At 44.2% G+C, this 144,179-nt stretch overlaps 2 protein-coding genes across 5 annotated transcripts; one reads left to right on the top strand and one right to left on the bottom strand.

The window, feature by feature from the left end:
* The first annotated feature begins 33,758 nt into the window (after positions 1 to 33,758).
* Positions 33,759 to 61,853, top strand: PLAC9 (placenta associated 9). Of its 2 annotated transcripts, none has more exons than XM_090058508.1 (4): positions 33,759 to 34,066; positions 56,248 to 56,348; positions 60,506 to 60,623; positions 61,666 to 61,853. In XM_090058508.1, the coding sequence occupies exons 1-4, from the start codon at positions 34,009 to 34,011 to the stop codon at positions 61,674 to 61,676; spliced, it is 288 nt and encodes a 95-aa protein (XP_089914634.1). In that variant the 5' UTR covers positions 33,759 to 34,008; the 3' UTR covers positions 61,677 to 61,853. The 2 variants fall into 2 exon arrangements, with proteins under 2 accessions (XP_089914634.1, XP_089914633.1); XM_090058507.1 differs by having other exon boundaries at positions 33,767 to 34,066; positions 60,503 to 60,623.
* Positions 61,854 to 62,359: 506 nt separating this feature from the next.
* On the bottom strand, positions 62,360 to 116,283 carry ANXA11 (annexin A11). Of its 3 annotated transcripts, none has more exons than XM_090058504.1 (15): positions 116,142 to 116,283; positions 92,728 to 92,790; positions 91,149 to 91,261; positions 86,551 to 86,937; positions 85,685 to 85,772; positions 85,167 to 85,261; positions 83,010 to 83,123; positions 81,681 to 81,771; positions 81,434 to 81,513; positions 81,283 to 81,339; positions 80,159 to 80,252; positions 77,731 to 77,826; positions 71,635 to 71,693; positions 65,942 to 66,064; positions 62,360 to 63,921 (listed from the first exon to the last, which is right to left on the bottom strand). In XM_090058504.1, the coding sequence occupies exons 2-15, from the start codon at positions 92,780 to 92,782 to the stop codon at positions 63,862 to 63,864; spliced, it is 1,512 nt and encodes a 503-aa protein (XP_089914630.1). In that variant the 5' UTR covers positions 92,783 to 92,790; positions 116,142 to 116,283; the 3' UTR covers positions 62,360 to 63,861. The 3 variants fall into 3 exon arrangements, with proteins under 3 accessions (XP_089914630.1, XP_089914631.1, XP_089914632.1); XM_090058505.1 differs by lacking the exon at positions 116,142 to 116,283 and adding an exon at positions 115,562 to 116,101; XM_090058506.1 differs by lacking the exon at positions 116,142 to 116,283 and adding an exon at positions 95,965 to 96,033.
* Positions 116,284 to 144,179: the final 27,896 nt, after the last annotated feature.

Here is a 144,179-nt window from a genome sequence, read left to right as displayed (position 1 = left end):
TTGGCAGCCCGTTCCAGATTATGGCCACCCTTACTGTGAAAAATTTCTTCCTAATGTCGAACTTGAATCTACTCTCCACTAGTTTGTACCCATTATTCCTAGTTACTCCTAGGGGTGCCCTGGTAAATATCACATCTCCAATTCTCTGTTGTCCTCCCCGATCAATTTATAGGCTATTACAAGGTCTCCCCTCTCCACTAATTTGAGTGACCGTTTCTTGTTGTGATGTTAGACTCCATGATTGAAAAGGGAACACCCCTGTCCTGTATCCTGCTAAGGCTTCCCAAAGGTTTGGGTCAATCCCAAAAGCCTTCATATCCTGCTTGCAGATATCTTTGAAATGCAATTTCAAGCGCTCTAGTCTTCCCATCTGCAATTTGTGCATACAGGATGTCCTTCAGGATGAGCCCATCTTCCATCCTGCAAAGATGGCCAAAGCCAGTGTAGGCGCCACTGTTTAAGCAGTGCAGTGATGGTTGGCATGTTGGCTTGGGTGATGACTGTGACAGCTGAAAATTGTGTCTGTGTGATACAGGTGCTTGCTGAAGGCTCTATGAAGATTAGACCAAGTGTTTTTCTGTCATTTGCTTATATATTAAGCTATATGTTGTTGCTAAGAGCCTAATTAAAGTCTAAGATGTAGTAAGGCCTAGTAATTTAGCAAAGCGTTATAGAAGTGATAGTAGGCCCTGTGGCGTAGTTAAAATTAACCTTATCAAAAGAATGCAAGGCTTGTACTGCTATTGGTCAGTCTAAGGACAGTTGACATAAAAAGAATCTGAATGGCTGTAAGTTAGGCCCATGGATCTCAATGAGCCCAAGGACTGAATACCAGGGTCCTTCCTGGTACCCCTCAGACAGCACTGATCGGGGATGCCTGACTTTGCTGTGCTTTTTGGAAAGAGAAACTTGTCATACATCAGCATCAGAAGGGACTGATGATCAGCTGCTGGGGTGAATTATTATTGTCTGTCATCTGTCTTAGTACTACGCGTAGTCGTGTTTTTGTTAAGTCAATAAACCTTTCTTACCTTTCTACCCCTGGGGGCGGAATGCCGGGCTTGCGATTCCGGCACCACTTGGGGAGCCGCAGGCTTTGCAGAGCGGGTGAGCACGCGGCTTGTGGGGCAGGATTGGAGGTAGCTTTATAACCGCCTTCGAGGTTCGCTGAGCTGGCGCAAGTAGACGACTTAGAGTAAGTTGTTAGAGTTCTGTAGTAAGTCTATAGGATGTCTGTTGGTTCACGGGGTTCCAGAGCTAGCCTTTGCTTTCCACCACTGGAACTAGTCCAATGATAGGTGTGGCTGCCGGCTCCTTAAGTCCCAGAACTGGTCAACAGCTCATTGAGATGGGATGTTAGTAGTAGAAGTTATTACAGAGTAGATATAAGGTGAAGTAAAATTTGTTTTATTCACTCACCTGGCCTCACCCTCTTACGAATAAGAGGGGAGGCCGGCTGGAACGAAGTTGCAGTAAATATAAGTATAGAGAACGTAGATATGCTGTCTAAGCTACAAAGAGAGGCAGTTGAGAAGTGGAGTCTCCGATGGTTCTTCAGTTACATTATGCCGGATACAAAGGGGGTCTGTTGGTTCACGGGGTTCCGGAGCTAGCCCTTGCTTTCCACCACTGGAACTAGTCCAATGATAGGTGCGGCTGCCGGCTCCTTAAGTCCCAGAACTGGTCAACAGCTCATAAATGGGATGTTGAATACAAAACTGTAACACAGTGAGTCGTTGTCGATTGTCGGGTTGGCAAGGCCTTGGTTTTCGCTGGGATATGCCCAGGCGGGGAGGTTGAGAACTGGCTGCAGGGTGATCAGGCCTACAGGGTTGTCCAGTCGTCGTCTCTGCTACTTCCTGCCTCTTTGCCTCTTTTATAGATGTTGGTTGGACTGCCTCTGTGACACTAACTATGATATAAGCTAAGCATACAGGGATAGGATAGTTTCTTTTACACAGTAGTTACTAGGTAGATTTTCTACATAAGTTTGGTTTCTGCAGAAATGACACTTACAGATAAGAAATGAAATTTACAGAATGCGCATGTGCAGCTTGATATAAGTGTAGAAAAGTACAAAGCTTTCATTTTGATTAAAAGCCAAGACTTCAAGGTTACATAAATGTGAGAGTGCCGCGCGGCAGTTATACAGAAATGAAATAAGATTTTTACACCCCTGACCACATTCTCAATCCTGAGCCCTCTGCTGGTGGCTGGAACAGATGACCTCTGTGTTGGTGATTCTGTCTTGCCACTTGATGTCAAGGATGCACTGTAAACAGCGCAAGTGGAAGCTGTTCAGTTTCTTTTCTTGATATGCATATGTTGACCATGTCTCTCTGCTATATGTAAGGACACTGAAGACACAGGCTTTGTACACAAGCATCTTAGTTTTGATTGTAAGTTTTGTGTTGTCCCAGACTCATCTGGAGATCTTACCAAAAGTGGTAGCTGCCTTTCCAATACTCACATTTAACACTTCATCCAGTGATAGGATGTCACTCACTGTGGATCCAAGGTAGCAGAACTTGCTCGTTGCTGAGAGGTACGTTGTCAAGGCTGATAGATGATGACTCACAAACACTCTGTCCTAGGACCACAGTCTTCTTAATGCTAATAGTGAGGGCAAACATCCTGCAAGCATGGGAGTATTTGTAGTATGCCTCACTTTTGTCTTGGCTTTTAGACATAATAGATGGTAAAGTTTGCCATCTGATCTTGCTTGAAAGTATATGACTTTTTCCAAGCCATCAAAAGAGTAGTACAGCAGCATAGAAAAGAAGATCCCAAAGAGTGTGGGTGCTAGAACACAACCCTGCTTCACTCTACTCTTCATCTCAAACCTGTCAGAGGTTGATCCATCAAACTGAACTGAACCACATTTTCATGGAAGGCGGGCATCATGCTGAGTAATGTTGGGGCGCATCAAGTCTTTACCAGGACCTTGAACAAACCTGCTCTGCTGACAATGTCAAAGGCTTTTGTCAGGTCAACAAACACTATTTACAATGGCTTATTTTGTTCTCTGCATTTTTCTTGCAGCTAGCCTAAGGACAATATGTTCACTGTTGATCTCCCTGCTACAAATCCACACAGTGATTCTAGATAGACACAGTCATCAAGCATTTCAGTTGTGAGCATTTCAGGATGACTCTAGCAGAAGCCCTGCTTGTGACACTGAGGAGAGAGATGCCCCCACAGCTGCTGTGGTCACCCTTGTTTCCCCTGTTCTTGTAGAGAGTGATGATGTTAGCATCATAGATGTCCTGGGGTACTTGACCTTCCTCCGAACACCACACTAGGAGTTGATGAAGATGCGGTAGCAAGCTAGCCTTCCCACACTTGAGAACCTCAGCTGGGATGCCATCCTCCCCTGGTGTTTTTATGCTTGCTAGAGGAGTCTATGGACTTACTAAGTTCTTCAGCTGTAGGTTCTTTGTCTAGCTGTGGCAGTATACTTAAGAGTTGGAAGCTGATCCCGCAGCTCTTCTGAAATTTACAATAACTACATTTTAGGAGACTGCTGTAAACTATTTCTTCCTACTATGAAGAGCTGCTAAATAGCATTTCAGCAGGCAGATAGACTGAGGCACCACTGAAGCCAGGTGGCCATGGAACCCATTTATGTGTGAAAGTTTTCAAAGCAAGTAAAGCAATTAGTTGTGAACAAAGACACTATGAGTATGGACAATGTACAGCCTACAGCAAGGTAAAAGAGATTTACCACAGAACAGGTGAAATACAGTAATTGTCTACCTGTTCACATTTAACCCATAAAAGCTAAACAGGAGCAGCTTAGCCATCAATGAAACAGGGCTAAATTACCCGGTTTTTGCTTTTAGCCATTGGGTAAAAACAAGCAGAGGAAATTTTACTAAGCATCAGCTCCATAATAAATCCCCACCCACTTTTAACATGTAATATTTTGTTTCTTCATCTACTCTGTAACACAAGCATGCTGATAATAATAGTCTTCTCTACTGTCACTGGAGGTCAGTCAGTATCATAACTGAGAGTAAATTAACTTTCTGAATGAAATACCAGGCTTGTTTATAAAGCACAATTAGTATTGCATGTAATTATATTCCCCAGCAGCTTACATGGTGCTGCTGTCAAGCAATGGGGTTCCTAACAGAAAATAGAGTTGTCAATACATTTTGCCACTTCCGTTTGGAAATGTATACTGCAGATTTGGAGACAGTCCTGTGTTTGGGTAGGGCCTTCTCCTCAAAAATAAAGAAAAGTAGGAAGCACAAAAGGAATTAAGAGGACTTACAACATGCAACGCAGAAAGCTATAATTTAGCATTGGCCAGTTGCAAAATGTCTACCACATATCTAGATTTAAAGGGCCAACATCAGCGAGACAATCTAGGAAATAACCAGGTGATACAAAAGAAGGGGGAGATTTTATATGTCATTACTATATGACACCTGTGCTTTGAACATGCATAGCAGCCAGTGCTGGAAAATTCTAAGGCATAAAAACTTGTTCATATAGGTAAGCAAAATGTTTGCATTTTCTCAAGCAAGCAATCTTTGCACAGAAACAGGCCAAATACTTATGTTATTTACAGTAGTGAACACACAATAGTAAAATTCAGGTAAGTACCTAGACAAATAAATTAATCCAAAAAATACTCATCACATTTGGTTCAAGTTTTACTGCCAGATGGACAGATTACTGCCAGATGGACAGATTACTGCCAGATGTATTATTGTCTAGAATGTCTAAATCTTGGTCTGTTCATTTTAGTGACAACTATTTGGAACAGCAAATATTATGTCTCTGTCCTGCTGCAGCCACCTGTACCCCAAACTGTATAGGACCGGTGCATACTCTAGTAATGAGTAGCACATATTAATAAACAAGAAATGGCAAGAGACCAATATAGCTGCACAAGGAGCTTCTAAAATGTCTCAAATGCAAAAGAAAAGCATACAAGCAATGGAAGAATGGACAGGTCACCAAAGAAGTGTTCCAGGAAATAGCAAGAATCTGCAGGGACAAAATCAGGAAGGCAAAGATAACAAACGAGCTGCACCTGGCAAAGGAGATCAAGGACAACAAGAAGAGGTTCTATAATATGTTGGCCAGAAAAGAAAGCCCAAGGAACCTGTGGGTCCTCTGTCAACAACCCAGGGGAAACTCCTAACTGAAGATGCAAAGAAGGTATTGCTACTCAACGGCTACTTTGCCTCAGTCTCTACAAAAAACACTAAGCTGCAGCCAGAAACATAGTAAGGATTATCTGGATAAGGAAGGGAAGAGATAGCATAAGACAGTCAGGGAGCTTTTGTTGCATCGAAATTACATTCAGTTCATCAGGGCTGGATGAACTTCATCCCAAGATACTGAAGGAACTGGCAGAGGAGATTTCAGATCCCTTGGTAATGATCTTTATGATGCTATGGGGAATGGGGCAGGTACCAAAGGACTGGAAAAGGGCCATAGTGCCCCTCTTTAAGAAAAGGTAACTAGGAGGACCCAGGGAACTACAGGCTTGTTGGACTCAATATTTGGGAAGTTACTGGAGTGTATCCTAAGGAAGGCCTTTTGCAAGCATTTGGAAGAGTAAAGGAAAAATCACAAGCATGGATTTATGAAAAACAAAGCAGGTCAAACCAACCTGATCACCTTATTTGACTAAGTAACTACTTGAGTGGATGAAGGGAATGCTATGGATATAGTGTATCTGGACTTCAGTAAGGCTTTTCACAAGACCCTGCATGATCCTCTCATAAACAAATTGGAGAAGTGTGGGCTGGAGAAAGCTACTACAAGGTGGATTGATAACTGGCTCAATAGCCACAAGCAAAGGGTAATTTTTAATCCATCTGTAGCAAGATTGCTTGCTCAAGCAGTCTTTCTTTACTGTGTCACATTGTCTCTGTTTTCCCGGGGCAAACTCGCGCCCTACAGGGGTCAACTTAAACAAACAGCAAAACAAAGACCCAAATGGTTCAGGGTCTTTTCCCAGACCCAAAGAGAATGCATAGGCTTGGTGTTGCAGCCCTAGCCTGCCCTCTTTTCCCTCTCTTTCTAATCCCTCCAGCAAACACTGGGTCCTTTCCTAAACTCATAGTATCTCAGCTTCTCTCATGGTATCTTGAAAATTTTGGGAAAGAGGCAATCCCGGCATAGTACTCAGGCTCATCCAGGAGCTTACCCACCTTCTCCCTTTGCTACACTCCCCCTCAGTTCCTTTCCCTCCAGTCTTTAACTTCCACTAGCTAGCTAATTATTCTTGTCAGCTGGCTGAGTTCTTATTGCCTACAGTGGGGCTGCAGCCCAAAGCATGCAGCCTACTACAGGGTCCATATCAGAATGGCAGGAGGTTTAAAGTGGAGTCCCACAGGAGTCTGGGCCCAGTGCTGTGGTCTATCAAGACTCTGTGCTTGTTGTTGTTTTGCTCTCCTAATTATAAACCAAGCGCAGACTCGCTCGCACTCTACTTAGAAGCAATGAGCACTTAAACAGCAGTTGCAGATAAAATGTCAAGACATGTAACATAATTAATTACTATTACCCTCCTAAATTATCAATGACTTTATTAACAATTTGGATGCCAACATAGAAAGCTTCTTGAGCAAGTTTGCAGACAACATGAAACTGGGAAGGATTATGAACAAGTTGGAGGATGTGAGCGCAATTCAGAAGGAACTCAACAGATTGCAAAGTTGGGCTAGAGCTAACAGGATGAAGTTCAGCACAGACAAATGCAGGGCACTACACCTTAGGAGGAATAACGGAAAACAGAAATACAAAATGGATGACATTGGCTGGATGGCAGCACTATAGAGAAAGACTTTGGAGCCTTGATAGACTGACCACAGACTCAATACAAGTCTTCAGTGTGTGGCAGTCACAAAAACTGAACATGGTTTTTGGATGCATCAGTAGAAGCATTAGTTGTAAGACATGGAAGGTGATGGTACCTCTTTACTCAGTACAGGGTAGGCCTCATTTTGAGTACTGTGTGCAGTTCCGGGCTCCACATTTAAAAGAAGGAGGTGAAGAAGTTAGAGAGGAACCAGAGATGGACAGCAAAGATGATAAAAGGCTTGGAAGGAAGGTAACATGAGGAAAGGCTGAAGGAGCTAGGCATATTCAGCTTGCAGAAAAGGCACTTCAGAGGGTACATGAAAGCAGTCTTCAAATGCTTGAAAGGCATCCATGAAGAAGAGAGAAAGCACCTTTTCTCTCTTGCTGCAGAGAGGAGACAGACCAATGGCTTGAGGTTGCAGCGAAGTAAGTTTAGATTGGACATCTGGAAAAAACTTCTTCACTGAGGCAGTGGGATAGACTGCCTAGGAAAGTTGTGGACTCTCCATCACTGGAAGTGTTCAAGAAGAGGTTGGACAGCCAATGGTTAGGGGTGATCTAGGTGTAGCTATGCCTATGTACTACTATGGGTATTTTCCATCATTCTGGGCTTTTCAGGTTGCCCGCAGGCCCTCCTTTCCAGGGTATTTTTAAGCCTTCCTCAGGGGCATTGGATGTTAGCTACAGCCAAGGCTGGGGACTTTGGGTATGCCAATGCTCTGGCTGGGACCAAAGATGGAGGTTCCTGGCTAGAGGGTTTTGCCCCTCTGCTCAGGTTCAGACTGATTGCCATATTTGGGGTCAGAAAGGAACTTTACCCTATGGACAGATTGGTGCAGACTATGGGGGTTTTTGCCTTCCTCTGTAGCAGTGGGTGTGGGATCTCTTGCATGTATATTGACAACGTATCATAGAAGCAGGACATTTGCCGTGTGTTGCGTTAGGGTTGACAGTAGTCTTATGAAGAGTTTAGATAGGAGAGTTTGAATGGGGACGGTCCTACCTCAGCCAGGGGGTTGGGCTGGATGGCCTCTGGAGGTCCCCTCAAGCCCTACTTCTCTATGATTCTCATGCATGTAGTCTTTGTAGAAAGAAGCTCAAAATATAAGGATGGGAAAATCATAAATTAGATTTTACATAAGCCAGAGCTCCAGATTTTGTGTCTAATGTCCAGTTTGTTCATTTATTAAATAGTGTAGAGCAGGGGTCCCCACATTTTTCTACCAGAATGAGACATGCAAAAAGGGCAGTCTTGGGTGGTAGGCTGCATTAGTGGACCTCACAGACTACATTTGACCTAGGGTCACACTTGGCGAACCCCTTCTACACAACCTTGTTTATACAGTGGACCATGTTAGTAGAGATTTTCATGGACTCTTTCCTTCCCAGGCATGATCATCTAATGTCCCCGTAGCAATTAGCATATTAGCATAATGCCTCCCATAATAAAATAATGTTAGAAAGGCATTGAAGTTGCTTTTTCATAGACCTCCGTAGCTAGAATTAAAGAGAAGGAAAAGCCAGAACTGCATAGCTAGCCAGTTTTCCTGTTAAGGCTTATTCTGCATTCCCTTCCTGGATTGGATCCCTTGTGTAATTAACTCTGCAAATAAGCGAGCAAAACAACAAGCACAGAAACACACTCTACTGAGAAGCACTGAGCACTTAAAGAGCAGCTGCAGATAAAATGTCAAGATGTGTAACAAAATTAATTACTATTACCCTTCTCACAATTTATCTTACCTTCTCCCACACTTAATTTTAAAGGATTTTCACTTTTATTTTGGTGTATACTAACTGAAAAGTGTGGGTGTGTGAGATATAGTTTAATAAAAGGAAACTGAAGTTATTTTTCTCATGGCTTCTGCTGCTTTGAAGAAAAGGCATTAACATTGATAATCCACAGGTTATATATAAGATACCCCTGGAAGATGGAGGTGTCTTATTGGATTTACATGATTTGCACTGAAATGATTACATTTGGTTGTTCCCTATGTCTATGGCATCCTCTGATAACCAAGGAAAAGCATACCCAAAATTAGCAGTCAGATCTTGGGCATCATTCCCAACTCTCTCTCTCTTTCTCTCTCTCTCTCTGCTTCTGACTGGTCGGACAAATGTCTCCACATTTCAATTTCACTGCTTTTAAAATGGGACCTATGTTGTGATGCTTAATAGACTGTAGTTTTGAATCCCTCATACAGTCAGTGCTAAAAAAATGCCAAGTAATACAGACTACACAGCTTCATGACTCTTTGGTGCAACTTTTACATAGCATTAGAAGCCTTCCTTGTTGAAAGTCAGTTCTACCTCAGCCTTTCAGGAATGAGCTGCTTTTTGCTGGGAAAAAAAGCAGTTGGCCTAATTTCAGTTCCTTTTCCCCTTTATATAGGGCAACAGACAAAGTTAACTTACAAAAGATACTGGCAGTCTAATCCTCCAGCTTAGTGGTTCTTACCCTTTTTCAGACTTAAAGCACTCCTGGATATATTTGAGGGACCCCATGGAAAATGCCAGCCCTTAGTTTCCCCCTTTTTTTGCCTTTAGAAAAATGAGAGAGAAATGTTTCTGTTGCAAAGACTTGAGAGAACCCATAACTATGGATTTATGTTTGAAATGTCTGGATTTATCTTGTGAATCAGGTTTGTAAATCCTAACGGTGTTAATTTTGCATGAAACCCCATGGCACCCTTGAAAGAATCTCAAGGCACCCCACAGTGCCATCGTACCATGATGCTCTAATAGTTCCATAATTAGTCTATTCAGAATATGATTTGGCATGGATATATTTTATACCAAAGCTACTGTGTGATGATCTATATTAGTTACTTGCCAAAGATGTGATATATTCAAAGATGCATGCAGTGCTTTACAACAGATATGGTTTGGTTCCCAAGAAGGAACCAAATGTGATGTGACAAAGGGGATACAGCAGTGGTCACCAACCTGTCTGTCCTGATTCACAGGTAAATCCCAGAACCTCTTTTGGTTGATCCTGGACTGGGGGAGAGCTGGGCGTACACACATGTGCACACCCCCTCTCCCCTCACCAGCCCCAGGAGGTCAATCTGTGGGGGAGGGAAGGGGCAGGGGCCAGATTGAGGACCCTGCGGTGGGCGACTGACTGTGCAGCCCAGCCAGGAGCAGGGGAAGGTAACTAGGGGCCCCAGCCCTGCCAGGTGGTGGGAAGATTGGAGCCCAGGGGGGCACCTTGCCCCATCTCTGCAGGGGCAGAAGTGGCAAAGGCTGTTGCTGCTGTGCCCCGAGCCCTGCTGAAAACTGGCCACGTGTGGGCACAGCTCAGCTCAGCTCAGTAGCAGGGACTCACATGGGGGTGGGGCCAGTCCCACTTCTGGGCCACAGCTGTGCTGAGCCGTGCCCACCTGGTGGCCAGACGAATATGGCATTGGGCCCTGGTCCAGCGGGGTCTGGAAGTCTCTGCAGTCCAGGGGCATATTGGGGGGCACAGCGCATGCCCCCACACCTTGTACTCCAGGTGCAGTGAGAGCAGCCTCCTCCTGGAGCACAAGTGGGGAGCAGCACAGGCCCCCTAGATCCTCTGCCAGGCTGCACCCAGCAGCAGGAGCCCTCCCTCTCATGTGCCCCTTGACCACGGAGATTTCCAGACCTGGCTAAGCCAGGGCCCCATGCCACGTTCGTCTGGCCGCCAGATGAGTGCAGCTCAGCGCAGCCACAGGAAAGAAGTGGAATTGGGGCCTGACTGGGTCTGGGACACTCCGCAGTCCAGGGGTGTGTGGCACAGGTGGCAGGGGAGACACGGTAGATCCTGGGGTGCCCTTTACTTACAAAAAGTGATCATTATAAAGAGGTTGGAGACCACTGGGATACAGTGTATTTTAGTAGAAGATATTTAGTATTCCAGAAAGGTATTTTACTAAATGCCCTTTGTTTAGAACAGGAAACTGAATCGTATATTTTTGTTTCAGTCACTTCTTTACTGTTTGATCTTAGTTAAGTCAGTTTCTCCAGACCTAATACCCATCCCTAAAAAGGATGCAAGTAATATGCTTTGATACCCTCAAAGAAAAGTTTACTAGAAAAAGTTAAATATGCAAAGAACTATTGAAGGATATTATTAATTTATTTTCCATTTGCTTCACCTGTTTTTCCATCAGTTTGCTGGCTCAGCCAATCAGTTACTGAGCTGAAGTAACTGAGTCACACAGCTTGGATTCATCATAATCTTACCCAGTTTAGTGTATTGGCACCAAAAGGACATCTGAGCATCATTTCCAATAGCTGACTCACTGCTGGCTTTTAACATGAGACAGAATGTATTATTTTGAAGTGGGGTGAATCAGAAGCTCCAGGATACTGTATTTCATGTTTCAAAAAATAAAAGTTTTCATGACAACAATTTAAAAAATATATGCTCCTTTTGGTACAATGTACAGATATTAGAGATACTTACAGATATTACAGCTATGACTTCAGGTAAGCTGTTATATTGCCTGTGATGGTGCTAGTGCTAAAATATAATCTGAAGGCATTCACAATGCAGGCTGTACTCTTCAAAATCTTGCAGTGCAGGCCCAGGCTACCATCTTCTATAATAACACGGTGTTCCCTCTAACAGTCTTTAGATCCCAGAATGCAGTGCTCCATGCCATTTTAAGTGTCTCTACATTGCCAATGGGGCCCTGAAGCAAAGATTGAATGTCCCTGCTATAACCTATGATCTGAAGAGTTTATTTAGTCTCAGTTTTTTGATTCCTTGTGTTTCTTTGTAATTAGACTGAAGTTTATTTAATCTTTTCAGATTATTTGATCCGTTCCTCCAGAGCATAAATACAACACAATGTTGTGCCAGGCTTACAGAACCTGTTTCTGGTAGTTTCCCACCTTCTACCCTCAAAGTTACAACTATTCACGGAAAACAGAGAAGGTAAGAGTACCTATGTATGTCATTGCAAACGTCTGTATGAATTTAGCTTGGGTGAAATGCTAGCGCCTAAAGCATTTTATTTAGTCACAAAACAGATAAAACAATGGCAATTTACACTTACTGTACAAAGACTGGCCCATAGCCCACAACCCTTTAGTGGCTCCCACATTTATGGAGCTACTTCTATAAGCAAAATACAGCTTAAAATCACTAGCTTCTTTCCTCCATCTGACAACAAAGGAGTGGGTTAGGAGTAATGAAAATGATTTAACCTTTAGAAACTGGAATGGGTTGATGGTAAAACTCATTTTACACAAGCTATCCAACAGCCTTCAATTTCAGATAATTTCTGCTCCCGATAAGTCAACAACTATTAGTTAAGGCTGCAGTCAGACAATCCTATGAGGCCCTAGATGCTGCAAATCTTGATCCTTGTTAAAATAGGTTCTGACTTGGGCAGAGCACAGGAGCTCTGTTATGTTTATCAGCAATCAATCAATCTCTTCCAGTAATGAAAATGTTTACCTGTCATCAAATCAAGAGAAAGTTCTTGTTTCACTCCCTTTTCTTAAGTAAAAGATACTCTTGTCCCACAACAAAGATGTGTTTAACATGCGTTTTTTTTCATTTCCAAAAATGTTTTCCCAATCCTACTGCCATCTCTCTTGAAATCCTAGGAGATTACTAAATAGTGCATATCAAACAGTTGCTAAGGGCACATCCAATCTTAGCCTCTCTATTAAGACCTTAATGCAAAAGCTCAGCACCAGCATGCAACTGGTGTCTGTGATTGCATAAAGTCTGCCTACAACTGCCTTCTCTCTGCTCCATTTTTCTCCCTTAACTCAACAACACCACTATGCATTTATTTACTTCTTCTACCAAACCCTTGCCTAGTCCAAGAAAGAGATGGAAACATTGTGCAAATACCCATTTTTAAATAGATGTAATGCTTCTATAAGCAGCCCGTCACAAGTCAGTCTCTTGGCAAGAATTTACTTCCCAACTTATTGGTATGCTTTCCTTGGCCACTGGTACTTTGGGAACCTCTCAGTAGCTGGATTTCATGCAAACTCATATTCACAGGATCTCATTATTTTATCATATTTAACTAATTCTGAGCTTAATATGCTGGAGACTAGTAATCAGTGGCTTCTACCTCTACAGAGAATTGTCTGTGTGCAACATTCCCGTTCATATGACCCCAAAACATTCCTTCTACAGGGCAATTTATTCTGCGGTTTAATTAACTGAATCACACCTGTGCTTTGCCATTTTAACTTGTCACTTGGTGTTGCTACTTAAGTGGTGAGCATTTGTGAACAAAGAAAGCAATCTTAGGCAATCATCCTAGGGTCACAAAATTCTTTGGACCCATTAAAAAGCACCAATTCACTGTACTACAGACTTCAAGGCAGTGTATTAGGTGTTTACTGCAGTGGAAGTAGTTCTGAGTGACATTTTCACTATTCTTTGTAGTATGTTTGAAGATTGAATGGAAGTTAATCATTATTAAATATCTGCTCTAGGACATAAAGAAAAACACATGTGAGCACTGAAGTGGGTACCTCAGGACGAAGAGAGCATAACAGGTGATTCTGGATTAAGAACATGATTTGCTAGAAGGCTGAGTTAAAGCATTAGTATTGTCAGAAAATAGCAACTGTGTCTTCTTCTTATGTCACTTTCTCCCCCTTTTCCAAGTGGAAGCATGGTTACAAGTCAGCTTGCTGATGGAAGCCTTGCAAACCAGTTTCCTGATGGAAGAGAAATTAATGCCAGAGTCTGGATATATTCAGAGTGTAAGCGTATCTTGTTTTATTTTCAAACATGCAAGGTCCAGGAAAAGAGAGTCACAAACAGTATGTGGGCCCCTATTCCATAAACCTCAGCCCACAAATTAATATCTAATTCTCAGGAAAGTTTTACCATCTCAAGAGCTGATCTCAAATACAGAGAATAAAACAAAGAGCAAACTCTGCGTAATCTGCTAGAACGTCTCTCAAACAACATTTATTTATTCCCAGTGACAACAGTACAGCATTTCTTCAAAAGAAAAGAAATTTGCCTGTTCCCCGAGAAAATAAACTTGTCAGATTGTTTGTAAGAGCAATTTGTGCTAAGTCCAGCCATAACATCTGTAAGAACATTACTGTATACGAATACATTTGTGTTTCAGTGCCAATTCTACTTTGGGGGAAGAAGCTGAATTCTATTCCTCGTGATGCAGTCATGAGGAAAATGTCAGCTGAACTCCAGTTGAGAATGTTTATAACAGGAATGATCTAAGAGGCAGAAAGGACACAGATGGCATTTACTAATCCTCATGGAGTTAGTAATTTTAAGATCCTTTTGCCTTGTAAACTAAACAAGCTTAATCTGGAAGTCATTGAGACTGAGTAAATATTGAATTTCATTACATCATTTCCACAGGCTTAAAAGTTCTCACCAATTCTATTTTCAAATGTTTTATTTTTAACTTTGTTAGTAATACATTAGTTAGAACATAAGTGAACCTATTTACCTTTGCAGGCATTTTTAATGGAATGGTGTTTATCCTGAACAGTGGCCTTTACAGAAGAAAACCCCACACGCACATTAGTTTACCAATCTGGATCAGACAGCACCACTGAGCCCAGGGCTGGAAAGCATGCTGGGAAGCTGGGGCACTGTGATTTAACTTGAACCAGGAAGGGGGCTGGAACAGAAGTTTCATAAACTGGTTTGGCCCAAATCAGCTACGTCTGATACTACATTCAACCAGGTTTTTCTTAAGCCAGTTTCAGCCATTTTGAAGCTGGTTTATGTGCACAGAACTTCTGTTCTGTTACAGGTTTAAATCAGTTTCTGATCACTTAAACTGTTTTGTGTGTAACTTCTGTCCCTAGCCACAGTGACTGAAAATAGGGCTTTATTCACTACCTTTTACATATTTGAACATTTCTTCTGTATAAATAAGATCTTAGCTGAGAGCTAGTATCTACTGTGCCCCATGTGTAGGCTGCCTTCTCTGAGATCCTTTTCCATTTCCTTGAATGCACTTCTCTGGAGGGACAGGATCCATTCTACCCTTTCCTTCGGGATGAAACCCTACAGCCCAAGAACACTCTAAGCAGGTCTCCATGTCACATCATTCCGACTGGCATTCTAGCAGGTCCAACAAGAGCCAGTAGACAGCAACAGTACACTGCCATAGAGACAGCTTCTTCAAAACTAAATTCATTTTGCCAACAAGTACACAGCACCCTGAGAAGTGGGTTTAAAACAACCAAGGTCTTGCTTATATGAATTCACCCTTGAGTCCACTGCACTAGTCTGGGTCAGTGACTTCCTAACCACACTCTTCCAATTATCTTGCCCAAAACATCTTGTAGTCTTGAAGAGTGCTGTGTGTTTGTGGATGCCACTCTGGAGAACAGCAAGTTTACCATGTAGACATGACCCAAGAGTGCTGTATGCTCTTTTTTCTGTCTTGGCACTCCTCTCCAGCCCATGGGGAGACATAGAGTTATAACTGGGCATTTCAATTTTGGTGTGGTGGCAGTGGCAGCTTTGACTTTGCACCAACCTTCAAATAGATGCTTGGGGCTGGTGCTTCAGTTATATTATTGGGTAGGTATGAATCAGATTTGGGGCCCCCATGCTCTTCTGAGGACCAAAGTAGACATTGGCAATGCATAGGGGGTACACATACACTCCCTGAGATCGGCTGTGGATCCCCTGGAAACACCAGCCACAAATCCAGGAGTGCACTTCCAGTTTTGTTGCTGGCTCGGTGATCAGCCACTGGGGACCTCCCCCTAGTTGGTGGTCATCTTCTCGGGGGGGGCACCCCCCCAGTCGGCAATCTGGTTTCCCCCCATGAAAGCAATTAGAATTGGCACTGTTCATTGCAGAGCCTGACTTGGATTATTTGCATCTCTTTCATGCTTATCAGCTCACTGAGATTCTCTGCCTCTTCACAACCATTCACCTCTCTCCCTTTTTTAGATTGAGGGTACTTCAATAGGTTGGTAGCTTCCTTTGATTTTAGCCTTAGGAAGAGTAAATCATTTCAGCTAGGCTGAAGCCAATAAAGGGGCATTCCTAGGATTACCATATGTCCTGGTTTGCCTGGGATAGTCCCAGATTCCATAGGCCACTTCTGGATGGTTGGTCAAAAGTCCCAGGCCAGAGTCCAGCGGGGAGTCAGACTGGTGTGGTGAACCAGGCAGGTAGGGAGGCACTGCTGCTGCTGTGTGGGAGCAAGGAATGTAGTGATCTCTGATATGGTATCTTAGATAGAGTGACTGTACATCAGCCCATGTTGGCCCCACACAGCAGCTGCGCTGCTTGCCCACCCATCTGGTGCACCATGCTGCTATGCCTCCCCACTGGACTCTGGCCCAAGACTTTTGACCAACCAGCCAGGACCAGCCTACAGAATCCTGGCCTGTTCCAGACAAACCAGGATGTAGATTCAACCTAGGCGTTCCCAGTTTTACAGCTCTCCTGTTGTTTCAAGGGCCTGTTATATTCCTTATGACAGCAGATTATCTTTTCCACTGTTTCATAGATTCATAAATATTAGGGGTTGGAAGGGACCTTACAAGATCATTGGGTCTAGCCCCCCTGCACTTAGGCAGGAAAGATTGCTGGGGCAGATGATTCTAGCAATGTGGGCATTTCGTTTTCCATTGGGCTCTACTTTACAGCCCATCTGGTGCAACTCCATAACAAGTAATCCTTCACAAACCCATGCAGAAGTACCCACGCTTTTCATCAAGATAACACAGATATTTCCAATTTCTCTACAAGAATGTGTTTCATCTTGCACCATTAGCTGCTGCATGGATATTTCACCCTTACAGTGTGAACTATCTCCTAACACATGGCCATGGGCCAGATCTGGCCTGCTAGGCCATTCTATCCAACCCATGGGGCCCCTCTAAAAGACTAATTTTACCAGCCTGTGACTGGCCCTCTAAAAGCAGGAAGTGCCAGCTGCAGTAGCAGCTCAGGCTCTGGTTGCAAAGCAGCCAACAAACCCCAACTCTAGCCTGGTCTGACCCTCCTCACCCCAACCACTGCCCCAAGGCAGGGGGCCCGGGAGACCAGAAGCTTCTGCATAGCAGATACTTCTGCCTAGCAGATGCTTCTGCCTGGAGAGCTTGGGGCTGTTCTCCAGCCCCCTCTCTATGCAACAGTGGAAATTCAGGTAAGAAGGGCCCCTGGGGACTCCTGTTGGGAGAAAGTTGGGGGGTAGGGGGCACACACCGTACTTCATATGTCATCCCACTCTGCTGCATATGTGGCTCCTTGGCACTCTAGTCAACTGGGCCCTGGTGGGTGCCACCACGTGCAGCTCCTGGGGCTCTGGCCAGGAGTCGCAAGCCATTGGGCCAGGCTGGCTCTGTGCCTCCACATGCATCCCCCAGCTAGAGTGCCAGGAGCCCCATGTGGAGGCACAGAGCCAGCCCAGACTGATGGTGTGGGACTCCCTGCAGCTCCTGGCACTTCAGGGCTTCCTCTGTGCCATCACGTGTGGCTACTGGCATGGGTATGTTAGGACCTAGCATCTTATCAAGAAAGTGACTGGAAGGTCTCCCATGGAAGACCTATTACCTATTTACTCTTTCCAGTATGCTTAATTGTCTTTGCAAACATAAGCATTCTTGCACTTTAAAAATCACCATCCTTCTATTTCATCTATCCCTGCTATTAGTTCAATTTTGGAGTACAAGGAGAAAAGGAGTTACCGTTATGTGATCAGCTAGCTTTATGCAAACCACCAGCATCTTGTAACCATGGACTGGAACTCTGCCTTATACTTTTTGAAAGGAAGAGAAATCAATAATTCTGCTAAGTGACATTTGCTGCTTAGGATCACTTCTAGTATTTGGAGAATGGAGAAACAGCTTCATCCAGAACAAACTGTCCTCAGTTAATCAAACTAGTCATTACTCCAGGGGTTTCAGTGTGTCTGTGTCAATTACATCAAGGGAAGATCTGGCCCAATAAAGCCTCCTGTCCTGTCTGATTTCCTCATTATAGTAAAGGCGGTGCTATGCCGGCATCTTACAAGCCGGCATGCTTCGGCCGCCTTGTAACATAAAGTGAAACCGGAAATACCCGCCGCAGCAATTCCGTCTTCTCCAACCCCCCACGGCCCGGGGCAAAGTAGCCAGCACTGCCTAGCCCCCATGGTCCGGGGGCATAGCAGGCTGCGTGGGGCCATGTGGGGCTCACTTTTGTCCCGTGAGGCCCGCAGGTTGGACAGCGATACTACGGGACGGACAGTGGGACTCCTCAGACACGGTGGGAGAAGAGGCGGCTGGGGCCACTCATTTAACCAGCGTATTTTGTTATCCGGCACCCCATTCTAGGATGCCGGATAACAGAGCTTTTACTATACAGGCATACCTCGGAGATATTGCGGGTTCGGTTCCAGACCACCGCAATAAAGTAAATATCGCAATAAAGCGAGTCACACGAATTTTTTGGTTTCCCAGTGCATATAAAAGTTATGTTTATACTATACTGTAGTCTATTAAGTGTGCAATAGCATTATGTCTAAAAAAAAAATGTACAGACCTTAATTAAAAAATACTTTATTGCTAAAAAATGCTAACCGATGGAAAAATGGCGCCGATAGACTTGCTTGACACAGGGTTGCCACAAACCTTCAATTTGTAAAAAAATGCAGTATCTGCAAAGTGCAATAAAGCGAAGCGCAATAAAACGAGGTATGCCTGTACATGGTTATTCACTTAAATCTCAGGCAATTTGGCTCTCAAAAATGCAGCGTGAAAGTGTTAACTTAAGGGGACATCAGTGAGAAAGAAGGCTTACAACAGCTATATCCTATAGTTTCACCTTTTTGGCCAGTTTGACTAGTGCCATAAGGAGGGAGTATCTAGTGAATTACCAGCAGGGGCACGTTGGATAATGCTGCCGTCACAATAGATTCATATTTATGCTTTTAACAGTTTATGTGGCCAAGCAGCCATGGGAATTAACTAGTTAAAAAGTTAAAGAAATGGCTTTTAACTTTAACTAGTTAAATTTTTCAGCTGTCAACTTTTAACTTTAACCAGTTAAAAAAAGGTTAACACTAACTTTTTTAAAGTATAAGTTAAAAAAAATGAAATCCAGCTTTCCCAGAGCTTTTCCTGACACAGCCACTCTCTAGAACTTGCATGGAACGGTATTTCTTTATTGAAACTCTAGGACTTCTTGTTTGAGATACATAGTAGTGTGCCTTCCTATGCGATATGGTCTCTTAAGAACTACAAGTCCCAGAGTTCCTTAGTTCATGCTGGCATTTTCTGTGCATTTGCAGAAGTCAACAGGGCAGCCGATTGGCTGCAGAACAGGGAACAAGCTCATGCAACCAGACACGTTGATCCCAGTGAGAGTGGGAGTTAAGTAGTGAGGGTGAAGCAGATGATGACTTTTTAAAATTTTAATGAAGATCAGAACCAGCAGCCCCGGGCCCAAGAAGTTGAGCATTACTTCTCATCTGAGATGTCACCTATGAAAAAACTATTCATCCATTATAACACAAGCATTCCACCATCGGCCTCTGTAGAGTGATTGCTCGGTAGTGGGGGCTTAGTTTTGCAAGACAGAAGAGGAAAATTGCCAGATGTAAATTTTGAAATGCAGCTTTTTCTGAACTTCAATAAGCATATTTAAACAGTTTCTGCTATGCAACTGAACGTTCTTTTTCTCATTTAAACTGATTTTCTCATTTCAGTCTAATTTTGATTTTCAGACACTTCCATTATTTCTAATTCAGACATATGCCATACCCTTTTGTTACCTTTTAAGCAATAAAAATTGTAACAACAGAAGTTTTCTGTGGAAACGGCTTTCATTTGTCACCTGGCTATGAATATCTCCTTTCTGTTATTCTGGTATACCTATATGATGCATTGACTTTTACAAAATACTTCACGTGGAAAGGGTGAGAAGGATCTAACATTACATAGGTAGTGGCAAATTATTATTCTGAAAACTGTATGATAAGTATAACACTGTTTTCAGGTACAGCAGGGTGAGTTCCGAGTAAATTGGTGTGCTCTTGTGGGCGTATAGAAAAGAAACCTGCTCATTGCATTTGAAAATGAAAAATGATGCTAAGAGGCAATTCACCATGTTTCATGCATTTCTCACAAATCAACTTAACTTTTAACTAGTTACTCTCTTTTTAACTAGTTACCTTCTTTTTACTTATCTTTTAACCAGTTGAAAGTGGAAACATTTAACGTTTAACTTAACGCAAGTTAATTTTAAATGCTGCTGACTTTTAACTTTAACTAGTTACATTTTTCATAAGCTTTTCCCATGACTGTGGCCAAGGGTTAGGCATGAAGTTCTTAATAGCTGAATTTCAGCTTAATTTATATTCTGTATTCTGAACATTTAAATTTCACTCAATAGATATAACAAGGTCATTACCTACAAACAGAGGCACTGATATTGCTAGCCTCAAACTTTATATAAAATCAAGAGACAGATCTTCAAAACCCATGTTGATATACTTGGAGATCTTTTTATTTGTATTTTTGGAACCTGGAATTCTGTACTGAGAAACACACCCATTCACCAGCCAGTACAGTAGCATTGCAAGAACAACAACATGATAAATGAACTAGTAGTAGGAAATGCCCCATGTCCTTAGTTCTCAGATTTTTTTGGCCTCTTTTTTGGCCTCAGGTTCTGTCCGCCCCATCCCACCTCCTCTTCCGTCCCTCCTCCCTTTATTAAGGTCAGTCAGAACTCTTCAGTAAAAATCAATCTTTTTGTTCTTGTTTTTGCCAGTCTCTAGTATTTACATTTTGAATTCTGCAAAAGAATTTTTAAAGTATAAAAGTGTGGGAATTATCTTAAAGCTTTAGAATTTCACACCCGTGCCACTAACTACAGACAGATCATAGCATCATTCCACTGGGCTATGGTTATAGATGCTTATCACCTAATGGTAAAGCAACATTTTTACCACTAGAACCTAGTCCCGTCCCCCACCCCCAAAAAGGTATTTTTTCACAGACACACATATACACAAGTGAGAAACATGAAGCATCTGAATATAATGTGTTTATTCTAGTTGTGAGGGACCTGGAATTTTACTTCATGGAAAATTTCACAAGTGCAATTATTTTTTTCACTCTGAACGGGAACTAAAAGAGTCAGAATGGAGAAACTTTTTGCAAAATAGATGTTTTAGATTAAGAAAAAGAACAATTAGAGCATCAAAATGAGATTTTAAAAAATTCAGGGCAACCGAAGAGTCAAGGAGATGTCCCCATCTATCCACACAGAAGGGGAGCCAGGAACCCAGCCAGCTGAGTTTTCTATTTTCTTGACAGATTGCCAATTGGCCAGTGGGTGGGCTGGTAGGCAAGCTGTCAGGAAACCAAGCTGGTCTGCCTGGCTTCCATCACAACTTATCAACATATTGCCAGGCAACAGGGTTCCATTAAATCAGCATTTTCCAATGGAATTCTGTGATCCATGGGAGTTTTTCAGTTCTAAAGCAAGAATATTGCACACAAAGATAGGTGCCCTGTTTTCAAGTCTCTGTCTTGTACGCACAATACATGTACAGGATCTTCTTGGCATTCTTTGCCTAGAAAGGGTCCAACACAGAGGAAACACCCAAATGGTACTAAAACCTGCAGTGAAAGAGCCTTGTCACACAGACACTTAGCACATGATTTATTTAGATTATGGTAAGCATTGCTAAAAAGTTAGGACATGTTTTGATCAGTCTCACAGTAATTGTCCAAGCCAGTCTCCACGGGGAGACACGGGGAGCCAAGTCCAGGAGAGAATGCTGCCCCTGGTGCCGGATCCCACTGATAGCATGTGACTGGAGCCATTTGCAGACTGAAGTTTGCTCTCAGGGCTGAAACCAACAATCAGCTGATTGTCATTCCATCCCCAGCACTGCGTCATGGCAGTGCGAGAGTCCCATGCAGTGCAGGGACCTGGGATTGACAATCAACTGATTTGTTCAGTCCCAGTCCTAAGCCTGAACCAGAGCCAGCTCAAAACTCCTGTGGTGTCCTGGGGCTGGAATCACAATTATTCCATTAGCTATGGTTATAGATCAGGGGTGGGCAAAACACAGCCTGCGGGCTGGATCTGGCCCGCAAGTCCATTCTATCCAGCCCACGGGACCCCTAAAAAATGTAGAAAATTAATATTTCTCTGCTCCTGGTTCCTGTCAAAAACGGCAGGCACCAAGGGCGGTAAGACCCAGGGGAATCCCGGCGGGCTCCCACAACAGCGGGCCCGCGCGGCCCCACCCCCCAGCCGCGGTTTCTGGGCTGGGAGCACGCGGCTGCCCCAGCGCAGGAAGCTCAGGTAAGGTGGGGGGGGAGGGGCGGCCCCTCCCCTGCCTCACACTGTGCCCGCTCTGGACAGCCCCACGCGGGCTGCGAGCGCCTGCACCAGGCGTGGGGCAGGGGAGGGGCCGCCCCTCCCTGTGCTCAGCTTTTCCCTGGGCTCCTTTCCTGCGCAGAGAAAAATGGTCCCTTGCCCACCCCATGGCCGGTGCCCTGCGCTGCAGCTGCTCCCAGCCCGCGCGGGGCTGTCTGGAGCAGGCACAGGCACAGGCACAGGCATGGGGTGGGGGAGGCTTTCCCCATCCCACTCAACACCAGCGTGATGTAAAAATCACGGTTCGTTTCTCGGGAGGCGAAAAAAACCTTCAGCCACAGACACACTCTATTAGCAACACAAAAGGTATATATCTGCAAATAGGGTCAGAGAGAGAGACAAAAGATCAAACACTCTGCTGCCCCCGAGGGAAACTGTCCAGCTGGCTTTATCCCCTCTCTCCTGACCACGTGTGCAGAAGGAGGAACTTTTACAACTCATTTCTGATTCATACAAACATGTATGTAAATACGTCAAATCATGCGTCGCATGTGTATTATAATTAACTACTTAAGTATGCGGGGAGGATAGGCTTAATATGTATTAGGTTATTGCGCATGGGCAGACAATATTTGAGGTTACAAGAGTCTGCATTTTCCTTGCTTCAAGGTTAGAACTGTAATCTACTTTTATCTGCATGAGAAAAGCTGAGGAGTATATGCTTTACTGTAACAAAGAGATAGTAACTTTGCAAAACAAAGAGGGAGTGATACCTTAGTACAAAGAGCCTTTGGTAGTTTTCCCTTCAATTTCCAACCCCCCCTTCCCTCTCCCATTAAGGAGACAAGGAGGGCTAGCAGCTGTGTTTTTTTCTAAATCTGCTATTGATAATGCATTTTTAATAATATTTCTAACAATATCCCCCCTCAAGATGCTTTCTGATCTTTACTTCATTTGGGCATATCAAGATAATTACGAGGAATTTTTCTGAGGACCATGACTTTTGCTACAGTCTGTGCTTTCAAAGGAACTGCTGCGACCTGCATTCCTTCTACTGTAGTGGTTATCAATCTAGTGAGACAAGAAATAAGGCAAGGGATAAAAATCAAACCAGTCAGAGCACACAAAAGCACAAATCCTACTTTTTTCCACCAGGGTCCTCCAAATAATTGAAACCACCAGTCTTTACTCCATGTGGGTTCCCACGTTTGTATTGGTACATGGGCTATTTTCCTAATCTCTTTGGCAATCTCTAAGACTGCTTTTCCGTTGTCGTCTATTTGGAGGCAACAATTAGAAAGGTTGAACTTTCCACAGACTCCGCCATCCTCTGCGAGTAAATAGTCTAGAGCCATTCGATTTTGGTATATCGCTTCCCTCATCTGGGAACTTTGTCGAGCCAGCAACTCGAGAGCAGTGGCAGTCTGGTTAGTAATTACTTCCAAGACGGCCTGCAACCGGATGATTCTATTTAGCATATAAATTGGTGTCCGGTAACCCCAACTTCCATCATTAGCCCATGTAGCTGGTCCATAATACTCAATAATCCTCTGAGGAGGCCACTCATCCTCCTTCCACTTTTGGGAGCCACCCTGTGTCAAACTTACATCAATACTTCTCTTGGCTCTTTTCCAATCATCATACAAAGAGACTCCCAGCTTATTTCCGACCTCAGATGGTAACAAAAAGAAAGATGGTACAATTACTCCAACATAGCAGGTTCCTGTCCACCCTCGTGGTAGTACTGTATAGGCTTTCCTTCCACAAATCCAATAATGTCCTTTCAGGGCCCTGTTTTCCCCTCCCAAGGCTAGGGGGTTACGGCTGTGGAAAAGAAGGGGATAGTATTTGTTGCCCGTCTGCCCTAAAGGGTCAGTGTAATAGTTACTCCGTTTAAACTGACATTTCCATACGCCATCTTTATCCCTATACTCGCACTTGGTTATTTCATTTGTGTCATTTAAGGCACTCCAATATGTATTAAACTTTGCCACCGTGCCATTCGGGTGTACCCATTTCCAACTATAGACATAGGTAAATCGTTCACCTCGGGCCTTTTCATATGCCTGACATCTGGTAGGGTTAGAATCGAAAGGTACTATTCTTGTCTTTTTGGTCTGTTGCATCTGCGGGGAGATTGGGATGCTAACGGCAGAATTCCATTGATCAGCATACTTGGTGCATATTTGGGCCCATTTCAGTGTCCATGTACACTGACTATGTCCCAAACTTCTCCCCGTACCATTACTGCTAATACAGTACTCTCCTAATGCCACTTGGGAAAGATCCCAGCTGTGGTTTTCATCCCATTCTTGACCAGTACTCTTAACATCTGCCTTGTCACTGACCAACCATTTTGGGGCCAAAGGAAAAGCCCTCTAAGGCCACTGTTCTCTGGCCTCTTGGAGCCCCCCACAGGCCCAGCAGTTGGTAAGATTAAAAGTACCTGCAATTCTTTCCATCATATCAACATACAAATTTGTCCCTGGGGGAGCAATTTGGGAGAGCGAGGGTGTGAGCCAGCGGTTAAGGCTGCTCAATTCTGCTCCTTTCATTATGCAGATAACAACAAGGCACATTAAGATTCCCACCATATTTTCCCTTTTACTTTCTTGTCTAATTTTCTGAGCTTTGATTAAGCCGTCTCAGGCGCACTTGGAGATCACCAGTAGGTTCACAGCTCCACTTGCTGGCTTCTTGTTCCGAAGACGACTCAGCTTCCGGAGTGAGTTTGTCTTGGGAGTTGTTGTCCTCTGACGCTTGTGGATGTCGTTTCACACGGGTATGGTGTATCCAACGATCATGGCCAGTAATCTTTACAGCGGTGTGGGTTGTTAGAAGTACCTGGAAAGGGCCACTCCACCTCTCAGTCAAAGGCTCCTTTTTCCACCGCTGCACCAAGACCCAGTCTCCCGGGGAGAAGTCATGTACCGGTACATCTAAAGGTAGACGCTGAAAGGAGGCTGCATACCTGTGAAGAGAAAACAAGACAGACTGCAAGGCAATAACATACGTATGAAGCTCACTATTACCTAATTCAAAAGTTACATTCTCTTGCATCCTAGGAGGTAAGACTCGAAGCGGCTTGCCAAACATAATTTCATATGGGGTTAATTTGAGGCCCCGTCGGGGAGTGTTTCGAATGCAAGTAAGAGCTAGCGGCAATGCTTGAGGCCACTTAAGGCGTGTTTCAATACAGATTTTGGTGAGCAAAGTCTTTAAAGTTCTATTCATGCGTTCCACTTGTCCTGAACTCTGTGGTCTCCATGGTGTGTGTAGTTTCCAAGTAACCTTGAGAGCTTGTGCGACTTCTTGAACCACTTTTCCCACAAAGTGTTGTCCTTGATCCGACTCGATGGACTCAGGCAGGGAATACCGGGGAATGATCTCCTGTAATAAATACTTCACTACCGTAGCTGCAGTGGCAGTCCTGGTGGGCCAAGCCTCGACCCAACCAGAGAGCTGGTCTACCATGACAAGTAAAAACCCGTGATGTCCGGACCGTGGGAGCTCGGCAAAATCAATCTGCCATGCCTGTCCAGGGTACGCTGCCCAGGGTCTACCTCCCATTGGCACAGGGGGTTTCCTTCGAGGGTTTACTTTCTGGCATGTGATGCACTTGGTAGCAATGCGCTGACCTTCTACATATAGCCCTGGGGCTACTGCTTGGCGGATCACTAGATCACCCATGGCCAAACCTCCCATATGGGTTCTTGCATGGAGCTGTTGCAGCACCTCCCGAAGTAATGGCCTGGGTATCATGACTTTCCCTCCTGGTACTATCCACCACCCCTGGGAGTTCTTTTCTGCACAAGCTTTCTGTGCAAATTTATCTTCTTCAGGGGAATACTGTGGGACTAAATCCTGAACGTATGGCCATATGGCATGGGACATGGCCTGCTTGGATACCTCTTCCGCTTCTCCCCCAATAAATGCAGCTTCCTTTGCTGCTGCATCAGCCTTTGCATTTCCAAGCTTATGCTTTTTCTCAGCAGCCTTCCCATGGGCCCGCACATGAATGACTGCTACCTCTTTAGGCTGGTGGAGTGCCTCTAGTAGTTTGATAATCTGGGGGCCATTAGCAATCTTATTCCCAGAAGCAGTAATGAAACGCCTTTCTTTCCACAATAGTCCGTGCGCATGGACTGTAGAAAAAGCATAGCGAGAGTCAGTATATATATTAACCCGTTGGTCTGTCCCCAGCTGTAATGCTCGGGTGAGCGCAGTGAGTTCCGCGGCCTGTCCCGACCATGAGCTCGGCAATGACTCCCTCCATACTACCTTATCCAAGGTTACCACTGCACATCCTGTTCGTCTTTTCCCATCGATGACAGAGCTGGAGCCGTCCACAAAGTATTCAACATCTGGGTTTTCAATTGGGTCCTCAGCAAGATCAGGTCGCACCTGCGTGGTCTGATTCAGGACCTCAAGGCAGTCATGCGTCGGTTGCCCTGGCTCCGGCAGCAAGGTTGCAGGGTTTAAGGCTGTAGTATGTTTAAAAGTAAGTCCTGGATTAGAGAGCAAAAATATCTCATACCGTGATTGTCTGGAGGGGTTAAGAAATTTCCCTCCCTCAGTCCCTAGGATCTGGGGAACTCCATGAGGAGTGAGTATTTCCATATCTGCACCCATGACTATCTTCTGGGCCTCTTCAACAACCACTGCTGTGGCTGCCACAGCCCGAAGACAGGCTGGCCACCCGAGTGCAACTGGATCTAGAACCTTTGAATAATATCCCACGGGTCTCCAGGTCGGGCCCGATGGCTGTGTCAGCACCCCTGATGCAACCCCTCGATTCTCATGAACATACAGTCGATATGGCTTTTTACTGTTTGGGATGGCTAAGGCAGGGGGCTGGGTTAATGCTGCCTTCAGCAGATCAAAAGCATGCTGCATTTCTTTATTCCATTTCCATTTAGTGAGACTCTCCTTAGTCAGGGATTCGTACAGTGGTCTAGCCTTCCCACCGTAATCTGGTATCCATAGTCGACAGAACCCAGTTAGCCCTAGGAATGCCCGCAGCTCCTTGGGTGACTTAGGTGGGGTTAGACCTTGAATCGCCTGTATGCGATCTGCACTCAGGGCTCTGACTCCTTTTGAGAGCTTATATCCCAAAAATGTGACTTCAGGCTGACATATTTGGGCTTTCTCTCTAGAGACTTTATATCCTTTTTTCCCCAGAGTGTTTAGGAGTGACCTGGTGGCTTCCTCGCAGAGCTGCAAGTTTGGGCTTGCAACTAGCAGGTCATCCACATACTGGAGGAGAGTCACTGCAGGGTGTGATCCCTTCCATTCCCCCAAGTCCTTCTGAAGGGCAAGTCCGAAAATATGGGGGGCTGCTATAAATCCTTGTGGAAGAACTGTCCACATGAGTTGGGCTTTATGGAAAGTATCTGGATCCTCCCATTCAAAAGCAAACAATTTTTGACTCTCTCGGTGAAGGGGAATAGAGAAGAAAGCATCTTTCAAATCTAGCACTGAAAATATTTTAGCTTCCCCCGGTACTTGTGTCAAGATCGTGTGAGGGTTCGGGACTACAGGATGGTCTGAAAGGACCTTCTTATTTACAGCTCGTAGGTCTTGGACCAGTCTATATGAGACCCCATCTGCCTTCGGCACTCCAAGGATGGGGGTGTTATAGGGTGAGGACCCTTCCACTAGCCATCCGTACCTCTTGTATTTCTCTATTAACGGCTTGAGTCCAGCTCTGGCCACTCGGCTAAGTGGGTACTGCTTTACCCGAACGGGCCCCTCCCCATCCTTGAGTACGATCCTTACCGGGGAGACGAACTTAGCTCGCGCAGGGGTTCCATCAGCCCATACTGAGGGGTCTACTCCAGTCATGTGATCTTCTGGACTTACTGCAGGGCATCGGTCCTCCAGGAGAGCCATCTGATAGTTCGAGCTCTGCTTGACAGGTAGCTGGACCACCATCTGATCGTCTCTGAAAAAGATCTCAGCTTGCAATTTTGTGAGTAAGTCCCGCCCAAGGAGTGCAACCGGGCAACTTGGAGAATACACAAAGGAGTGCTCGAGCAAATGGTCCCCCACCTTGGTGAGGAGTGGTTTACAAACAGGGAGTCGGGTTTGCATTCCCTCAATCCCTTCCACAAGTACATGCTGTTCACTAGTTCCTGCACAGGGGGGGTTTTCTGGAATCATTGAAAATGTAGCCCCAGTATCCACCAAGGCTTCAAAGTTTTTGCCACCAACCCTAATGGTTACCATGGGATCTTCTCGGGCTCCAACCCGAAGGGTAGTGGTCTTAGATCCCTGTCCCCTTCATTCTGAATCCTCACCCTTGTCTTCTGCCCGCATGAGGTGACCTCTCGGTTCCCCCTCTCTCTTCTCCTTCAACTTCGGGCATTCCCTCTTCCAGTGTCCTTTCTCCTTGCAATAAGCACAAACATCTGCTCCCACTCTTTCTCCCTTCCTCTTCTGTATCCCAGCCTTTCCAGGGTTCCCTCCAGTTATAGCAGCTGCTAGTGCTGCCATCTGTCGCTGAGCCTTTTTATCCTCCTTGCGCTCCTGCACTTGCTCACGATTCCCATACACCTTATATGCAATTTCCACCAGCTCTGAAATCGGTTTCCCAGCACCTCCCTCAGTTTTCTGTAACTTCTTACGGATATCAGCAGCAGATTGACCAATAAACATAAGATTTACCATACGCTGGTTATCTGGGGCTTCTGGATCCAGATCCAAAAACCTGCGAAACGCCTCATACAGCCTCCCAAGGAAAGCTGAGGGATCCTCCTCTCTTCCCTGTCTCACCTCATACAATTTAGACAGATTGGTAATCCGAGGCACTGCCTTTCCCATTGCTTCCACTATAATTCCCAGATACCGTGCACTTAGCTCTCTGCCCTCTGCAGTATGATTATCCCATCTTGGCTCCTCTACAGGGCAGGTATCACGCAGAGTACGACTAGCAGCACCTTCTGACTCAACTCTAGCCACCGCAATACGTTCCGCTGTCCCCAACACTAATCTCCTCTCCTCCGGGGTTAGGAGGGTCTGGAGCATCATCTGGACATCAGCCCAAGTGGGTCGATGAGTCTGCCCAATAGATCGGAACAGGTCCCTCATCTTTTCAGGGTCTTCACGAAAAGAGGGGCTCTGATTCTTCCAGTTAAATAAATCTGAAGTGCTAAATGGGGTGTAGACAAAAGTTGCAGTGCCTCCTTCCCCAATAACCTCTCGCATCAGACAGTTCAACACCGGCTGTGACTCTACAGGCTTGCGCAAATAATAACCCTTATTTCCTGATTCAGATGAGGCACTTGGCTGAGGCTCACGCTCTAACTCATTAGGTATGCATTGGTACATCGGTGGTGGTCTCTCTAAGGGAGGGGGCAGTGGTGCAGAAGGGCTGGATGCCGAGGAGGCGTCTGACTCATCTTCGCTACCCGACAGGGCAACCGGAGCACGGGTCCGGTACTTAGCCAATTCAGAATCCCCCCCCTCATTAGACTCAGGGAGTACAGGCGGCCCCCCCCGAGCCTTTTTCTTAACAAGCATCACATGAGACTTTGCTAAGTAATTCTTAATCCAAGGTGGCTGATTTTGAACCACCCACAACCAACAATCAATATAAGGAAACTGATTCCAATACCCATTTTGCATAACAATTTCATGGATAGCTATCACTTCTTTTAGCACAAAGGATCCTTTCGGGGTCCAGTGGACCCCAAATGTTGGCCACTCGAGTTGACAAAACTTAGTTAAATCACCTTTTTTCATTTTTATTCCATAATCGGCCGGCTTTGCAAATTTATTAAAATGACGTAATAAGACTTTTAGAGGGGTATCAATATTGTTTTCTACACGAGAGCTACTCGTACCCATTTGCCCACAAAAATGCGCCCAAGGCACACCAAATACCAAAAAGATCTCAACAACAGATGATTTACAATGAGAGCTGAGCCTAGAATTCCTCAGCAAACTTACACATCCTTTGTTTAGATCCGTACACCAGATTGGGCAAAGGGAATTCGTATACTCACTCAGATACCCCAGAGATCTCGATCCAAATTCCAAAGTGTGTCTGCCTCTCCAGAAACTCAGAATTTACATGGGATACTTCCTTTAACTTCCCGGATATTCGGACTTAAACCTCAAATTCCAGGGGCGAGTCCAAAGTCGGCTCGGTGCGCACAACCCCTGGTACCGGAGGCGCTCCGTCACTGAATTCCGGGGTAGTCCTCGAGAAGCCCCACATTGGGCGCCAATTATTGATGTAAAAATCGCGGTTCGTTTCTCGGGAGGCGGAAAAAACCTTCAGCCACAGACACACTCTATTAGCAACACAAAAGGTATATATTTGCAAATAGGGTCAGAGAGAGAGACAAAAGATCAAACACTCTGCTGCCCCCGAGGGAAACTGTCCAGCTGGCTTTATCCCCTCTCTCCTGACCACGTGTGCAGAAGGAGGAACTTTTACAACTCATTTCTGATTCATACAAACGTGTATGTAAATACGTCAAATCATGCGTCGCATGTGTATTATAATTAACTACTTAAGTATGCGGGGAGGATAGGCTTAATATGTATTAGGTTATTGCGCATGGGCAGACAATATTTGAGGTTACAAGAGTCTGAATTTTCCTTGCGTCAAGGTTAGAACTGTAATCTACTTTTATCTGCATGAGAAAAGCTGAGGAGTATATGCTTTACTGTAACAAAGAGATAGTAACTTTGCAAAACAAAGAGGGAGTGATACCTTAGTACAAAGAGCCTTTGGTAGTTTTCCCTTCAATTTCCAACCCCCCCTTCCCTCTCCCATTAAGGAGACAAGGAGGGCTAGCAGCTGTGTTTTTTTCTAAATCTGCTATTGATAATGCATTTTTAATAATATTTCTAACAAGCGTGTAACCTGACCCCACTGCAAGGTTACAAGCCGGTGCTGAGCGTTGGGAAAAGTGGTCCCTCACATGCCCCGTGCCCAGCGCCCCACGCTGCAGCCACCTGTAGTCTGCCTGTGCCTGCTCCAGACAGCCACGCACGGGCTGCGAGCAGCTGCAGCAGGGAGCCCCGGGCATGGGGCAGGCGAGGGGCCACTTTTCCCCACACTCAGCACCAGCTTCTTCCCTGGCAGCAAGCAGGGGGTTGGGGCTGAGCGCTGCCCCCCACCTGTACCGTGGGGCTGGGGGGCCAGCGGGAGCTCGGGGCCGCACCAGTGTCCCGGGGCCCAGAGCAGGGGGCTGGAGTGCGGGGTCCCAGGCAGAGGGGGCTCTATGGATCTGGGCCAGCTCCCTCCTCTCCCTGCTGGTGCTGCCCAGTCAGGCTCCACAGACCTCCCCCAGCCTGTGCCCTGCGTTGGGCCCCACCGGTGCTGGCCCTGGGACCTTGGTCCCAAGCTGGAAGCCAGGGGTGGGGCACCTGTCACGGGTCAGGGCTACCCATGCAGCCTTTGATAGCCTGCCAAAACTGAGTAAGTAGCTCTCTGCCCAAAATAATTGCTCACCCCTGTTACAGATGCTTATCACCCAGTGGTTAAGCAACATTTGCAACACCAGAAGCCAGTCCCAAGCTAAAGTTTGTGAGTCCCAACTCCAGGCCTACAATTGATCGTATCGTCTCTATGGAACATGCCAACATTAGCTCATCATATGTTTCTTACTCTGATCTGGAGATATCCCTTGCTGGGAAAGGCATAATTTTCCTATGACACAATATGAGTGTACTCAGGATATATTCTCTTACTTGCAAGCTTGAGTTTTAAAGCAATCAGGACGTGTAGTAGAGATGATATCTTTTATTTCACAAGATTTTTGCAAAAAAATTTCTTTAATTGCAAGCTTTTTATTTTATTATTTTTATTTATTTTTTAATTGTGAGTTTTAAGTGCATTTAAACGCCTGTTATATGTCACAAGAGACATAGCCTAAGTTTTGTTCAACAGAGAGGCTGAATGACACTTTCAATCTTTCATTGTTAAAAGTCAAATGTTTCTCACAGTGAAAGATCTAACACTGCTTTTGTTTTCATGAATTTCAGCAGAGACATGAGGGACTCAGATCCAAGTTGTGCCTTTATTAACATTCCCGTTTAGGTCAAAGATAATCAAAAGTATCCAAGAAAAATACTAACTGCAGGCTCAGTCAGACAACAGGATTTCTACTGTGCTCCACCTATAACTCATGTTACAATATTGTCACAATGCTGTAGCAGCTATTACCATCTGGGTCAACATACAGCCTGTTCACTGCAGAACCTGACTCTCAAACAGGCTGTAAGAACCTGTCAGCTCTCTTCACAACTCATTCAGCTCCCTCACACACACTTTGCCTGCTGTCTGTTCATATTCCTTTACCAAAAAAAAAGAGAATAATACAGTACATGTGCATATCCCAGCTACACAGAAATCCCAAACCACTTTACAAACATTGATTAAGACTCACATCATTCCTGTGAAAAACAAATGTTACTGTCTTCCTTTACGGGGGTGTAGGTTGTAGCCGTGTTGGCCTAAGGACATAGGCAGACAAGGTGATTTGAGACAATCTGGTATATTTTATTAGATCAACTTAAATATTTGGGAAAAAATTTCTTAGCAAACTTTCAGGTTTAAAAACCCTTTGTCAGGCTGAGGAAGCATCTACAGTTGGGGTGTGTGCTCTTTCTAGATGGAATGACTAGTAAAGAAGCCAGAGGCTGGTCTGCATGCAAGAAAGACAGTCAGTAAAGATGTAAATTGAAGAGTCAGTGGGTGAGAAACAGGAGGGTGGGGAGGAATGTAGCAAGCAAATAGTGGAGAGGTAGTTGGGTTGTCAGATATCAAGCAGGTTATATATAATGTGTCGTAAATCCAGTGTCTGTATTTCGTCTATGATTTTTTGTATCCAGGAGGTTGATGAAATCAAGTTCATAGGCTCATCTGTGAAAAGTGTTTTGTAAATTCCCTTCAAGGATTAGAACTGAGAGATTGGAGAGAGAGTGGTTTTCTTGTGAGAAATGTGCCCCCACAGGTAGTTGGGCATTCCTGTCTTTAATAGATTTCCGGTGTGCATTCATTCTGGTGCGCAGTTGTTGTTTGGTCTGTGAGAGGCTAGACACTAATCCAGGCAGTACAGATTACCTTGATTAAAAAAAAACAACCCAGTAATGCCTGAGACATAAATTCAAGATATACCGTGAGTGGTACTGAAATTTTCTTGTGTGACAATACCAAAACCAATCTAGGTGAGGATTTAAGATAGCTTCAACGCTGAAAATAGAAGCATACCTCAGATTAGGTCCAATATTGCTTTTAAAACATCAGACAGAAAGGAACAACCATCATACCTGCAGACCGACAATATTTAGTCCAATAAAATTGTCAGCTATCTAAGACTTAGCCATCATTTATAGGGACTTTTCTCTGTGTTTAAACAAAACAGAACAGACAAAAAACGTGTTAGATCACAGGTCTAAGGCCATTTATGTTCTTAAATGTTCACCCTCAACTACCTGGCCGGAGGAAAAATCGTACAGGAGAAATAAACATCTAACATACCCACTTCCCTCTTACACTTCTAATCAGGAGATTATTTGCAACACAGCCCCTTCCTTTTCTGCCCCACTTGCCTATATTCAGGATTTGAAGTGTTTCAGCACATTCCATTCATGCTCAGTATAAATAAATACAAAAGTAAAAAGTTTGGGAGGCTTAGACTAGAGCCAGCTTGCCTGGGTAACAGGACCTTTTGTGGAGTTTGAAGGGTGTTTTTAAAAAGGAGCAAGAAAGAGAGAGAACAGCTCAAGAATCTTGGCTCAGCCTTAGAGTATTTCCTTCCAGCTCTCTGGCTAAACCTCAGCACAACAGCCTGAACTACAGAGCCTATGTAAACTGAGGAGGGACTCTGCATTTCTTCTCACTACCAGACTAAGAGAGGCATCTCCAGTCACTGCTTGGAGACTTTGAAACCATGCTTTTTATTTGGGCTCTGGCTTTTATTTTAGTGCCGCAAGAGCAAGGCTTTTGGGGTAAGTGATTCCAAGCTTGTAACATACAGCTTGTATGCTACTGGACTGCTTAGATGGAGGGTTTTCATGGGGAAAAAGTAGAGAATTTATTTTGTGGGGATTTCATATAAAGCTGACACAGGTTGTGCTCGCAGTGCTTGCACAGTAGCGGGAAGGATTTTTCAACAGGAGAAAGTCCTATGTAGTTTTTCAAATACATGTTTTAGATTTACTGCTGTAATGAGAAGTATTGCAGGCAAAGAATTTTTTTTTTAAATCACTGAAGAAACACACTGTCTTTTTTTTCTGGCAGACATTCAGAAATATGACATGGTATGAATTTTATAGTTACAATTGTTGTCACCTTAATATAAAACCACCTTGCACTGTGAGATTAGTGTCCTGGGAGAACGGAAAGGAGTTTCCCTATGTGACAATAGCTCCTTTAAGTTTTCAGTCATTCACAATGTTCTTTTTCCACTGTTTGAAATTATTGGGCTATTTTCTATTCTTGAGTTGTGTCCCTGCGTAACTCTAGGCAGTCAGTTACTTCAGAGATGAACACCATAGGAACACACCGGTAGTCAGTAAACTGCCAGTGAACCTAGCTCTGGGGTATCTTCTGCTGATATTGTAGATGACTATAGTGACTGAAAGCTATTTTTAGCTGAAATTTCTATTTGGTCAGTTCAGGCATTTGATTGATAGTCCCCCTGTAACCACAACCTTGCTCTGTAGCCTATATGTATTATGTGTTTTCTAATAGCTGTTGCCAATCATTGTTTTAATTCTCACTGCTGCTTAACTGCATTTAACATTTAGATGTTAACATGCGAGAAAGTTCTCATTACAAGCAAAACCTGAAAAAAACAAAAAAATCTGATCCCTACTCTCCCCTGATAACATTCAGCCTTCACCGGACTTGTACCACCAGTCCCAAGCTACTATATTTAAAATGTCTCCAACTGTTTTTCTGGGTAGAGTGCTGTAACTTGCATTCCCTTTAGATGCTTTCATTACCTGTCAATGAACTCTGTGATACAGTATTTTGGCAATAGTTTGTTCACCAAAAATGCATGTTGGCTGATCCAAAACTATCAACAAGTTCAGGTTGAATTCAGGGGAATATAAACATTAATTGGGAGAGAGACTAGTCAGGAATCCCACTTGACAGCTGAAATGCACTAACCACCAGTCTGTAGAGTCAGTCTCACTGTCCTCTGGCCCTATGAGGTCTTTTTTGTTTTGTTTTGTTTAGTTTCCTTCCAAGAGTTGAACAAATTCAGTTGAGAAGGACACTCTACCTCAGAATATACTGTGAGCCCATGCTTTGGGCACCCTGCCGGGAGTGGGGAACTTCAGCTCAAATCTCTTCTCTAAACTGGGCACAGAGGAGGTTTGAACTAAGTCTTCCAGCTGCCATTGATCGTGGTATCCCAACAACAGGGCACAGAAGTAAGGAAATACCACTTGCCTTCCTTGTTGGTTTGTGAATGGTGCCTGCATCATGTTGTATGCTATCCTTTGATTTAATTAAAAATGTCTCAATACTAAATGATGCATTCAACCCAAAGCATTTTTTTTTTTTGACTAGCTGAAAAAACACATAACAGAAAAATTCCTGCTTTGGGTCAACTCAAAACAAAGAATTATTTTCTGATTGTTTCTAGTTCAGCCCCACAGATGAAGTAACTTTTGGGAGTAGCGTGGGACAGGCATGGATGTGCCCTGCTAGATACATGCTTTCTATTTAAATGTGTTTCTTTTATGCTCTTTTCATTGATAGCTGAACTAGTCAAGAGGGTTCGGCTGTACCAGGAACCCAGGTGCACTGGAGCAGACACTCTGACAGGATACCCATTTTGTTGAATGAACAACTGTGTATGGTGCCCATATAGTTGGGGTCAAGGCAAACTTGGTTGGCTTCCATATTTTTGAGGAGCACTGTGTCTCAAGGTCAGAGTCTTCACTGCTAGGTTGTTGCTCATTTACAAGTCCTTTATGACCAAACAATCATGATGTACCTCCTAGGTCTTCTCTGCCTGGATAAGCAAGCCAGATCTGGGGAATGAGTGAGAGCAATTGGAAAGAAGTATAGTGGGGGTAATTCCATTTAGTTTAGATTAGTAAAATGAAACAGTTTGTAACACTTTCCCAGCATGGTCTGTCCTCTTTAGAGGATACTGCATTGTCCAATCTTCATGTATGGTATCCAGAGCTGGGCAGCTCAGTGAGAAGCTTGGTAGGGTATGTGAACGAGGTGCTGATCAGCAACCAGGGCTGGGAGATCAGCACGTCCAAGAGCATGTGACAGCTTCAGATCAATCTCCTTCTGTTAAGGCAGCTGCATGCACCATATCTAGTTCTTTACTTTGCATAGATTCTAAACATTGTTACTGAGCTATAGGAGCCAATCCATAGCAAAGATTTTCGTACAGTTTCTTAGTTTTAAGTTGGTACAAAAAAGGATAGGGGGTCAAAATCTAAGTCAAATCATGATTGATTCACATCTCCAATTCACGAATACTGAAGCTCCACATAGAATGTACAGGCACTCTATCAGGGAGCTCTGATGTGGGAGGAAAATGGAAGATCTTGCACAACAGAGAGAATTTGGAAACAGGAAAGACTGAATTGCCTGAGAAGAATTAAAGATAGTCGAGGAGGGAAAGGGGTGAGCTTTTTGCCAGATTTTTATATACTCAGCAAGAGTTCATGTTCCAGATTTTCCACTGTTAAGGACACTTTAGTTTACTAAATTCTATGGAGTTCATAAATTTCACACGAACAAACTTGAAGATTAACTCTCAAGAAAGCCAGGGGTATGGAATTTATACACTTTTTTATTGCTTATTTGAACCAGTTGTATTTATAAATGCCAGATAGACCATCTGCTCTGGCTGATGGACTTTAGCTGAAGTTGACTACAGGTACTGGGTTTAAATGCTGTGATCCTCCTGTATACTGAATATCTTAATTATATCACATGGATAATTAAAGTAAAATGTAACCTATCTCCCAGAGGAAAAAAAAAACCATTGCTGCAGCAAGGCCGTAGGTGTGTTTAAGCAGTCTTGAGGGGAAAGAAGAATAGCCCAACCCAGCCAACCAAACTTTGAAGGAAGTCCTTTGACAAATTAAACCAATGCAGTCAAGTTTGCATGGATTCTATTTGCTTCCACTATATTGTCATGTTTACAAATGGAAGCCACTACAGCTCTTATATTACTCACTAATATGGAAATTAATTTCGCTACCAGAGGTGCACCGATACAGTGGTCCCATATCGGATTGACACCAATATAAGGAAAATTGACTGTATCGGTGATTGGCTTTTTTTGGCTGATGTGCCCAGTAATGTGGCTGATAAATGCCCTGTGCATGCACAGCCATAGTGCAGCATGCAGGTGGCCAGGAGTGCAGCCCAGCAGCATGTAAAGCAGCCGGGTCCAGCTGGTAAGCCTGTTGTGAGGGAAGGGTGGTGGGGGGAAGTGGCAGATCGGGGCCCTAGTGGCAAGGGAGGGAATGGGGCTGATGCTGGGGCAGGTGCTGCACAACTGGGGTGGAGTGGGGGACAGAGCCATAAGCGGCACATGGGGGGATGGCTCCTGCCACCATGAGCACCCCCAGGAGGGCATAGGGGGGTATACCCCTCGATCTGTGTACAGGGTGAGGGTGGGCTGCTGCACATGGGCTGGGTCTGGGGCACTGGGATCTTTCTAGTGGGGGGTTGGGCTGGGGCTGTAGTCAGGGTGGGTGGCAGTGGTGCTGGGAGGGGGGCTATGGCGAATTTTCAGGAGGCTGCAGGCCCCCCCCATAGCTTCCTTCCAGCACTGCCGCTGCCCACCCCATGTGCAGCCCCAGCCCAAACCCCTGCTGGGAAGAACTCCACATTGCCACAACCCCAGCCTGCAGCACCAGCCTGCCCTCACCCTCCACGCAGATCCAAGAGCACTTGCCCCACCCCCCAATGCCCTCCCAGGGTGCATGCAGTGGTGGGTGCCACCCCACTTATGCCCCCCGGATGAGCCACTCTTGGCTCCATCCCCTGCCCTACACCCGCTGTGCAGCTCCTGTCCCTTCCCCAGCCCCACTCCCTCCCTCACTGCAGGGGCCTGAATCTGTCCGCCCAAACCCTTTCTCTCCCCTGTCCTCCTTTGCCTCTTCCCCCACAATAGTCCTGAGTGTAGCCCCTTCCCTCACAACAGACATCTATGGGCTTAACAGCCAGATGCCGTTCTCCATGCTGCCCAGCTACATATCAGAATTGGATTGGTATTGGCTGATATGGCTTGTTATAAAATCGGCCATCAATGTGGTTCCAAAAATTCTCTATGAGTGCACCCCTACTCACTACATGTCTGACATTCCAAGTAGAAATCCCACCTCCTACCTTCCAGGTCCAGATCAAGAGACAAGCCCTATTTTAGCTCAAAAAATTTTCTACTTATTTCCTTATCTGCAGATAGTTCCTAAGCAGTGGTCATTACCTTGGTGTTTCCTTAAAAGCTCACTTCTGCAGATGCTGATTTAATGAGCGTGAAGGTCAAAAGTCTTGTCCCAGAATGGAGGCACGGTACCTCATAGGAACTGTTCCACCACCAGCCTGCCCTCTCTTAAATCAAAGGTTACCGAGTGCTTCTGCTGATAGCCATTTTGGTATCACGGGACAAGGAATAGGTGGTCCTTTGAAGTACTCAGGGCCTAGATAGGTCAATATTGGGAAACTCAATAACCAGCCCATGCAGATCATGAAACATCAAGCTTGTATGTTATTACTGAAGAGAAGCATGCACTACAATCCACACCAGTTTCAGTTTTGGAATTGATGAGAAGGGTAGCTCCATGTAGAGCACACAGCAGTAATCACATGAGGAGATGATCAAGGGCTGGATTGTGGTAATGAATTTCTCTGACAGAAATGATGCTTGAAATCTCCTGGCTAAATGCAGTGTTAAAGTTGATGAGAGTTTGCTACTGAGGCACTAGAAACCATCACACAATACAGCATGTATTCATAATAGCAGTATATGGGCCTGATATTTTGGAAAGAAAGCTAAGAACTCATGCTATAATGCACCTACATGCTACATGGTCTGTACCGCTATTTATTGATCTGGATAAGAAAACCATGGGGATGTCTCTTTTGTTATTTTCCTCATCAAAGGAAAGGAATTTAGAATTTGTAAAAGCCTCCCTAGTGATAACCTCAGATTCTGAAGTCTTATATTCAGAGTAATTCATTTTCTTTTCTGATCCATTCTTTATCCTCTATCATGCGAGTACAAATATAGGCACTAGCTTGAGAAGGTGGCTAATGGGGTTATTAGGCTGTTCTGGAGAGGGAGGTGCCCCAAAGTCTCATCTGTTTTCCATCTTGGGTAGGTAGAGGAACTCTTGGTTTGTAGATCCCCATGGGGCTTAGTTATGAGATAAGTGCCAAAAGTTTCAGCCCTGACAAGACAGAGGCAACCCTGGATACACGCCAGAGTAGAATTTAGGTCTTTGGAGAATGCTTTGGTGAAAAAGTAGACATCTCAAGCTTAAGTTGAGGGAGAGAATAAGGAAGCTGCTGAAGGGGTTGTAGTGGAACTAGTTAGCATTGGAATGCAATAGTGCCATACTAGTAGCCCTGGAGATGGAAGTGAGCTGGGTATGACACTTGCACCACCAAGTTTACCAGAATACAGTATACCTGATGGTCTCCACTGAGCTGGGATTTAGGTCTGAGAAGAATGGCTTTGTGGGCCTATTTTACATAAAACTACAAGTTCAACAACAGTATCAGCACCTTATATAAGCCATGTAATTTATCAAGAAAACAGTATGAAGATATATACATCCTCTGAAGCGGAACACTGTGGTGAAGTGTTCCCTGGCTAGCCACAGAGCTATCTTCCCACCTGCCTCTGGGCATGCCGCCTGCATGTCTCACCTGCCACACCTTGGTAATTAATTAAGTTGTTAATTAAGGCAGGAGGCTGCCCATTGTACACCCCGATATTGGGGGGGTGGTATCCTCAGCTCTGTTCCACCCCTACACCTCAGCCCAAGCCTCTCAGATGGCATCTCAGGCAGTTAGCTAAACTGCTGCATTCACCCATTAGCTGTGGCCCCCAACCCTGGGGACCTTAGGCTTCTGTAAGCCCTGGCCCCATCTTGGGCCCAGCTGAGACCCTGAGCTGCTTAGCTCTTCGTGGGTGTCCCTTGCGTTGGGCCCCTGGCCCTTTTGACCCTTTGGTCCTGGCCCCCAGCATTGACCAGTCAAGTACCTCAGGGCTGCACTTATGGATCAGGGTACCCCATTCCCAGCTCAGGTGCTCCTGGAAGCATGCCTGGCCCTGCAGGGTCACTCCCCCACCAGGCGCAGGTGCCTCCAGAAGCTTACCTGGCCTACCCTGCTCTTATGCTAATAGAATATGGCCTACTCAAAGATGAGGGCTGGGGTTAAGGCACTCCTACTCACCTTTCACTGGGGTGGTAACTGGCCTGCCATTTCCTGGGGGCTCCTGCACCACTGAGGGCCCCACCAGGCCACCCACCCACTCCTGGCAGGGTGCAGTTTTAGGCCAGGGCCAGGGGCCTCCAAACCATCTCCTACAGCTCCTGCCCTTACCTCCAGGATGTTCCAAGAAGCCTTGCAGCCAGGCAATGTTACTACCAGCCTTAGCAACAGCAAACTGCCCTGTTTACATAAGCAACCATGGATCTAAAATGGCTGGCGCAATTAAACAGCTGCTGGCCACTTGGTTTGGTCCTTCAAGTGGCAGGCACCCACGGCGCCCTGCCACAGACACAACCCTATTTTAGGTGTGGAATCCCTTGAGCTAGGACTGGGAAATCCCTCGCTAGATCAGGGCTGTGCTAGTATCTCAACATTGTTTTGGTTCACCAAAAGGACTTAAGTTCATGAACTTTTTGCTTTCCGTTACCTAAACCCATTGTTACCTCCCACTGCCTCAAGGGGGACTTTAGCATTTTAAAAACAATCTTTTTCTATATAAGGGGAAGCTCGTGCTACAGGAGGATCCAAGCTGGTACAAATGAGTGCCTTCTGCATAAACTTCACATATGTTTTCCTGCCTCTGCCATTTTATTTCATCTCCCGTTCTACCTGTTAGATACATTTACTCTCCCCTACATGCCATCTGCTTCTCGTTTCAGTCTCATTTGTCTTTCATTTGACCTGTGATCTGTCTTGTTTTTATCCTTTCTTGATCACAATACAAACTCAAAAATATTGCAGCCGAACTTTCAAAACCACAGTGGTCATAAAATGATGCAAGTGTTTCAGAGATTTAGACCAAAGGGAATCATTAAGATCTTTTAGCCTCACCTCCCACAATGTAGGCCAAAGAACCCTGCCCAGTAGTTTCTGCACTGCGCCATAACCCCTGTTTGAGTTATATTGAGTCTTGAAGATGGTGTTGATTTAAAGAGAACAAATAACATAGAAACCAGTTTTCTTGGTATGTTGTTCCAATGATTAACTGCCCCCATTCAAAAATGTATACCTTATTTTCTTGCCTCAATTTGTCCAGTTTCAGCTTCCAGCCATTCAATCAAAATTAAAGAACCATCTACTAGCAGAAACCTCTTTCCACATATGTACTTGCAGAATGAGTTTGCTTAACCAAGTGGTAATCGTTATTTGTTTTGTCAAATAAATAAAATTTCCTTAAAGCTTTACAGTTATTAGCACATGGAAGAGAACATGTCCGCTCTAAAATATTAACTGGCCTTTAAAACTGGTCAGTCATATGCATATTTCAGAGATTAAGATAGTTTGTAGGAAGCGTATTTGGAAGATAATCATAATATTTACTAACATGGGTCTGCATGCATGGGCTCTTACTAGACTGAATTACAACAACCTAATTCCCTTAGCCCCTTTGGCACGTTTCTTTCTTGAATAGCTCCACTCCACCCTTGGCTACCATCCACCAGAAAACTGTTGCTTTAGTTTAAGATAAATCAGAGAAAGACCAGCTTTGGAATCTACAAAATCTGCTTCATCAGATGCTGGCTTAAGTGTGGGATTCAGAGTCTTGGTGAGAATTATTGTTGGGTGTAAGCAGCTGTTGGCCAAACTGTTGGCCCAATTGCTTTCTGCAAACAAACTTAAATCCTGACCTGAAACACTGGATGCTTTTCTAGTCACACAGGCCTCTTAGTGCCAAAATCTGGGCTTGTTTTAGAATACAGATGAGCGGGTTCTAGGGTCCAATCTAAGAGGCTCTTTTTATTTGTGGGTTAAATCAATAATGGCACATCCAATGTAGTGCTAACCGTGCAAGCAACCATGGGCTTTGTCTTCGTTGCGAAGTTAACTTGAATTATAATATGAGTATTTCCACTACCTCAAGACATATTCCACCTCCTGCTGTTGTTGATGGAAAATGCCTCTGAGCATGCTTCCCCCCCTCTCCATTTACACGTGCCAAATTTAGAAATGTAATGGGGAAGCAACATCAGAGATATCTTTCCCTTGCCACTCATTATATTTACTCTCCAGCTGGCTCAGGAGTATCCAGAACCATCCCCAGAGCAGCTTTACTGCTGTATTTCCAGGTTTGGAACATACACATGGGAGTAGATGGGCTTGGCATGCTTGGGAGTTTGCATGTGCAATAGCAGGGACAATACAGTGTAGACCACGGCTGCTCAACCTCCAGTCTGTGGGCCAACCATGGCTCACGAAGCCTTGGCATCCAGCCCAGAGGGCTCCACAAGGGTTGCGAAATTTGGCAACCGGTTGAACAATGGCCATTAATAAAGTCACCCTCCCCGGTCCTCCACTGCCAGATTCCCAAACCCCAAGCCCGTGTAGGGTCAGATCAAAGCCAGGCTCCCTTCCCCCATGGGGCAAGATTAGGGCTGGACCGCCCCCCATCTCCCTCCACATGGCTGGATGGGGGGCCCCCCCCATGCCCACCCTAGGCAGCAGATTGGAACCACTAGCAGGATCCGACCTGCAGATGGACCAGGCACTGTCCATCTTGTTCCCTGTGTGAAAAGTTTGAGCACCACTGATGTAGACATACCCCGAAACTCTTACTACAAAAATTCTAACTCAAGTTTTTGAGCCCCTGAGGAGATAGGCTGAAGCTGGAGAGAGCTAATAACACTCTGCTCTGCATTGTGGATGCAAGCTAGCTGCACTCAGATGATGCTAACCACCGAAGTCCTGCTTTAGTTCTCTTCATGTGTCCAGAAATGATGAACAGTTTCTCCCCACAACTCATTTGGAAGAAATTCATAGAGTTGCAGTGCAAAGAACTATGAGATATTCTTCGAGACCTGTTTTGCACACAGTGTGCAGAGATTCCATTGTTACCTTACAATGTGACCATTCTCACTCAAATTAGAATTTAAGTAGTTCAAGTTTAACCATCAACAGCAGCAAAAACACAGACCTGGGAAATGGTAGTAGATAGGGATTTTTTTTTTAAGGTGGGTGATATCATACTTAGTCCTGGGAGCAAATAATTGAAATTTCTCATGTAGCTGGGATTAGACCAGTCCATCTGGTTGAGTTATGCAAGCTGTTCATTTGTGGTTTCAGGTGTGCAGGCTTCCAGACTTTAAATCACAGAAGAACCCTCAGCAGGTAACACGTGCAGGTGTCTGAAATTGACATCACCCCAAATCGAACAGACCCATATAAACAGTCATTTTTTTGGTTTGACATGGCAACAACCAGACACATTAGTGAAAATTATCAACCAGATTCTGTCTTGCTCTTTACATAGTCCTTTATGCCAGTTCCTAGGAAGAGTAGGCATACTAGTATAGGCACAGGTGGCCAGGTCAGTGGCATTTTACTCACCCAGTTACACAGACCTAGAGTCTAATACTGCCTGTAGCTTGGAGATCTCTATGGTACCAAAATGAAAAATCACCCAGTGGTGGCAAGAGTGAGAAAATTTGAGAAAACCCAGTTGGCTGTGTTAGAATATGATGGTGATCATGGCACCAGGCTGTGGAAGGTAGCTGTAGGCAGTGACAGAAGGCATGGAGTGTTTGTAAGAGGAGTCCTGTTGTCTCAACAAACCAATTCCCTAAGAACCTGGCTTAGTTTGCAATGGTACTTCTTAACCAGCTGGACAATGTCAAATGTATTATATTTATTGGCTTATATCAAAAAACTAAATCCTTCCCCAGCAGGATGGACTCTGATCCAGGAAGCCTTTTCCAATTCTAGTTTCTGTTTCTCCTATTAATTTCTAGGGGGTAAAAAGTCTTGTTAAGAGTGATTCAAAGATTCTCAAATTGCCTGCTCCCTCTCCTAGTTACAAGCTGTACTGCAACAGCACGATCAATAAAACCTACTCCACCTATTTTAAATAGGTCAGCGATTTAAGAGTTTGAACCTTTAGGCCAGGTACAGACATTACACTTTTATCAATATAAGTGATCAGAAACTGGTCTATCTCCATAACATAACAAAAGTTTGGCTGACATGGACTTTTTTTAAAATGGTGGAACCCGGTCTAAGTTTTGCCCCCTGCTCTCCCAGTAAAGGGTGAACGTTTGCTACTGATCTAAACTACGCTGTTCATAAAAAACCATGCAACTTAGATCAATTCCACCTCAGGCTTCTGAATGTCTGTACCTAGCCTTAAATACTAACATGCAGGGTTACAAGTCTAGGCTTTAACAACATGCTTTGCATTTTGTTTACAGGAAATAGTATGACTCCTGCTTCTGACTGGCTCTCAGAGAGGAATTTGGCCTAAAGCTAACATTGCAATATGTTTTGAAACACTGTTTGCAAAATATCTGACTGATATAATCTGCAAAGTAACTACAACAGCTCAGAAGATGATATCAAAATTGTGTCTGTTTAAGGACCTGACAGCTAGAAATCATGCAGTCAATAACATTATTGCCTTATTACACAGAGCAACTAGTGATTTGGAGTGACCAGAATGTCAAGTTCCCATAAATCATCTCAGGTTAGTCATTCAAAAAAACCCAAAACATTTGTCATATTGGAAAGTTTAGGCATGTCTATACAATTGTATATGAAATACATCAGTGCTTGCAGCATTTAGAAGGGCTGGCTCTTCAGGTTCTTCAAAACAGAATTGCACATTCTTCATAACAGAACTGGCAGCATGCATGCACTTGGCAGGGATTGAAAGGGAAAAGGTTCTAATCTTTTCTGTGCAAGTTGATTCATCAGCATTAGCAAAGCAAGAGCACTGGGAATACGTTTTTCGAACTTTAATCAACAAATGTATGATTTCCAGGACTGATTTGTTCCAGCCTTAGTACCTGTATTTACAATATAGGCACCCTCTCCTTTCGCAAGTAAGCAGGAGACCATGAGTTTCTGCTAACGTGGATTTTTTTAGAAAGCCCTCTTGCTGACCCAGACCAAATTAACCACGTGTTGTATTGTTTTTATAAATGCAGCTGAAAGTAATAGCAGGATGTAGTGCAAAGTCCTTTATCTGGGTTTGACTGGGGGTGTCAAATGGCAGATGGGAGAAAGAGGGGAAATATACTTAGATTTGACTAGGTCTGTTAGATACCTACCTTATACTGAGCAGCATCTCAGCTTGTTTACTTACAAACTCATCTGCCTCCTTTAGTCAGAAGTCTGTCCCTGCAGAATTCTGATTTGGGCATATGTCAGTTCTTAAGTTTTTCTGATATTTTCTTCAGAGTGGCTGGCTTCCAAAAGTTTCATTCTTTATGTTATAATTTCGGAGTTTGACTTCATCAATGCCCCACTGCCTTCAACTATTTCTAAGTTAGTGACACCATATTTGTGTTTGGAGCGGACATAGATTTCATAGACATTAGGGCTGGAAGGGACCTCAGAAGATCATTGAGTCCAGCCCCCTGCCCAAAGGGCAGGAAGTCAGCTGGGGTCATAGGATCCCAGCAAGATAAGCATCCAGTTTGCTCTTGAAGGTGTTCAGTGTAGGTGCTTGAACCACCTCTGCTGGCAGACTGTTCTAGACCTTGGGGGCTTGGACAGTAAAGAAATTCTTCCTTATGTCCAGCCTGAAACGGTCTTGCAGTAGTTTATGACCGTTCGAGCTTGTCATCCCTTGGGGCGCTCTGGTGAACAAATGTTCCCCCAGATCCTGGTGGTCACCCTGATAAACTTATAGGTGGCCATCAGATCACCCCTGAGCCTGTGCTTTTCCAGGCTAAAGAGCCCCATGGCTCTCAGCCTGTCGTCGTAAGGTCTGTTTTCCTGACCTCTGATCATGTGCGTGGCTCTTCTCTGGACTCTCTGGACTTTAAGAGGATAAAGCCAAGCTCTTGGCCTATTCTGGAGAAGATAAGTTGATAGTGTGTCTCTATCTTCCAGAATCATGCACTAGCTAATACATGCAAGGGGCCATATCCAAATGCAATCCATACGCATAAAATGCTTCCTTCTTTTGAATTTGCATATAAACACTATGTATCATGTGAAAATGAAGATAACAGGATCCGGATCCAATTTAAACCCTACTGCAATAGTTTAGAACAAGGAAGATGTCACATATGGTTTTAATTTCCCTCAATAATTCCTCACAAATGAATAGCTATGGAGAGTACTCAGAGACTGCCAGGCTTATACTATTAGCCAGAACTCTTTTCTGCTTCTAACTCCAAGTACTAAAGTTCTATCTTAAGGGCTTCAAGTCTTGTTTTACCATCCTAGGCACAATTTTCTTCTCAAACTCAAATGAGCGGCAAGAGGCAAAAATGCTTTCCCCAAAACTGCATTCACTTACTGCTTAGCAGTGGGCAGAGATGTTCTTGTCATGTTAGTTAAGAATGTGCATGCAGGTAGGCTGGGATTTCTTTTCTAGCTAGAATCTGTTTGAGAATACAAACAGAAAACTGAGTTTCAGGAAAACATTTGGATGCAACTCTTGCCCAATTACCTAGACACATACCTCAGCACAAGATACTCTTCAAATTAAACTCTTTGACCTCTTTCTTGATCTTCCCAATGAACTGTATCAGCGGTACCATTTGGGGATATACATGTATTCTAGAATATCCTGCTTTGGACAAACTGCCAACTCATCTTGGCCCACTCACTTTATACCTGTGGTGAGCAGCAGTAACATCTGGCAGCATAAGGTAGACAGGCTCCTGTAGAACAGAATTTCCTGTTCACACAGAAGGGCCAAGGGAAAACAAAAGACTAAATCTTGGCTTTTCTGTAGTATCCCTGCTTCTAACTCCCACTTTGCCACAATATTTTCCAGCGAGGAACAGGTTTTGGTGTAAATCAGCACTATACTCCAAAGCTGCTAGGTCAGGGACAGAATTTCACAACACATTACATCAGCAGTTCTCAATCTTGGGTCACAACCCAAGTGAGGGTTGTGGGGGCAATGCCAGTGGTGCTGCACACAAAGGACAAGCTGCACCTTGTGCTGGGATCTCCACCGCCCCCATGTTACACAAATTGCCAAATGCTCAAATCACAAGCAAGACCTTATGAGGGAGGATAAGGCAAGATGCCACATTTATTAAGTGCTTAATACACGCCCCCCACATTCATATCCCAATTTCTGTTCTGCACTGTTATATGTTACCAGTCTTATCAGTACTTGGATAGACTTACTGGCCAGCCAAATTGATCACAAATAGGAGCTGGCCTGCCGGTCCATCTCATTGAATGAACCGATGCTCCAGAATGACATGGAGAAGACGACCCAAAATCAATGTCTCGCCCCATCTTGTCAATTCACTCAGTCCTCTGGGCTTCACTGTGTTATCATTGTGTTCTTCCTTGTTCTCTCGCTGTTCTGGGGCGGATTATTCTTGTTTTGGTCTTTTATCTGTCTGCATTCTTCAGCCAGTCACCAGCTGATGTTTTCCTTTTACACAGACACACTCACCCATTCTGTCACACATGCAGCATACAAAGGTCGAGCACTTATGTCAAACTACAGAGCAATACAAAATAGAGTTTCTTAAGGCAATCCAAAACTCAAGAAAACCTAAGATTAAAAGCAATAGGCAAAAAGTCTATATGTGTAACAGTGGAACCACTGCCACTGCTACACTCTGCTTTCAGCAGCGGGTCACAGCAAAAAAAAGGTTGGGAACCACTGCTTTACATAGTGATGAAGTTGCACGCACCACCGTGTTGTTAATCAGTGTGGAGACCAGAGTGAAGCCCAGGGTCACAGTGTCCAGCAACATAGTTATTTTTGCATTCATTCTAGGAGAAGCTTTTGCCCTCCATAATATCCAAGAGTATTCTGTGGGAGTTGTTATATGTTATATTTCCCACCTGTTAAATGCTCCTAAGATGGGAGCATCTGCACATTAAAGCAGGAAAAGAAAGACTAAATGAACTCTGAACATCTCCGAGTTATGCCTCTTCAGATGAAGAGTATCACCAGCTGGCATCAGGCAGCTCCTGTTGTGTTAACAGACTGCTCCATGGAGTCATTATGAGCAATTTGCAGTCCTTCAGCATCTCAGCATGCACTGCTCCCAGACATGCGCCCCCCACAACATGGACCATCTATCCTTCTGGACTTTACTGCTCTAGCATGATGGAGCCAATAAGCTGAGTGGGGATGGTATTAAACATACAACTACTCATGGCATGTTTAAAACTGCATAATAATCCATAGAGTTATCACATGCAAATTGTAATGGTCTGATATCTTAACATCCATGATCAAAGAAGGAGGTACTAGCCAAATATTATCTCTCATCCTCTCCATTTTCCACCAGGCAAGAAAACCCAAACAAGTCTATATGTAACTGGAAGCTAGTCAAGGCTACTTTAACAAATACTCTTCACTGGTGCTGGTCCCATTCAAACCCTCTGAAACCTCATGACCCAAGTGCCTACAATTATATTATCCCCCTAATCTAGTGGTGCTAAACCTTTCTGGCCAGCTGGCTGGTTGGCTGGGCAGTGCATGAGCCATCTGTAGGCTGGATCTGGGGGTGGGGTTCCAATCTGTGCCCAGGGAGGGCATGGTGGGGCCCCATCCAGCCATGCAGTGGCGGGGAATGGGGCAGCCCAGGCCTGATCCAACTGCATGGGGAAAAGGAGCACAGTCTGGCTCCCACCTAGCCCTCCAGCCATGCAGAGGGAGGAGGCATGGCCCCATCTTGCAAGGAGAAGGGGGCCATCCCAGATTCAGCTCTACAGAGAGGGAGGCATAGCCCAGCCCTGATTTGATTGTGCAAAAGGAAGGGGGCATGGCCTGGTTCCAACCTCAGCACAGGACTTGGGAATTTGGCAGCTGGGAGAAGTGGCACTATTCATAGCCACTGCTCTCCCACTGCCAAATTTCCTGACTTGCGGAGAGCCCCATGGGCCACACTTGGCTCTCAAGCTGGAGGTTGAAAGCCTCTGCCCAAGTCAATATTAATGAGCATAATATCTCTTGGTGGGATTGTTGCATGGGTTACATTGCTGTATTCACTACAGAAAGCTCCAAACAAGAACTTTCTCTTGGGGTGTGTGGTTAATACATTTCTCTTCATTTGCACAAGGCCACACATACTTTGCTTAACAGCACTTACCTGATGTAGTCAGCTCTGAGAAATTTTGCCATTATTTAAATGAGACACTATGGTTCTCACCACATCTGACCCATATCTATCCTCTGTTAATCTAACGTCTTTACTACCGAGAACATGAGATGCACTCTTGTGGGAACAACTGGAGCCTCAGGCAGGATAAACATGCAATTCTCTTTGACCTAGGTCTTCTGATAGAGAGGAAAGGCTGCAGCTGACTCTAATCATCAGCTTAAATACTGGAGGCAGAGAGATACTTTTAGCCTCAGTCAGGAAAGTGGAACTTACCTTGTTATTAGAAACATGCATAATTGTGGAGCCTAAAGTACAGAGAACAACAGGTGGGTCTTAGGGGTGCTGCAGAACCAGTTCTTACACTTAAGAATCCACAAAACCCCTTGCAGAGCATTAACAGCTGCAACAAAACAACAGCATGTTAATAAGGTTAGTGTGCTGCAGAATAATTAGCAAGTATCTGCAAGCTAAATTACAGCCCTTTCCACAGAATTAAAATTTGCACATTGTTTAGCATTCAGTGCCTGGCCATGCCAACTCCTGGTGAATTTACTCAGAGCAATAATAAAAGGTTACCAAAAAATAAAAGAATGCAGATAGTCTTTATCTGAGCAATGTCTGGCAAGTTTTTAATTAAAGAACCCCTATTTTGGCAGATCACATTTTGGAATCGGGGAGTCATAGGATGGGAATAGAGCATCTAGTCCAAACCCTTACTCAAGGCAGGACCATCCCCATCTAAGCTATCCTTAACCAATGCCAATTTAGGGTGCACTTAAAAACTTGCAATAACTGAGATTCCACAAGCATTCCAGGGAAAGCAACTGTCTCAATTTAATGTTAGCAAATTTCTTTCTCCTTTTATAGGTGACCAATGACTGGTTAAACTGTAGCTTTTAACTAATTTCTTTTGATAGCCAGAAACAACAGCCACAAGCTGACAGCAGATTTAGGTTGGACATGAGAAAGAATTTCTTCATAGTTAGGGTCGCCAGAATCTGGAATGGGCTTCTAAGGGAGGTGGAGGCTCTCCCCTACCTTGGGGGTCTTCAAAAGGAGACTGGACAGGCACCTGGCTGAGGTCACATGTTCCCAGCACTTTCTCATGCCACTGGCAGAGGGTTGGACTCAATGATCCTTTGAGGTCCCTTCCAACCCTAGCAAATATGAAACTATATGATGAGTATCAGACAGTAACAAACAATGAAAAAATGTGTACTTGGAATGAAATATTTAAATTCCCATCTCCTTTAATGTCTATTGGTAAGCAGCCCTCTATAGAAGTTACTGGGTGAGAGGATAGGCAGTACAAGATAGTGCACGGGGCACTGAATGTAGAGAGACAAGACAGCAGCACTCATTTCACTAACAATTTGGGTGAGTTCTCTGCTGCTTTCTAGGTATCTGTGTAACACCTGTGAGAATGGGGTCATGAGCTGAACTGAGGAGCACAGGCCAAGTGGAGTGGAATAATAATAACCTCTTTTTGTAGCATTCATACAATGCAATTTTCTGTGGCCATGCTCAGCATTTAATGATTATACAAATAGAAATTCTAATCAAGCATTTTCCAAAAAGGAGATAAATGATATCTTGTGTGTACACATGGATTTTTCAAACTCCTGTGGAGTATAGATATGGCATGTATCATAGGAGAGGGAATCAACCAAGTGATGAAGCACATTATCTCAAAATTTAATAAACTCACAAATTATTTGGCATCTGCATACCAAATATTAAACAAGCCTTTAAAGCTGCTGGTACTTCTACACAGAATCAGTTTCATTCGTATTCTCACAGATTCATACACACTTAAAAAGGTGTTTTTTAAAATTATTTATTCTACAAGTGGTGAACAGATGAGATGAGTAATAGGGTAAGAGAGGAGTATGTCCTCTCCAGAAACCACAAGCAGGAGTATTCCATACATCTTTGCTTTGTCTTAAAGTCACTTCAATTCTAATTTCAAGAGCTTCTTTCTTAACATTCAGGCTATGTCTCATTCAACCTGGGGCAGCTGGTATCTTTATTACTGAACAGCTGACACTACCCAGTTCCTCTACTTGAAAATCTTTGCACAGAGCTCCTGCCAAATGCTGCGGATTCCAATTCCAGCTTAAACATAAAGACCTGGATGACTGTGGCTGAGCTCAGGGAGTCAATTGCTTCTCCCTTTGCTGCTGTTTAATAGTTCATTAAATGAGAATCAGACAGTTTCTCAATTTGCCACACTTACAATCAAGTGCTCATGGAAGCTGGGAAATTATGCTTGCATTTACAAGATCAGGCCTCATCATCTCTTGTTGGACACAGACGAGACAGGCAGCCATGGAGATACAATCTCCAGTTTGCAAAAGGAGAGCAGAGATTTAATGATATGGCCAGTATGGCCAAGGTTGCTTGGCGTGTGGAGCCAGAACTGGATCCAGGTCTTTCGGGTCCCAGTCCAGTGCATTACTGCAACCTTTCCTCAGTGTATAGAACTGTGCGCTCTAGTTGTAGAGTTCCTTCTTGCAGAGAGTGCTCTGTTTGCCTCCTTTTTAAAGACAAACTTGCAGAAAATTTTACATACAATCATTGCCTGTTTTCCGGGATAGGCAGGAGTACATTTTGCTGCTCTCCCCATTAACTCCCCAGTTTCCACTAAAATACTAAGGGCACGTCTACACATTCATTAATGCATAGTGCCTACTGTGCATTACATTTAGTATTTGTAAGCTGCTGTACTGTGCAGCAGTGCAAGCACATGCTTTCTGTGTGACACTTAATGGGAAGTAGACTAATACTACTGCGCATTAACATATTAGCATGGTTTTTGTCCTGCATGCTATGCGCAGTAGAACTAGGCCTTTGTACATTAAGCATCTTGTGTAGACACACCCTAAGAAAATGATTCACCACTCATTGGCAAGTGTGTAACTATGAAACAAAGTAAAGAATTTGAAAATTACAACAATTTTGAACTTTTATTGTACAAACAGTTGCGAAATTCAGGTTCTGATGTCTGCTCCTTAGGGTTATTTCTAATTTTTCGGTCAGGCCAGACAGCAATGGTGAGGCCAGGAGGAGAAAGAAGAGAAGTGACCCTGACTGCAGCCCAGTGGTTTTGGCTTTCATCTATTAGGGAGAGTCTTAGATTATAATCTTAGCATTCGGGGTTATTAGTTATGTTAAAAATGAGTGCTTTATGTAAAAGGAACAGTCGGTCCAGCCTTTGAGTTAATAGTTAATGCATTCTCCTGACAGGTGTAAGCTATGGCTTGAATTCCTTTAGACTAAAGAATATTATCAGGATGAGGTCTCTCAGTGCTATGGTAAGTGGTTTAAATGGATTAAAATTCACATCACCCACCTGACCAGGCAATAGGCAGGGCTGGTTACAGCCTTCTTTAAGACTGTGCTGACAGGAAAGTAAGCTGTGTGTGGTCAGGGACAGGAAATACCCAGGGTGCCCCTAAATCTATAGCCTTATCATCTACATTTGTTAGATTTCTAAATTGGGTTCTCTGCTCCAAGCCTTGTTTCGGGGAGGGGGATGTTAAACCAATAATTTGCAAATTTCTTATTAGAATGATAGTTTACAAGGAGTAAACAGCAATAGGAACACAGACATTTTGAATGGATTAATATTTGCATCTAGAAGAGCTCTGATGCACTTACTGGAAGCAAAACAGTGGTTTTCAGAAATCACAGAAGTCCTACCTTTTATGATATTTGGTTACGGAAAAACATTTCTTTTTGCAAGATTGTCACTCTGATCTTCAGTCTGGCTGCTGTGAAAGACTGAAAGCCATCAGTCAACGGCATGTGCATACATCTACAAGTTATTTGACTCATTCAGCTACAAAACATTGCCTGTCATCTGCTGTCATCCAACATCAAGTACTGCAACATAGCTCACTGACAAATTTAAAGACAGAATAAGAATTGCCAGTGAACAATAAATGTGTCACATTTGTGAACTTGCTTTTTTGTTTCCCCTAACTTCTCAACAGAATAGGTGGCTACCTATCCTGCTTACCCTTAAAGGCTTGGGTTGTATGAAGGTGTGCTTGTACACAATGAGTTTTTAGGAGTTTTTAAGTTGTTGGTTTCAGTTTTATACAGACGAAAGATGTTCTGTGTATATTAAATTTCTTGTCTGGTGCTTAACCCCAATCTCTCTATGGCAGTGGTTTTCAACCTTTGGTCTGTGGACGCCTGGGGGTCTGCAGACTATGTCTGTTTAAGAGGTCCACAAAAGGTAACTATAATCAATCAAAAGTATGTGAATACCTACATGTATCATTCAAAAGGAGACTGCACCTCCATTCAACATTTTTTTATGGGTCCGCAAGTCATAAAAGGTTGAAAACCACTGCTCTATGGGCTCAGTCCAGGACTGCTTCTGCACTCTGGTTATCTGTGATATTGCTCTCTGTTATGTGGGCTAGTGCCAGGAATGGGCACCAGCTTCAAGGGTTGAGCCACCTCCCATGCATCTTGAAAATAAGTTTCCCCACTGAATTTCTTAGATGATAAATCAGGCCCTTATTTAATAGTTAGTCATGTCACTGATGCTACAAGAGCAAAGCTTCTTTACCATTTGTCAGTCATCTTAAAAATCAATCGTTTATTATGTTGTAGTAGCACATAACATCTATTTTAAGGTTCTGTACTAATACATAAAGACCGTCCCTTACGCGTTAAATAGATAAAGACAGACAAAGAACAGGAGAGGTGAAGTCACTTGTTTAAGGTGATAGAGCAAGTCATCGACTGAGCTGGAAACAGACTCCAGGTCTCCTGACATCCAGTCTTATGCACATCTATATACTGCTACCTGGCCTTTCACATCAAGAATTCTTAACTGAAATATCAGTATATTTCATTGTATCAAAAGTTAGCTATTGTATTTTTAAATATTCTGATAGAATTTTACACTCAGGCCTAAGCAATCCTAAAGTTACCACTCCTAAAACTGGAACTGCTAGAAGAGAAATTGTTCATGAGACAGCTGTATTAATACATTCTGATTGACTCCAAGCCTACACTTGGGGATTACAGACAATTGTTTAGTTAAAGGAGCTTATTAGTGCTCTCAATCAAGTCCCCGAGTAAATTAGGAAAAAGAGCTGTGAGAACAGTCAGCAATACTGCTAGATAACACAGTCCAAGAGTAACATACAGTCAACAGCACCACCACCAAGAAGTTTGCCAGCAAAACACATCATTTATATATCTAGATTGTTTCTCCTCCCTAAAATGTGAAACTAGAATGCCAGAAAATAGTTAAGTAGCAATGTACAGTGGCATCAGCAACTTGATAACCATAATCCTTCAAAGCATGGAGAGACAAACCTCACTGCCTTCCAGATGCTAGTGCATTTTGGAGGAAGGTTAATACAAACTTACGTGGAAGGCGTAAGTGCATTTGCACCTTCCTAAGCATCAGGATATACTTTGTATGTATACAGAATTGTTAAATACAGAACATGCTGTGTGAAGCTATGCAACATAAAAATGGACAGCTGAGTCAAAAAATAAACCACTGGATGCAAAAAGCCCCATATTGTGTATGCATAATTGTAGTTACTAGGGCTGTGTGAAATTTCACCTCCAGTTTTGTTTTGATGCTGTTTCAACTTGTTTTGAGCTCGAAACAGCAAAATCAAAACGAAACAGAGAGCTTCAAAACAGCCTTGAAATGAAACAAGGCAAGTAGAAACATTTTTAAATTTTCGAAACATTTTGAGTTTTGAAGCTCAACCTGGGCTTGCCTGCAGGGAAACAGAAACTACGGTAAGAAGTGGGAGGCGGAAGGGGTGGGAAGGACTGCTCTCATTATTGACTGTGTAGCTGGCCAGTGACTGTCATCCTTTTCTGAGGTCCTTTCCAATCCCAGTGCTATGGGGGAGGGATGCAAAAACTGCATAAAAGGCAGCATTGTTTGAACTGCCCTGCTTTCTGCCTTGCTGTCAGTTGAGTGAGGGCGCACCTTAACACACAGTGTCACACACCCTTGTCCCAAATTTTGCCTGTCAGCAGCTACAGGTGCAGAGCCCCAGAATCCCACTACCTATCTCCTTGACAGCTGGTAGGCTTCATGGCCGCAGCAAGGGCTAGCAGACCTGCAGCTTTCACTCTGCTACGCCTTAACACACAGTGTTACCCATGTCACGAGTTATGTTTGTCCTCAACTTGAGGTACAGTTTCCTCCAAACCCCTGCTATCTCCTCAAAACTTGGCAGACTTTATGCCCTCAGAAGGAGCTACCATTCTTGCAAGTTTAATCCAAATCAGGCCAGAAATGACAAACTGTAGGCTGTTTCGAGCTTCCCATTCTAGCCTATGGGCAAAACATCAAAACAGCAGAACTGTTTCAACTAAACGAAATGGAACAGCAGTTTCGAATCGAAATGAAATTCAAAATGAATTGCTGTTCCATCGAAATGCAAGGGTGCCATTTCACACAGCCCTAGCAGTTACCAAGGGAATGACTTTGCGAGTTTGTAATTAGGCCCGCAGGTAAATTGCTTGTATCCACTTAGCAGAACTCCTACATTTCGTAATCGAGACTGTTTACCACCTGGAGTGCTGCTTTATATTCAGATATTCATGTCATTAGCTGTCTTATCAAAGATCACTGACTATTAACTACTGAAATGCCCTATTTGTTATTGTTTTTTTAGCTACTGCAGATCCTGTCAGTGTGTCACCAGGAAGTTCACAGGGTACAGAGTGGTGTAAGGATCACAACACAATCCACAGGCGCCTTGATGTTATCGAAGAGGTAACAAACAAAATACAGTTTTTGTTCCTTTTCAACAACTGCAAGTGGCAGAGCTGGGAAACAGGTCACATTGTCAGACATGCTTTCCCCAGGCACCTCTCAGACCAGCGGTGGGCAAAATATGGCCCGCAGGCCGGATGCGGCCTGCAAGACCATTCTATCTGGCCCGCAAAGCCCCTAAAAAATTTTAAAAATTAGTATTTCTCTGCCCTTGGTTCCTCTCAAAAATGACAGGAACCAAGGGCAGTAGGACCCAGGAGAAGCCCCGGCAGGCTCCCACAACAGCAGGGCCCAGCTGGTCCCACCCCCAAGCTGGAAGCCCCAGCAGGGGCTTCTGACCTGGGACTATGCGGCTGCCCCGTGCCAAAACCACAGGGGAAGGGCATGGAAGGAGCCCAGGGAAAAGTTGCCTGGGGAAAAGCTGAGCAGAGAATGGGGGGGGAGGGGAAGTGGCCCCTCCCCTGCCCCATGCCCTGTACTTCAGCGCCTTGCAGCCCACCTGGGGCTGCCTGTGCCTGCTCCAGACAGCCCTGTGCAGGCTGCAAGCGACTGCAGCAGGGAGCACTGGCCACAGGGCAGGGGAAGAGCCACTTTTCCCCCTCCACGCTCAGCTTTTCCCCAGGCTCCTTCCCTGCTCCATCCCGACATGGAGGAAAGCAGCTCTTCTCTGCCCCGTGGCTGGAACTCCCTGCTGAAGCCACTTGCAGCCCACATGGAGCTGTCTGGAGTAGGCAAAGGCAACCCCAGGAGGGCTGTGAGCTGCTGCAGCAGGGGCACCTGCCACAGAATGGGCAAGGGGCCGCTTGCCTCCACCCCCATGCTCAGCACCACCTTGTAACCCAGTCCCACTACCAGCCTGGGCCCCGCTTGACTCCGGGCTTGTCTGTCGGGGCTGCATGTGGCGACAACAGCTGTGGCCCCCACCACTTGCTGCGCCAGTGTTAGCCTCCGCCACCTGTGGGCTGCCCAGCACACAAGCTCCAGCGGGCAGCAGCAGCCAACACTGCCCAGCACAGCAAGTGGTGGGGCTGCAGCTGCTGCCGCTGCATGGAGACCTGACGGGCAAGCCTGGAGCCAGCGCAGAGCCTAAGCTGGCAGCAGGGGCGGGTTACAAGCTGGTGCTGAGCATGGGGAAAAGCAGCCCCTCACTTGTTCCATGGCTGATGCCCCACGCTGTAGCCACTTGCAGCCTGCGTGGGGCTGCCTGTGCCTGCCTGCAGGCGAGGGACCGCTTTTCCCCATGCTCAGCGCCAGCTTCTTCCCTGCCAGCAAGCAGGGGCTCAGGGCTCTGCACTCACCCCTGCCTGTACCGTGGGGCTGGGGGGGTACTGGGAGCGAGTGGGTGGAGAGCCAGCAGGAGCACAGGGCCGCACTGGTGTCCCAGGGCCAGTACCGGCAGGGCCCAGAACAGGGTGGCAGGAGCATGGGGTCCCAGCTGGCAGGGGCTCTATGAAGCTAGGCCAGCTTCCCCCTCTCTCTGCTGGTGTAGCCCAGCCTGGTTCCACAGACCCCTGCCAGCCTGTGCACTGCTTTGGGCCCCACCGGTGTTGGCCCTGGGACATGGGACCAATGTCCCAGTGTCTTGGGACCAAAGACATTGGGACATTGGTCCTAAGATGGTGACCAGGAGGTGGGGCATCTGTCAAGGGGTGGGGCTACACATACGGCCCTCGACAGTCTGCCAAAACTGGGTAAGCGGCTCTCTGCCCGAAATAATTGTCCGCCTTCGTCTCAGACCCATTTAGCTGGCTTAAGCCTTCCATCTGGGGAGCTCTTGCACAATTAGCAAGAGGTGTTAAGGTTTAAGGATATATGCTGACATCTTGGCCTCACTGAATTCAATGAGTCTTTTCAAAGATTTCATAGACATTAGGGCTGGAAGGGACCTTGGAAAATCATCAAGTCCAGCCCCCTGCCCCAGGGGGAGGAAGTCAGCTGGGGACACAGGATCCCAGCAAGATAAACATCCAAATTTCTCTTGAAGGCGTTCAATGTAGGTGCTTGAACTACCTCCGATGGCAGGCTATTCCAGTCCTTGTGGGTTTGGACAGTAAAGAAGTTCTTCCTTATGTCCAGCCTGAAACAGTTCTGAAGGAGTTTGTCATTAGACCTTATCATCCCTTCGGGCTCTCTGGTGAACAAACATTCCCCCAGATCCTGGTGGTCACCCCTTATAAACTTATAGGTGGCCATCAGATCACCCCTGAGCCTGTGCTTTTCCAGGCTAAAGAGCCCCATGACTCTCAGCCTGTCATTGTAAGATCTGTTTTCCTGACCTCTGATCATGCGCGTGACTCTCCTCTGGACTCTCTCAAGCTTCTCCACATCCTTTTTGAATTGTGGAGCCCAAAACGGGACGCAGTACTCCAGCTGCGGCCTCACCAAGGCCAAGTACAATAGGAGAATGACGTCTTGGGATTTGCTTGAGAAGCATCTATGGATGTAAGCCAGCGTTTTGCTTGCTTTACTAGCAGCCGCATCATATTGAAGGTTTGTGTTCATCTTGTGATGAATCATGACCCCCAAGTCCCTTTCATCCGTAATGCTAGCCAGCATAGCACTGCCGAGCCTATAAGGATGCTGCAGGTTTTTCCTCCCAAGGTGGAGAACCTCGCATTTTTCAGTGTTAAGCACCATCAGATTCTCATTCACTCATTTCCTGAGCCTGTAAAGGTCAGTTTGGATCACCCTCCTGTCCTCAGGTATGGATGCTTTATCCCAAAGTTTGGTATCACTGGTGAACTTGGCCAGTCTGGTACTGATACCAATGTCTACATCATTAATGAAGATGTTGAACAAAATAGGTCCAAAGACAGAGCCTTGGGGGACCCCACTGGTCACAGGTCACCACGACAATTGACTTCCATCAACCACCACCCTCTGGGTCTGACCATGGAGCCAATTCCCGAGCCAGAGGATTGTGGTGGACCCAAGGTTGTAGTTAGCCAGTTTTACTAATGGCTTCCATGGAACCTTAATTCCACCCATAGCATCTTTGCGTATTTAACACAGTGCTCCTGTGCATGTCAGAGGTTGTTTAGAAATTGGGCTGAATGCCAAAGATGGGCTGTTTCTTTGCGCTTCTGTTTTATTAAGATGTTTTGGTCACACCTGATATCATGAGCATATTTAGTGTTAAAAGATTAACACGTGTTGCAACAACTGTTACAGTCCTAGGAGCACTGTAGACAGTTAAGCACATAACTAAATGGTTTTAGAGATGGTGGAAAGCCATCATTATTAGGAATGTATTAACTTGCTGGATTCTAAATATTTGATTAACAAATTAAGACATCACTTAAAGTATTTATAAACATATCCTGAGGATACTAATTTCATTAACAAGGTGCTTTACAATTCAAGGTTGCAATAGTTTGTCCAAGTATTGAATTAACCTACAACAGAACCAACTCAGTCTACCCTAGAGCTCAGTCTCAGACTTGGACCCTGCACAGTCAATTCAGCAATGACCAATTCACCAATTGTTCAGGCTTCCCAAAAAGTCTGCAGAAAATAGTCGAGTTCTGAATCCTGCCCTATTTTTTTTATTTTATTTTATTCTTTTTACCAGCAGCTAGATTGGAGTATAGACTGGGCAAGTGTGTGGACTGGCAAGCTCAGGCTGTCTAATAGTGATGTGGCTTGGTTTATATTAAACAGTATTACTTGCCTGAAGTCACATATTATCAGTATTAGGTGACTGAGTATTGTAGCAGACTGAATAACAGGGGGAGGTGGCTGCATCACTACAGGTATTAAAATCCAAATGGAACCAATGAATGGACTTCTAGTAAAACCCTTTAGTGTCTTGCCATGTTTTAAGCACCCACAGAATTGATATGGGTAACTCATGCTCAGCTCCTTTGACCTAGCCTATCAGTTGGTATGAGAGAACAACAAATGAATCCATTCAAGTCCTTCTTCTAGAGCACCTAATTTCCAAGCATTTCAGCTAGTTGGAAAAAAAGCAAACACGATTTCATTTCTCTTGGCCACCAGGGGTCAGCAAAACTCAAGAAATATGAAAGCACTAGAGAGTTCTACCAACTCCATCAGCTAGTTGAGGCCTTCAAGGATTTAGCTAGTAGATTTTACAACACATTTGCTACTCTTTCCTTCATCCTGCACAACTTTCTCTCTTTTGTTTTTATTAGCAGGTAGAAAAAACAGTGGACTATTTGGATTCAGAAGTGAAGGCACTGCTCAATACCATCAGTGAAACAGCGTGGAATGTCCCTGTTCCTCCTGGGACCCCTGTCAAGGACATTTTTGATGGTATGGATCTCACTGAGATGTAGCAGGGTATCAGCACAGTTGGCAACAACTACTGTTATACTATTCCACATACCCTATTATCTCTGATGTAAAAATATATGTGGAGATTAACATAATCTGCAAACAGAGGGACAAAGAAGACCACTTCTGTTAGGCCCTTTAGATGAACAGCACGCATCACCAAGTACCTGTTAGTCCCAATGACTAATATTTTATCACACGTGATTTTCTCTCTCTCTTTTTCCAAGTCTCTTTCTCTCTAGGAGTTTGTCTGTTTCTTTAAACATCCATGCTGAGGTGCGTTTATATTAGAGAATGCAGGCTGAAGAAATATGTACTTGGGGTACACATTCATTCCAGTCTCAGATCAGCCATCAAGAAAATCCTCTCTCCCTGTCAGTGGGAGAAGCTGGGATTAAAATTCAGATTCTTGGAGTCCCAGTCTATCATCCTGTTCATCACTATACCAGGGGCGGGCAATTATTTTGGGCAGAGGCCACTGACTGAGTTTCAGCAACCCAGCGAGGGCCACATGACAGGCAGCCCAGGGCAGATTAATATTAATTTTCTGAATTTTTTAGGGGCCCCGTGGGCCAGATAGAATGGCCTGGTGGCTGCATCCGGTCCCCAGGCCGCATTTTGCCCACGCCTGGGCTATACTGTCCCTCCATTAACGTAAATTAATTTTCTCTTTGAAAAAGTTGTAGTTACTATAGGTGAGAGCTATCATTGCTAATTACTTTGGGGTAATGTTAGAGGAACTTTAAAAAAGTCAGATGCAAATTTAGTTTGTGACCAAGTGTTATGTACAAACTGCAAGTACAACATATGGTGTAGCAGGGTTGGAAGAAGTTATAGATGGGTCCAGGAATCAGACTGCCAGGATCTTACCCTCTGATCAAATATGTCAACAAAGTCAGTCTCTCACTTCACAGAACTATCCCCTTGCTTTTAAGGGACAACTGCCGTACTTAGATTTTTCAAGCATTCATTTAGTCTTCCTGTCACCCAAAATTAATTGCATTAAATCTTCTCTCCACAGATGCCAGCTGAGCACCAGGGAGCTGGAAGAGATCAGAATATAATAAGTCATTGTTGCTTTTCATTGTTGCACTTTGTGCTTTAAGAAATTTCAGAATGGTTCTAGATTTTGAACTGGGATAAACAGTCCTGAATAATAAATTACCTTTTTCTGTGCTTCTTTAAAATAAAGGTATTTGCTTTTCCATGCCATTTTAAAACTCTGTATCCTACAGAATCCAGATTCTACTCTTCACCAAACCTGCACTAGATATCCAAAGATGCAGGTCCTTAGCCTCTAGACCACCCCATACACAACCAGCTAAACACAACTTTCCCAATCTCCGAATAGCCTGTTAGCCCCTTTCAATGAAAAAATTAAGCTCTTACTACAGGTGTGCACTGATAGAGATGCACATTCAGCTGCATCTTCCTTTTAGAATTCAGTTAACACACAAAGAGGATTTCTGACAGAACAGACAGCATGGAGCCTTCTGACTCTGAACACCTGCATCCTTGCTGCTAACTGAAGTAGGTGTGTTACTTGTAAATTAAGTCACTTGTATATGAAGCTGGACTCTAAGCTAAGATGATATTACAACAGCGTTACCCTTTTAGTAAAGATAATCATACCTAGAGCTGAATTAACTCCAAACCCAAAAGGCGCAGGCATTTATATCAAATAAAAATAAAAAGGTTGAAGCCCAAGAAGCATATTAGCTCAAGCTGTTTATTATGTAGGCAGGCTATTCCCATTTTCTTGAAGGTTTTAAACAGGCACAGGCTCAGCGAAGCTACAGAAAGGCAAAGTAGGTTTTTTAAAATGAGTTTTCAGTCACATGACACCTATCCACCTTTCACCTCTCTCTCTGGGACTCAGGCAGGCTCTTCTCCACAGAATAGCACAACAGATTTTATGTCACCTCAAACCTAAATTTGGAAGGGCTGAGATTCTCCCAACATCAACAACATGATTATAGGAACAAGCTTCAGTGGGTTAGCAGTAGGGTGGAGGGAATGATAATCAGGAAAAAAAGAAAGCATGTATTTTTAAATAGTCTCTTTTTACTAATTGGCAGTTACGTGCTTGGAGGGAGGGGTCTGCTCCTGCCAAACCTTTTTTGTACATTTTGTCATTTTCTGCTTTCCAAAGGAGAAGCTAATGAGAACGTGTGCTAGTAAAAAGCTGAAAAATTCTGAGTACATAAAACCAATCAGAGCAGGAAAATTATAAGAGCCAGAGTAGAAAGACTTGCATGCTCCATGTAAAAGAGCTGACCAGAGGTTACATAAATCAGATGCTCACAGATCATACCGAGTTTCTTAACTCAAGAAAAACTTCAGTTTTGTCAGAGATTGAGTGACCATTCCTGCAGCCAGTCTGGCACAGATATTTCTTTATCTGTTCTCTCAGAGTTTTTCCATGGAAGTTCTAAAAAGGTCCTTTAAACTGAGTTATAATATAGGACAGAAATGTCTGCACAAAAGTAAAGCTGTTCTAGGAAGTTTACAAGATAGATACCTTTAATTTTACAATCTGCTTTTAGATACATATGCTTGATTTTAAGGCACAATTAAAAACATTTACTGGAAAGGTTTTTACTTGCAGAGGCTAGAATCTTGTGATATTTGCATTGAAGAACATGAAATAATACAGAGCAAGTCTTCCTTAGGAAAAGGAAAAAAGGCATTTGGCAAAACTTCTCAAAACAATCTTGATGCAGAACAACAAGAAGGCAGTTCTATTCACACAGGAGGAACATCACCATGAAAGCACTGCTGTGCACAACACAAGAACATTTGCATTAATAAAGTGGCACATATACTGTCCATACAAAAGAAAAAATTGAATCACTGAATCATGCAGTAAAGCTGATTTTTGTACCAGAAACAAAAATAGTATTTCAGCTTAAGAATGCAAGCAAAAATAACCCGTTATTCATCTGGAAAGGAAGAAAGTAAGTGTGTGTGTGTGCGTGCGCGTGCGCACACGTGTGCGTGCACGTGTCGGAGGGGTGGAATTAAAGGGCTAAAAGAATCTGGCACCTGTGCTAAAATAGATATACTATTTTTGACTGAAAGGGATGAGATACGGAAAATTAATTTTACAAGCATAACAGCTTCAGGAAAATAAGTCGCCACGTCTGGTTTTTGAAAAATGTCATTTTAAAGCAATAACATAAAAACAGCTGCTTTTTTAAAAAAGTGAATGTTCCACTTAGTCATTTCCACCACACAACTTGAGTAGGATTTTCCGGTAGTCTCCTGAAGTGTCACCCTGACAAAAAATAAAGGGAAAGAGTTAGGGAGAGAAAGCCATTTTGCAACACCTTTTCTTTCCCCCCCACCCTTAAAGAAGAGAGAACATGCAGTGTAAAGATCACAAGGCTTAGATCTGCTTTAAGGAGCCCAAAGAAATCTAGCTATGAAAATGGAATGAGAATTGCTCATTAGTACTCTGCATTTCAAGTTCAAATCACAGCTGATAAGGAACCGACTTCAACCTTACTACAGATCCATAGAAAGTTCCATTCTCTCTAGGTCTGACGGATAAAGATCCTTTGGAAACATATGTCTTCAGAAAATTAGAATTTGGATTCAAGAAATTTTCCAAATAACAGGTGCCAAACCTCCCTTAAGATGAAGACTACATGCAGCATGTACAGAAATACAAAAAAAAAAAGTCAAATAAAGAAGCTTGATTTTTTTCCTTCATTATTTTCTCTGATGTTTTCATAGGGGCAGATGGAGAGTCACTGCCTACTATTGTATCATGACTGAAGTAAGGAATCTGATACCAATGTTTCTATCATGATTCTTTTCATTTTAGGGCATGCTGCAGGTGAAAAATAAGAAAGGGAGTGAATCTAGATTTGACTAGGTGGGAGGGGACAACTTACAATAGCTAAATAAAAGTGAACCACAGAAGTCATGCTGTTGAAAAAATTTTGTCCTTGGAAGTTGCTAAGTAACTTAATAACTGACAGGGCTTGACAACCCTTTCACAGGGCTAGGGCAGCTACTGCATTCAGCTCCAACCTATTTTGGTATTATGGTTGGCAACTATTTTGTTTGGATTGATATGGCTATAAATAAGGTTTGACCAGAATAAATTTTATAATTTACTTCAGTATACAAGTACAAGACACTATGTGTAGGCTGAAAGCATAACCATATCTGCAACATGTTAAATGACAGAAGCTTATAGAAAGTATCTTTACATACCTTGTGACAGCTGAGGGCTGTTACACATTAAAGGGGGTAAGAATTAGAACTTAATCCTGTTCAAGGAAATTTTCACCTATGCTTAAACATGCATGCGATTTATATATATGTGTGTGTGTGTGTGTGTGTGTGTGTGTGTATGTATGTATGTATCTGCACGCATGTGTGCATGCAAACACATGTACATTTCACACTGTGCTCTGCCATGTTATTAACAATACAGGCTAGTAACCTGAACTGCCACGTCCCTCTCTGACCTTCAAGGATATTAAATATTTATTAACACTGGCAATTCCTACCACCATGTAAAAGCTGTTTTTAAGAATCAAGCACAAATATTGCCTCTCATTTTTTATTTAGGTTTACACATTAAAGGAAAAGCATCCAAACCCAAGATAGAGAGTCTACATGAGCATCAGCTAAGGGGAAGATAATTATTCTGTATAGACCATGGGCAAGGTATGCAGCTGCTAAATATTTTCTTTGGCTGTTACTACAGCCCAAGATACCACAGAACTGGGGAAAGGGGTGCCTGCCTATGTCACCTGTCATTAAATGCATGCCAATGAATTTGCTAGCTGATCATATCTAGCCTACTTGCAAAACAACATCTGTGGAGAGGATGCTCAAGCCTACTCTGTCAGGTACTTAAACAACCTGCATTACTATAATATTTGAGCATCTCAAATCTCACAATATCACACTCGTAAAGTAGGACAGTAACATTACTCCTGTTTTACATATGGAAAACAAAATACGTAGAGGCTAAGCAATACATACAAGTTGCATGAGGAGTGTGGCAGACAAGGGATTTTCAGGTCTCCCAAATCCTACTTTAGTTCTCTAACTAGTCCACCCTTCTTGTCCTTGCTGACCAGAAGGCCTCTTCCTACTCTTCTGCAAGCAGCTCCAAACACAACCAAATAGCAGCTGTTCCACACTACTTGGGAATACAGACAGCATTGTCAGCATTGTCAGCTGCACTCACTGCATCTTTCACTAGAGCTGTGGGGTGATATTCTATGGCCCAAACAAGAATTAATGGGAGGAAAACCCAAACTCTAAAGCCTTACTGTAATGTCCGTGTAGAGAGATTTTCCATACATCCGCTTGTATTCTGCACGTATATCCAGCAGGTCAACCTCACTGCGTGAAACCATGATTCGAATTAGAGTCCTGTCTTTTGTTCCTGCTCCCTGTAGAGAAACCAGTATATTGTGTTAATAAAAAATGCAAACTCCCAACAATTAAATGGGCAGAAAAGTTTTTTACCAAGTTGCGCCAGCACAACTCGTTAAGGTCTATGGGACCAAACCAGTGTAACACACAACAAAATTTGCTTTAAATCAGGCTTAGAGACTTAAGGGTATATGCAATGAAGCACCATGTAAAGAGACCCATGTTAGCTAACAGGTTATATCCAAAAGCACTGATATATTACACAACACTGAAGTGCCCTGCAAAGATACCATATTAGCCCAGAAGCAGTATAGCTACATAAACAGGGTGCTCCACCCAAACTAATTTGTCTTCCTCATCTTGGTCTTTTGTATAAACAATAAATACAATTGCAGTTTTGGGCAGATCCTTATTTTAGACACATATTCTGGCTTTGAGAATGTTAAACAGAAGTGTAACAAAGCATGAAAAGGGGCAAGGCACCTGCAGTTTTGCAAGCAACTGTTCTCAATTGAACTTCAACATCATGCAAGCACTTTGGTGAAATACTACTTTGCTAGACAGGCAGTAGGTTAGCAGACACCCTCCTGCTCCCAAGTGAATTGTGGTAAAACACACTCTAGGACACAACCAAAATAATTACAGTATGGGTTTACTTGTATGGCTATATTTATAACCATAGGGGGGAAAAGAAAGAAAAACAAAACAAAAAAACATATCCAAAAGAACAAAAACAAAAAATCCCCCATACAACTTTGATAACACTTTTTGTAAAGAACCACCAGTAATATATTGCTTTACAGTAAGTCTATCCTAGTATTTTCAAGCCCATCTGAGCCTGGCAACACCATTAACAGCCTATACTGAGTTGAATTTAATCTTTAATGCTGGGTAAATTAGTTTTATTCTATCCTTTCATAGTAACTGAACAAATCCAATTATATTATCATTGTTATATAATGACAATGATAATGATTAGGGTTGTGCGAAACAGCTGCCTCATTTCAGCTTCAGATTTGGCTGTTTTGGAGGACAGCGATTCATTTTGGTGTTTCAGATCATTGTTCTGTTTCAATTCGGCTGAATCCGTTTCAGAGTTTAGACACTGTTTTGGTGATTTGGTCATAGGCTATAATGGGGAATCACCAAAACGCCTATAACTTTGTCATTTCTTGCCTCGTTCAGATGAAAATTGCAGCAATGGTAGCCACTTCTGAGGGCACAAAGCCTGCCACGTTTCAAGGAGACAAGTGCAGGGGTTTCTGTGAAACTGCACCTCAAACTGTTCAAAGCAAAACTTGTGACATGTGACTGTGGTAAGGCGCAGTGGGATCAAACCAGCAGGGATGGTAGCCTGTAACTGGGGGCTTTCCCAGTGCTTTTACCTGCTACATTCTCCTTCCCCTCCCTGCCCTGCCTTCAGCCTGTCCCTCACCCCCTGACACCTCAATTTACAGTTTCACTAACTGACTTTCTTGCTTGTATTGCATGCCAGCCTCTGGCTTCTTCACTATTCATTCCATCCAGGAAGAGCAGGGGGCCTTCCCAGTGTAGGTGAAATCTCAGCCTGCTCACCTGTTTCTGGGCCAATTACCCACGCCATAACTTGATGGAAAACTGATTCAGATGTTTCCCAGGAAGAAGGCTGCCCATTTAGGACCCTGATGCCTGCGGTGACATGCATCTGTTCTGCAGCTCCATACCTTCCCTAACACTGCAGCCCATACTTCACAGATGGCATCCCAGGCAGCTAAGATCACCTGAACTGTACTGCAGCCAGCAAGCCTCAGGCCTCTCAAAGTTCTCACAGGTCTGGGCTTCCCCTAGCTAGGACTGTAGTGTGGTGGCTGGATGTTATAAGGCACCTCCTATCCACCTTTCACCAAGGAAGTTTGCAGTCCTGGCATTTCTTGGGTGCTGGCACACCACCAGCAGTCCCACCAGGCCTCCAGCCCCGGCAGGGTGAAGTTTCAGGTCATGCCCAGGACCTGGGTCCTCCTCCTTCCCCACAGCCCCAGCTCATACCTCCAAGTTCATCCTGGCACGGGAGCTCAGCAGGGACATGTTCTTCCCTTGCTGGTTGGTGATGCAGTGAGTGTCCCCTCCAGCTCTGAGAGCAGGGCATTAAATGGTTTAAAAAATAAATAAAAAGGAAATAGGTGCGGATGCAGTGAGGATAGTGGCACTCACTCTGTCTGCACATGAAGTTGGGGAACCCCAGCAGTGGGAGGTTCATCTTGAGGAACACCAGCTGCTCCACCACACCAAGATCCAAGGAGGTGCGGTGGAGTATCACAATATCCCCAGCAATGCTGAATAGCTTGTCACTTGGAACGCTGGTTGGTGGACAGGACAGGTGTTCCCGGGCAACTGTGGCCAGATCCTGTCCCATCTGGCTGCGGTTTGCCCAGTAGGCCAAGTGGTCACATAGCAGCGCTTCCACGTCCTTGGTGAGATAGGTAGCCACCAAGGCCTCAGTGCTACCTGCCTGATGCTGGGGTCTGGTGCCTCTGGACTCCAACATGGAAGCCATGCCCTTGGCCCACAGTGGCAGCGCCTGTGGTGGAGGACACTGGCTCATGGATGGAGTGCTGGCAAGGGACAGTGGATCCCCCTCTTCCACATCCCCTTGTCTCTACCTTTCTGCCTCCCTGATCCTGTTCACCAGCACCTCCGTTCAGTGGTCAAGGGTTTTGCTGGCACATGCTCCCTTTCACACTCGGGTTGCAGATGGCCGCCAGCACAGGGACCGTAATGGACCTCAAGGGATCCAGCCATTTCTTGATGCCATCCTTCAACCACTTCACCAGTGCCTCCACCTCTGGTGACAGTGGCTTGCCCTAGCCAGGAACACTGATCCCCTGGAACTTCTCCATTTAGTTCTGAAGCTCCCTCACTACAGGGTTCACCTGGCTAAGGAGGGCATCGCCAGTGCTGATGGTATTGGTGGTCTTGAGGAATGGCTTGAGGACTACCAAGATCTGGGAGATGGTATCCCACTCAATTCTGTTAATGGGGCCTCTGATCACAATCTCATGGATGGCCTTCTGTTGCTCAACCAGCCTTTTGAGCATCAGGTATGTGGAGTTCCACCAAGGCTCCACATCCTGCATGATTTTGTGCTGCGGGACACTCAACTCTTTCCGTTTGTCCCACAGCATCTTGCCCCCCCCTTGATGCACTAGTAGAAGTAGCCCGCCACCTTCCTGCATTTTGAAATGAGCTGGCTGGTTGTGATGGTGCCCTCATCAGCAGCCCTGTCTCCCTCCAAGGCATCCCTGACAATGAGGTGGAACTTGTGTGTCACACAGCGCATGCCAACAAGGTTGGCATCACACACCACCTTGACCATATTGGTCCCATTGTCAGTGACCATGAACCTGTGGGTGAGCTCACCCTCACCAACAAGCCACCCTTGCACCATGCAGTTCATGGCCCCATGATCTTGGTTGCTGTGTGGGACTCATCCATCATCTCCACTTGAAGGAGAGCCCACTGACAGCCTGACTGATGGCACCAGTACCCTATGAGGGAGAGGTAGGAATGATCTCCATCCCACCCTGGCTGCTCCAGATGTCCGAGGTGAAGTGTAAGGCCACCTGTGGACCTGCCTTGCACAGATCCTCCTTCAAGCACTCCCTGCATGCCTCATACAGGGAGGGCACCACCATCCTGCTGAAGGTGGTGCATGCAGGCATGCGGTAGGATGGGGCCATGAGCTGCCTGAACCCTGGCTGCTCAACTAAGGAGAAGGGCTGGCCATGCAGAGCACGCATCTCCCCAATGTTCTGGGTGACCTTGCTTACCTTGGGAATGTACCCAATGCATGCATATGTGTGCGTGTGCGTGTAATATACATCTTCTATGTCTTTACTATATCTTATTCTTCTTCTATCTGTTTATTTCACTATAACTTATCTTTACTATATCGTCTTCTATCTGCTTACTAGATCTTGCCTCTATAATATATTGGAAAGGTGTAGCCAATCCTTTCCAAAAAGAGGGACTAGCAGGAGATTGACTAAGAAGCCGGTCACTGCAGCCAGCCAGTACCTTTCACGAGATGTTGCTTCCAGACTTTCTGCTCACAAAAGGGAGAGAAAGGCCTCACACAGAGCCTTATATGCTGTTTCTCTGTCCCACCCCCAGAGCACTGAGATTGGAAAGGACCTCAGGGACAAACACTGGCCAGCTACAGATGTCAATATCAGAGCAGTCCTTCCCTCCCTCTTCTGAGTTTCTATTTCCCGTAAACCCGCCTCCGAAACATTTATGAAACGTTTTGGATGGTTTTGTTTTGAAGATGTTTTGGAGCCTTCCTGTCCCCGACGGGCCTTCGTGAGTCACTACTAGGACCCTGGCTCTCCGTGTCAGTGACCACTCCCTTTACTGGGCGTGGGTGTTACCGTGGTCGTTCGTCCTCCCGAGTCACCAACCCTGCTCTCGCCTGCCACAACTTGCTGTTACACTAGTGGGGCGGGGCTAGTTCACGGGTCCCTCAGTGGCCTGGGTCTGATTCGTCGGTTACACCTGGGGCTCCTGCCACCCCTACATCCTGGCCTCACGCCACCTGTGGCCTCCACTTCCCTGTGCCTGCTCACTGATGGCCCTGCAGGCTTCTATAGCAGCCTTCGTCTGTGAGTTTTCCCCAAAACCCTTGGGTCACTCCTACCCTGACGTCGGTTCCTTCGCGCCAGCCTGTATTGGCGCCTTAGCCCTACTACAATAGATACTTCACCACAGACCCATCACCCTACACACCATGAGCTACGTGCCTCCTCAAAGGGGTTCTACTGTACTGACTACCTCGCTGACCCACCACCAGCACCCTATCATCATGCCCGGGAGTAATGCCTCCCAGCTGTTTAGAGCTGCACCCTTTATCCTTCAATCAGCGTCCTCTATTCTCGGCGGCGATCCCGCCCCGATCTCTCTCCCACCAGGTGATCCTTCGGCCTCTCGCCCCTCTTCAGCAATTCCCACGCCCACCGCTTCGGCACTTACTTCCGGGTGCCCTGAATCCTCTTGGGGGGTCTTAATCTTTCTTTGCTCACCCGATCCAGCACATTGAGATCTATCCGCTAGCGATCCAGTCGTTGTTCCTTCTCTCCGGGCCACCGTCCTCTCCGGCACGCTGGCTCTTCGCCATTCATCCCGCAGACAGCTGTTTGGTCCCCTTGCTATCCACTGCCTCCGGAGCAGCAGCTGCCATTTTTAAATCCGCCGGCCAGTGTCTGACGTCATCGTCAGCTGCCGGCCGCAGCTGTACGAGCCGCACGGACTCTCCCTCCGTCATGGCGTCTCTCTTGTCCCGCTTTCGCGGTAAGTTTTCCCTGCTTTCTCGGGCCCTGGGACACTTCCATTTTGTTTTGGATTCGGCGTTTTGGGTGCCAAAACAGGCCAAAACACCTCCAGAATGAAAATGGCTGCCAAAATTTTGCACAGCCTAATAATGATGATAATGGTAATGACAATATTATCATTGTTACTATTATACAACGATGTTTCAGTAAATCCAAGGTATTTAAGCTATCAGCTTTTAAAAAATGATATACAAATTTAAACACTCTTGGCTACAGGGACCTACCTTTATAGCTTTATAGAGTCTTTCAGCAAAGAATGCTGGAGTATTTTTGAGGCATTTAACTGCAAAATAAAAATTTATTAACAGGTTAGTTACAGCTAAATACAACTAGCTGTACTTAGTGAGCTTGTTCTGAAGCAGACATTTGTTTTATCTTTGTAAAAATATATGACCGATGCTACTATCACCTACACATCCCATAAATACAAGCTTTTAATTTGCAAGGCTAAGCCTGTCCTTTTATAATCAAAAAGGTTACTGTGAGGCCATCATTTAACACTCCTATGACTTTCATTTTCTCTTTTAGGAAATACATAACTTCCATGCTAGGAATGCCTCTTTGGATCAGATTTGGTCTAGTTATGGGACTAAAGTTGGGGAGCAAAACTACGTATTCCCTGGCCTCTCTCAGTCTGAGAAATTCGGCAAGATTCAGGTCTAAATTCAGTGTCTTGTCCTACAAGTCCCAAGGAGCAGCTGGCCTGGTCAGATGCATACTATTCTCACAGCTTTCTAGTCTCTTATTGTACTGTCAATACTCAAGCTTTTCAAAAGCTTCACAGCTGGTTTCACTCCAGCTGGTAAAGCTAGGGTTTTTATAACAAAAGAATACCAACAATAGGGTTTTAGAACACTGCATGGCATAGTATTAAGCCAGCTAACACATGCAACTAATAGCCACTCTGATCCACCCAGAAAGAGGTAGCAAGTTACAGGTCCTTAGATGGAATGATGCGGACACAAAGCCATACAGAGTTTGTATTCTAATTGTTCTGGAAAACAGGTGTAAAATAGGATTTGATATTAAATTATACTAGCAAATCAAAATGAAATTATCTTACTACAGTGAAAATTTTCAAGAGTAAGTGCATAAAGTTAGGCTCCTATGGTGCCTGTACAAGTACGTGTAATTACAGCGTGTCAGAGCAGACTGGATTAATTGAGGCTGCTGGAGTGTGGTAATACCTGCATTCAAGCTTTAGTTCAAGTGCCATCGCTGCCATTTTTAAAGGGCACTGATACACAAGACACTGCAGCACTCTAATTAGAACAGCTCTTGAAGCCCCTCCAGTTAAAACACCACCTCCCCACCCCCAGAGCACATGTAAAAGTACTCTTAGATCCTAATTAAGGGACATCTTTACCGTAATGCTGAACATTCAGAACCTTCCAAAGACTTCAATTTATTTTGGAACCTAATTAGTTTTAGTTTTTCCTCTGACAATCTCAGCATCCTTTTTCTTCCTTTTTAATTTTTACTTATTATTATTAACCACAGCCAGCTACCTTAGGACTTTTGGAATTCTTTACTCATTTAACATAAAATGACTGGAATTTAGATTAAACCTGCTTTACACAGGAAATAGATGTTTAAGAGACTAAATCAAAATCAAGCTCACAAAAATCCCATCCATTATCCCAACAGATTTATTCACATTGATTTGGTATTTGATATGCATAAACAATCATGCAGTCTAAAGCAAACTGTGCAGAATCTATCCATACATCCCCCTCATAAGAATATTATATGGAGAGGAAAAAAACCCCCATGAACGTCAACCAATTAAGATTGGGGTAAAACATAATGGTCAAATATGAAAAAGTAGCTATTTTATTTTATAGCAATACATATTTCTATAGAAAAATTGTAATTACAGTAAAATCTCTGTTATCTGGAATGAGCGGGGGGGGGGCGGTTATCTAAAAATTCTGGTTATCCAAGTTATACTCAAGGAAGACAGTGCCATACTTGTTGTGCAAATTTTCAAAGAATTAGTGTATAATACATTATAATATAACATAGTCTATAAAGAATAAAACAGTATACAGATAAAAATGCCATAATAGTCAGCCACTCCAAATGCCAGGGCACCCAGCCGCAAGCTGCTGCAGCAAGCGGGAGGGGTGCGCACACTCAGATACCCCACCTGTGCACCCTCAGAGTGGCACAGCAGGCAGCAAAGTGGCATAGCAGCCCACTACTAAAATTATGGTTAATTTAGTGTTTTGGTTAGTTAAATGCCATATAGCAGAGATTTTACTGTATTCTTTTAATTGAAGAAGATACAGATGAGAGAGACAGCAGTTAACATAGTTGTCCAGGATGTGCACCACTCACTTCAAAACAGAGAACAATGACACAACATGAAATGCATGTGTTCTGATTACTACACCGAGTTAAAATAGTTCACTCGCACTCCAAGGTATTTTTAAGTTTGATCTAAATTACCATCTGTACAGTCCAGCAAGCTTTAAAGAAAATAAAACCAAAGAAAACAAACATTTTCAATTAGATTTTTTGCACATAAGGCATGCAACACAGATCACAGCAGGGGGTAAAGGCTGATATATGCATTAAAAGTGAATCAGTACAAGATGATTAAGTTATTTACTGAACGTTAATGCTATTACGTTCTCTCTGTAAAGGATTATTGCTTTGCTTGTATTCAATGGCCCCTATCCCATACCTACTTCTATGTGGGAGGCATCCTCTAGTTTTCTAAAGTCAACACTATGTTGGGTAAAAGTTCTCCCCATAAGGATTAGGTTGCAAGAGCTAGGCTGAGAAGTAAACATTATTTGTTCTGGTTGGATTTTTTAATGTATTATCTTTCAGTGTGAATATGAGGCTTAGTAGTTATCAGTTATACAGTGGTAACATGTAAACACAATACAACCCAAAAGCTATTATTTCTATTGTGTATGTCTGGCTTTCAGTTAGCACTCAACAGATATAATGTGAGTGTATCAATCATGGCAAAAAGCAGAAAAAAAAAAAATCTCACTGGGTGCATCTACACCTGCTATTAATATGCTTTAGGCTTACTGTGCAGTAAAATACTACAGGTGCAACCTGTTGGCAGCAGCCTGGCACAGGGCTGCTCCCACCCTGCTCTGCCCCCTGCAGCTGCCAGGGAGAGCTCCAAGCTCCCCCAGATGCTAGCCTGAGGACTGGCAAGGGGCACAGGGGCCAGTCCAGATGTGCATGGGGCTAGGAGAGCTCTGCCAGCTGCAGCAGCAGCTAATTCCTGGCCCCGTGCACATCAGCCAGGAGACAGCTGCCACTGTAGCCAACAGAGCTCTCTTGACCCCATGTACATCAGGACACAGCTGCTAGCAAGCCCCCTGCAAGCTGGGGCTTCCCTGCCTGGCAGGGGGTTTGCCGGGAACTGTCCCAGGTGTGGGGCAGCTGCTAGCAAGTGTCCTGCCTGGCAGGTCCCTCCCTGCTCAGCAGTGGGCTGACCAAGAACTGTTCCACAAGCACCTACCAGCAAGCCCCATTGTTCCCCCCACTCAGCAGGGGGCTTGCTGGCAGGTGCCCCACTTGTGGGACAGTTTCTTGCCAGCCCCCTGCCAAGCGCAAGGGCACAGGGAATGCTGGCAGTTGCCCCGCTTGGGTTGCGAGCCTCCACCCGCCCCCTGGAGCAGCTCAGTGCAGCACCAATTTGGGAAATCTGGAGCATGAATGGGGGCTGGGAAGCCTGCCTCTGCTCACTCTTCAGAGCAGCTCTATGCTGCTTAGAGCTAGAAACTTCAGAGCTGCTCCAGAGAGTGAACAGCAGCTAGGTTCCCAGATCCTGCTTGCTCTCTGCATCTCCCAGTTCTGCACTGGGAGCTAGGAAGGGGGGCAGAGAGCTCCCCATCCCATGGCCCCTTGCTGCCTAGGCTGACCAGGTGCAAGTTTGCAGGACAAATGCAACACTATGCAGTAACTACCATGCAGTTACATTAGTATCTATATTTACAGATATTAGTTAACTGTGCAGTAGTATAATTTACTGAGCAGTAAGTGCTTTGCATGCGTAGACCGTGACCCTACTGCACAGTAGATTAGTCTACTGCACAGTAAAGTGTCTCGTGTTGTAGAACAGTGAAACTCCACGCATGCGCCATATGACTAGAGATGAGAAGTTTCTAGAAGGTTTGAATTCTCAACCATGATGAAGTCATGACCTACTTTTAAGGTCTGGGCATGCACCATGTATAATGGTAATGCAACTGTTTATCAATGTTGATATGTCAATTAATAAGGAAGTTATGATAATGTTTCTTGTATTGAGTTGAAATAGTTTGAATCGATTGATTCTTTTAAGTACTGCCCAGATTTGAATTTGATTGGGTGTAGCGAAAGGGGCGATGTTTGGACCATTGGGTGAGTGACAGATGGTGTGATTAGAAGGCTACAAATCCTGTCCAGAGCAGCCAGCAGGGGCTCGGGCTGGAGCTCGCTCTCACTCTAGCTGGATAGTTCTGACTCAGGGTTCTCAGAGTGCGGGAGTTCGTCAAGTGCAGATTCCTTGCTGTGACCTGGTCGTCGGGAAGCTATAGTTGGGTAAAGTATCACACTTTCCCTATTTGAGGTGCTGAGTACCTAAGCAGGGAAAAGCTAGAAATCTTCAGGGACTGTCAGAGGGTTTCTCCTGCTGACGAGGCCCAGAGTGTTCTCATTGGCCATCTATGGTTTCTAGGCTGCCTGTGAAGTTGCACAGCAGTTAACCGTGTAGTGACTGAAGCTCACTGTAATGTGTAGTTGACTGGTTGTGTGACCAGGGACACTGGGTTTGGGGTGTGCATTGGGTTATTGTCTCATCGGATGTATTTTGTTGTGTTGCGGCTCAGGTGTTCCGGGAATATTGCATCAGGTAGTTGTTGCACGGGTTTTGTTGTGCAATACACCTTATATTGCTCAACCTAAGACCTATGACTCCAGCTGACTTCCTTCCCTTTGGGCAGGGGGCTGGACTCAATGATCTCCCGAAGTCCCTTCCAGCCCTAATGTCTATGAAATCTATGAAATCTATGAAACCTACCTGTGTTGTAGTGTGTAGCTACTCTTTCTAACTCTGAGTGGGGTCAGGCAGTAGGTCAATGCTCAAGGAAATTAACTTACTTTAATGCCCCCGAACCCAACTACCTGTGAGTCATATAGGATTAAAGACCCTCTGGATTAATTAGTTAATTGGCATCCCCACAGGCAGTCCTTCAGTGTTGACATGCCCATTGTGATTATACTCTCTTGACCGTACAAAGACCATTGTATTGACAACTTGGCCAAAAAGAAAAAAAATGTAAGCAAAGTTAACTTATACTGAGAGCAATCACTCATAAAACTACATTTTAAAAATCTGTTATTAGGAAAGGAAGGCAAGATACTTGCAGTATCTGTGCACGAGGTAGGGACTGAACAGGATATTTTAAACAGAAAGTAACTTTTGAAACATTCATAAAATGAGCCTGCAATTTTATCATAGCACAAACAAGTGACCTGAGTTTCCTATCATTCAAGCTAGCTGGCATTTTGCTCTTGATTTCAGCCAGAACAGACTCGGACCATACATTTTTATCATTGCGTCCCAGTCTGTCAGCACTAGACCACATTAAATGAAAAAAAAAAAAGGGTAGGGAAAACAGTTTCATAACAGGCAATTGTTAAAAAGGGGTAAAACAAAGCAGAGGTGAAAGTAAAATAGACTTACCAAACTCCTTTACAGAGGGGAAGCACAGTTATTCTAATTTGTGAAGGTTTAACCCACCTAAATGGCTGTTCAACAAAACGGGCTCTCATCCAAAGCCCAAGAAAATCACTTGGAGACTCTCTATGGACTTCAATGGTATTCTGATACAATCCTTACCCTTGAAATCAATATACAATAGCCAAACTGGAAGGATTTAGCAGCATACGGTTAAGTGATATATTTGGCTGCAAGTTCAAGAGTACTGAAGATACCCAAGTCTCTTAGACTTCAGCAGCACCTAAAAGTGATTAGCTCTTCTGAAAATAATTACCCTTTAGTTTAATGCATTTTAAATCCCAAGGCTGTTCAGAGGAAACCTCACCCTTCCTTCCCACACAAGTTATTTGTCTTGTTTTAGTACCTGCAGGCAGTTTCTCTAGAAAGCTCAACAAGGAGGCAGAAAACTGAAAACACAGGTTGAGTTACCTTCATAAAAAGCAACCTCTGCAGTACCAAAAAAATACATTAAAAAATAAAGATATATAAAATATATAGAAAAAACAAAACAAAAGCAGTTCATTCCACCACCATCATCACTGCTAAAACTACTAATATAAATATCAAACAAAAATGAGAAACATACCTACTGCCAACATGCCCCTTTCCAAGTCCCCAGACATCTCCCGACATATGCTCTTCTCAATATCACGGTTACACATCCGCTGGTACTCGCTGAAAACTACATAGAAAAGAGGAAGTTTTTAACAATCAACCCTTTAAGGGAGGTGGCTTTGATGCATGCTGGGCAGGTATATTCTTTTCATATTTGGAAGCTACTTCTAAAATGACACTGATTATAGAACTCAGTTTAAATCCTTTCCTGGTATGCATGTTAATTTTTAATGCACTAAAGTTTTTCCTAAGCTCTGGCCTTTGAGGAGGTATCACCCACTTGTTCTGCCCCATTTTTAGGCTGTATATTTTTACTCTTTTCTGCCCTGCCTGTAGAGTTACCCATGCAGGATTAAATATATGCAGCTAGGTACTGGCTTATATGTCCCTATCTTGATTTTGTTTCTTCAAAAACATAGGAAACAGCATCTCTAATGGAGGAACTATATTTAGTGTTGCAGCATGTATGGAACAGGTATCTGTGGCCAGTTTTATATACGGGAGTCAAACTGTTTCTAAAAGATTTAGAAAACACCTGTATTATAAACCATTTTTTACTTATCTTTTAAAACTTTATTTTTTTAAATTACTGTTTGTATTGAATGCTCATTCAAGCTGGAGAACTAATAATCTTGGTGGTCAAAGTGTTTCCTTAACCACAGAAACGCTAAAAAATGAACAGTCATATATTTGTGTTGTCTTGCCAGTGTATCTGTACTCTGTCCTAGAGATGAGAAACAGATGCCACGTTTGTCCTGGGATAAGTCATTTTATTCCAGGATAAAGCACAATCAGAGGCATCCAAGTCCATTGTTCTAGGATAAATCCTAAAAAGGTTTATGGGATAAGTAGTAACAATTTATCCCAGAACATGGTAAAGTACATCTGAACAGTTATCCCAGGATTGCAACATTGAATCAATAGCTGAAAAACAGCAGTGCATTTAACTGCTTGCTAAACCCCATTTTAAAAAGTGTGGTATGTGTACATGCCAATCCTGGGATATTTCTGTTCCAAGACAAAACACAAGCACAATGTGTTCAGGGACAAATGCCATGTCTGTTCCTAGACTGAGATGCACAGCTGTAGGAAGACTGTTTATTCTTCACTCTCCATTTTGACCTCTTTGAAATTATTAGTCACATGGAAACAAGTTTTTAGTCTTTGCCAGTTAGGACTGGCTTTGAACTGGCAACTTAACAGCTAACGCTGCAAGACTCCTTTGAAAATCCCAGTACAAAAAGATTTATATCCTACTCACAAATCCCTTATCCATTCATTTTATAAAAGTGTGACAACACAGACCAGATAATGCTGATCTTTAAGGCTACAGTAAATTGCTTGCTGCTTTTTTGCTTGTGAGCAACATGTTCCCTAGGATGATCAGGAATGAAAAAATGATCCTCTTCTCTGCATCTCTTATCTATCCTGGGCACATTGTTATAGAAACCCAAATGACAAATGAAGTCTAAAGTGTCTACACAGACTTCTTTTCTATACCATGAACAAGGGAGACTTGTTCGTGGCAGAAGACTACTTTCAGTGATCAGGATGAAACTTTAATTCTGAGGACGAGGGAATGAAAGATACTAAAATTCATCTGAAATCAGAGTGATGTTCTGAAACACTGTACCTGTGCCTTTATGTTAAAATTAAATTCTGCTACATTCTGATCAATAGGTGGCAGCAATAGTTGGTATTATTAGGGCACTCCTGCTCAGACTGGGTGGTAATTAAAAGCTAGATACTAGTGTCAACTTGTGTACTCTAAAGCTCTTCCCCATTCCTGACACCACTGCAGCTGTATCTCAGGTAGCAAGGGTGGTAATATTTCTAAATAAGAGAGAACGCAGAAAACTTGTGCTGAGGTACAGAACCAGAGGCACTATTAATTTGGTAACTGAAGGAAATCTAGTTGATAGTGGCATTTAAAAGACAATTCACCTACCCCAAACCTATCCAAGATCACCCAGTATTTGCAGTTCAAAAGAAGCATGAAGTGTGTATGACAATTACAAGCTTTGTAAAGAAAAATTGTACATTACTGATATGACTGTCACAAAGGAGTGCGTGCATGCATACATGTAAACACCCATAATTAAAGCAAGAACTTTGCAACTGTTTCACAAAAGAACTATTTACAAATGAACCTCTATACTAGGTTTTGGTTTGTTTTTTTAATGAGAGAAGGACAGACCAAGAGACTCCCCTGCTCTTATTCAGGGAATGTCATCAATACAATGAAAACCATTTTTAGAAGCAATATCATTACCCTCCTATGACACTCAGGACTACATTCACTCTATTTTTATCTTTATGCAAGGAGAGGCATAAAGTAAAACAAAATCTATTTACCATAAGTTCCTAAGCACACATTTAGGAAGTCTAGATACCATTACCTGCCCTTAGGTGAGGTCTGCTCCTGGCACAAAGAATGGCATTGAATTTGGACTCATCAGTGCCTAGGCGGTTCTCTCCAGCAGCATATAGCTCCTAAACACAAAAGAGAATTACACTTCATTAGTTGGTTTTTCCTAAGCTGGCTAGCTGGCTTTTCCTGTCACAAACCTGTTATCTGTGCACTTCAATATTTTTCCCCTTTCACACTCATCCCTTCCTCTGAATACTACTACTAAACAGAAGTGTAGGACTAGCTAGAGTAGGACTAGCTCTAGTCTTTAGGTGGATTAATATGACTATTATTTGTATCTATACATTCCATTGAATGCTTCATCACAACAGTTCCAGACTGAACCCTACACCAAGAAAAGAACATTCATTTGTTCAAGTGAGCGCAAGTAAATTTTGCCAGTGACATGGTTTTGTTTCAGGTTTCATCCTAAGATGCTTTTCAACACTTCCTGAAAGGCTTGTGTTTCTTCTCTTACCTTCAGGACAAAATACACCCCTGCAGAAAAGAAGTGATATTGCTATTTATAATATACCAGGGTTCCCTTGGTATAAAGAGCTTACTTCTCCTAGATAATCAGTTAATAAACATTATAAAACGGTAACGTATTATTAGATCAAAGCATCTCCTGGCTGCATAACCCCCAAATTAACACGCTTTGAGCTAGAGATACTGCAGCAGTTGGGAAGAACAATTTGCTTCTGCTCTGAAAAAGCATTTAAAAAACTTAGGCGTGTTGAACCCACCCCAACAGAAATGGCTTTCTCCAACAGACCACACATTTTCTGGTGGCAGATATTCAGTCCAGTTTTTTTCTTTAGGCATAAATGTGTTGCAGAAAGGAAATTACTAACCTAAAATCAATTATCTACCATCTTGAACAGGAGTTACTTTTTTTTAGAAGTAATATTTAAAAAGGCTCAAAAGAAAATATTTATTACAGAATCCAACTGAACAACAGTAGCAATGACATTTTGTAGTAATAACAGAATGGCTAAAAATAAATTAGTCACAACTCAGTCTACCCAGCTTTAGTGGCACATATCATAGTAAATGCATCAGGAACTTCAACTAAAACTTCAGATACAAAGATGAGATAGACTTCTTACTAACCTGAGCATCTCTTTGGACAAGTGACATGTCAACATTTGTACTCTCATCCCTATTTCCCTGTGAGAAATAAAATATACCAAGATTAATACATCTGCTTTGTCGTTAACCAAAGTCTGTTATGAGTGTTACCTCAAAGCACACATGCAAGTACCTGAGCAAGTGAAATTAAAAGCCGCTGAAAGTGTCCAGATGTGTCACTTCTTATGGCTTCCTCCAGAGTTTTCTTGAATTCTGAAATACAGATATACAGTTATTATATCCAGCTGCTCATTTCTTAAGTAGATGGTAATTAAAGCCTGAAATACCTAGTGTACACCTCAAATTTGTTTTATATTTCTATTATGAAAATGTGTTCTGGCAGCAGATCAGAAAAAATCTAAGACAGTAGAAAGTCCAACCTGTTTTGTATGCCCTGCTGAGTTCTTGAATGTGCTCATTACTGCGAGAAGCTAGGATTTCAATTAGACAATCTTCATCTGTGCCAGCACCCTATAAAAAGAGTAGGGGAAAAGGAGAAAAATAAACATATACACAAGCACTTGAGATATTATCAAACCAAGGATGATACAAAACATAAAGAAATACTGTAAGAAATAGCTAACCTGAACACTTCACATCACTTGTAATATAGAACTTCAGAATACAGAAATCAAAAGGACGATTTTCCCTGAGAAAATTAAACACCCCCCTCCCCAAAACAAAAAAAACAAGTGAACAAAAATCAAAAACAGGTAAGTGCATAAAAGTGATCCAAGTGTCATATTTTATTAAAGATGTTTATATATTTGATTTATAGCAAATATATATTTTAGAAATGCAGTTTTAAATATATTTCAGAAAAATTATATAGTTCTAAAGAACTATAGATTTCTGAGTGCTGTTAATTTTATTAACTATTGTTTCATCTCCTTGAACAACCTGCTTTTCCTCTGCAGCTGAGAAATTTTTATATATATATATATATATATATATATATATATATAAATAAAAGGTACTAATAAACATAGAAATTTAAGTGTTTATTATTTCAGTTTCCAATCTGAAACAGAAATTTTTCATATATGTGAAGTTTTAATTTTTAAAATATTGTTTTGGGATGAAAAATATGTTTCTAAAACACTGGATTTATTTGAGATAAAAATACCTGCTACTATTACAATGTTTTGCATAGTTTAATGATTCCAATGGGAAATATATAATGAGATGGGAAAACATGTTCCAATTTTGCTGAAGGAGGAAACTGTGGTTAAAGGTTAGCCAAAAGTTTTGAAAGCAATAGGTAATTTTTTGGAGTGAACATATCTAGGGACCTAATTTTCAAAGGAAACTGGATGTACAAAATAGTGTTCAGTGGCTTTCCAAATTAGGCCCAACATGCTTCAAGCTGGGTGCTGCATGATAGTAGATGATTTTTAAAATGCTGGCTTTAGCAGCTTACCAACACAGACAGCAAGGTAATGACAGAATCAGGATTAGAATTCAGCTCTTGATTTCTGCTCCAACTTGAGTCTATAATATTATGTGGTGAATGTATTCTATGGAAACAGGTTCAGGAATGGATTCACTTTGTTATCAACTTAAGAGATGAGATATAAACCACAATGAGACACAATCCAGAGACAAATTTATGGAGTGGATTTAAGCATGCCGGACTCATTTTTATTAACTGAAATGACATCAGCTCAAACAACTCCTGTCATATTAAAAGTTTAATTTCCCAAACAAACCTTTATAGCTTCCTTTATTTCATAAGCATCAAACATTATAGGACTCTTCATCATTGCCAAGATTGTCTTCTCAAAGTTGCCTGAGAGTTCAGATTTAAGATCTTTGATCAAATCCTGATTGAAAACAAAACAAAAAGTGACTGCGTGGCTTAACAAATACTAACACCAAATTGTTGTAGTTTAGCACTGTGGACAAATTGATAGGCGATGCATAGGAGGGGCATGGAGAGGATGGGGCACATGTGCCCCCAGATTTCTGTGCTGATGGCAGGGTGCAGGGCTGTCACCTGGCCAGAGCAGTGCCCAGCAACAGCGGGAGGCAGTGGCAGCATGGAGTTCTGCCCTCCCATTGGCAACACTGGTCATCTATGAAACAATGCTAACACTAAACTACTCTAACAGAGAAAAGACTCGTTATTTGGGAGAATGTACTGGCTTAACAGATGCAAGCATTTCATCTGTCTACTTTTTTTTACCAATATAGTAGAAACCAACCTAATGTAACTATAAAACTTGACTCAAAAAGGTTTTAAATGAAAAGAGTTTAGCTTCCACTTGCAGTGGAGCAGAGAGACAAGAGTTAGAGTGAATCAGCTGTAGATCACCCCAATTCTAGCACATTTTTACCGACTGTCAGACCACACTCTAAACGACATTTTTCTTAATTTTAGGCCCCACTACACGTGCAAGGGATCCAGTGCATGTTTGTGGGATCGTGTATTAAATCTCATTGTGCCTTATTGCTGGTGTAGGGGAAGCCTGATCCCAGGCTCCCCCTGCATGGGAAAGAAGCAAGCTTCCTTGGCTAGGAGCCCAACATACCCCAGTTGAGGCAATCTGCTCCCCAGACCCTCCAAGCCCCTGCAGCAATCCTTCTGACCCCAGGGGTTCACATACCTTCAGGGTGAGGAGATCACTGCAAGTTGTGATCCTCCAGTTCTGGCAGTTCCCTGCACCCCCAAGCCTTATCAATCAAGGCAGCTGCGATTCCCAGGGTCCTGGGGTTTCCCACACTCCTGAGCCCAGTGGACTGCAGTTGCTACAATCCACAGGGCTCAGGGGTGTGGGAAACCCCTGGACTCTGGGGATCACAGCTACTGCAATCTCTAGAGCTCAGGGGTCTTACACTAAGCATGGTGCACCCCTGTCAGCTGGCAGGGCTCCCAGCCTCAGGGGAGACCCTGCTTCATGTGCAAACACCACCTGTAATGTTAGCATGCATTTCTGAGGTCTAACTTTATAGATGGTTGGAGCTTTTTATGGAGTGTAGCTACTTTGTGCACATCGCTGATCTCCGGGAGCCAGTTAACTGTGCAATACCTATAACATTTAGAGGGGGCCTTATTCACTAACAAAGTCAAGTAATCAAATAACTAATTTAACATTAACTATACAGAGATATTTAACTTCAATCAAAAGGCTTCCTTGACCCAAGTCAATTCTCACAGCCTTGAGAACATTTTTCATGTTCAAGGATCAGTTATGTGAAATTCTTGTGATTTAAGGATACCATATAACAAGATGAGGATGCTTCACTGAGGTAAGTACCTAAATCCCTTGCAAAAATGACTTTGCCAACTATCAAGAGATATATACAGCTGCAACAAACATGTGCAGGACTGCTGAGGTGTTCCAACTCTTTGCTGCAGATTTCATTTCATAGGATATTGTTTCTCTGATCAGCTGCATGGAATGACCACTAACGAGCTCCAGCTAATCAAAGTGTAAACTTGAAGTAAAAACTGCAGAAAACAGCTAAGCAACTTGCCCCTAATTCAGGAACCTGATGTGAATTAAATGTGCTGTGAACTCCCTGCATATAAATGATCCAGGTTTTTCTGTACTAATTCCAGGGAACACTTTTACAAAAAAACCCCTTCAAATGTAATAGACTGTAATAATCAAACAATAAAGACAAACAGCATAGAAAACTACACCACGTAACTGGATTACAAGGTGGAAGAAAGGTGGACAGCCAGAACACTGAATGGGGGCGACCAGTCAATGGCAGTCTTCCCATGTGAACTATGTCACCACTGTTTAATTCTCGCTGCTTTTTTTCAGGCACCGGCACCATTTGTTTCACTGATAAAGAAAATGCAGTAGATGGAAGCAAGCCTCTTTTTAATCTGCACTCTGCTATGGTGAAATACTTGCCTTTCCATAAGCCGTTTTGAAGGACAGGATGATCTGCTGCCTTTGCTTGCTTGAACGGCTTCCAAGACAATCTATTATTGCCTGCTCGTCAGTTCCTGTAAGCACACATATACGACATGCAGTGAACAGTATATGACATTTTTAGAACCAGTACATTCTACTAAGCTATGATTTTGTTCCTACCAACGTCAAACGATAAATTCCCTTTGACTTCAAATGGAGCTGAATTGTACCCTTGGATATATCATGTAGGAGCATACGCTACTAAATCAACCTATGATAATCCAAGTGAGCTAATCCCAATCTCAACTGCCAGTACCATGGAAAGAAATATAAACAGACTCATAATGTTGGTTACACCTATGTTTTATCCTAATTGACTAACACAGATAAAAGTTCTGTTTCAAGAACGGAGGATTGTCTTGGAGTTCCATTCTTTGCACATATAACAATGAGAAATGGCAAACAATACTGCTATTCTACCTTCACCATAAACTATAAACCCACAGACAACTCACCAAATCCTTTCATTGCTTTCCTCAAGACTTCTGCATCCCTCAGGGGGTCAAATCCTGGTGCATCAGTGATTGTGCCTCGTGGTCTATGCTAAATAAGTATAACAGCATGTTAGACACTGACTAACTAGAAAATTGTATTTTACAACTCAGGAAAAGTAACTATCATTACTAACCTGTCTCTTGCTATTTCCCTTGTCTGGAAATGAGCATATAAAATTGCAATTAAATTTAACTAGCTGACAGTGATGTACCATGGGTCTCTGGCTCCCAGAGACCAATGCCTGCATTTGCTCAACCCTCCACCCCCTGGGGACAATTCAAGCAGGGTGCAGAGCCCCCTCTCTTGGCCCATGACATTTTTGAAGGGAAATTAACTTCATGGCACACCAGACACTGGAGGAGGGGCAGTGGCAGGAATTTCCGTCCATAACAGGTAAAGAAGCGTACAACCCAAGTGTATGCACCAAATGCAGGAGGCACCACAGCATGTCAGCCTGGCCGGCACACCCCCACCCTGGCAGGTGCCATAGCACCCTCCCACTCCCCTGTCAGTACACCACTGCTAGCTGATTCACTCTTATCCCAACAATAAGAAAATTCAGGGGGGACAAGACACTGCATCTGCCTCGAAGTTACTGCTAGAAAAAGTTTGATGTAATCAAGATTTAAAACTTGCCCCTGGAATTTTATTTTGGACAGTTGGGTGAAATGAGGTTTATTTTCAGTCAGTCTATACTTGTAGTGTTTCCACCTGAAATGAGCCTATCATTTTCCTTTGCTCATATATCCAGTTCTAGTCTTGATAGCTTCTGGTTTATGCAGAGAAAACATGCAATGGAGTGAGAGTAAAACACTGAAGTCCTTACTGTTCCAGGCATGACTGTAGGCATGGTAGATCCTGAATAAGGAGGCACAGAGGGATTCACAGGTGGGCCTGATGGATAACTTGGCATTGGCTGCTGCCCAGGTAGTGGCACTGGTGGCTGCCCTGGATAGGTCACTGGTGGCTGCCCTGGATAGGTCACTGGTGGCTGCCCTGGAGCTGGCAAAGGCTGGCCAGGGTATCCCGGATAAGCTGGCATTCCTGATGGTGGGTTTCCTCCTGGTGGTGGGTACATTCCATAAGAAGCCTGCTGTCCTGGTGGAGGCTGTCCAAAGCCCCCCTGGGGAACAGGAGGATAGCCACCTGCTGCAGGAGGATATATGCTGGGTGGAACATTAGCACCTCCAAAGATTCCTGACATATTGGATGCCTGCAATGTTAAAGCAGATTAAGATGTATTAGATGCTGATTTTCAATAGTATGTTTCAGATCATTTATAGGGACTAATGCAGCACAAAGAAAACCATGTTTTGTGTCTGTGAAAGTATGATAGTAGCTAGGGTCGGAAGGGACCTAAGCAGATCAGCAAGTCCAACCCCCTGCCTTGGGCAAGAACGGATGCTGGAGTCATACGATCCCAGTCAGGTGTCCATCTAGCCTCCTCTTAAAGACCCCCAAGGTAGGAGCGAGCCCCACTTCCCTTGGAAGTTGGTTCCAGGTCCTAGCCTCCCTAACCGTAAAGTAGTGCCTCTTGATGTCAAGCCTGAACCTGCTCTCTATCAATTTGTGGCCATTATTTCTAGTTACTCCGTGTGGTGCCTGGGGGAACAGGGCATCTCCTATTACCTGCTGACCTCCCCCCCCCCCCCCCAGTGAATTTGTAGACAGCCACCAGATCCCCCCTCAGTCTTCTCCTGTGGAAACAGAATAGGTTCAGACCCTCTAGTCTCTCCTTGTATGGCCTGCCCTGCTGCCCCCAGTCATGCGAGTGGCCCTCCTCTGGACCCACTCAGTGCTAGCCACATCTCTCTTGAAGTGCGGCGCCCAAAACTGGACACAGTACTCCAACTGTGGCCTGACCAATGCTGCATAGAGGCAGAGGATCACCTCCCTGGATCTGCTTGTGATGCATCTGTGGATGCATGACAAGGTGCGGTTAATCTTACTGACAGTTTCCTCGCATTGGCAGCTCATGTTCAACCTGGAGTTGACAATGACTCCAAAATCCCTTTCCACCTCTGTGCTGATGAGAAGAGTGTTCCCCAGCCTATAGGTATGCTGCTGGTTCCTTCTCCCTAGATGCAGCACCCTGCACTTGTTCACATCGAATTCCACCCTATTCTCATCTGCCCACCTCTGTAACCTGTCCAGGTCTAGCTGGATTCTGTCCCTCCCTTCTGGTGTGCCCATCTCTCCACACATCTTGGCGTCATCACTGAACTTCGACAACATGCTTTCCACCCCTTCATCCAAGTCATCGATAAAGACGTTGAACAGTACGGGGCTGCGGACTGAACCCTGAGGAACCCCACTGCCCACATCCTTCCAGGTAAAAGGAAATAAGGTTAGTCTGAGAGGATCTTCCCTTAATAAACCTATGTTGGTTCCCCCTGAGCCTGCTGGTCTCTCGCAGATGTGCTCCTTGATAATTTTCTCAAAGATCTTCCCCAGAACTGAGGTAAGACTGACAGGCCTACAGTTACCTTGGTCCTCCTTTCTTGTAAATTAGGACCACATTGGCCTTTTTCCAGTTATCTGGCACCTTACCAGAGCTCCATGAGCACTCCTATAGCCATGCCAGGTGCCCTGCAATGACCACCACCATTTCCCTCAGCACCCTTAGATGGAAGAGCATCCAGGACTGCTGATCTGAATACATCCAGCCCCTCCAGGAGTTCCCTAACTACATCATCCCTAACCTTGGGCCTGGCAGTGCCTCCTCCAAGCCCTTCTGTACTCCCAGTGGGGGAGATGTCCCAGTCCCTGATCAGAAAAATGGAGACAAAGAATTTGTTAAAGAGGTCCGCTTTTTCGCTTGCAGCAATCATTAGATTGCCAAGCGCATCCTGCAGGGGCTCTACATTACCCAGTGCCTTCTTCTTGCTCCCTATGTATTTGAAAAAGGACCTTTTGTTATCCTTAATCCTGGTTGCCAGCCCCAGTTCCATCTCAGCCTTGGCCTTCCTAACAGCTGCCCTACAGCCTCAAGCAACAGAGATGTGATCCTCTTTGATAATAGCCCCTTGCTTCCATCGGATGTATGCCACCTTTTTAGCCCTCAGGCATTCCTGAATGCCCTTGCTGAGCCATAGGGACTTTTTAGAACTCTTACCCCGCTTGGTATGCATTGGGACTGACTCCCTTTGGGCTTGGAGGACTGTCTCCTTGAGGAACGACCACCCGTCTTGGACTCCCATCTCCCCAAAGCTTCGGGATCCCAATGCCTCTTGTACTAGTCTTCTTAACTCATTGAAGTTGGGCCTCCTGAAATCAAGGACTTCCGCTTTACTGCTAGCCATTGACACCCTGTGCTGGATAGTGAATTCCAGCAGGCAATGATTGCTATCACCCAGGTGGCCGAGAACCTGCAATTCCCTCACCAGGTCATCGCCTGTGGCAAGGACCAGGTCCAGCAGGGCATTTCCCCTGGTGGGACTGTGCACCTCCTGAGTTAGGTGGAGGTCCTGTATCTCAGCTAGGAATCTACGTGAGTGGTCAGACCTAGCTGACTGCTCTTCCCAGCAGATGTCTGGGTAGTTCAGGTCACCCATAACTACCACATCTCCTGACTTGACAGCCTTCACAAGCTGTCCTAAAAAATCCCAGTCCAGCTCTTCCCCCTGGTTGGGCACTCTGTAATAGACACCCACCATTAAGCCCCTTTTCCCACAACCCCCTTGTATTCTTACCCAGAGCATCTCAGTCAGCCCCTCTTCTGACCCCACCCCGCCCATTCACGAGGTGTATTGCTTCTTGACATAGAGTACTACACCCCTCCTTTTCTCCCTGCTCTTTTCTATAGCCTTAGGGTAATAGGAAGGCACCCCCAGCTTTGAACGCACAACATTTTGATCTAAGCTTCTAGCTACAAGCCCCTAAGCCAGAGCCAGGACAGACCCAAGCTTTTCTTGAATTATTCTCTCAAAAGAAACACTGACCAGTAACCAAGTTAAAAAAAAAAAGAAAGAAAGAACCATTGCACATACTCCTAATGCACTCTTATTGCAAGCTCCTCTACTGCAGGAAGCAAAACTTATGGACAGACAAACACAAAATTAGTGAAGGTATGAACTTACAGCACATCACCTATTCTTCACTCACTACCTCTCTACATGTTTTTACCTTGCAGCACCATAGTCAGGTCTCCAGCATTAAAGCCAGTGTCTCCAGCATTATATTCCAGTGTCTAGGACAGCCAGCACCAGCAGCCCTGCAGTCCTTACTATTCAAGTGTTAGCCAATTAAAAATAAAAGTTTCTAAACTAAAACTACAGGACAATTCCCTCTCAGATCATGGTTGTCTACTGCATAATCATTAAGTTTAATGCAGATTAATTATAAGACAGAAGAAGTAATGTGCTTTTGCCTTTGGTATTAAGTGGTAGAATCTTCCTACAGTTCAGTCTCTGGCACACTTGGTCACATGGATAGAAGTCTGCAGAAATTACAGGAAAAGTGCTTACTTTCAGTATGCAATCTCATATTTCCAGAATTAGTGAACTTGAGCTGTCCTCTGTGATGAAGGACTTTGCAGTGATTGTACAATACTTACATGCAGTTGTTTTTTTCCCCACTAGCATAACCAAAGCTAGAATTGCTTCCCCCCCCCCAAGTCATTTCCATGCTGCTAATACTACTGCATACTTATTTTAAACTGCTAGCTATCAAATGTCCACACATAATAAATGCATTTGCGATACAAATGCCTGGGGGGGAAAAACTGCTGCATTGTACACACACTGTAACAAGACTGCTTATAAAAAAATTAAACTCCCCAGCAGTTCCTATTCTGAGCAACCTCACGAGAAAAAAAAAAAAAAAAAAAAATCACATTCTAGGTTTCTCTTCACATACACTTCATAAGTGGAGAGACTTCATTGGTTGTGAGAATGGGTGTGCTAGAGGATGATCCTTGATTCCCATCAGGGAATGAGCCACTCTCTCGTGTTATAACCTCAGCTAAGTCACTGATTTACTGCCTTCCTCATTCAGACTGGTTAAAGAGTTGGGTAAAAATAAAACTGGAATAGAGTTTGCCAGTGCAAACAAGTTAACCACCTACACATGCACTATTCAGACTTCTCCTTCCTGTTTTTGCAGTCCAAGAACAAGAACACATGACAAAAATTTCCCTTTTTTGTGGCTTAATAGCATAACACATAACATATACATGGGTTGGTTTATTTTTTTGCTGGGAAGAGTTAAATGAGTTTGCACTGTTGCAAACTAAACTACATCCCAACCTAGTTTAGCTTGCAATGTTGCAACCTGTAACGTTTCAGCCAATGGTCTACTCTTGTATTTCCTGTATCAGACACAAATACTGAAAACGTACCCAACTGTTCTTACTCCTATGTTGGAAACACAGGTTCACACTTAAGTAGATCATATCTGAAGTATAACAAGTAGCATTGTACTCACCATCCCTGCAACGTAGTCTGGATTAAACTGGCTGGAATAACTGGCAACATTTTCCAGTCCGATTGGTGGTGGATTTGAAGGAGGATAGGCAGAGCCACCCCAGGGATTACTACCTGAAATCATCACACAGAGTTCACATACCAAAAATATAAACATTCTTTTAGTCTGTTAATTGATACTTACATTTCTACTGATAACCTCTGATAACAATGGTAGTCCAAGCAAGAGGAAAAATAAACTAACAAGAGGACTTGCAAGATAGTAGCTAATCACCAGTGTGCTTCACCAGATGTATGTAATATGGTAATGGGTTAAACATCCTTAGATCACTAAGGCCATGATTAAAAACAAACTTAAGTATAGTTCAAGAAGCTTCATATCTGAGAACAATAAATTCAACAACACAGTTTTACCAGAAGAAGCTTAATGTTTAATATGATATTCACTTAATTGGTTGTTTTATTAGAAGGACATTCTGACACACTTTGAAATTCTGGCAATTTAATGATCTGTTTTTATCCCTTCGTTATCAAATAATATACAAGTTCATCCCCTGTTGCAAAGATACTTCAAGACCCTTTACTACCATTGCAGCAACACTGTTGGAAGCTGTCTCCCTTTGATAAGCTGTGTCCACTGCTTTGCTACATTTCATGGTAAGTATTGACTACTTTTTTTTTAATCAAAGCTCTGTATTCTATGCAATTTACTGGCCTCAAATAATGTAGTACCCCCAAAACATTCAACCAGATCCCCTTACCCATTTTATACTTCCTGTACTGATGGTACTGGATTGAGAAAAGGGACGTTATTCCTTGCTAGCTGTTGATTCTGATCAAGATTTTTCACAAATTCTATGTGATGCTGGGCACCCTGGCCTTGGAGTCCTCAGTGTGAAACACCTTAAAATGGTCTGGGTTTGCAAAAAATACAAAGTGCCCATTCTCTGTAAAAGAGGTTCCTTCATAACAACAAAACTGGACACCCAGATTACTCTTCCCCATCTAATTTTCTCAGCTCTCAATAGGAAATCCAGGCCTTTTTTTTCTTTTTTTTTTAAATGTTGACACTAACATTTTCAGTTTTTGATGTGATGCATATTTTCATACCAAGTATGCCTAACTCCTGTAATGGGTTCCTGGGGGAAGTTGGAAGCTGGCAGCCAGCTGAATAGGGATGCCTGGCACCCAGGAAGGCATGGGAAGCAGCTGTCAGGACTTTAGGCTCTTCGGAGAGAATGCATCTCCTCTTTCCTTTCTCCTTTCATGGACATTTTGGCCAAACCAGAAGAGACTTAAAATATGAGGGAGGTTTAATTTCTTATACCCCAATTTACCACTCCAGCTTTAACAGGTACTGATTTAGAAAAACTTATATAAGCTACATAGATCTTTAAACACACATATACACAAGATTTGACATGTGGAGATCGATCATTTTATGACAGGATAGCCTGTGACAGCAGAAAACACAAACTCAACAATGCAAGTAATCTCTTCCTATATCCCAGTTTGAAGAGTCGTTCAAATCCCTTCTTTTTTCTACTTCATCTAAACAATCCACACTAATGACCATTTACCTGGAGCTGTTGGTGGATATCCACCTGCTGGAGGAGGATAGCCTGGGTAACTCATGGTTAAACCTGAAAAAAAGAAAGAAAGAAAGAAAGAGTGTGATGCTATCTACACATTTTTCATACTTTACTACCTTATATTCCTCAAATACATTTAACAGGATACATTTTCAAAATGGTCTAGTTAGTATCACACACACACACAATACAAACTGAATAAAGCACAAGTGTGGGGAGGAGGGAAGGAGGGGGAAAAAAAAAATCACTGACCCTGAAATTGCAAGACAACATTCTTAAATGACAGGTAAGGATTCAGTCCCATATTTTGTGTACACATTCCTTAGTCACGGTTTCTGGACACACAGAATCTTGTAGACTTATTTTTATGCCATATTTACAGACTGATTTTAAATTTCTAGTCTATCATGAGGTGTCAATGAGCCAAGAGACTCCTGTTGCAACAGTAAACTACCCATTTGTTAATAGTCTTGCTGAAACATTTCTATGGCAACTAGGCATCATAACTGGTGATAAAGAAATCTTTGGAAAAGCTCAGACTAACAGAAGCACATTGATACACGTGGCTTTTTCTTGTACATTTATCTTTCTCTGTATTTCATAAAATATTTAAAATCAACTGTATCAGTTTTTAACCACACTTGGTTTGTTCTTTATCCTTCCTGGCTGCAGGAGCAGCGTCCCCAGTTATCATCAAGAAATACATTGAAAGTGCTGAGAATGTTCCAGTAGGACTGAAAAAAAAAAAGTCACTTCTTTAGGGGAAAAGAAACAACCCAGTGAAAATAAGCCAGTCCATTTGTAAAGCCACTGCAAAGAGCATCTCTTCCCCTCCTCTCCCATAAAGCTTAGAATAAATTTGGATACATAGGGCACCAACTCAAATACAGCACACCATGCCCCATCTCAGCTTACCAGAACCATATGCTCCATCAAAACCCAAAATGCTCAATAATTCTCATGTCATTGTTTTGCTTCTAAGATAACTTGCTGCTCCTCACGCAAACTCTATTAACATAAAATTATTTGGGGTCTTAACTTACCAGGTCCTCAAAGAAATTCAGAACTAAACACATGAGGTCAATTTAACCATTCCTGCTGTTACACTCCCCCTAACTTGCATTCTCAGCAGAAGAATAAAAGGAAAGGCCACTACTGATTAAAAAGAAGAAAAGACCTGTATCTTACCTTCTTTAACTGCAAGTATTTCTTCAATGGATTAAAAGAAAAAATAGGAGAGATACGTCTGTTTGCTCTGAATATTAGACAGCATTTTGTATCTATTCAGGGTGCAGACAGAAGCCATATTTGAAACATTTCAAATGCCTCTGAAGTGCTTCAAACAGTGAGCCAGACAGACGCACATAATATTTGAAATGCTCCATAAACAACTGAGGCACTCCATAAGTGACCCCATTGGGATTAGGTACAATTTAGAAGCACTTTGAAACAAAGTGCTTCTTGTTATACATGGACACGCTATGGAAGTGGGGTCCAATCTTTTTTGGCAGGTGCCACAGAGTAAGCCCAGCACTCTCACTGAGTGCCACTCTGATCTGCTTCCCTCAATCCAATCTGCTGTTATGCTGTCTCCTCTGTGCCTTGTGCTCCCTGCTTGACACAGTGTTCCCAACTCCCTCTCCAATCTGACACATGCAACACACAGAGACTGCAAGTGCCAGTTGTGACGTGCCGCATGTTGGCTCACTACCCCTGCTCTATGGAATGCAACAGGAGAACCCTAGGTCCACCAGCATCCCACAGTGCTCTGCTCCACCCACCCCACTCATGACAGATGGGGATGGAGAAAGCAGGAGTAGACTGTTAGTGATCACTCTTCTGTGCACTGTGCCTCCACTCTCTTGGAGTGGTCCCTGTGGAGCCAGGAGACCACATGCTCCACAGTACCTCCAGTAGAAGAATGAAGGTGGGGTGGCTGGGGCAGAAAAAAATAACAGCGGTCACTGTAGCCATACATCTACACCAGCAGTACCAACTGCCAGAAGTCACCACTACCTTGAGTGCCCTGCCACTCTGTTAGGCCTGTGCACGCCCTGCCAGAACTGGGCTTCCTGCTCCCCAGCCCCATCCCCACATACCACTCTGCAACTGGTCTCCTGCTTCCATCACGGAGGTGTTGCAAGACAATGAAGACAGAGCAGACAGGAGAGTTTGCCAACATCAGTTCTGTTCCTACCCCATGGATGAACACCCAGCCTGGACCCCCAATAATTCTGAAGCATTCCAGCAAGGGAGGCGTGACATGGAGGATGTACATCTTTCCACATCTGAAGATGTACCTCTTTCCACATCTGGAGTACTCCATTTTTTTGTGCAGCTGCACTTTGAAGCCCTTTAAATGTGATGTTTGTCTGCAGCCTCAGTTCCACTATTCCTTCTGCATAGTCACACTCATTTTCTTCTCTGGTTTGTGTGGAACCTTCACACAGCAACAGGGATATGGAAGAAATCCTCAGGTTTAGAAAATCATAAAAAGTGACAATGTCAGAACCGGATATACTTTCAACCTCATTTCAAAGGCCTGACTATATTTTGAATAGCTGATACTCATTTAACTTAAAGCAAAAAGTAAGGAAATTCTCTGATTATAATTAGCAGGGAAACAAACACAACACAGATAACCCCCTTGTTGTCGCTACACAAGGAAATCTGTTCAACAAACTAGAAACATAGGAATGTGCATTCTCAGTTTGGTACTCAGCATGAGAAAGGCAAACTACTGTCTCAGTTCCTGTCTATCAACAATCCTTCTTCACCTATCAATCTCCCAACATAAGGCTTTTCCTGCACTCTAAAATTGCGCCTGAAAAAAGGCTTAAGTTCTGATTTCCTCTTCACACTATGAGCCCAGTCATTCACGCTCTAGCTACCTCTGAGCTCCAACCAGGTACCATAGCCACAGATACTTCAGCTTAGCTACTCAGACCTCTGTCATATTAAAGTTGACAAACACAATAATCTGTTCTTCCTCAAATTTTGGAGGCATGTTTCAGATCTGAACTCAAAACAGCTGGTCATCTTGATCTTTATGTTCCATGCTAAATACCCAGAGCCAAGCATATCAAAACACTGCAGAAGGACTGGGCCAAGATACAAATTCTGTGGCCAAGATCTTTTCTTACTTCAAATAGATTTGTTTTCATCAGAAATGTTATCAAAAGAAGCAACAAGTGAATTCTACTGTAATGCTCTTAAATTAAACACCTTTCAGTCAGGCTGGCATCAAGGTCCTATCATGTCCTCCTCTCATGACCATGTCTCCTCCTCCACTCAGGGACTTGCACATTAGAAGACTGCTGCATCAAGAAAGCAAAAAAGGCTTGAGTACATTAATCCTAATGCTCAAGGTACAAAAATAACTATTCAGCTAAAAACAAACCCCAGATCAGCACCAACTAAGGGATAACTATAGCAGGTGTAGACAATGAGCACATCTACATATTCATTAATGCACCATAATTACAGAGTATTAAGTTTGCACCTGTAATAACAGATGCAAACTTAATACACTGTAAACTGGTGCTACTGCACATTTGTGCAGATGAATGTTTTTAGTGACATTAATGCGCATTAGACTAAACCTACTGGGCAATTACACATTAGCACAGGTTTTGCCTGCCATACTAGTGTGCAATAGAATGAGTCTTCTTCACATTAAAAGTCTTGCGTAGATATGCCCAGTTACCTCTTCTTTCACATATGCTACTTCTCAAAAAATTTCAAAAACTAAGAATACAAAACAATTTGTAGGATCAAGATCCATCAGGGGAGGAGTGATTTTTATGTTACAGTATTTATACTCCGAGATACAGACACATCTTAATTCACAGAGCACTGTTTAGATGGGGAAAAAAAATCCCTAAGACCTTTTGGCTCCTACAGCTGGAGAAAACTTTGATTTGCACTGCAAAATTACTAGCTTCGATTTGGTTTTCATGTTCAATAGTGACTAAAATTTGAAGGAGAACAAGTAGCCTTTAGTAAGAGCCACAGTTTTTAGTAATTATTAAGAAACCCAAGAGCCCGTCATGCTATGCTTTTAGGATCCCTTAATGGCTTCCTATTACTTAAATTTTGGTTGAGAAATATTTTTCAGATTCTTAATAAACTTTGTATCTAGTTACAAAAGGCAGTCCTTTAATTAAAGACCAAAATTAATTGATCTCTAGATCAAAAATATTGGGGAGCCAGGGAGGGAAATTCTGCTTCATTTAACTAGTAACTGAATTATTATATTTGCTCTGCAGGCTGGGTAAGCTGCAGTCATTCCTTCTGTGAAACCTACACAGGGATCCTCCACAAAGGAAGCCCTCACTGCAAACACCTAGGAAGAGACTAATAATTTTTTCTGAGTCCTTCTATCATTGACTTCAAGTAGGCTCACAGGGCTCTGACAAACATGCAGCTCCCCATTGTAACTCATGGAACATCACAGAAAGTGTCGCGAGTTACAACAAATCCCCTGACCCAACAGACATTCACTGTTTGATTGGGGGTGGGGGGAGACAACAATCAAGCCCAACTCTGGAGCCAACCCAGGACAGGTAGTCTGTATGTCTACAGCTTTTCTCCTCTAATCCCACCCCCTGCCTCCAAGCTCTGGTGTTATATCTTAAGGATAGGAGGGGAAGGGAAAGGGAAGAAGGGATCTCTGTCTGGGGTTTGCCATCCCAGCTCATCTGCCCCACCTTCCAGCGCAGGCTGGGCAAACCCCAGGCGGAGCTCCCTCCTCTCCCTCCCATCCTGAAGACAGGAACAGGAGCAGAGCTGGGCTGATATCCCTGCCCTGGAGCAGGGTGGGCTGCAAACAGAAGTTAATAAAAGTGCTGTGCTTTGGAGCACCTTAATCTGAACCCTCATTAAATGAGGGTTAATTTGTCCCATGGACAAGCACTTTTAAAGCACTCTGCAGCCATGTAGTTCTGTCTAGACAGAGCTGTAGAGTGCTTTCAAGGGGGCTAACTGCACAACAAAACTTCTGTCGTCTTCACCCTCAGTTGCACTGTAATGGTGCTGCTGTTCCATTCTTCTTCCTCTCCACTAGCACTTACTGGTTTCCAGATACTCCACACCCTCACTCTGTCAACAGTGGCATATGAAAAACACACATGCATACTGCTCTCAGGTAAGAGGCACTAAGGGGTGAAGAGGCAGGGAAACTAGTTCCCACCCGGATCTTGTATTTGCATGTTCTCTCTCAGGACGTTCCCAGTCTCTCAAAAGGGAGATTTCTGCAGTAGAGAGCTGAGTGGGTGAGAGAGCAATTCCATGAGTCAAAACTGTTAAATTTCCTATCCTCGCTCCAAATGTTTCAGTATAAAGGACTACTGAATCCTTTATACTGAGTCCAAAGCCTGTGAAACACTTTGGGATGAGATGGGATAGGATAGAATAAGTGCTTCAGCTGTCTAAATATAATGGCAAAGGACACAGGTTCCAAAGCGGTTCCTTCAGAAGTTTAAACTAAAGTATCTATAAATTGCCACTCTTCAGATTTCTTTTTACCCATGTAGGTGTTATATAAGCCTAGAGTATCTATTAGGAACATAAGCCAGAGTGAATGGGCAAAACACACACTCAAACTCCAGGGACCAGATTCTTCATTTAAGTATACTTAGGCTAGCCCCACTGGGAGTGCAGATTTGGGATCCAAGCATGTGTTCATGTCCACTGCTAAGACTGACAGTGCATATAAAAAAGTAAAAACTTGTCACTATTGTACAATAAATCTCTGAACATTTATTTTATTGTTTGCTGACAAGAAATGCCAAGGCAAATAATAATACATTTATAGTGCAAATTTTTTCACTGTCCTTTTTGGAGGCTAGAAAAAGACAACATTCTCAGCTGGACTTGTTTTCCTTGTAAAGACACTGTAATTCACTAAAATGTAAGAGCATGAGAAATCTGAGCTCCGTTAAAATGGGCTCAGATCTAGATTATATTAAAATCCAAGTGGCATTTTCAAAACGTTCTTATCTCAGAGGAGTGTTAATTACTGGAGACAATTCCAGCCTAAAAGGACCTTGGAAATACTACTCGTTGACAAAGCTGAAGCTCCAACTTTGCCTAGAATACCTAAGAGTGTCACCAAAACTTGTACCCATGGCTGAAGAGAGAATTTTTCAGGGGAAGCATACCAAGAACTCTCTTCCCACTTACTAACCTGCATACTGCTACAGGAGAAGAGGAGACAGGCAGCATGTGGCACAGCTTCACTGTGTAGTACCTTCTGCATTGGAAAATGCAGCAGAGCCCTGCCCTTTCAAATGCTTCTTAATCTCTGCTAGCAGGAATAAGAAACCTGCTGGCTACACCTCTTGAACACTGGGTGAATGAGCCTTGCCTACAGGCCCACTTGCTCTACTGGAGCTTTTATTCAAACTGAACTGAACAAGAAAAATATCTTCAGATGCCTCTGCTTGGAATTTACAGCTAACAAAACCAGTGTGGTTCTCTTTGTTTGAAAGCACAATTAAGCCTAATTTTTGCAGTATAGGGCATTGAACTATATAAATGTACTAGCCAACTACCCATCATGAATGACTGATTTAAAATAATAGAGTGTTTACATGCCCCCACCCCACCCTACTTACCCTTTGGGACTGGCCATGTAAAAATACTCCCTGCATAGCTGCTGCCTCCTCCTCCAGCCACCAGCACAGGAGCTCCCTCCCCTGGCCTCCACCTCCTACCCTGAGCACGAGGGCTTCCCCCTGCCACCACCTCCCAGGCAGCTGTTGTGTGCATGCGTACCCACCTCTGCCCCCTGCCCACCTCCACCCCATCCAGGCCTGCACAGCCAATAGCCGCCCTTACTCTTGGCAGCGCATGCACAGTTGACCAAAAGCATTACAGACAGACACACACAGACAGACGAAGTGTTTTATTATATTAGAATGGCAAATGGAGAGTGTGTGTGTGTGTGGGGGGGGGGGGGGGTTGAGATCTTTTGCTATATACTAACCTCCTCCTTGTAATAACACCTGACCTTTTTGAGATCAGATGCCACCTATTGTTATAATCCCCCACCTTCCCACAGCTTTTAAAAATGAAGCAGACTGATTAACAGAGAGACAGTTATGACAGCTTAGCAAGTCCTGCCCTTAAAAATATATTAACATGACAAAATGCAGCAAGTTTTTACTTTGCGCCATGTGTTCAATCTTCTTTAAAGCAACTGCTGTTTCACTGGTCCCACACAAGAGAATACAGCACAGGTACTTACAAAGCGCTACAGCAGGGATGGGGAAAATACGGCCCTGGGACCAAATGCAGCCTGTCAGGCAACTCCATCTGGCCTGCGGCACCCCTCCATAAGACCTGGCCCCGGGCTGCCCCCCTACAAGCCATGCCTTCATGCAGGAGGTACAGCTTTGGTCACTAAGCAACCACCCCAGCCTGGCCTGACCTGCCCCAGCCCCAAGTCAAGGGACGCTAGAGACTAAAAGCCTCCACCTGGCAGAGGCTTTGCGTTGCCACCCCAAGGCTGTTTCCAGCCCTCCCTGCTGGTGAGAGTGGGAGTTCAGGTAAGGGCCCTACCAGACCGGGGCCAGGAACTCCCACTAGGGAAATGGGTGGAAGTGTGGAGAGCCATGTGCTATGGGGCCAGGTGGGGCTGGCCCCGCACACTGCCACCATGTGTGACCGGGGACTGGGGTGGGAGCTGTGCACTGTGGGACTGGGCTGGCCCTGCACCCTGCCACTATGTGCAGCCGGGGACTCAGGTGGGAGTGCTATTGGGCTGGGTAGGGCTGGCCCTACACACTGCTGATGTGCAACCAGGGACTTGGGCAGGAGCTGCATGTTATGGGGTGGGGTGGGGCTGGCCATCATACCCCCAAGAAACACCCACACCCTCCCACAGCCATCACACATACTCCCACACCTGCTGTGACCCCACACACACTCCCACCCCCCCACCATACCCACAAACACACCCACACATCCCCAAACACCCTCCCACCATCTCCCCCACACACTCCCACCTCACCATCTCCACCACATCCAAAAATGCACCCACACGCCCTCCCACATACTCCATCCCAACCATACACCCCACCACACCCACACACAACATACAAGAGTAAGACTATTTTGAGCTATTATGCAACCGCCTCTAGATACGCTATGCAAACACATAAATCAGGACAAAATAATTAAAATAAGTCATAGTAGATGTTTGATTTTTTTTTAGCATATGATTTGGGATGTTTCGGTCTCAGAATGGGAACTCCCCCCCACCCCACCGCAAAAAGAATACTTCTGGGACAACGGAGGGACCTATAGTGGCAAAGGTTAGAGGTGGGACTTCTGCTACCAAGATGACGGCCAGTGGGTGGGGCACCTGTCAAGGGGTGGGGCTACCCTTCTGGCCCTTGACAGCTCACTAAAACTCATTAAATGGCCCTTCATTCAAAATAATTGCCCACCCCTGTGCTCCAGAGTTCCAGCCACTTGCTAAAAATAAAAGTGGGTCTTGCTTGATAGGTTAAGAACAGTATTGCAGCTTTTTAAGATTACCAGTAACATAACAAACAACTATCCAACCTATTCTCCTCAAAAACAGTGACCCAAATCCCTACCTGGTGCAATGGCTCTGCATGCCATGATGCCCAATACATGCTTTTTCACAGCCACATTACAGTAAAAGCTGTGTTAACTGGCATTTTAGTAACACTCTACAAACCAGAATTTCTGGCCGGCCAGCCACAGAAGGGGTGGGAGGGGAGAAGTTCACACGTAGCCACTGCCACCCACCACCCTGTGTTGCCGCTATGCATGTGGCCACCGCCACCCCCTCTTACTCCACGTATGACCACTGCCACCCCCCTCTCCACATCCAGCTGCAAACCCCTGCCTCAGGTAACTGGCATTTTTAGATTACTGGCACCTTCCAGTCCCACTCATGGAGCTTTTACTGTACTTCAGTATCTAAATAAAATATTACATCAGTTTTATTTCCAAATAAATATAGCTAACAGGATAGTCTGAAACTCACAAGACTTTTTTACAACACAAGTAAAAGTGACATGAGAACCAGGTTAGACTACAGAAACAACACACAGAATATTATAGTTACTACCAGCCCGCTCTAGCATTCTATCCTTCAGCTCAACACTTAAATATTAAAATTAAAAAAAACCCAAAAAACTCAGCATGCATCATATGCACCGTTGAACCTAAAGAAATTAAAAATGCTTTTAGAAAAAATAAAACACAACAACCAAACCTCAAAACCAAAATTACTAATGCAGCCACATTTCCATTTGGGATAATTAAATCCCCAAATCTTAAATTAATTTTAAATTCACTAAACTCCCCAACTTTCCATTATAACAGTCTACTTGTCCACAGCTTCACTCCTCTTTTGTCAATTTTCTCCAAGCAATTTCTTCATCTCTTGGTCATTTCCTTGCCCACGTTCTCTCTTCTAGCATTCTTGCAGCCCTCCATCCTCCCTCTCTACTACCATAATCCCAACATGAAATAAGTGCTTGATGAGGAGAAAGTGGTGGAGTATTTCATCTCATCATTTCAATGTGCCAAAACCAGTTGCTTTACCACTATAAAAGTAAAGCAATAAAGCCAACTTCAGAACCAACCTCATTGTGCAAATAAAGTGAACAGGCGTGACCCGGAGTTCTAACATCTGCCATAAAAGAAACAGCACAAGGGAGTGTCCTGAGAAACTTATAGAACAGGCATTGTCAGAATCCTCTCCCTTCATTGTCAAAGCTACATCCTGTCACAGTGTTCTTCTCTAGGGGAAAGCATGAAACTTTGAAGATCCCCTGGCAACAAGGCAAGCTACCCAGCCTGACTTGAAATGGAGGGCATCTTCAGGTGTCTGAATGGTTTTTTATTTGTCCTCGGCAGCTTCGACTAAAGAGAACTGCCTGGAAAAGTTAAAACATGCAATAGAAAATGTATTATGTGGGGTTGTACTTGGTTTAAAAGATGCATTTGAGTAAATGTAAATAATTATACAGAAAACGCGATTCATTTCAAAAGTAGAGAATAGGCTGATGATGTTCATAAAAATTTTTTGTTACAATGGAGAGTAAATAATTCCATCATCGGGAAGAGAAACCTCAGTATCTATTTTTGTTTTAGACTCCTTATAATAATAATGCATTACACTAGATCCTAGCAACCAAATCTGAGGCCAGGGCCCAATATATTCCTTCAAGTATAAAACAGTAACAGATACTAGGGCTGTGCAAAACAGCAGCGTTTCGTTTCGGCCAGCATTTCAATGGAACAGTGTCCGGTTTTGACTTGTTTTGAGTCAGAACGGTTGTTCCGGTCCATCAAAACATTTTGCCGTTTCAACCCTGCTTCGATGTTTCACCCATAGGATATAATGGGGAAGGTCAAAACAAGCTATACTTTTGTCCTTTCTGGCCTGATCTGGATGAAACTTGCAGAAATGGTAGCCCCTTCTGAGGGCATGAAGCATGCCAAGTTACAAGAAGATAGGTGCAGGAGGTTCAGAGAAACTACACCCCGCCTTTGAAAGCAAAACTTGTGTCACGTGTATGAGTTAAGCCACAGTGGGGTCAAAACTCCAGGGACGGTAGTCCCTGCTGAAGCCACAAAACCTGCCAAGTTTCAAGGAGATAGGTACAGGGGTGTGGGGGAAACTGTACCTCAAGCTGAGGACAAGCAAAACTTGTGACATGGTGTGTTAAGGCATAGCAGGGTGAAAGCTACAGGCCTGCTAGCCCCTGCTGTGGCCACGAAGCCTGCCAGCTGTCAAGGAGATGGGTGCAGGGGTTCTGGGGCCCTGCATGTCTGGCTGCTGACAGGCAAATCTCATGTCATGGGTGCTTGTGCAACTGTGTCTGTTTTGGGGCATGGGGAGGGGTCGGGGGGAGTGGAGAGGAGGGACTACTGCAGCCCTGGCTGCTAGACCCTGATGCAGCCATGAAGCCTGCAGTTTTAAGTAAAGTTGGTGCCCAAAGTAGATAATCAGCTACCTCAGGTCAGCTGCCACAGCAGGCATTATTGCAACATCTCACCCTTAACAGGTGCGATAGCCAGTAATAGCCCATCTCAGTTGATCTGTGTGTTGATGTGTCTGCTTCGACCCTGGCAAACATCAGGGTAATGTATATCAATGTAATTTTAGTGCTGGCTTTTCCTGGGGTGACTCTACACCAGAGTCTAGTAAATTACACAGATGTAAGACTTCCTTATTTATCCACTCCTTTTTAACACTAATGTGAGGATGGATTATACCAGGGACAGGAAATTATTTTGGCTGGAGGGCTGCTTAGCAAGTTTTAAGAGCTATCCAGGGCTGCAAGGGTAGCCCTGCCCCTTGACAGGTGCCCTGCCCCCTGACTGCCACCTTGGGACCTTAAGCCCTGCCCCTAACCCCTGACCTTTGCCAGTCTAAATCCCTTCCCTTCTGGGAGGAGAGGGTTGCTATTCTGGAATCAGAAAAGAAATCATATTCTAAAAGTCAAACAACTACTATAACATATTTTAATTTTATTACAAAAAATATTTTTGTCATGATTTGTGTTTGTGTAGCATATATAGAGATGATTCCATAACAACTCACAAATAAAGTCTCACTCTTGTATATTGTGTGTGGCAGGGTGTGGATAGTGGGGTTTGGAGGGGATGTGTGTGGAGGGGGTTGTGAGGTGTGAGGGAGGGCAAGGGGTGTGAGGACCCCCCCCCCCCACAAGCTCCTTCCCATGGCGCACAGCCCCCAGTACCAACAGCAGCAGGCAGTGGGCACTCAGGGTGCTTGTGGCCTGCACAGGCATTGCCGCCCAGCAACACACAGCTCATGCCGGCACCACACATGGTTGCAAGAAGCGCAGCCAGGCCAGCCTCCCTCTAGTGCATGGGGCTCCCCATGGCTCATTTGCAGCTCCCAGCACTCGCGCAGAACCAGGGGGAAGCCCTGTGCAATGGAGCTGCTTGTCTTCACTGGCCCTGCCATGCAGATTCTGTACTCCGCCAGGAAGCACTGCTTCCATGAGCTCTCTGAGCATCCACCACCTACCGCTGTCGCTGGCAGCAGGGACTGTGCACCATGCGGGGGAAGTAGATGGGAGGTGCCCCCACCAACACCCTGCCCACCCAAGCTCCACACTCCACAGCCCCAGCCCCATATTCCACACTCCTGCCTAGCTGCAGCTCCCCCTTCCCCTGCCCCCACCACTTCCCTACCTGCTGCTGGGAGTGAATGTTGTAGCAGGGAGATGAGGAGTGGCCGCTGCATGCCAGGGAAACTGAACAGGCCCCCCATGGCTGCAGCAGTGGCAGCAGCAGGCCTGCCTGGAAGCTGCATGCCAACTGGGCCAGACCCTTCAGCACACGTGGGTGGAATCAAGGCAGACGGGTTTGGCAGGGTACAGTTAGTTGGTGGGCCAGATGAAAATTGGCTGGAGGGACAGATCTGTCCTGCAAGCCATATTTTGCCCATCCCTAGATTATACCAATGTAAACAGGTCATTGCTCCAGGGCCCAATGATATGCCACTAGCTTTTCTGTAAAGCAACTTCAGTTTGCTTATCACGCTTTGCATATCACATACAGACAAAATGTTGTCAGTTAACTAAGTTAAAGTCCTTTTACCTCCCGCTTATAGTCAGACACTCCCCTGGCCGTTTCTGGAATATTTCACAATAGGTTCCAGTTAAAGGTTATGCAAAACTGCAGCACAACTCCTCTAAAACACAGCCTGCTGCTAGCCACATTTCAAATCTATCACCCACTCTCCACACTCATTTCCTTTTGAATACTGAGGCAACTTCACAGTCTCAGATGATAATTTTAGAGCATGCAATAGCCAGGCTTTCACAGATTAAAAGAGAGCATGAAGCACTACAAGATCACATGCGACTGACAACTCTGCTCCTCACACTCAATGGTACTTTTTACTGCAAGGGTAAAACCCATCTATGGTTGGAGGCAGATCCATCTGTGACAGCTCAAAATAATGGAATAAATTCCAACAGGAATTAGGATAACAAGCCTGATCTCCTTCTTCATATGTAAGGCATATATCGCTGACCTGCCTTCTCCAATAGATTTAGAGCAGCAGGGAAAGAAAATCCTCAGACAAGGTTCAAGAAAGACACTGTGTTGCATGCACAATTCCCATCCCACATGTGACAGATGCTACTCACATCTCCTAACATAGTAATGGTTGGTGAACAGTATATTGAACAGAAAAAAAATGTATCACCATTAATATAAGCTACAGAATTTTAGCGTGTCTCAAAACTGTTGTGACAGCTAATCTGGATAACTATGCTGGTAGCACTGACTACACTGTAGACTGGGACAAACAATGATCAGCATCACTGTAGCTAAATATGATTAAACTCATGCTGGAGAAAGATTTCATATTGGCTGGCTGACATACCGCTGAGTATTTGATGTAGGTCAGGACTTTTTATGTTCATCATACACCAGATAAAAATGCCTTTAATATATTTGTTCCCAAAAGCCCTTTAGAACTGTCTGTCTAGCCACTCCCTCTTATTTTTAACTTTGGGAACAAACTAATTCAATAAAGGTTTGCATCACATTACAGTAAAAGCAAACATGGTTGGCCTCATGTTAATTACAAAATGAGCAAGGCTCTCATGAATAGTTCATGTTATTCATAGCTTCTCTGTGGGTATTTTTCTGGTTTCTATATAAGCAGCAAGTTATTGAGCACTATATTTAAATCATGCTTCAAAAACATTACAGTGTCATTCATTGAGACCTGAAATTCCCTGCATAAAGGCAGCTTCAGCAGGCTGAGACATGACAACAAATGAAGAAAAAAGCAGCATTCCCCCTCCCAAAAAGTTCTAACTCTTTTTAATGACATTTAAATTGCTTGCTCAGAAGCAACATCAGTAGTAATGGACATTTTTAAAGTTAACTATTTTCGTAACACACTATAATAGTGCTTCTATGGAAAGCAATATTTTTATCCTGGCTAGGTAAACAGAATGAGGGAAAAAGAATCACAAAAACAACAGTGACAAATTGTGGTCAAAACTAGGTCAAAACCAGCAAGAATATGTGCCTATATGACATAGTAGCTTAATACGAAGACTCCTCAAGAGGCACCTCCAAAAGACCTTACTGAACTCTGTACTTTCTTAAAGGAATGTGACCAATACTTATCCTCAAATGTATGTATATGAATCTGGTGAGTACACAAATAGGTATCTAAAGCAGCAATGTATGTCTGCAATATGGATATATGTAGGAACCACTTGATGATTTGAGACCTCTGTAATGATAAAGAGTTTCCCCATTACAGTTTAAGAGGCAAAAGCCATATTATAGATGAAGTGCACAAAAAATCTAGGTTCAGGCTCCTGAATGAAGAAAATGATCCATCATGATATGTTTAAGCAGAAAAAAATGGCAGTCAGAAAGTATAATTATATATATATTCATTTTACAGCTTTACACACTCCAATCAACTTCAGTATTTGGCATTCCAAATTTCAGTATTTAATGCCCTGAAATGAAAGTTGTTCAAGAAATAAAAAACTATTTCAACCTTAATGCACTCTGTGCAAGTTAAATGTCTCCACCGGCATGGTTCCAGGACCCAATCAGAAGTTTACCACATACAAATGAAGACTGAAAAAGGTGGTCACAGAAATACTTAAAACGCAGAAGGAGAAAGTTGGGTGCAAATATAAAACAAGTTTACAGCTCCATCAATAATCATGCTTTGCATTATTCAGGAAGCACTGTGGTATAATACATTTTCTATCACCTGGTTCTCTTTCACATATCAAGAGTGCTTACTTCCACTTTCAACCAAATGAATAACCATTTTCAGACATTTCACAGACGTTAGGGCTGGAAGGGATTTCAGGAGATCACTGAGTCCAGCCCCCTGCCCAAAGGGCAGGAAGTCAGCTAGGGTCAAAGGATTTTGCTCCTGTTCAACCTATATATGACAATATATATAGTAGATCCACACAAATAAAGCATGTTACACAGAGCTGGGCTTATATTGTGTGTCCTTACCTTTAAGCATTACAATACATCCAAGAGGAAAGCAGTAAAACATTTCCTATTTAGTCACAATGACATCTTATGTGACAGAAATAAAAATGGGAGTGGAGTGCTGTAAAGCCAGATGTTATCATGATTGAACAGCTACTTTTAGATCAAAAGCAGAAAAAACATTTTTCAGGAATTAAAAAACCCTGATTTATAAAATCCTAAATAACTCTATGATATTACTAATTACTAGCTTTTTATTCTAGCATTAATGTAGGACAGCTGCTAAAAACCTTCCTCTTCAAAAGAAGAAGGAAAAAAAACACCACATCACACATGTACACCAACTGGGAAGACAAATCCTTGCTCGAGTAGGAAACAGTCGTGGTCAAACCATTACACTGGCTCACCTAAAGCCATCCTAAAGAGGGGGAATCTGCCCACACTGTGAATCATGTGGCACCACAAGCACTTGGCTGGGAAGACACTCCTTAAGAAAAGACCTCTTCCTTCAGAGCATACAACAAGCATCTACAAATGGAGAGACTTGGCCCAGATCTGTTCACCACTCACATTGCTAAGACCTGCTACTGGGACATGAAGGTAGAGGAAGCATCATCAGCACTAGTAATCAGCTACCCATAAATTGCTTCTGCCTTATAAATACAATAGTCCAAACTGCAGTCCATTAATGGGGATAATTTTAAAACTGCTCTCTCCCCACCTTTCAGTTGCATGCTAAGGCAATAACCAGAGCTACCGCAAGAACTTCTCCCTCAACACTGTTACAACCACTTCCCCCAACCAATGTTTTTTCAGGCCTCCTTAGATGCAAAATAGCCCAGAAGCTTCCTACTTCCTAACCCTGCCTTTAGTCTCTACAGCACTTCAACAATTTTAGAGAGGTAGAAGGGATTAGAAAGAAATAAAGTCAACAGGTCTAGAGTAAGCCCTAATTCTGCTGGAATTAGCATTGGATTTTGAGTATTGCTGGCTTGAAAGAGTGGGAGTGTATCAAATACTGAAGTTCTGCTTGCAGCATTCAGCTGTCATGACTGAAGCAAGGGTATGATCATTCAGGAAGGCAAGGGTGACAGAGAAAGAGAGAAATCCAGTAGTTCTGGCATTTTTTAAAACAGTGACATGCTGCTTCCAACCTATTCCATTTCCTTGAGGCAGTAAAGATTTATTTTATCAGCCTACAGAGAAAATAATATACCGCCCCCACACCAATTCAAGTCACCTCTCTGTTGAAATTGCTACTTATCCCCCCTACAAGTTACTAAATCAGTGGGAAAAAATGTTCAGAGGAAATTTCAGATTACTACTGGGTTTCAAAGGCTAGTTCTGATTAAACAAGTTAATTCAACTGATTTATATCACAGCTCTTTAAAGACAGCATGTCTCATCTATGTTTACATTTATATCATAGTGAATGCAGTTGGTAAATGACTGAAATTCTGATCTATTCAGTGGTTGCCTAGTGACCCAAGTGAGGTAATGCTGGTTGAGTAATGCACATATTTTCCCTCATATTGCAGTCAACACCCCCTGTGAGACCCAGATTCTCCACAGCAGGAGCAGGTAAAATATGACCCACAGCCGGATCTGACCCATAAAGCAATTCTGCCCCCAGCCCACAGAACCCACGACCGTCACAGGGGCATGTGGGCATCAGATCATGGCTCTGACCTGGTCCCAGCCCCAGAGTCACCGCCCCATTACCCCACCCCTCCTGCTCCTGAACACCACTGCTTGGGGCCTGTCCTACATAAGGAGTTTTGGCGAGTTGTTGCAGCGGCCCACTGCAGCTCACTAAAACAGCCTAGGGCCTAAATAATTGTCCATTCTTGCTCTACAGAGACTAAGATACTGCATGGAGATCCATGTAACTTTCTGTTCATCAGTAAATGCAAGATCAAGTCCAGGAGAACAATGATTCCCATCAGCATTAAATCTTCATATCATAAAGGGGTAATAAGGAGAAAGAAACAAATGCCTGTACATTTTAGCTATCCTAAGCTGAGAATTTGCATTAGGATTCCAAGTGAATGAAAGGAGGGAGATGAAAATTAAACAGTATGACATGGAGTAGTCAGTGATCCCTGGAACTGCCAACACTCTTAACCCCAAATATCTGACTTTTTTATCACAGTGAACATTTGTTCCTCAACATTTCGTTCTTATATTCTTTAGCAAAGATCTTTGTTCCCTTTGGGTATATTAAATAGTCTTGACATACTATTAAAGACAGCAAATACTTTAAAAAGCCCTCCTTTACATTTCGATAAGCTTTTAAACTTTCCTATTAATAACAATACATCTACTAACACCAGATTTATTTTTTAAAGAGCATCTTTTGGTCTCATCAGCATTCCTACTTGAGTGTTCTCCTTTGCAAAAATCTTAGGATGTTCACTGGGAAATATTTTATTGCTAGTCAAAATATTATAATGCATACACCAGACACTTGCCTAACTGCCTCTCCCTGTTAAAACATGTTAATCTGAAGTTAGGCAGAAGGCATATCTAACCTGCCTTCTGTTTGTTTTAACCATAACTGCAAGATTAATAAGATATTAGCACAAGAAAAAAAGCTTCAAGTGATATCAGAATAGGTTTATGAGAACTTAGAATATATGGAACGGAAAAGTTCAGATTTAATTGCGAAGTCAGGTCAAGTTGTTTTAGCACAGATGAGCAGCACCCTTAGAAAAGGATACAAGATATTTATAAATCCATTCACTTCTCTGAGGTTTATAACATAATATTTTTTTAAAGGCACTAGACCACTACAACTTAAGAACAAAGCACTCTCATATTTAACACAAGCAGGGTCAACTTTAATTACTCCTAGTTTGACTTTTAAAGAGCACTGATAAATGCTTTTGTTGAAAAATATTCCAAACTTTACAGTACTCTAAAGTAAAATCCAGAAAAATTCCCAACTACAATAGCCAAATATAACCCTCCACTTAGTTTACTGTACATGACTTAAGGTGTCCAGTAAGCAGCAGCCTCCCTCCACAAGTGGGGTGGCAGCTCAGGCATTCCCCACCTCATCTTGACAAATAAGTGAAAAGCTTTCCAAAATATTCCCTGCAAATGTGTTGCATTTCTATTCCACAGGTTACAGAAGTAAAGGAAAAGTGTAATAGCTCTACGAGACCACCCCATATACTGGGACAGAAGATTATTTATGGGAGCTGAAAGAGACCTTACCAGAGTTACCTTTGTGGAATGTATACAGTAAAAGACATCTGAAGGTACCCTGTAACAGGATAAACATATCTGGCAATAGCATGCTGAAAAGACATTGTATAACTGTGCAGATAACATAAGTCCACTGTCTTTCTTAAAAAGCAATAAAACAACACTCACCACATGGTTACCGCAAGCACTGAACTGTTCAGGAAGTCGATAAGCAAAGTACATCTTAAGTAGTCAGAATAAACGGATGAGGTTTGTTCACTAGGGATTGTAAAAGGTACTGCTGTTTCTCTGTTGATCAGCTAAATCCTTACTGTAACACAGAGGTAGTCAGCCTCCAACTTGCTTTAACAATCACTTACAAGAACCAGCTTGTCCGTATTTAAGCCAGGCGGCCATGCATTTCATAATGATCATAAGTTTTGTAAACAAGAAAAGTATAGTTACAAGAAAGCAGAAGATATAACACTTAAACCACCTCAAATCCAGCATGTGTGTGGAATCAACCAATCAACTTTAAAAAAAGGGGAAAATGCCATGTTAAAATTATTTTTTTAAAGGGATCAGGAAGGAATTTTACTCCATGGTCAGATTGGTATGGACCTTCCTCTGCAGCGGGGGATGTCGTTCCCTACCTGGGACTTCTTGAGCACATACTGACAACATTTTATATAGAAGCACGACTTTGGCTGCTGTGGCAGGTCAGCATGTTATTGCTAGGGTTATATTGTTTCAGGGTTGACAGCAGTCCAATGCAAATTTAAATTAGGGGTCAGCAACATTTTTGGGCAGAGTGCCAAAAACATCTGCAGTAGTGACTGGTAAAATGCTGGCATGCCAAAGGTAGAAGGCAAGGAAGCTACGAGGGGCCCAATCCTTGTTGTGGCAGCACAGCCCTGGCCCCTTCCAAGTGCCAAGCAAGATGCCTTTGTGCGCCATGCTCTGGCATGGATGTCAAAGGGTTGCCTACCCCTGGTTTATATTATGATTCTTTGGGATAGTCTGGATAGAGATGATCCTGCTTCAGGCAGGGAATTGGACTAGGTGACCTCTGGAGGTCTCTTCCAGCCCTACTTCTCTATGACAGTATGCTTTATTGCAAATGTACTGACATCTTTAGTCCCTTAAAACCAAAACCAAAAGACCCCTCAAAACCCCTCTCCCCCAAAAAGCTAAGATTATTTCTGTTTATCTATTGATGTTTATAAAGACCTTTTCAGCAAGGGAGAAGCTGGCTGACCTTACAGTGGTACTGTAACACTAATTATAAACAAAAAATTGTCAAACACAGTCAGTTAATGTTTACGCAACTATAGGAAGTGAAAATCTTCAGACAAGTATGATTTTTAGGGTATAAAGCGTATCTTTAAAAACCTTACTGAATGGTTTAACTGATCAAAACTGCTGTATGTATTAATGAAATCATACCAAATCATTGGTAGAAATAAAAACTCTGACTTCAAATAAATTGGCTCATAACTCCCTGAACTTCAGGGAAACTGGAATCTATCTAGATTTTGCATCTGAGGTTCATTTGTTACTGTTTCCATCCGATAGTTTCCATGACTTAAGTAAAACTTTTGTAATCCAGCACTTCATAAAGGAATGTCCATAACTAGGAAAAGAGACTCTAACTGGTGCCCTTTGTCTGACAGTCTCAGTAGAAATCATGCTACAAAGTTAGATCAAAATAAATTTCAAGCAGGTGGCGGACAGCCCTCCAGATCAGAGATGAGTAATACTCTTACTTGTACTACATCTGTTTCGTGGATTAAGAGAAACTACTCTTCTGTACTCAAAAAGACCCTCTTTCCTCCTCTTTGGCTCCCTTTAAGCTTGTCAACCCAAAGATGAAGAGATATGTCAGCTGAGGAGATCGTGCACAAGAGTCCACCAGAACAGCGGCAGGCCTATTTCTGTTATCAAAAGGTACACATCATTCTCTTGGAAAACTTAAATATACATATTGAATAAGCCTTTCAAAATCCCTTCTCCTCACCAAAAAAACAAAGAAAAGCTTTTTTTTTCTTAAAAGAACTTTAATCCTGTAAAATACCCTTTAAATATTGCCATTGATTCATTTCAAAACACATATATTCTAATACTTGAATACTAAATAAGAAATATCCCAGCTTGCCACTTACAAGATACTTGCTAGGAAAAGGATGCGTCACAAAAAAGAAACTTGGTTATCCATATCATACACTTGTGCCCCCTGCATTTTCAGTTTGCCTGGATAACAACTTGGCCAACTCTTCTCATGACAGCAAAGAAAATCTATCCCACTTGAAAGTTAAGGAATCCCTTGGAGGAAGCAGCCAAAGAGATATACACCTGAAGATCTCCCACCTTCATTCTAGATGTACAACATAAGAAAAGGGATGTGTTTCATATGTGTTTACAAAAAGCTTAGTCATGACTGAGACGGAAGGATGGGAGTAGAAGGCCCTGCATAAGAGGAAAAACAATATTACTATTGTATCTAATGCTACCATGCCAGTATTATGGTGCAGACCAATGATTCTCAACAAGGGTGCTATGGTAGGACTCAAGAGATGCTATATGGAAAAAAATAACAAAGGAGAAACAGTGTTGATTTTCTTATTTTTATACACAATTGAAAATACACCTCCATTTATTAATCTACCTGAGGCTAACAGAGGGTGTCCCACCTGTGGGATTGGGAAGCCAGGGTAATGAGTACAGGCATATTTGCCCTGCCAGTTGCCTGACCACTGTCAAATGACACTCAAATCTGTCAAACTACTATCTACTTTGCTGGGTATTTGTACTCTCTACAGGTTCCTCTTTGCACCTCAGGACTGCCACTTAAATTTCATCCCAGATCACTCTGACCAATGCAGAGATAGTAAATGGTTCTCTGCAGGCTAATTCTGCTTTAACATGGTGATTTAAGGACTAGCGAACAAAATATTCTATACACTTGGATTTACATGAAGAGCTGAGACCTGAACTCTCATGCTTCCTAAATTTTCTTGAAGTATTCTTCTGCTATTACAGTCTAACCATATTCCCATTAATTTTGTGGTGTTTTGACAACTTTCAGCACTCATCCAAAGTCACTAAAAGATAAGAAACCACATCTAGAAAATGTATATACTTTCTGCTCCTATGATGTACACCCTTGGGTGACTACCAGGTAAAGGCCTAAGGAGTGAGATTTTCAAAAGCAACCGAGTTGGGTAATTAACTTGCACTGAAACTATGAAGTCAGGTACTAATTTCCTTACAGTCTATAAATCTTGCCCAACCACCTAAGACAAGCCATCAGGTCTTATCTTAAGTCCAGGGGTGGGGGAAGACATGGCTAAACACACACAAGCATCTTGGATTATGAAATTTCTTGTTGATGATTATATAAATGCAATTCTTATCTTATTTACATTTTGTACAGCTTTCAAACTGTACCGGAATATACATAAGAGCTACTATATCAAGGTAATCATGTTTCGGTCATAAACTACTGCAAGACCGTTTCAGGCTGGACATAAGGAAGAACTTCTTTACTGTCCAAGCCCCCAAGGTCTGGAACAGTCTGCCATCGGAGGTGGTTCAAGCACCTACGTTGAACACCTTCAAAAGCAAATCGGATGTTTATCTTGCTGGGATCCTATGACCGCAGCTGACTTCCTGCCCCTTGGGCAGGGGACTGGACTCGATGATCTCCCGAGGTCCCTTCCAGCCCTAATATCTATGAAATCTGTGAAAGCAGCTTGGCAAGAAAAGCATGATGATGTGCCTTAATTATAATAATGTTCAGATTCCAAACTCTATTCTGTCAAGGAAAATAGTCTTTGTTTGAACAAAGAGCTGGAGGGGTAAAAGAAAGCTAGAGAAGCAGCTAATCTTTGTGTTTATGCTATGCCTATCACAAAAGAATCACCAGGCTGATAAGCTGAGGGACAGCATTGCGCCACCCAATGATAGCACAAGACCTCTTCTAGAGATGACTGATTTGTCATGCAGAAAGTAACATGCACATGGAGGAGGGAAAGGCATGTACCACCACACTATTGCAACATCTGAGGTTTTGGAAGCCAGACAAAGAAATACTGGTGCCTAGTCCCATCATTATACTATTCCCACCGTTCCCCTCGGAGAAAGACCTTTTTCCCTACATATTGTATCTGATACAGTTTTCCCTCACTTCTATATACAGCACTTTCATTCCTCCTCTTCAGAAACTAGATCCATGCCTTTTTTATTTTTTTCCAGAGTGAAATATAAATCAGCCTTCCAGGAACTCCCTTATCTAGTAGAGAAAAACAACTATTTCCTAGTACAAGCTGTTCTCACTGCTTGCTTTCTCCTCTCCAGAGAGGTCAGAAAGTAATGTTGATGCATTTTTTCCATTTCACAGTACATAAAAAAATGCAATTAAAAAAAATAAGGTGGACATCCTTATCCAAACAGTATTCTTAAAGGCCATCTTGCAAAAACACACTTCTGTGCATGCTTGCTTTCAACCCACGCCCTCCAGTAGTGGCAATGCAAGCACACACTAGTCGTCCAGGCTACAGTGTGGTTGTAGCTGTGATGGTCCAGGAAATATGAAGAGACAAGGAGGTTCCTGCAATACCTTTTATTGGACCAGTCCTACAGTTGGCAAGGGCGCTAGACAGGCCTTTGGGCACAAGAGCCTTTCCTGAGCTCCAGGCACTGATGCTTAAGCAGCGTGTGTGGCTCCGAGTCGAACAGCACGGCGCCTCCAACTTGTGTTTCACGTAGCTGAGAAAACTACGCCACCAGGTCGCTTGGTTTCATTTTCACACTGGCCAGCGACAGCAACGCGGGCTGCAAAGAAGCGCCTCGGGGTGCCAGAGGCCGGCGTTTTCTTCTCCAAGGTCAGCCGGCCTGGGAACCCCGCGGGGGCGACCCCGGCCCGGGTCCCACCACTCCGCAGCACCCGGGAGGCGGGATGAGCCCCAGCTTGGATGCCTCTGCCCGGTACTCCGCCGTGGTCTGCGCCAGGGGCTGGATCTGCTCTCGGGCCGAGCCCGGGACAGGCGGGCAAGGCCCGCCCGCAGGGCGCGGCCTTTCAGTGGCGTCGCACCCCCGGGCCGCGCACAGGGGCACCTCCGAGCGGTGCCTGTGGGCCCGGGCCCAAGGACCCGCCGCGCCCGGCCCCGGCCCCGGTCCCTCCCGCAGCTCCGTCCTACCTGCGCGGCCGCCGTGGGCCCGCTGTGCTGCGACTGCGACTGCGAGTGCGAGTGCGGCCGCGCTCCCGCCCGCGCTTCTATTTCGGGTGCCCGGAGGCGGGGAGGAGCGAGGCCAGCCCCGAACCCGCCCGGCCCCTCCCCGAGCGCCGTCCCGGCGGGCCCGCGGCAGCCGGGGCTGGTTCTGTCTTCCCGGTTGCTTCTTCCCGGTTCTTTCCAAGCTCCTCGTCACGCAGTGAAAGGCTGTTCTTCATGACTGAATGAGACAAGCTCAGGAGTTGCCATTTCGTCACAAGTGTGTCAAGAGCAGCTCTGGAAAAGGAGCCAGGGCCCGGCAACAAGGGAATCAACTTCTGCCTCTTAGTATTGGTCCTTCTCGAGAGACGAGAAGAGACGGGCGGGGCCAGCGGGGCCTGGAATTGAAGCAGAGGGAGAGAGAGGAAAGGCCGAAAGCCAAAACAAGCCAACAAATTGGCACAGGTCAGAGGTGAGCAGCGCACAGCCCCTGGCTCTCCCTGTGTTTAGATGAAGCCATCCATGGCTCAAGAGTCAAGGCACCTCCTCTGAAAACCCCAGGTCTTCACTTTAGCTCAGTTTTTGACCACAGAAAAGTAATAAAGCTGTTCTTTGCTTGGTCCACAAGGGGCCAGAAATGGGGTTTTGAGGGGGTTGGATTTTTTTTGACATTATGGATTCCTATTCAAAATTGCTGCATTGATCTTGTGAATTGTGTAGACAATTACAGAATAGTCAGTGCTCTTGTGTAGAAAATTAGGGTTGGAAGGGACTTTGGGGTCACATCTAACCCCCTGCTCAAAGCAGGACCATCCCCAGATAGATCATCCCAGCCAAGGCTTTGTCTAGCAGATCTTAAAAACCTCTAGGAGATTCCACAGCCCCCCTGGGAACCTATTCCAGTGCTTTACTACCCTCCCCCGAGAAGTTTCTCTTCCAGCCTAACCTAAACTTCCCTTGCTGCAACTTCAGACTATTGCCTTTTCCTGTTTTTGGCCACCACTGAGAACAGTCTGGCCCCATCCTCTGTAACCATCCATCAGGTAGTTAAAGGCTGCTATTAAATCCCCGCTCCATCTTCAGATGAAATAAGACTAGTTCCCTCAGCTTCTCATAAGTCATGTTTCCCAGCCCCTAACCCATTTTCATTGCTAATATTCTAATACTGTGCTGCATCTTGTAACACCCTTAGGTAGGCAGCCTAAAGCTGGAAACAGAGTGGCTAGTGTTTATCATCAGGGATCCGGGTTTTTTGTCTGTCATTGAAAATCTGCAGGCTGGCAGAGTTTTAGAGGGTTGCTTAGGTCTGTGGGGAGTGGGACGCAGGGTGCGCCACATGCATGTGTGTGCACGTATACATGTGCATGGCCAGAAATACAGCCAGGCAGTGGTGAAGAGCAGCTCCCCCAACTGCCTGCAGGTCAGTCTGTGGGGTGGGGAAGGGGGGGATATGGCTCGCTCACATGGAAGGGTGGATGGGGCAAAGGGGGCAGATTCAGGTGGCCACAGTGAGAGAGGAAGTAGGACAGGTTTGGCGGCTGGGGCTGGGTGCACTGCCCAGCCAAGGCAAGAATGCGCAGCCTCGACCCAGCCAGGGAGCAGGACAGAGCCACAGACAGCTCCCCTGGGAGGCAGCGGGAGGCCTGGCTCCCCACTGCTCCACACACAGGGCTGGATTAAAGCATAGGCAAAACTAGGCATATGCCCAGGGCCCTGAGCTGTGGTGGCCCTGTCCTTTCCCCTGCAGCAGCAGGGAATGGTCCCATCCACCTCCCTTCCCTTCACTTCCCTTCCCCTTCCCTCCCCTCCCCTTCGCCAGCCTTGCTCCCACAGCACTGCTTCCTAGTGACAGCTCCAAGCCCTGCTTCCCATGGACAGCAGCACCGGGGTTCGGAGGGGGGTCTTGACAGCCTGGGGCCCATAAGTTTGTTTGCCTAGGGTCCACTGAAGTGTTAATATGGCCCTATGCACACACACCTAGAGAGGGGTCAGGCGCCAAAGGCAACACATCAGGAGAGTATGAGGGGGCATGTACCTCTCCAGATCTGTGCACTCCAAGGCCCAGCTGATGGGATCCGGCACAGGTGGGCAGCAAGGCTCTGTGCCAGCTGTGCCACCAAGGTGAGGCATCTCTTGCCTACCCAGCATCAGCAGGGGGTGGAAGGGACATAACTCTATGCTGCCAGCCTCCTTGCTACCAAGTGGGCAGAGGGCGCTTTGCCATGGCAGCACAGCTGGCACAGGGCTCCTGGTAGCAGCAATGAGCCTCCACACCCCAATTTCCCTTCCTGTGCTGGGTCCTACCTGCTGAGCCACAGAGGCCCCCAGAGGAATGGGGAGGCTTGAGCCCTAAAGAAGGCAGCCTGGATCCTTCCCCAACCCCCATGGGCTCCTTTTAGCTCCGCTGCAGCTGTGCCACCTATGGAGGGGACAGGAGCCAGGGGCCAGGCTCTGTGCTCCACTTTGGTCACAGCAGCTACTGCCTCCTGTGCATGGTTGCCAGGACACAGGTGCTGCTGGCCACCTGTGGAGCAGGAAGTCAGTAGGATGCAGTTGCTGGGTCTTGTAGCCCTGGCAGCTGAGGGAGCCCCTCCAGGAGGGCTGAGGGGGTGTAGGGGGCTGTGAGTTGGGAGTGAGGGGTCCCAGAGGGGATTAGTGGTGGCAGGGGGGTGCAGGTTGGGAGGGAGGAAGGGGCACCGGCAGGAATGGCGGTGGGGGGGAAGGGGCTTATGGGTTGTGGCACCAGTGAAGGGCACCAGAAGGGGGCTACAGGTCCAGAGTGAGGGGCACCAGCAGAGCTGGGGGGCAGTGGCAGGGGCAGGGTATTGGCATAAGTTAGTTAGGGTACTTCTGGAGAAGCTGGACGTGTTCAAGTCCGCTGGTCCGGACGATCTTCACCCTAGGGTTCTACAGGAACTGGCTGAGGTCATTGCGGGACCCCTGGCACGGCTCTATGAGCACTCGTGTGGGCATCGACACCACAGTCTCTCAGCTTTTTGATGAGGACAGGGTGAGAGACAGTGTCGAAAGCCTTCCGGAAGTCCAAAAAGACTACATCCACAGCAACCCCTGCGTCTAATGATTTGGTGACCTGATCGTAAAAGGCCACCAGGTTGGTCTGACAAGACCTGCCACTGATAAACCCATGTTGGTTGCCCCTGAGCATGCATTCCCCCGCAAGGCCCTCCTGGATGTGTGCCAGGATAATTTTTTCAAAGAGCTTACCCGGGATTGAGGTCAGACTAACTGGCCTGTAATTTCCCGGGTCCTCTTTTTTTCCCTTTTTGAAGATAGGGACCACATTGGCCCTCTTCCAGTCCTCCGGCACCTCGCCAGAGCACCACGAGTGCTCATAGAGCCGTGCCAGGGGTCCCGCAATGACCTCAGCCAGTTCCTGTAGAACCCTAGGGTGAAGATCGTCCGGACCAGCGGACTTGAACACGTCCAGCTTCTCCAGAAGTACCCTAACTAACTCCTCGCTAACCCTTGGCCCAGGCGTGTCTCTCTCGGGGCCCGAGGGGGGCCCAGCAGGGAGGTGGCTGAACTGGTCCCTACTTAGGAAGACAGAGGCAAAGAAATCGTTAAATATGTTAGCTTTGTCATCTGGCGTGATGACTAAGTTGCCCATCGTGTCCTGCAGGGGCCCCACATTACCCGGGACCCTCTTTTTACCCCCTATGTATTTGAAGAAGGACTTCTTATTGTCCTTAATCCGGGAAGCTAGTCCTATCTCCAACTCTGCCTTGGCCCTCCTGACTGCCCCCCTACATCCTCGGGCGACTATAACATAGTCCTTCTTGGCGATGACCCCATCTCTCCATTGGGTATATGCCTCCCTTTTAGCAAGGAGACATTCCCGGATGCTCTTAGTGAGCCATGGGGGTTTATGTGCCCTCCTGCTCCCTTTGACCCTTGTTGGGATTACCTCCCTTTGGGCATGGAGGATCGTCTCCTTAAGGAGCAACCACTCACCTTCGACATCTGATTCCCTTCCCCTCTGGGTCCTCAGCGCTTCCCCAACTATCCTCCTTAGCTTGTTGAAGTCAGCCCTCCTAAAGTCTAGGGCTGTTGCCTTGCTGCAGCCCTTTGCCACCTTACGCTGGATGGTGAATTCCAGCAAGCGATGATCACTGTCTCCCAGGTGGCCCATCACCCGCAGCCCCCTCACCAGGTCATCACCCGTGGCCAGCACTAGGTCCAACAAGGCGTCTCCCCTGGTGGGGCTGTGCACCTCCTGGGTTAGATGGAGGTCCTGCAGTCTGGCTAAGAACCGACGTGAGCGATCAGACTTGGCTGACTGCTCCTCCCAGCAGATGTCTGGGAAGTTTAGGTCCCCCATGATGACCACATCCTTAGCCCTCACTGCCTCTGTAAGCTGACCTAAGAATTCCAGGTCGAGCTCTTCTCCCTGGTTGGGAGGTCTATAGTAGACTCCCACCGTTAAGTCTCTCTCCCCTGGACTGCTGGTGCTCTGGCGAGGTGCCGGAGGACTGGAAGAGGGCCAATGTGGTCCCTATCTTCAAAAAGGGAAAAAAAGAGGACCCGGGAAATTACAGGCCAGTTAGTCTGACCTCAATCCCGGGTAAGCTCTTTGAAAAAATTATCCTGGCACACATCCAGGAGGGCCTTGCGGGGGAATGCATGCTCAGGGGCAACCAACATGGGTTTATCAGTGGCAGGTCTTGTCAGACCAACCTGGTGGCCTTTTACGATCAGGTCACCAAATCATTAGACGCAGGGGTTGCTGTGGATGTAGTCTTTTTGGACTTCCGGAAGGCTTTCGACACTGTCTCTCACCCTGTCCTCATCAAAAAGCTGAGAGACTGTGGTGTCGATGCCCACACGGTCAAATGGGTCGCCAACTGGTTGGAGGGCCGCACCCAGAGGGTGGTAGTGGATGGGTTCTTCTCGACCTGGAAGGATGTGGGCAGTGGGGTTCCGCAGGGCTCGGTCCTCGGGCCTGCACTGTTCAACATCTTCATCAGTGACTTGGATGAGGGGGTAGAAAGCACCCTGTTCAAGTTTGCTGATGACACTAAGATGTGGGGGGATGTGGGTGCACTAGAAGGGTGCAATAGGCTACAAGCTGACCTTGACAGGTTGCAACGGTGGGCGGATGAGAATAGGATGGGGTTTAACACTGATAAGTGCAAGGTGTTGCACATGGGGAGGAAGAACCGGCACCACACTTACAGGTTGGGGAACTCTCCTCTTGCCAGCACGGAGACGGAAAAGGATCTTGGAGTCGTCATTGACTCCACGATGAACATGGGCCGGCAGTGTGGGGAGGCAGTCAAGAAGGCCAATCGTACCCTATCATGCATCCACAGATGCATCTCGAGCAGGTCCAGGGAGGTGATCCTCCCCCTCTATGCGGCACTGGTCAGGCCGCAGCTGGAGTACTGCGTCCAGTTCTGGGCGCCACACTTCAAGAGGGACGTGGACAATATGGAAAGAGTTCAGAGGAGGGCCACTCGTATGATCAGGGGTCAGCAGGGCAGGCCTTATGAGGATAGGCTACGGGACCTGAACCTGTTTAGCCTCCACAAGAGAAGGCTAAGGGGGGACCTTGTGGCCTGCTACAAACTGGTCAGGGGGGATCAGCAGGTATTGGGGGAGTCCCTGTTCCCCCGTGCGCTGCCAGGAGTGACCAGGAATAACGGTCACAAACTGGCGGAGGGTAAGTTTAGATTAGATATTAGGAGGCGCTACTTCACAGTCAGGGTGGCTAGGGCCTGGAACCAGCTTCCAGGGGAAGTGGTGCAGGCTCCGAGCCTGGGGATTTTTAAAAGGAAGTTAGATGAGCACCTTGCCGGGGTCATCTGACCCCGGTGCTCTTTCCTGCTAAGGCAGGGGGTCGGACTAGATGATCTACCTAGGTCCCTTCCGACTCTAGCTACTATGAAACTATGAAACTATGAAACTATAACAGGGCTGTGCGAAGCTTCGGGTGCTGATTTGATTCATAGGAGATTCGGCCTGATTTGGCAGCTGAATCTCTGAATCTGAATTGAATCAGGAGACTAATGAAAAAGTCTGAATCAATTTGGAAAAGATTCAGAGAGCTTTAGAGATTCAGGCAGTCCCTGCTCGCCACCACAGGGAGGTGGACCCAGATTCCATGCCTGTAAGTAGGGGGGCGGGGCTGGAGGAGGAGTGGAAGGGGACCATGCAGGGACATCCCTACCTGCTCCCCCAGCCCCCCTGAGTGCCCCCTGACCCCCACCTGCTATCCCAGCCCCATCAATGGCTTCTTCCCCCCATGGCCCCAGCTCCTGGTTCTTTAAAAAAAACAAAGCCCCTACTCACTAGCTGCTGCCAGGCAGAGGGGCAATCCCTCCCCTCAGAGACTGCACATAGGCAGGGAACAGGGGTGGATTTTAGGCAGTGTGTTATAATTCTGCATATCTCATTTCAGGTGGTATCAATATGTTTACTTTGACTTGAGCATCCTCAGGTGGTACAGGTATATTCAGCCACTGAAAAACAAAGTGCTAAGTCAGTAGTGTGAACGGTGGATGTGCTCTCTACTTGGAATTTGCAAAGTTATGGTGGATTTTGTTTCATTTATTGACCTTGGCTTAGGTATTTAATATGTGCTTTTTGTAATTAAGTGTATGGTCCAGTGTTACCCGTACGTAAACTGGGTATTTCTGATGTCCGAGACTGTTGCCACCCCAGGTGACATTCAGGTGTCATTTTGCATCCCAGTTTCTCAGATAAGAAGCACAGATCTGAGTTTTGCTAGGGTTGGGTTTGAGATAATTATTTAGGTGGTAATCTGACATCTCATTCAGTGCCCTCTCCAGGATCTTCTCTGTGTCATCAACATTCTTCTGTTGTGTCATAATGCAAAGATCATCAGCATAGATGAAATTATGTATCTTTTATTAGACCAAATAAATAGTTGGTACAAACACCCTTCTTCAGGCATAGGGAGAGTGTGCCTGAAGAAGGGCGTTTGTGCCCCAAAGCTTGCAAAGAACAATTTTTTCAACTATTTAGTTGGGCTAATAAAAGAGATCGCATTTATCCAAAGAACCTTTTCTGCCTATGTCCCTAGACCAACACAGCTACAATCAACAACCCTAGGTAAAATGCTGACATTCAGCAGGATGTGACTGATCATTAATGTAGATATTGAATAAAAGGGGTGTGCATACTGCATTGTAGTAAACCGTTCTTTTGGGAGCACCATCTACTTTTCTGGCCATTAAGTTCCACACAGAAGCACCTGTTCTCCTATATGCTATGAATGGTCTGGTTTAGGTCTCAGTTGTCAGTCATGAAGTACAATTTGTAGATCATGATGCAGTGTTGGATGGTATCATATGCAGCAGGTAGGTCAATAAATGCTGTGTTGCGATCAGCTTCTGGTTAGAGACACTGGTGGACTTCCAGATTGCTTTAAAATTGTAAATATATCAATAAAACATTAGGTTCAACTGATACCTATACATATAGTGGCATTTCATTTTAATCGTGGGAAAACACAGACTTAGAGGTTTTTAAATCTGAGAATTTTTTATTTTTATCAGAGAATTTGGTGTTTTAAACAGAGAAAATCAGGATCCCTGGCTATCATTTATCAATCAGCTGGAAAAGGCAAAGATCTACAAGGGGGCAAAATCTGCAGTCGCTATAATATTGGGAAAGCTAATAAGCGTAACGACAATTTTGAGGAGCTTTGGAAGGCCCTAACAAAAATATCCTTAATTGATGTGATGGCAAGCCAAGTATGGCACCTTGGAAGGACTGTGTATCCATATTGCAGGTGTTTAAGTTATAGGCATGTGCAGGCAAGGTATGCATGGAAGGTGTGGGATAGGAATACAGAGCTGCCCTGTCCTGCTAAACTTACTGAAAGTTACTGCTGGCGCAACTGCGGACTACAAATCCCAGAAGCACCTGGAAACAGGAGGAGGAAGTAATGAGAAACCTGTAGAGTCCTGCTTCTACAATTCTGGACTGCAAATCCCAGAGACCTTGGGGGCAGCAGGAAGAGGAAGTGACTATACGGTCCATGCTGGCTACGTGCCACAGAGCCATGCTCTAGCACCCCCTAGCTTCTGGCCTAAGCCACTGCAGGCATGTGGCTGCATTTACTGAGTCAGAAGTTAATGTATGCCCAGTTGTTTCTCAATTTAATCTATATAGCCTAGACTAGCCTGCAAAGACTGAATTAATTCAGCCTCAGGCTTCATGACTGGCTGTACTTAGCCTTTATGTTCTGTAGAATCCATGGTGTCTGGGTGTTGAGCATTTGTGTGTTAGGCACCATTTTTTGGTGAACAAGAGGTAAAGCTAAATAATTGACAGAAAGAAAAGGAGTTTTTGCCTGAGGGCAAAAAAGGTGGCATAAAATCAGTGGAAGCAAGGGACAATCACCAAGAAGGGTTACACCTGTGTTGCTTGTGATTGCAGGGAGGCTGTTAGGAAGGCCAAGGCAGAGACAGAACTAGGGCTGGTAACCAGAATTAAGGATAACAAAAAGTCATTTTTCAAATACATAGGAAGTAAGAAGGCGCCAGATAACACAGGGCCCCTACAGGACAGGCTTGGTAATCTGATGATTGCAGCAAAGGAAAAAGCCAATCTCTTCAACAAGTTCTTTGCCTCCATATTTCTGAGCAGGGACCTGGGCAACTCCCCCACCAGGATTATGGACAGGCTCAGGGGACACGAAGCCATGCCTAGGGTCAGCGATGATCTAGTTAGGGAACTCTTGGCGGGGCTGGATATGTATAAATCAGCAGGTCCAGATGCTCTTCATTCAAGGGTACTGAGGAAATTGGCAGAGGTCATAGCAGGACCCCTGGCATGGCTGTATGAGTGCTTGTGGTACTCTGGCCAGGTCCCAGAGGACTGGAAAAGGACCAATGTGGTCCCCATTTACAAGAAGGGGAGAAAGGAGGACCCAGGTAACTATAGGCCAGTTAGTCTCACCTCAGTCCTTGGGAAGACTTTTGAGAACATTATCAAGGAACCCATCTGCGGGGGCCCACCATTAGAGGTAATGCTCAAGGGCAATCAACACCGGTTCACTGAGGGCAGCTCCTCCCTGACTAACCTTGTTTCGTTTTACATCCAGGTCACAAAGTCTTTGGATGCCGGCGTTGAAGTGGATGTCATCTACCTGGACTTCAAGAAGGCCTTTGACACTGTCTCTCATCCCATTCTCATAAAAAAACTAGACAACTGGGGCATTGATGCCTACACAGTCAGTTGGGTGGCAAATTGGCTCAATGGTTGCACCCAGAGACCAGTGGTGGATGGGTCATTTTCGACCTAGAGGGATGTGGCCGGTGGAGTTCCCCTGGGCTCGGTCCTTGGGCCTGTGCTATTCAACATCTTTATCAGCAACTTGGAGATGGGCATGGAAAGCACGCTTTCCAAATTCGCTGATGACACAAAGATGTGGGGAGAAGTGGAAGGGAGGGACAAAATCCAACTAGATCTAGATAGGTTACAGAGGTGGGCGGATGAGATTAGAATATCATTCAACACAGGCAAGTGCAAGGTGCTGCATCTAGGGAGAAGGAACCAGCAACACACCGATAGGCCGGGGAACACCCCTTTCACCAACACAGTGGCTAAAAGGGATCTTGGAGTCATTGTTGACTCCAGAATGGACATGAGCTGCCAATGCAAGGAAGCAGTCAGTAAGGTTAACTTCACTTTGTCGTGCATCTACAGATGCATCACAAGCAGGTCCAGGGAGGTGATCCTTTCCCTCTATGTGGTGCTGGTCACGCTGCAGTTGGAGTACTGTATCCAATTCTGGGCACCGCACTTCAAGAGAGATGTGGCTAGCATTGAAAGAGTCCAGAGGAGGGCCAGTCGTATGGTTAGGGGGCAGCAGGCCAGGCCTACAAAGATAGACTAAAGAGCTCGAATCTATTCAGCCTCCACAAGAGAAGACTGAGAGGGGATCTGGGTGGCCGTCTATAAAGTCACCGGGGGGACCAGCAGAAAATAGGCGAGGCTTTGAGGGATAACAAGGAATAACAGCCATAAATTGATTGACAGCAGGTTCAGGCTTGATATTAGGAGGCATTACTTTATAGTTAGGGCTGCCAGGCTCTGGAATGGGCTCCCTAGGGAGGTGGTGCTCTCCCCTACCTTGGGGGTCTTGAAGAGTTGGTTGGATAGATATCTGGCTGGGGTATTATGATTCCAGCACTCCTTCCTGCCCAGGGTAGGGGGGTGGACTTGATGATCTGTTCAGGTCCCTTCCAACCCTAGAAACTATGAGTTATGTGTTTGAAAATGGCAGAGAACAAAGAAAAGAAAAAGAAGAGAAGCCACTGGAAAAGCAACAGCTCCAACACTAGACCTGATCCAGTTGATAGGGTTCACAGAAAGTTTTGGTATTACCTGCAAAAAACAGTTATTCCAAACCATAATCTTTGGACAAACCAATACCCTTGCTGGCTTAACCAGTGCTATTCCACCAAATATTTTAGGTTCAATTATCTAGCATTTTCCAAAAAGCCTCCAAAATTTCTGACTGGCTAGGCACCATGCAGAGACCACAGATACTAAATTAGCTGGATGACAGACTATTCACTGGGAATATGGATTGTCAAGAATCAACACCCACAGGCAGTTCTAAGACTCATTGTAACATCTGGTTTGAGACGTACTAAAATAATAATGCATACCTAGTTACCAACAGATGTCAAAGCACTTTAGGGTAAGGTAAACATCATAGTGGCATTTGGTGCTTTTAAAATATGCTATAGGGCATAACTCTCTTAATTCATGTTTCTTAAGTTTAATCCCTTTTTTTCTAAGCAACGAGTTTCCGAAGTGGATAGAGAGAAAAAAGAAAAATGGTGAATGGGATCACTTAAAGTTCACTTAAAATTTGGATTCAGTATTCACTTTGTATAAAGAAGGTGTCTATGCAGTATCCTAACCATTAGCAGATGGTACTGTCACAGTGTACCTGAAAACATAAGTGTTTTGAAAAGAGAGAAAAATAATATCCAGGAATCATCTGGGAACCTTCTTCCATCCCTTTGCCTTACTGGCTGTTTCACCTCAAAATCCATCTGCAACCACATACTACTTGTCATATAGTTTGTAACATCCCTCTCCCACTTTATAACTGTGAGCCAAATTGCATAGCTTTTACTAATTACTTTGTTAGTACCTGTGTGTATAGTCCCACTAACTTTACTGTCAGTTTCTAAAATATAGCCCAGCATTGAGTAATTCTGTCAAGCAAGTCATGATGCATTTTTTAGGGAAAACTTTACTGAGTCATTTGTTGTACATGGTTTATTTTTTCATAAGTAAAGTTCTACTGGGATTTGAAAGAATGGAAACATTTCATATTGGCCTTTTCCATTTGAAACAGTTATTCTAGCTAAGTGCCTCAGTAGAAATCATTTCTGTATGTGTGCATGCATTCTTTAAAAATGAGTGAGGCTCCTCACATGGAAGTATTTAGAAAGCCAAATAAAAAAAAAATAAGACATGGAATTTTGCAATTAAAATAGTCTTTGTCAGAACCCCAGTTTCAGTAACACTGCTGACTAGATGGAAGACACAGGATCTTTGGGTGAAATTCAACTTGCTGCAGCAGACCTACCAATACCACCTCAGCTGCACAATCCAGGAGCTTTGGGTAGATCATTTGGAGAAGATTTGTCTCCTGGCACATCAAAGGGCCATAGAATCCATAGTTCCACGAGATGTTGTATGCACTGATTGTGTAAATATGATGGTACTGTTACAGCCTATAAATCAGCAGCTGTCGAGGTACTTCAGTGCAGTGAAGTCTTGGTCCACATCCACTCAATGAGGGTAAAGGTCTTTTTCACACCATGACTGCAGTAATTTGGAATAATGAAGGTAAAGGCAATGCTCATTTCTTATATAACACTTTAAATTACAAAAAGGTGACTGGCACCCTCACTGAAATGGCATGAATGGGCACGAACACTGAGATCTTGTGTATATGACAAACTTCAATGTAAAGCACTTCTAAACCAAAGCAAACTCAAAGATGCTCACATAGGGTGCAGACAGAAGTGCAGCTCTCCACTGTAACTGAGAACACTTTGCAGGAAGTGTCTGAGTTACAATGATCCTTTGGAGCAAACAGAAGTTTGCTGTTGGTTTCAGAGAGGAGGACAATTTAGCTGCTGGCTGGAAACCTGCAGCTTGTATTCCCTAGCAATGGCCCCTTCACTCTCCCAGCCTGTCCCTATTTCAGAATGGAAGGGGGGAAATGGAGCTGAGGGAACTCATTCTAGGGCTTGCCCAGCCAACTCTGGAGGGTGAGGTGGGTGAACTGGAGCACCCCCAATTCAGGGAGGGGGGGAGCTCCAATACCCCACCCTTCAGTGTGAACTGAAAAAATCTCAAACCAAACTCCCTCTACTCCCTTTCCCTTCTCCCATTCTGAAATTGGTTTTAACTCAAACAGAAGTGCAGCTCTCAGTTATAACGTAACACAGTTTTTGCAAAGCATTTTGAGTTACAACATTACCCCAGACCAAACAGAAGTTCACTGTTGGTTTTAGAGTAGAGGAAATCTAGCTGGGCTGGGAGCCTGCCATCAGGTTCCCATGGCAGTGGCCAGGCTCTCTGCCAGTGCTCTCTGTTTTCAGAATGGGAGAGGGGAAAGGAAACAGAGGGACCTCATTCTTGGGGCTCCCCAACAGGTGCTAAAAGGGTGGAGATGAGTGAATTTGAGCCTCCCTCCACCTCAGGGGGGGCTGCAGTACACCTGCCCACCCTTTGGGGGTGCTGAAACAACCTCCAGACTGAACTTCCTCTTCTCCTTTTCCCCTCTCCCATTCTGAAAACAGTAACAAGTTGGGAGCTCAGCAGACACAACTTACAAAAGACCCTACATTTTGTAACGTTTATCTGATACCTCATGCAATGGAAGGTCAGATTTTCACCTAAACAGCCATTTTTTAAGCTGTTTGCAGCTGTGCACTTGTGTTTGGTCACAGTTATAAACTGCTTTCTGTGGCCAGATCAGGTGAAAATTGTAACTTCTGTCTGCACCCTGACTTAAAGTGGTTTGACTTCCTTGAATCAGGTGGCACTTATTTGACATCACATACAATCTGTTTGGCTTCAGGTATGCTGGCAGGGCAATATAACTAAATTTTCACTCCTCAGCCTGTGTGGTATTGGCTCCTCCCCTCTTTGAAATCAGTAGCAAATTTCCATTGACGTAAACTAGAGAAGGATTTGCTTCCCTTTGAATAAAAAGAGGAATTCAGTCTCTACAGCTATCAGTAAGGCACCTCCCCACTAACCTTACATGCACAAACAGAAACTGGGGTTGCTGTGGAAGTCTATGGAATATTTCTCTACAAGGAAACCATTGTAGGAAAAAGAACTCACTGACTACCCTTTTCATACAGTCTGGGAAGAAGGCATTTGGTTAGGGCACGTCATTTCTAGAAACTTTTCCACAGGAATGATACCCTATGAATCCTGTCTTCTTTGGGAGCTTTGGCTGAGGAGAATCCTTCACCCCAAAATGTTGCTATACGCAGTAAATATTGTGTGTGGGGAAAGAGAGTGAGAATTGTTCTATACTGGTTTTGAATGCCCACATGTTAAATCTGTAGGAAACCAGCAAGCATGCCATCAAGGACACTTTCACATCACAGATGTTTATAATCAGCTGACACAAGTAAGAGCTGGAAACCATCTGTAACCATTACAACAAGCCTCCTTCACTGTAATTGAAAAAAGAGACCCGGTTTGTTTGTTTGTTACCTTGTTACCGGAGCCACATGAAATTCGGCAGACAAGGTAGCCTCATTCTGAGTCCACTGAAGTCAGTAAAGAGTCTCTCAATTGACTTCAGTGGATTTTGATTCAGGCCCTAAGTTTGCCGAGATGTTTGTGATATTTTTAAAGTTCTGTTTGATGTAAATAGAGTCTTTTGAGGTCTGAATGAAGCCCAAACAGAAAGATGAGCCTGACTGAAATCAGAACCAGGGTTATACACTGCCTTCTTGCTGTCTTGTATATGGCTGAGCATAGTGGGGCTCTGGTTTTATATTCTGTAGATGAGAACAGCTCCTTCTTCTCACCTCCAACTGATAATGCTTCAGAGCTGTTTATGCATCTGTTTTTCCCTAGTTCTACCTTCCTTTCCTTTTTCTTTCCTATCCAGAATTACTACTCAATGCTGCTTATAAATGTAACTATCAATTGATGAACAGTTATTTGATTCGTCTTGATTGAAGGGAAAATATTAAAATAGAATAATGTCAAATCTCTAAATGTATAACCATCATGATCAGAGATTGGCAAACACTGCTAAAGCACACTCTTTCCTTTTCATTGCTGGAATAAATCAACATGATAATGAGCTTCAAACATTATAAACGCAATTCTGATCGCACAGTGCCTCCTTCCCATTGACTTCAATGCAGTCAGTATCTAGCTAACAACATATTCCTATAAATCCACAGCATTCTCCTCCCTTCTTTTCATCCACCTGGTATATAGCAGAGGTGGTCTGTTTAAAAAAGTGGTAAAGCATAGTCTGGAAAGGTTCAATCTTACCTCAACCCTGAACCTATAAAAATACACAACTGCATGAGGAATGGAAACATTTTCCAAAAGGAAGGTATGTAAATTACTAGGCTACAGAGCCAGAAGTAACTTGCACATCAGATATGTGCCAGGTTGCTTCCAAGTTCATTTAAATAAAAAGGGACATGCTTACCAGGACTCCTGGGTGAGGCCCCCTTTTGTTCTCAGAAACATTAACCTCAAAACTCAAAGCTCAGACAGTCAAGATTTCTGCCTGGAAGTCTCTTTGCAACATTTTTCATTTAAAAGGAATCTAAAATGCCTTACCAATCAACTATAAAAGGAATCCTGTCATTGCTCAACTACAGCTGCCTCTAGGGTAAAAAGTAATTGACAGCAATATCTCATGACATGATAGCTTAGAAAAGGAAGTGAACATTGCCAGAACGCAGGAGTAGAACTGGCTGACATTTTCTGATTTATTAAAGTCAGATGATTAAACTTTAAAAATATATTAACGTTTGAATGAAAGGAGTTCAAAACAATTTTTGTCATTTTTTTAAACTGCTTTTTCAGCCACCTCCTTATGGAGCATACCCTTGCCAATGAGAAGAGCGCACCTCTGCAGTAGGAACAGAAACAATTCTGCACATAGGTTCTGAAAGGGAAAGTCAGTCATGACCTCCAAGAGATGGAATGTAATATCCAAACTGGAGTATGGCCAGGAGAGATGTCCCAAACCTGTTCTGCCATGCAAATTACGTAGCCATTTATAGCCTTAGTCAAGGAATTTGCCAGAGGGATGTAAAATGTTATCATTCTGATTTATTTGCCCTTTATTACCACCTTGCTTTGCTATAAATAACCCCAAAAGATGTAAGGCTACCCCTCCAGTTATAGAAAGTGCCATGAGAAGTAGTTAGGTTCTTCGTTTTTCCTGCAGCCTGGAACAGGGCAACTCCAGCAACATGCTGTCCTTAATTTTATGCTGGGTTACTAGTCCAATACTGATTCAAAGGGAGTCAACCCACTTATATCACAGCACCATTTCCAGCAGTACCTGAAATTTCAGAAAGCTTCCAGGAAAATACATTTCCAGCCTCATTCCTTCCTTTCACCAGACCATGCCCTTAAGTGTATGAATGCTGGGACAGGGCAATGGAAACTGCTGGGTAACAGTAATAAATAATAATAGCATGTCACCCACGCCTATGATTTCACAGCTGCTGTCTGTCTTCCTTGTTTCCTTCCTTTTTCCATTTAGTAGACAGACATACAGACTTAATCTTCATAAGGATTTAAAAAAAATTATTCTTTACTTTATCTGGTACAAGAAATATATAGATCTGGACAAAATAGCAAACATAAATTAATTTCCCTGCCTCCATTTTCTCACTATTCTTGATAGTTTTTCAGTAAGGTCTACAAGATATCCAGGATACCACCTCCTGTTCATGGCTTTTACTCCAAATCACTGAATTATAGAAAAATAGGACTGGAAGGGACTTCAAGAGATCATCTAGTCCAATACTCAGTTTAAGAAAGTGTGATCCCTGTCTTACCCATTCTAGACAAGTGTCTGTTTAACCTGATCTTAAAAACTTCCAAGGCTTGAAATTATACAACCTCTCTAGGTAATCTGTTCCAATAGAAGGCACTTAACAGCAATCATAGTTAGACTGTTCTGCCTGATATTCAACCTAAATATCCCTTGTTGCAATTTAAGACTATTACTACTTGTCTTGTCCTTTGCAGTTGCAGACAATAGCCTGTCACCATCCTCTTTATAACCACCCTTCACATATTTAAAGACCATTATCAAGTCTCCTCCCAATTTTCTTTTCTCCACACTAAATAAACCCAGTTTTTTCAGCCTTTTCATAAATCATGTTTTCCAGATTGCTAATAATTGCCTTTGTTTTTCCACTGAACTCTTCCTATTTTGTCTGCATCTTTCTTGAAATGTAGCACCCAAAATTGGACACAGTACTTCAGACGAGGCCTCACCAGTACTAAATAGAATGAAAAAAGCACTCCTTTTGATTTGCAAGCAACAATCATATTAATACAATCCCATATGCTATTGGCTTGTTTTGCAGCAAACACACTATTGACCCCTAAGTACTTTTCCGCACTACTGCAGCCTAACCAGTCTGTATCTGTGAATAGGGCTGTTCCATTCTAGTTCCAGGATTTTATGCTTTTCCTAACTGAATTTTATTCCATCATTTTTTGACTATTTTCCCAGTTTATCAAAGTCATTCTGAATTCTAAATCTATCTTCCAAAGTCTGCAACTCCACCCAATTGGTGTCAACTGCAAATTTGCTAACTATGCACTCAAACCAGTTTCCAAATAATTAATGAAGATACTGAACAGTACTAGCCTCGGGACAGATCTCTGGAGAACACCAGTCGATACCTCCTCAAAATTAGACATGAAATTTCTCTCTCTCTTTTTCCCTTCAGTCAACCAGATTTTCCTTCCTTTACTAATTCTGCAGTTATATCAGTTCCTAGAATATAAAGTCATGAACCTGTGTTCCTCTCCTTCATCCTCATACCCCACAAGTTCCCCTTGAATGCCTTATTAGTCTTGTAGGTTTTGGTAACCAAGTGTTAACCCCTTATTTCTGTGCTCTGGTTCTGGGAAAATGCTATTGCTTTAATCTCTCCTTCTGTAAAGACAAAGTTGTTTGAACTGGTTTCTCTAGGCATAGATATTCAGTTTTCTTAAGGTGCCCCTGCATGGGAGCAGATGTAATCAAGATTAAATAGCCTTGTCCATTAACCATGGCTGGGGAGATACATAACAGACTGAACAGTGTGACTAAGTACAGACAGTCAAAAAGCCTGAGGCTGAATCAATTCAATTCTCGCAGGTTAGTCTAGGCTGCATAGATTGAACTGAGAAGCAGGTGAACAGACATCCACTTTTTTGATTCCAGAAAGGCAGCCACATGCCTGCAGTGGCCCAGGCCAGAAGCTGGTGGGGGGCTAGAACATACCTCGCTGCTCTGTTAGAACAGACAGCTAGGGAAAGCTAGCCCACCCACGCTGCAGAGCGGGGTTTGCGGGGTAGGTGCACAACATCCTGGGAGACTGGGGGACTATGAGTTCACTTGAATCTGGAGGGGATCTGGGACAGAAGTTCAATGAACTGATTTAACCTAAATCAGTTAGGTCTGATACTACATCCATCCAGGTTTATCTTAAACTGGCTTCGGCCATTTTGAAAGCAATGTATGTGCACTGAACGTCTGTCGTGTTACAGATTTGAGCTGGTTTCTGATCACTTGTACCAGGTTGTGTGTAATTTCTGTCCCTAGTCCAAATACACCAAGGTATGCAGTGAGATAGCAATTTCATAACCTCAACCAGAATTCCTACACAAACACATTCCCAAAATTGTCACAGGGGCATACAGAAGCCTTAGATTTTGCTACATCTCAATCAAGCTTGCTTATAGAATATTTTCTAGAAAGTATTCTAGAAAATGCTCTACACATATAGCATTTTCTCCCAAAAAACACACTGAGGACTTTGACCTCTAGGGCTGTCAATCTGACATCTTTCAGCATTACTGAATTCACTCAAGAATTAGGAAAACAGATACTGACATATTTCCACTTAGACAAGTTTCCAAGGTTGAAGGTGTATATATATATATATATATATGTAAACGATCAGCCTTATGCAGGAAGTGAAGGTGCTTAAAGAAGCTATTTTATTAAGATGGAACAGATGGAACAAAGTCAGGGATGGGCAATTATTTTGGGCAGAGGGCCGCTTGCCCCGTTTTGACAAGCTGTTGAGGGTTGCATGGGTAGCCCTGCCCCTTGACAGTGCCCCACCCCCTGGTCATCATCTTGGGACCAGTGTCCCTGGTCATCGTCTTGGGACCAACACTGGCGGGGCCCAGAGTGGGGCGTAGGCTGGCAGGGGTCTGTGAAGCCAGGCTGGTCTACACCAGCAGGGAGAGGGGGGAGCTGGCCTGGCTTCATAGAGCCCCTCCTGGCTGGGACCCTGTACTCCTACCGCCCTGCTCTGGGCCCTGCTGGCAGAGCTGGCAGGACACCAGTGTGGGCCCCATGCTTCTGCTGGCTCCTGTGCCCACTCACACCCAGTGCCCCCCCTAACTCCATGGTACAGGTGGGGGGCAGCATGCAGCCCTGGCCCCCTGCTCACTGGCAGGGAAGGAGCTGGGGCTGAGTGCAGGGAAAAGCAGTTCCTCCCCTGCCCCATGGTGGGTGTCCTGTGCTGCAGCTGCTTGCAGTCTGTATGGGGCTGCCTGTGCCTGCTCAGGACAACTCTACACAGGCTGCAAGTGGCTACAGTAGGGAGCACTGGTCATGGGACAGGGGAGGGGCTACTTTTCCCTGTGCTCAGCACCAGCTCCTTCCCTGGCCAGGGTCCTCCCCTGCCCTCCCCCCCCTGCCCTTACTTGCGTTTCCAGCATCGGTGCAGCCACATGGTCCCAAGCCAGAAGCCCCTGCTGGGGCTTCCAGCTAGGGGAGTGGGGCTGCGCAGGCCCTGCTGTTTCAGGAGCCCACCAGGGCCTCCCCTGGGTCCTACTGCCCTGGCTCCTGTCATTTTTGACAGGAACCAAGAACAGATAAGCATTAATTTTCTAAATTTTTTAGGTGCCCCACAGACCAGATAGATGGCCTTGCAGGCCGGATGCGGCCTGTGGGCCGTATTTTGTCCACCTCTGAACAAAGTGCTGCCAGCCCCCACTTCATTGATATAAACGTCCTCATTCAATACTGCATTTCACTAAAATCTTTAAAGAGTGTTACATTTGCCTGACTCAGTGTTTTACCATCTCAGCTGACACTACTCAGATTTTTCTGCTGACTTTACATGCACTGTAGTGCCCTATTTGTAGTAGGCACTGGTTCAGATCTCCATGGTTTTGATTATGCTACAATTAACTTTGCAACCACTGCCAGCTAAACTTTTCCTATGATTAATCCTTATGCAACTTGCTTGGCTCTTCCTCCTAAGGCCATAGGGTATGCATAAATTAAATTAAATTTTGTAATCTAACATTTAATTTTCAAATTGCTCTAGGTAATTTGCTAAGTGGAAATGGTCAGGTAACACCAGAAAAGGGATTGAGCTGATAATGGCTAGAATACCCCATGCATTTCTGCAGAAGAGGGGCTTTCAAATTTAAAAACAAAACAAAACAGAACAAAGTTTATAGCAGTTTTGGCTGAAAGCAAAACCTGAATGTAATTCATCACAGTGCTGTCTGACTCACAGCAGAGGCTCACTGTTGGCAACTGATACAATTTTATTGCCAATCTGTTGATATTTACTTAAATCCCTACCACTTATTTATAGTAAGAATCAAACAACTGAAAGAATGCAAAGACCTTTACATAAAACCTGTTTCTAGTCCCAGAAATAGAGTTGAAAAAATGAAACTTAAAGGCAAATGAAAGAAAGGTCAGAACTTACTTTTAATATTGTACCTTTTCATGCTTTAATATGACATTTCCATGTTTTTTTAGGACCTGACCTGTAATTTTTTTTCAATGGTTTATAGTCAGCAAACAGGATGGAGACCAAACTGTTAGTATGAAAGGACTGACTATCAATTGTTCCCATTTATCTGAGGGGAGTGTTAATTCCAATGGCAATTTATATAAACTGTTCTATTCCTGTCATTTTAATAAAATCTCCAGCTGCCCATGGGTGAAGAGGTAGTTAGCTGTTGATGTTGCTTAATTAGAACATCACCTGTTTTTCAAGCCTAACTCTGGGAAGTGAATAGTGAACTAATTCATATTCAGTCCTTGCCCCTGGAAGCTATAGAGAAAATGCACCCAGAGGATTGTAAGAATCAACTCAGAAGTTAAAGCACAGGATTTCCTTTTCTTGAGTGAGTGATTGCCAAATACACAGAATATGGGAGAGGCTGATTGCACCTTACAGTGCTGTGGTTAGGTGTTTCAAAACATAAGCTTTGCCTTTTCAATAACAGGGTAATTTACCAGACACAGGATTTGCCAAATAAACAAAATGACAACTACTTTCCCCAGTACTTCCATACAAGTTTCTTATTGCAGTGGAATATATTCTCATTTGTCAGTAGGTGGTTCTGGTGACTATAATAGACTTTCCCATCTGTCAAATTAAAACTTCTTCTATAAACCAAATTGAATGTATGATGTTACTTTTGGCAGGCAGACAGACACAGTCAAATGGGTCGCCAACTGGCTGGAGGGCCGCACCCAGAGAGTGGTAGTGGATGGGTCATTTTCGACGTGGAGGGATGCGGGCAGTGGGGTTCCCCAGGGCTTAGTCCTCTGGTCCGCATTGTTCAACATCTTCATCAGTGACTTGGACAGGGGTGTAAAACGCACCCTGTTCAAATTTGCTGATGGCACTAAGTTGTGGGGGGATGTGGGCACTCTAGAAGGAAGGAATAGGCTACAATCAGACCTAGACAGGTTACAGGGGTGGGCGGACAAGAATAGGAAGGGATTCAACAGCAACAAGTGCAAGGTGATGCACCTGGGGAGGAAGAACCAGCACCATACCTACAGGCTGGGGAACTCCCTTCTTATCAGTGCAGAGGCAGAAAAGGATCTTGGAGTCATCACTGATGCCAAGATGAACACGGGCCAGCAGTGTGGGGATGCAGTCAGGAAGGCCAACCGCACCTTGTCAAGTCTTCGAGTGCCCTTGTGTTTGCATGTAACGAATCCATAGATATGATGATTTAATTGGTAGCAGCCCAAACTAAACTACGTCTGAGCAGTTTTACTTTAACATGCCCAAAAGACTTAAAACAGCAGAAAATCCCACTCATGCAAACAGAAATGCAGTTGCATCACCTGAAAGGGAAAATCTCGTGGCGTGTACATGCACCCATAGTTTTTCTAGTCAAGACATTCTTTCAGCTTCTTACATTACTGGGAATCTGTTCTCCCTCTACAAGTCAAAACCTAGACCACGGTTGAGATGCTAAATAAAATGCCAGATAAAAAGTATTGGGTTTGGTAAGCTGAGGAAACAGCTCCCATTAGTTTGTTCTGAGATAACAGAAGACACAGAAGGCAAAGACTCATCAAAGAGAAAAATCATTCATCCTTTCGCTATTGGCCTTGCTGCTTTTGAGGACCACTAGACCAGAAGTTTTCGGAAACACTTTTTCATTCATGCCTATACTGCTTCTGTGCCACAACCAGATATGCCACTGTGTAACTTGCCCTGCTCACTCATGACCAAATCCTGGAAATGAGGCAATGTAGCTTCCTTAGAGTGGCTCTGAATGCATGCCGATAAGCATGCCAAGAGCAAACAGTCATTGTGGAGGGTTGGACATAGACCCTACACAGGCCAACTCTAAGATGTACTACACTGCATCCTTTTTAAAAGCCAGCATATACACAGCACAAGAGAGTATGATGCTTTGCAGGAATGATTTAGACCCACTGAGATAGCAGAGATTAGAAAGCAAAATAAATGTATTTTATCCAAGTACAGAAAAAAGTCTATAATCTGTATGGTTCTAGACTTTGTTGCAAGTGTGCACAAAAGAGGACAGAGCAGATGCTGTGTTATATATTTATAAGTAAATACTGTGATTGAGGCACCGGTTTAGAATGCAACAAATCTGGGTTCTCAGAAGTAATGCCATAACTATACAAACTATTACAAAAGAATATCCATTTTGTGGCATTTGACTCTGTTTTAGATTCAGTTTAATAGTTCAGGCCCAATGCCTGTAATGGAGTAGGAATTGTCTCAAGGATAGGAAGTAAATTTGAATGAGCTGGACAGTAAGAAAATATACCGGCAGTCCTCAGACTTGTGACACAATTGGTTCCTGAAAACCGAGTCTTAACTCGAAACATTGTAACTTGGAACCAATTTTCTCATAAGAAATAATGTTATAAGTGGGGGATTGGTTCCTGAACCAAGGCCCGATACCCTATTTTCACCAAAAATACCCCAGAATTTTGTACTTGATCAATTATAGATGAGTAATATAGCCACATTAATGTATTTATATTGTAAATAGGAATCATATTGATTTGGAAGAACTTCTTTGAGGTGACTTTGCTGGACTTTCGGAAAGGCTCTTGGTTGGACTTTTTGAAGGGTTCTTGGCTGGAGTCTTCTCAGGAGTCTTGGCTGCAGGTTTTTCTGGAGTCTTGTCTTCTTTCTTAAAGAGAGTATCCAAGGAAGTTTGGACAGATGTTCTCCAGGGAGATGAGCAATGCAACAAGCTTGTTTGCTGGTGTAACATCACATCGGATCAAGTGTTGCAAAGTCAAAACTGATGTTATAAAGTTGAAACAGGGTGCCAATTCATAAACGTAAGTGCAAAACATTGTAACTCGAAATGTTTTAAGTCGGGGACTGCCTGTATTGCATTGTCTGTGAACTGAAGGTGTAGGGAGCTCTCTGGTGGTGAATATGTGATACTACTATATTAAAAGATTATTTAAGTTGGTCTAATAAAAGATATCAGATTCACCCATGAACCTTGTCTGCCTATGTCTTTAAACCAACATGGCTACAACCTACACCCATATTAAAAGACTGACATTTCCAAATTGAGGGAAAATTCTACTCTTCACTGCAAATCTCCTGCATGCAATGTAGTTTTTTCCTTTATGTTTTGTATTTACGGATATCAATGGGAATTTCTCACAGATAATTAGGGCAGAAAAAGCAATATGGAAAAACAAAATCAGTTTTAACAGGGATCTATCTTTATTGTAAAATTCATCTCCCCTTCTTTCTCACCTCATACTTCTAGAAAAGATACAAGTAGCCTCACGTAAAGCCATCTTTTCCATGTTTCATGTTTAATGTTTCAGCCTGTCTTCCACATCAAGCAAAAACATTTTATATAATTTATACTATATGCACGTATATAGGGACTATGTGAAATGGATCTGATAGTTTTCATCAGTTCCCAAAGTGCACACAATTCTATGCCTGTATCAACCTCCTTGCTGGTAAATCACAACAGAGTGAGCTCCAGTTCAACATCAGCAGAGCTGTGAGGGAAAGGCTTATACCAAGTACAGACCTTAAAAATGCCTGTGGTGGAAGTGGTCTAAGTTTCATGCTTTACCCTAATCATCCTAGGTTAAGTCAGGAGTGAACAGAGCAGATGTTTGCCCTTCGGTGGAGTGGGTATGCAGGCTGCCTGTTCTGGCTGAGGTCAGCAGGTTGGGAGTACTCCCACATGCCTCCCAGCAGGTTGTCAGAGAATGCCAAGCCCAGCTAAGCAGCCTGATTGGCCAGCATGTTGCCTCTCCCCAGACCCACCCCCACCAATGGCTAGTTGTCAGCAATTGTGGTACGGAGTAGAGACCCCTGCCCCAGCCGCAAGCCAGGAGAGCTGCAGGGGTTGCACAGTGGGGGCTTCCTCCTACCTCCACTGCCCAGCCTGGTTGGACAGGGTAGTTTCTCTCCCCAGCCCCACCCCTTCACAAGTGGCTGACTGGTAGTGGCAGTGGCAGCAGGGGGGAGGGGGAGAAGCAAAGGCCCCTGCCACATGCCCCTCCCCACCCCAGCTGTGCTGGCTCAGGTCTGGGAGGCCCAGTCCAGGGCAGGAGTTTCTGCTGACCTCCCTCCCACCCACTGCTGCTGACAGCCAGCCACTCATGGGGTGGGACAGGGCTGAGAAGAGGAGCTGCATTGGTCAGCTGGGCTGGGCAGCAGGAAGGAAGCTCCTGCTGTGCAGGTCCTGACAGCTGTGCTGGCTAAGGCTGGGACTGCATCCAGTTGGGGCTGGCCACACCACCCAGCCACAGCTGACAGCTGGTGTGGTCCCCAGGCCACTGCTAGTGTCCTGCGCAGCAAGGGAAGATAGCGGAGGTCTGCAAATTAGCCTGGGATGCCAGGAGACTGTGACATAACTTGAGTTGGGAGGGGATCTGGTACAGAAGTTTGATAGATTAGTCTAACCTAAATCATTTAAGTCCAGTACTGCATTCATCCAAGGCTATCTTAGACCAGGTTCTGCCATTTTTTAAATTGATCTAAGCACACCAAACTTCTGTACTGTCAGTGGTTCAGACCAGTTTTCGGACACTTATATTGGTTTATGTGTAATGTCTGTACCTGGCTAAAAGGTCAATTTTGGCACAATGAATGCAGATCAACTAACAAACAATAAATTTAGGTTGGAAATCAGAAGATTGCTGACCATCAAATGATTAAGGTTCTAGAACAGCCTTCCAGTAAAAGTACTAAGGATAAGAAACTTAAGCAATTTCAAAATGGAGCCTGAGAAATTACTGAAAGAGACATGACATGGTTTCCTCCAAGAGCAGGGACAAGACTTGTTGATGCAGAAGTTTCAATCCAGTTTCTTCTGGTCACATATTCCTATGTATAGCTGGGAAGGTGAAATTTATCTTCATACATACAAAAGAGGGATCTGTATTATCTAGGGTGCTTTTCTAGAATTGTCACAACTTTAGCTCTGCCTGTGTGACAACTTCAGTTGGAAAAATGTTTGTAGAGTTTGTTTAAATAAGTAGCAGCAGGTCTGCTTGGGAAACCTGAGAGCCTATGTCAAAAACAAGAGCAGGACACAATACAGTGTAAGGTCAAGTAAAGGAAAACTGGTGTCTCTGATCTCGTCTCTTCATGAGGTGATCTTGAAGATCACCAGTATACTCAGAATTACCATGGTGAGAGTTGAGAGAGAATTCAGAAAGGCCAAGTGTGAAATGTGTGTGTGCTTGGGGTGGAGTGGTGGGAGAGGAGGAAGGCAGGCACAGGGAAATCCAATAGAATCATGTGGACCTCTGCAATTCAGGGGGAAAAACTTAAAAAAACAAAAACATAGCAGCAAAATGTATTTTGAAATATTGCTTTTTCCTTAAATATCTATACTGCTTTCCAAAAAAAAAAAAAAGAATATTCAACACCCAAACATATGCTTCTGTAACCTTGTTAGGAAAACAACAGATGATAGCTGTTTTCGTCTCGTCAGAGCATGGAATGAAAGGAAAAACATTAAAACACTGTCATGGGGGTAAGTACATAAGGCCATTTTATTGAGAAGTGGAGGCTTCTGAATTAGTCAGCTGTAGACTGCAGTGAATTGATTTCACTCTCAGTAGTGCTAATACATTTTTGTTACTTAACAAGGTCAAAAATAGCATATGGAGACATACAAATGATATACATTTTTTCATAGTTATATGGTATATATTTATTTTATAGTTATGCATAGATTTGTCAACAGAGGGAGTCCTTTTGCTGTCTCACATAGTTCTATTCAAATGAACATTCACAGAAGTATAAAGCAAAAGGTCCCCTATATACCTCTACCATTGCAGTAATAACAAAAACAAAAGAAGTGCGTGCAATAAAATTACTTCAGGTTTTATTTCAAACCATGGAATAATATCTATCATTGAACCCCTTGCAGTGCTGCAGCATTTAAAATGTGTGAGGAGTAAGGATTTTTTTTGGGGTGTTATCTTTTATTAGGCCAGCCATATAGCTGTGAGGGATTTTAAATAAGGTGACCCGAGGAAGGGTAACTTGTGCTCAAAATTTGTGTTTCTTCCAACTATACAGTTAGCTCAGTAAAAGATGGCACCCCAAATGATACTTGTTTCTCACATATTTCCAGGACTATCATGTCTACAACAGAATTTAAATAGTCATTTGTCATAATGATAGTTAGATCTATAGACACAGGTTTAAAATATTTATGAGAATTATCATACTTTAAAAAAAGATTTAAGAGCTTTCTTCTAGATTCAATTATGTAACTGAGGGGGAGTGACTGGAGCAGCAGCTCCAGGTGCCACTTTTGGTGGAGGGAGCAAAAATATCCACTGCCATAGACACTGTGCAGTTGCCCTGTTATGCCTCTATCTAGATAGCTAAAAAGTTCTCTCTCTCAGTCAATCCATGCTTAACTGTGAAACTAATTTGAATTCTTTCCTAAAGTTGTATTTAGCAGTGATTCTATTAACCCTACTGAGATTTAACACAACCAGCATCCTTCTGCATGGCCATGCCTATCGTAGCATGCTATTATATAAGTGTTCTGAAACTATAAACCTGACCAAACCAGCAGGGACGTATTAACCCTTAAGTGGGCCCTGATCCAGTTGATACCCACCTCCCCATCCTGGCACTGCCGCCCATATGGAGTGGGGCTTACAGCCGCTGTTAGGAAGTGGCTGCCTCAGCAGTGAGGCTGGCAAAGGAGAAGGGAAAGGAAGGGAGGCAAACAGGGCCATTTGTGCCATCGTCCCGGAGGGAAGGACTGGTGCCTCCCGCAGCTCAGGGCCCTAAGCATGTATCTAGTTTGTTTATGTGTTAATCCATGCCTGCAGACCAGTATATATAAAAATAAAAAACCCTCTGTGACCCTTTACCTGTTCTAGCAGTAAAACCTGAACTAAGCCTTTTCCAAAACTAAAGGGAAGTTAGACTTTTGGCAGTTTGGGATGGGAGGATGACCCATTGGATTTTGTTGCTGTGTCTGTTACTCCCTGTATGACATGGGGAAAATCACTTAACCTCACTGCCTCAATTTATTATTCTGTAGAACCTACCTGACAGGGGGATTGCAAGGATTAATTCATTACTGTTTACAAAATAGGCCTCCCAGCTCTTCAGCTAGATACTGGCCTGTGACAGGGGCTGTCTTGCGGCCGATCTAACCACTGGCCCACCCACCTGTCAAGGGCAGTCCGTCCACCTGCCATACCTTTGATGTAACTGAAATAGATGTTTACAAGGTGGGAAGCAGCCCATTTAATGCCCGATGCCAAGGGTGTCATATATGGCTCTGAGCCTCCCATTATATCATGTCACATGCCTCGCAGATGGCATCATTATGTGGCTCCAGCCCAAGGTGGACCATATTCTATACCTGCCTGGTGTTCAGACCCTGTCTGGATCCCTCATAGTCAGGCGAACTAACCTCTGCCTCGATACTGGGCTGCCAAACTCTGTAAGCCCTTTTTACCTCATGACTGTGGCCCCCTGCAGGACCTTTGGCCTCACTGGCGCTCTAGCCCTGGCTCCAGCATGGGCCAGAGAAGTTACTTTGCGTTGGTACCGGGCCACTCGCCTTCACACTACTATATGGGGCTGACTTCTCAGGACCCTCCAAACGCATCTCACTCTCTACTCAGGTCAGCGTATGTGCAGTCCTTTGGCTCACCATACAGACCCTACTTCATGCAGCCCAGTCCATCACACTTACAGGCCCCCTCACTGGGGCCACTACACTGGCCCCTCACAGGGACTACTAGGCCTTTTGCCTCTGGGCCTCAGGCCTCTGATGGCATGTGTGGACCCCTTGCCTGTCCCCTCTATGGGGTAACCCACCAGGTCGTGGGGGCTGAGGCTATACTTTCCTTTCACTAGGAAGGCACTGGTGTGGCATTTCCTGAGGACCACCCCACCTGAGGCAGCCCCTCCGAACCAGCCAACCCCAGCAGGGTGTAGTTTTAGGTCATTTCCCAGGACCAGGAACCTCCTCCATTCC

The sequence above is a fragment of the Crocodylus siamensis genome, chromosome 7, assembly GCF_052110815.1.
Source record: "Crocodylus siamensis isolate JL-2025a chromosome 7, ASM5211081v1, whole genome shotgun sequence".
NCBI lineage: Eukaryota > Metazoa > Chordata > Crocodylia > Crocodylidae > Crocodylus > Crocodylus siamensis.
This window is presented reverse-complemented; position numbering and strand designations above follow the sequence as displayed.

Coding starts and splice junctions, on each gene's coding strand:
- PLAC9 (XM_090058507.1), top strand. CDS start 34,009: ATGCTTTTTATTTGGGCTCTGGCTTTTATTTTAGTGCCGCAAGAGCAA. Junction 34,067..56,247: donor GCAAGAGCAAGGCTTTTGGG/GTAAGTGATTCC, acceptor TTGTTTTTTTAG/CTACTGCAGATCCTGTCAGT. Junction 56,349..60,502: donor GCCTTGATGTTATCGAAGAG/GTAACAAACAAA, acceptor TGTTTTTATTAG/CAGGTAGAAAAAACAGTGGA.
- ANXA11 (XM_090058504.1), bottom strand. CDS start 92,782: ATGAGTTACCCAGGCTATCCTCCTCCAGCAGGTGGATATCCACCAACA. Junction 81,514..81,680: donor CAGCAGGGCATACAAAACAG/GTTGGACTTTCT, acceptor TCTGTATTTCAG/AATTCAAGAAAACTCTGGAG. Junction 66,065..71,634: donor GACTCTATAAAGCTATAAAG/GTAGGTCCCTGT, acceptor GTTTCTCTACAG/GGAGCAGGAACAAAAGACAG.